General features: G+C 37.1%; 1 protein-coding gene and 5 non-coding genes across 6 annotated transcripts; all 6 read left to right on the forward strand.

The window, feature by feature from the left end:
• Positions 1–21254: 21254 nt before the first annotated feature.
• On the forward strand, positions 21255–28063 carry LOC112727551 (pre-rRNA-processing protein ESF2). Its single transcript, XM_025777344.2, has 9 exons — positions 21255–21589; positions 22085–22233; positions 23930–24413; positions 24510–24573; positions 24943–25010; positions 25638–25727; positions 25820–25950; positions 27618–27743; positions 27848–28063. The coding sequence occupies exons 2-9, from the start codon at positions 22219–22221 to the stop codon at positions 27863–27865; spliced, it is 996 nt and encodes a 331-aa protein (XP_025633129.1). The 5' UTR covers positions 21255–21589; positions 22085–22218; the 3' UTR covers positions 27866–28063.
• A 23625-nt stretch (positions 28064–51688) lies between these two features.
• On the forward strand, positions 51689–51792 carry LOC112732081 (small nucleolar RNA R71). Its single transcript, XR_003167820.1, has one exon. It is a non-coding gene; the product is annotated as a small nucleolar RNA R71 (small nucleolar RNA).
• Positions 51793–79218: 27426 nt separating this feature from the next.
• On the forward strand, positions 79219–79327 carry LOC112731690 (small nucleolar RNA R71). The gene has a single exon (XR_003167458.1). It is a non-coding gene; the product is annotated as a small nucleolar RNA R71 (small nucleolar RNA).
• A 4663-nt stretch (positions 79328–83990) lies between these two features.
• Positions 83991–84094, forward strand: LOC112731715 (small nucleolar RNA R71). The gene has a single exon (XR_003167480.1). It is a non-coding gene; the product is annotated as a small nucleolar RNA R71 (small nucleolar RNA).
• A 20420-nt stretch (positions 84095–104514) lies between these two features.
• On the forward strand, positions 104515–104622 carry LOC112730851 (small nucleolar RNA R71). The gene has a single exon (XR_003166656.1). It is a non-coding gene; the product is annotated as a small nucleolar RNA R71 (small nucleolar RNA).
• A 36264-nt stretch (positions 104623–140886) lies between these two features.
• On the forward strand, positions 140887–140994 carry LOC112731328 (small nucleolar RNA R71). Its single transcript, XR_003167111.1, has one exon. It is a non-coding gene; the product is annotated as a small nucleolar RNA R71 (small nucleolar RNA).
• The last annotated feature ends 3185 nt before the right edge of the window (positions 140995–144179 follow it).

Below are 144179 nucleotides of genomic sequence, written 5' to 3' on the forward strand. Positions count from 1 at the left end.
ATGAGACCCTTATCATCTGGCATTAATACCCATATTTCATTTATTTTCTATCTTTTGGGTTACTTTTCTTCTTTTTCTCTTCTTTCAGGCTGGCCACCGAAGACGGAAAAAGGGAGAAACTTCTAAAAGGAGAGACAAACAAGTCCATCTGCACAATCCTTGAAGAAAAGCATCAGTTGGAACAACCCGTCCACCTGCACATCTCAGCATGCACCGAGGATGGTGCAATCTTTAAGTGTGGGGAGGTCGATACCAATCTCCATGGGTTAGTTACTCTTCTATCTCAATACCAATGGTTTATTTTCCTTGTTAGTTGTTGCATTTGCATGTTTGATTGCATAATTATTTGATTTTGTGCATATTTTACCACTTGGTTGAAGAAATATTTTCTTTTTCACAAAACTTTTAGAGCATTTCACTAATTTGAATAAAATTTAATGTTACACTTGTTTGAAGAAATATTATACTGGAACAGGGTTTAGAGCTCGAACACACAAAACCTGTGAGATTTTTGAGCCTATTTGAATTGGTTGCATTTTACCAACCAATATTTTATTTTTGGTGTGTGTTGTTCTCTCTAAAATTGTGATCTTTGTCTTGCTTAATTCTATATTTCCATGGTTTGATGTATGCATACACTTACATGATTGAGGCCTTATTTCACTGAGCTTACATACCCATATGGCCTTAACCTTTTATTATCCTTTGCAAACTAATTTGAGCCTATTTTACCCCTTTTTATTCTTTACTTCAGCACATCATTAACTCTAAGCGGAAAATAATATTGTCCTTAATTTGAATCCTTGGTTAGCTTAGACTAGTGAAAGTGCTTATGATTTAAATGTGGAAAAAGTGGGTTTGGAAACATTTGGTTTAAGAATTGGGTACATCTTTATGAAAATGAAAAAAAAATGTTTAGGACATGTTCATGCATTCAATAATTTAATCATATGCATTGAGAAAAACTAAAGAAAAAAATAATAAAAAAAAGATGAAAAAGAGAAAAAGAAAAGAAAAAGAGCAAATAAGTAAAAGGGGACAAAATGCCCCAAAGTAAATGTTGGTAGCAATGCATATGAGTTGTACTCAAATCAGGATGCATGAATATGTGAAAAACATGGTTAATGGATAGTTAGATGTTGTATTATGATTACATGGATTGTCTAAGTTAGGTGGAAAGTTTAAGTTAATTAAAGATTCAGATTTTAGTCCACTTGACCAAATACAATCCTACCTTGACCCTAACCCCATTACAACCCTTAAAAGACCTCTTGATTTGTGTATTTGTGCATTAAATTTTTGTTGATTGGTAGAAGAAAAGCAAGCCTTAGAAAGCAAGGTTAGTAGAGAATTGAGAGAATCGAACCTTAAACACTTGAGTGATTAGAGTGTATACACTACCAGTGAGGGTTGATGCTCAATTCCTTGTTCCCTGCTTTTATGAGCTATTTTCTTCTTGCAAGTCTATTTGTACTTCATTTTTATGATTTGAATTAGTGAAATCCAGTTCATATTTCTTCTTGAAGGATTTGTTTACTTTTAACTAAGTAGGTAGAAATATTTTGTATGTAGTTGCATTCATATAGATAGGTTGCATTTCATATTAATCTACCATTCCTCTTCATCTTTATAGCTTCTCTTGAGCTTAGCATGAGGACATGCTAATATTTAAGTGTGGGGAGGTTGATAAACCACTATTTCATGGTTTATCTTGTGCTCAATTGAGTGGTTTTTATCAATTCTTTACCCACTTATTCATACTATTTGCATGGTTTCACATTTACCTTCCTAATTATGTGCTTTGATTGAAAACATGCTTATTTGGCCTTAAGTTCCCTATGTTTAATCCTCTCTTATTACCATTAGATGCCTTGATATGTGTGTTAAGTGATTTCATAGATTACAGGGCAGGAATGGCTCAGAGGATGGAAAGGAAGCATGCAAAAGTGGAAGGAATACAAAAAACTGAAGGAACTGCTAAAGCTGTCCAGCCTGACCTCTCTGCACTCAAACAGTCATAACTTGAGCTACAGAGGTCCAAATAATGCGGTTCTAGTTGCCTTGGAAAGCTAACGTCTGGGGCTTCGATTTGATATATAATTTGCCATAGCTTTCTCAACGTTAGGCGATCGTATCTGCGAATTGCAATCCGTGCGAACGCGTGGACGACGCCTCCACGACCTAAACGTAACAGAAACCGCTGGGAGTAATTTCTAGGCTGTTTTTGACCCAGTTTTCAGCCCAGAACACACAGATTAGAGGCTATAAAGTGGGGGAATGCATCCATTCATAATCATGCTTTTCATAATTCACTTTTCATAATTTAGATGTAGTTTTTAGAGAGAGAGGTTCTCTCCTCTCTCTTAGGTTTTAGGATTAGGATTCCTCTTAAAGGATTTAAGATTCAACTCTTCATCAGGTTCAATATTTCTTTTACTTTATATTTATCTCTTATTTTCAGATACTTTAATGCTTGTATTAGTTATGTTGCCTAATTGGCTTATGAACTTTTCCATGTTAAGGTTTGAATATTTTATTTAATATAATTGAGGTATTTCAGATTTATCACTTCTTCTATTGTTTGTTATTAATTAATGTTCCAAGTTGGATCCTAACTTGATTTTAGAGTTGATTAATATTCGGAGACCCTTGAGTTGAATTACTCAAGAGTTAAATTGTAATTGGGTTTATCGTTGGCTGGCTCTTTAGTCACTAACACTAATCCTTCCCAAGGGAGAGGATTAGAACTTGTGAATAGAAGTAGACTTCCAACTTACTTGACTTTCTTTTACTTTACTTGGTAAAGGATAACTAAGTAGAAGCAACATTCAATTATCAATTGATCTTGAGAAAAATCCAACAAGGATAGAACTTCCGATTAATCTTCTCCGGGTCAAGGTTTTTAATTTAATTACAATAAAATTTCTTATTTATTTTTATTGCTTTAATTTATAAATATACCTGTGCCCATTGTCCAAACTCCAAAACCCCAATTTACAAACTCATAACCAATAATAAGAACATACTTCCCTTCAGTTCCTTGAGAAGACTACCCGAGGTTTAAATACTCGGTTATCAATTTTAAAGGGGTTTGTTACTTGTGACAACCAAAACGTTTGTAAGAAAGGTTGATTGCTTGGTTTAGTAACTATACTTGCAACGAGAGTTTACTATAACTTCTAAACCATCAATCTTCAGTTCTCTTTCAAAATGGCACCGTTGCCTGGGAATTGCAAACGTGTGCCTTATTACTGGTTATTGTAAATATTTGCTTTTTACTTGTTTATTTGTTTTTATTTTTGTTTTTATTTTTGCTTTTTCGTAAATTAAGAGGTTATTAGTTTTTATTTAGTTATTAAAAATTTTTTCAAAAATTTGTTCTTCGTGTTCATCTTGACCTTCAAGTTGTTCTTAGTTGTTTTCTTCGTTTTGATCTAAAAATTTTAAGTTTGGTGTCATTTTATTGTTCTTCTCTTTCCTCATTTAATTCAAAAATATCTTTTCTCTTTATTTTTATTGAATTTTCGAATTTTCCAAAAAAAAATTCAGATTTTGATTTTAAAATTTTTATCTTATCTTATCTTAGTTTTAAATTTCAAAATTCAAATATTTTTCAAAAATCATATCTTTTTCAAAATCTTATCTTATCTTATTTCAAAAATCAAATTTTAAATTTCAATATTTAATTTCCAAAATTCAAAATTCAAAATTCAAAATTTTAATTTCAAAATTCAAAAATCAAAATTCAAAATTTAAAAACTCAAAATTCAAAATTTAATTTTTCAAATTCAAAAATTTTAATTTCAATAACCTTTTAATTTAAATTTGTTTTTATTTTCGTTTTTAATTTTTATTAGCTACCATGAATTCTCACCCCTCTCGCTTTGAATTTGGTTCTAAATCTGTTGAAATGAGTGGAAGCTATAACAGGAATATGCATCAAGGTCTAAGCAATCAAAGATGGATGAAGCCAAGAGGATCTGATCAACCCTTTAGGCAACAACACCCTCCAAGATATCATGGGCAAGGACCACTCTACAATGCATACCAAGCTGATAGATATGGTGGACCCCCTTGTAATTACCAACAAGCCCCACCCTGTGCTTAAGAACCACCTCCCCAACATACCTTTGAACCACCAAACTCACAAGCCCCTTTACACCATTTACCTCCATATGACCCTAACCCACATCCACCATACCAACCACCCTATGAACCGAATGAGCCATACATAGATCCATCCCAACCTTAATTGAATACACTCATCTCTAACATCATTGGTCTCACCTCTATACTCCAAAATCTTATATCCCGCATGAACCAACCCTCTACCTCCAAAATTCAACCCTCAAGCTCTAGTGCACTTCTTTTTCAACCACATAATGATCTTTTCATCCCATCACCATCCTCCATGGAAGAGCACCCACATCCATCAATCCAAGAGCAAGATGATCCCAATTATGCTATTGATATGGAACAGGAAAGAAGGAATCATCTTCGCGAATCCATACTTCATAAAGAGCTAGAGGAGGCCCTAAAGGTGAAGGTAGTAAAGACCCTTGAAATCGAAGGAGTGGTTGAAGAATTAGTGAAGGAAGACATCAAGGAGGAGTCTGATTTTGTCTTAGAGCAAGATGAGGCCCAAAATGTGGAGATAGGAAAGACCCTTGAAGATGAAAGAATAGTTGAAAGGAGTTGTCATGGAAAGAAAATCATCAAGGATGAGTACGATTTTATATTAAAACTACTGGACAAAGCAGTAATTATTAAAGAGGAAAAAGTGGTTGAAGACTTAAGAGATGTTGAACCTCCATGGGAAAGTGAAGACATAGAGCCTCCTTCAAAGACATTTGAAATTGATGTTGAGGAGGGTGTACAACTTCCAAGGCATATCATGGCTAAAGACTTTGAGGTTGATCAAGAGATGGAGATTAAAGAAGAAGAAGAAGCTTGCAAAGAGGTGGAAGTTTTCAAGGAAGAACTCAAGGGAGTAGAGCTTGATATCACTTTTCCAAAGTTGCTGGAAACCTCTCCACCTAAGTTGCCATCATCCTTCACAATATTCAAGTGGGTAAAATTCATATCTCTTAGCTTTCTAATTCCACTTGAATATGGGCTACTGGAGACGGATGGTCAACTTAGAGCTCTTTGTGGCATTAAGAGTAAAAGGAAGATGGTTAGTAGTTAGAGTTGTCAAGCAAGGTTCAACATGGTTGTATGCTCCAAGTTGAAATGCAAGGTTTGGTGTAAAGCTCAATTGAATGGGTCTAGGAAGTTGTTTGGACGCTTCAATGAGAATTCTAAAGCTGAACCACCCGAATGGAATCATGATGATCAACAAGAAGACGGGTGCAATAGCAAGGTTTGGGATCCTGAAATTTGTTCTGACATCCAACACCCCGGGAGCCTAAGAATCTGTTTGAAGCTGCTCAAGGGCTTTATGTGCCTAGTTTGGGACCCCGGAGGCCATTGGAATCACAAACATTGGTGGAAATTCCTGGACGAGTTCAAGCACAAGCCACCATAACAAAGGACTCCTCAAATGTCCAACTTAAGGACAATAACTAAAAGTGCTAGGTAGGAGACATCCCACCATGGTATGATCGTTCCTTTTTCATTTTTATTATTTTTATTTATTTTCGAGTTTTATTTTATTTTATTGAACCTGGAGTTTTGCATAACATTCATATTAGCATTGCATTATGCATTTTTCATGCATAAAAAAAACACACACGCGACGTGGCAGCGTCGCTGACGCGTCCGCGTCACCAGTGCGTTGTGAAGAAAAGAGAATTGAACAGAGAGTCACGCGGGAGCGTGGCTGGAGGCGTGCCCTTGGCACAAATCACCTCACGCGACCGCATCGCCGACGCGTCCGCGTCACTCACGCGGCCGCGTGACCTGGAAATCGACGTAAGAAAGGGTGCACGACCGAAAGTTGTGCTAGAGTGGTCTGGACTGGTGCTGAACGCACAATTCTTACCACGCAGACGCATGGCTCACGCGTCCGCGTCATATCCCAATGATGGCCACTCACGTGATCGCGTCAACCACGCGACCGTGTCACCCTGGATTTTGGCAATACTAAGTTTTTGAACAGAGAGTTGTGCGAGCGCGAGGCTGCCCTCGCGCCAGTAGCACAAAACGCGTCACGCGTCTGCGTGACCGATGCGACCGCATCGATTAATTTAAGCGCAAGTCACGCGACTGCGTCTCTCACGCGTCCGCGTCGCTTGCGCCGCACAGCTTATCCTAATTTGCCAAATATCTTATCTTTTCTTCTCCAATCCTAATTTTTTCCTCCCTCCTTTCTTACTTACTTCTTCTTCCCTCCTTTCCCTTCTCATTCTTCTTATCTTTCATTTTATTTTACTTAATTTATTTGCATATTTCATTCATCACATTTTAATTTTGTGCATATTTTTATTTTCTTTTTTAAATTAATTATTTTTTCTTTGGTGTTGAATTTTCTTATTTCACTGTTGCATCTTCTCTTGAATTATTTTAGGTGCTTAGAGACTTGTTTTATTCTGGTTAGATAATATTATTTAAATCAATGCCAATCTTTTATACCTGCATCAATTTTGCATTGACATGAATTTCCATTACCTCTCCTTACCCACACTATCCCTTATTGTTGCAAAATTTTGCACCACTGATATGCCATGTGCTTCTATTATTTTCTCACGAACATGTTGAAGCTTCCATGTAAATGAGACCCTTATCATCTGGCATTAATACCCATATTTCATTTATTTTCTATCTTTTGGGTTACTTTTCTTCTTTTTCTCTTCTTTCAGGCTGGCCACCGAAGACGGAAAAAGGGAGAAACTTCTAAAAGGGGAGACAAACAAGTCCATCTGCACAATCCTTGAAGAAAAGCATCAGTTGGAACAACCCGTCCACCTGCACATCTCAGCATGCACCGAGGACGGTGCAATCTTTAAGTGTGGGGAGGTCGATACCGATCTCCATGGGTTAGTTACTCTTCTATCTCAACACCAATGGTTTATTTTCCTTGTTAGTTGTTGCATTTGCATGTTTGATTGTATAATTATTTGATTTTGTGCATATTTTACCACTTGGTTGAAGAAATATTTTCTTTTTCACAAAACTTTTAGAGCATTTCACTAATTTGAATAAAATTTAATGTTACACTTGTTTGAAGAAATATTATACTGGAACAGGGTTTAGAGCTCGAACACACAAAACCTGTGAGATTTTTGAGCCTATTTGAATTGGTTGCATTTTACCAACCAATATTTTATTTTTGGTGTGTGTTATTCTCTCTAAAATTGTGATCTTTGTCTTGCTTAATTTTATATTTCCATGGTTTGATGTATGCATACACTTACATGATTGAGGCCTTATTTCACTGAGCTTACATACCCATATGGCCTTAACCTTTCATTATCCTTTGCAAACCAATTTGAGCCTATTTTACCCCTTTTATTCTTTACTTCAGCACATCATTAACTCTAAGCGAAAAATAATATTGTCCTTAATTTGAATCCTTGGTTAGCTTAGACTAGTGAAAGTGCTTATGATTTAAGTGTGGGAAAAGTGGGTTTGGAAACATTTGGTTTAAGAATTGGGTACATCTTTATGAAAATAAAAAAAATGTTTAGGACATGTTCATGCATTCAATAATTTAATCATATGCATTGAGAAAAACCAAAGAAAAAAATAATAAAAAAAAAAGATGAAAAAGAAAAAAAGAAAAGAAAAAGACCAAATAAGTAAAAGGGGACAAAATGCCCCAAAGTAAATGTTGGTAGCAATGCATATGAGTTGTACTCAAATCAGGATGCATGAATATGTGGAAAACATGGTTAATGGATAGTTAGATGTTGTATTATGATTACATGGATTTTCTAAGTTAGGTGGAAAGTTTAAGTTAATTAAGGATTCAGATTTTAGTCCACTTGACCAAATACAATCCTACCTTGACCTAACCCCATTACAACCCTTAAAAGACATCTTGATTTGTGTATTTGTGCATTAAATTTTTGTTGATTGGTAGAAGAAAAGCAAGCCTTAGAAAGCAAGGTTAGTAGATAATTGAGAGAATCGAAGCTTAAACACTTGAGTGATTAGAGTGTATACACTACCAGTGAGGGTTCGATGCTCAATTCCTTGTTCCCTGCTTTCATGAGCTATTTTCTTCTTGCAAGTCTATTTGTACTTCATTTTCATGATTTGAATTAGTGAAATCCAGTTCATATTTCTTTTTGAAGGATTTGTTTACTTTTAACTAAGTAGGTAGAAACATTTTGCATGTAGTTGCATTCATATAGATAGGTTGCATTTCATATTAATCTACCATTCCTCTTCATCTTTATAGCTTCTCTTGAGCTTAGCATGAGGACATGCTAATGTTTAAGTGTGGGGAGGTTGATAAACCACTATTTCATGGTTTATCTTGTGCTCAATTGAGTGGTTTTTATCAACTTTTTACCCACTTATTCATACTATTTGCATGGTTTCACATTTACCTTCCTAATTATGTGCTTTGATTGAAAACATGCTTCTTTGGCCTTAAGTTCCCTATGTTTAATCCTCTCTTATTAACATTAGATGCCTTGATATGTGTGTTAAGTGATTTCAGAGATTACAGGGTAGGAATGGCTCAGAGGATGGAAAGAAAGCATGCAAAAGTGGAAGGAATACAAGAAACTGAAGGAACTGCTAAAGCTGTCCAGCCTGACCTCTCTGCACTCAAACAGTCATAACTTGAGCATAGAGGTCCAAATGATGCGGTTCCAGTTGCCTTGAAAAGCTAACGTCCGGGGCTTCGATTTGATATATAATTTGCCATAGCTGTCCCGACGTTAGGAGACGCGAATGCGTGAATGACACGCCTGCGTCGTATCTGCGAATTGCAATCCGTGCGAACGCGTGGACGACGCCCCCGCGTCACTTTCCCGCGACCTGAACGTAAGAGAAACTGCTGGGAGTGATTTATGGGCTGTTTTTAACCCAGTTTTCAGCCCAGAACACACAGATTAGAGGCTATGAAGTGGGGGAATGCATCCATTCATAATCATGCTTTTCATAATTCACTTTTCATAATTTAGATGTAATTTTTAGAGAGAGAGGTTCTCTCCTCTCTCTTAGGTTTTAGGATTAGGATTCCTCTTAAAGGATTTAGGATTCAACTCTTCATCAGGTTCAATATTTCTTTTACTTTATATTTATCTCTTATTTTCAGATACTTTAATGCTTGTATTAGTTATGTTGCCTAATTGGCTTATGAACTTTTCCATGTTAAGATTTGAATATTTTATTTAATATAATTGAGGTATTTTAGATTTATCACTTCTTCTATTGTTTGTTATTAATTAATGTTCTAAGTTGGATCCTAACTTGATTTTAGAGTTGATTAATATTCGGAGACCCTTGAGTTGAATTACTCAAGAGTTAAATTGTAATTGGGTTTATCGTTGGCTGGCTCTTTAGTCACTAACACTAATCCTTCCCAAGGGAGAGGATTAGAACTTGTGAATAGAAGTAGACTTCCAACTTACTTGACTTTCTTTTACTTTACTTGGTAAAGGATAACTAAGTAGAAGCAACCTTCAATTATCAATTGATCTTGAGAAAAATCCAACAAGGATAGAACTTCCGATTAATCTTCTCCGGGTCAAGGTTTTTAATTTAATTACAATAAAATTTCTTATTTATTTTTATTACTTTAATTTATAAATATACCTGTGCCCATTGCCCAAACTCCAAAATCCCAATTTACAAACTCATAACCAATAATAAGAACATACTTCCCTGCAGTTCCTTGAGAAGACGACTTGAGGTTTAAATACTCGGTTATCAATTTTAAAGGGGTTTGTTACTTGTGACAACCAAAACGTTTGTAAAAAAGATTGATTGTTTGGTTTAGTAACTATACTTGCAACGAGAGTTTACTATAACTTCTAAACCATCAATCTTCAGTTCTCTTTCAAGAAGCTATGCCATTTTCAATTTTTATCGGACAAAAATAACACTAATATGTAGAAGAAAAAGATACGAATATTTTTATTGAATTAGATTTTTAATTAGAATTACGGATCACAGAAAATGAAGGCCAAAAATTAATGGAAGGTCACGGCTCATATAAGAGCTTTCTGAGTCTCTCTCTCTTTTTTTTTTTTCTTTAAGCTCAATTGGTGATGAATAAAGGGAAAAGGAAGATAACTACGGGTTAGTAATATTAATAGAAGATTTGTGGTTATTATGAGGTGTCACTAGTATGATATATATCTACATCCATACATGCCAATTCTTTTTCCTTTGGTTATATATATATATATATAGTAAGTATAGTAAGCCACATTCTATTTCTTTCTTCGTTCTCTTAAATGGGTTCGGCCATTCTTTTTTTTTTTTTTTAAACTTTAATAATAATAATAATAATAATAATAATAATAATAATAATAAAATTGATTTAATATTTATTTAATTAAAATATATTTTTTATAAATAGTATAAATTTAATAAAATAAATAATAATTAAATTAAACTTTAATAATTATAAAATTTTATTTAATTATTTTTGTTAAAATTAATTTTTTTTAAAATTAGATTTTAATATAATATATTAGCTCATAAACAGTTAATTATTTAATTTTCAAAAATTCGGAGTTTTATATCTTCATTGCTCTATTCTCTTTTCTGCCGTGAACATTTATTTGTTTTTTCAGTTTTTTTCGTAAAATTTTTTCTGTTATTGTTGTGTTTTCTTATTCATTGATTTATGAGCTGATTAGAAATAACTATGGTAATAGTTGAATTTGTTAAAGTATAAATAAAAATAACAAATATATTAAAGAAAGAAGTTAAGAAGACTCATATTCTAAAGAAAGAGATATAGATAATTGCTTTTATATACATTTTTTTTCTTACACTAATAAAGAGGTATATTCATATTACAATAGGTTACTGGTTTTCGTTATGTTTTCTCAAAAGGTTCCTTTGTTGTTATTTGTTCTTCAAGCTATTGCTTAGTTCTTCATTCAGATTTGGTTTTTTGACAGAATTAAAATTTTGAATTTGTTTTAAATTGCTGAATTAGTTGAATGGTTTTGGATTGGTTTTTAATCAGTTGTAAATTAGTTTATGAATTGCTAAATTTCTTTATTGTTGAATTTTTGAATTGCTAAATTAAGATACCATTGTAACTGACTAATTTAAATTTTAATATTAAGTTATTAACTGTTTTATATTTTTTTTATTTATATGGGACTGAGTTATCGATTGAACCAATGATCCATCGATTGAACCATTAACTAATGAACCAGTAATTTAACCGGTTTGGTTCGGACAACTATAAATGGAGGACTGGGAAATGTGTTTTCTTTTTTTTTTTAAATAACAAAACGGTGTTGTTTAGGGAGAACCGATCGGACTGGAAAGACTAGTTTTCGGTCCGGTCCATCCGGCCAGTTCAGCAGTTTTTGGCTAGTTCTATCATCAACTGTGTTAGGCATGAAATCGAATTGTTAGCACCATCGATTTTCGGTTGGACCGATTTGACTGACCGGTCCGATCTGATTTTCAGAATCATGGATAAAACCTACACTATGTTAAATAAAAATTATGTGATCTTTCAGAATCATACAAATAAAAATTTTATTTTAAAATATTCATAAAATATAAAAAACAATAATCCTACTATATTTTTATACGTTAAATAACAAAAATTAAAAAATTTAAATACATAAAAGAATATAATTTATCAACTTACATAAATTGGATGATCCAAATAATTTATAATATGTTACTCTGAGTGTCGTATAATTACGTACCATTTTGTAAATAAATACAAATTAATATTTTTTTTCTCTATTTTTTTTAGCACCCTTCTTTTTTCTTTTCTCGCAATCCTTCTTCTCTCTGACATACACTAACAACAACCATTCTCTCTAACATACACTAACACACTCTAATGCATGTACTGAGTTTTTATAGAGCCCAAGAATAATGTTTGCTGCTTACCGGGATGGAGGAGTTGTGTCCCCTGTATGCAGACAGTCTCCAACACGCCCACCCCATGTTGCTGTAGCACATTGGGAAGGCGCGGAACACTGCAAAGCCTGCTTGATTCGCAGGCAACACGCCTTCCGTGTGTTGTCAGGGAGCCGCATACGCGCCGCGTCACCACGTCCACTGCGTGTTGCTGGGGTGCTGACACGCTTTTAACGGACGGCGATACCATATTCCCTACGTGTTGACCGTAACATCCATATACCAGCAAAATACTTCATTCCTCAATATTCAGCTAAAATACTAATACACCCTCCATATAAAAAATAATTTCTGATTCTATAACTGTACTTAATTATTTTCCTTTACTTTTATTACTGATCTCCCTTCAGTCCCAAAATACATTGAGTTTATTTCGCAATTCATTTTTTTTGGCATGCTCATGCAAGACACAGGTACATGCACCAATAACATGATTTTTGAGAGATGAAGGAAAAAACTTTATAAAAAATACAAATCACTTTGCAATCTTACGAAACATTGCATAAGTCAGTAAGGTAATAAAATAAATTTTGAAATTCAGAGTAAAATTTTGATTTAAAACATAATAAATTTTAGTTATATTTATTATAGTTATATTTATATTGTTATATTGTTATATTTTCGTGAATTTTCTTTTTTGAAAAAATATTTTTATTTAAACATTTTATTATAAATTATTTGATATTACTAAAGACATCTTGAACAGTTAAATGGTGTTTTTATTTTCTAAAATAATTCACGATATCTATTATAATTCATAGAGAAAGATATTTTTATAAAAGAAAATCTTTGTACATTCCTATACAATATAACATGGGAAATAAATTAAATTTAAAAAGATAAAATATGATGTTTTAGGAGATATAAAGAATAAAAAATATTTTATAATCCTAAAAAATGATCACACATAATTCTTAACATTTTAATATATATATATATATATATATATATATATATGAGAGATACTTTTAAAAATATAAAAATCACAAAACATTTCTTATTTAACACAAATTTGCTGTAAAATCTTTTTATATTAATAATTAATATTTAATAATAATAACAAATGTTTTCTGTAAGGCCCACATCGGTTGGAGAGGGGAACGAAGCATGCTTTATAAGGGTGTGGATACCTCTCTCTAGCACGACGCGTTTTGACGAGTGAGTGTGGGGGGTTTCGGCTATCATCCCTGTCGTCAAAGACAAAACCGTGCCAAAGCGGACAATATCGTGTTAGCGGGTGGTCTTGATCAAAAGTAAGTTTGTGTTAAAGTGATTTATATTTGGTAACAAGTGTGCCATGCACGTGATAAGATTGAAATTATAATTTTAAATTCTTCAATTAAGAGGTTGCGGGTTCGAGTCTCCTATCTTTCCAAATATGTCAATGAGTAATAGCTCAAATGGCATAGTCTCCCCATACTCAATTAAAGAGGTTGCGGGTTCGACTCTCCTATCTTTGGTAAAAAAAAAAATTTGAATTATAATAATTTAATTAATAAAAATGTAACATATTATGTATTGTTTATTTTTTCTTAATCTAGTATTAAATGTATTAACTCTAAAATAGTTATTAATTAGTTTTAGTAATTTACTTTTTTTAATAAATCAAACATATATACTCAATGTGATTATAAATAACCTAGTAATACTTAGACCCACCAACAATTTTTTATATGTTATTTTACTGTCAAGTAAGAACATATCCAAATTAGATCAAAATAAATAATAAATTATTAGAGAATTCTAATGCATAAAATTCTCTAATAAACAATAAATAATTTAAACCCACTAAAAAATAACTCAACACTTTTCTTTGATACCTGCAAAACATATACCTGAAATAATATTATATCGATGTTAGTATACAGTTTTACAATCATCGACCGTATTTACTATACGTGACTCCTTCTTAAAAGTTATTCTACATACGTGTGCAGTCGAAAGATAAATTACTAGACTTTATTTTATTTTACTAAATTACTATAATTATGCATTATTCATTAAATGCTACTTGTAATATAATTGTAATATTGTAATATAATTATAATAAAGATATTTTTCTAAAATAAAATTAGAAGAGATAATAGTGCTTTCATTTTGGAGGAAAAATGAATTCATGAGGAATTGACACTTCACTTTTATTAGTTGATAATGTATTAAATATTGATTTTATATAATTATAATAAAGATATTTTTCTAAATTAGTATAATCATGCATTATTCGTTAAATTTTAATTGTAATATAATTATAATAAATATATTTTTCTAAAATAAATTTAGAAGAGAAAATAGTGATTTCATTTTAGAGGAAAAATGAATTCATGAGAAATTGACACCTCACTTTTATTAGTTGGAGGAAAAATCCAATTTTAGTATATTTCTCGTTATTATATATTTTTCTCTAATCATATATCCACTGTTTTCTTTCCTTCGTTTCAACATTTTGAATCTGGGTTTAACTTGTCGTAGTTCTCACTTCTCAGTCATTCTATTAGATGTAGTTGATAACTATTGAAATTTTTTTATTAACATAGGAGAAAAATATATTATTATATGATAGAATTAATATGAGTATATTTTGTTATTAAATACACAAAGTTAATGTAAAATAAAATTACACATAAAAAAACAAAGAAAATAAAATTAAAATAGCAAAAACGATAAAAAAATTATTTTTACAATTTTGTTTTGTCATATGGAAGATTAGAAAATAATAAAATTTAAACTAAATTAATTTTGTATTTGTTGTATTCAAATTAAATAAGTAATAAGTTATATTATTTTAATTTATTCCTTAAATTTATATATCATAAAAATCAAATCAATATACATAATTTTAAATTGTGTGATACTTAAATATCTAATCAAATCAATTAGTTGATATAATTAATGCATCATAATGAATTATATTTAATGAGTTAAACAAAATAAATTAAGAAACACTCTAAAAAATATGCTATGTTGACTCTATCATTAAATGTAAAAAATCGATTTTTATATAATAGAATCGATAATATAATAGACGGCGAGAAAGAGAAAGATAAATATTTTAGATCTTAGGTTATTTTATTTGGATGTTGTAATGTGGGTATTACATTATTTTACTTATTCTACCCCAGGGACGGATCCAGAAATATTATTCTGGAGGGGCCAATAACATATATAATATTAAAAATTATACAAAAAATTATATAATGTAAAATGTATTACAAAAATATATCGATAGAGAATATATTTTAAAGTAAAAAAAATATGTATGTACTTTTTATTAACGATATGGTCGATTCTTCGTATCATAAAATTTATCGATAATAGAATTTGTGTCAAATTTTTCAGCAATTTTCTTTTCAATATAATTAAAAGAAAATTAGCAAGAAATTAACCTTTCATTTTGTTTATGAGTTATTCTTCGTAATATTCATTGCTGAAAAATATCTCTCAGTTGTAATAGTTGAAACAGAGAAAATTAATACCAAATGAATCAAGAAGGACGCTCACAAGAAAAAAAATTCACTTTATGGGATTTGAAAAAATTAATTTAATTAAAAATATTAGTAATAATATCTTTTCAGATTTTTTTAATATTGTTACTTACTTTTTTAGATATTAGAAATCATTAATATTTAGGTTAGGCTGGACTTTTATTTATATTAGACTAAATACTAAATAAATTTTAAAAAAATTTAAATCATACTTAATAACTTATTACTATTAATCTTTTTTTAAAAAAGTTGGGGGCCGAGGCCTCCACTCGCCCCCGTACGTCTGTCCCTATTCTACCCTATGGACCTTTTTGCAACTTTATTTCAGTATCAATAGAATTTCACTAACTTTTAGTAATAAATTAAAATCCAAAATAAAATTGAAAAAAAAATAAAGAATATAAAATTATTGATTAAAATTTTATTATTTTTATTATTATAACAGGTATTTTTATTTAATATACCAACACCATACAAAATTAATCGTAAAAAAGTATAAAATATAAATAAATATACTGAATTAAGAGATAAAATTATATTTGTTATCTCATTTTTACTTTTAGCAGCACAATAGAATATCATGTACTCAACATAATTTAAGATGCAAATTATAATTAATTATACTTTTTATTTTAAAATATTTAAAAACAATCTTAATATAAATAAAATAATTTAATATATTAAATAAATTAATAGAATAATATAAGTTAACTATTTTTTTATTAATTTTGTTATTTTTTTTACTACCTTTAAAATTACGACATTTTTTTTTTAAATTTGACCGTGAAATAAAATTAGAGTTGTTGGTCTACACCATTAAAAAAAAATAATACATATAATTACATTTGTGCATATAACATGTTCCTAAATTTTTATATGCTAAACTTAAGATTCTGTATTTTTTTGTTTATGCCATAAATAAGTATTATTTACAATGATTCGTCTTGATTTAAAAGCTTAAAATTTTTTGTACGTATTAATTTTATATTTAATATTAAAACATGAAAATTTATTATGTTATTTTACTATTAATGTATGTAGTATTACATTATAAAATATAAAAATTAAAATGATTATTATATAGCTTAGATGGATTGAACTAAATATAAAAATATAAAACAGAATTGTATTATTAAATTTTAGTAATTTTAATTTGTTAATAATATAAAATAAGATAGAAGTGACTATTTATAATTGAATAGTTTTGGTTGATTAAACTAAAAAAATCGAAAAACACTCTATTAGTAAAAGCAAATGGAATGATGATTTTAATTAGTATTTGATAAAATATTCATTTAGAATAATTAAAAAAAGTAAAAGTATGATATTATTAAAAATAATACATTTTTATGTTTAAAATACATTTAAATAAAATATTTGTAAAATATAAAATTTAGAATAATATAGTTTCATGAATATTAATCATTAATCAATTATGAACTAACATAAAGTTATAATATAATTTATTGACGAAAAATAATCAATAATTAATATTAATAAATATAAAAATTATCCAAACACTTTGATTAAAAGTATGAGTGGTTAATTATCATTTATTATTAATAATATTTTGTTCATAATTAAAACTAAAAATATAATTATTCAGATTTAGATTTTAGAAGAATAAACGTATAAGTAACAAATAATCTATTTTATTATGCATATTATAAATTAATGAATTAAACTAAATGATATAATGAATTATAATTAATTAGTTGGTATAAATTATAATAATTATATGGTATTTAAAAAAAAATAAAATGAATAAAAAGAAAATAAAAAGAAATAGAAGAGATAAAAGACTACAATAAAATAAATTAAGTGTGAGAGTTTTAATTTTTTTTTTACAAATTTTATATCACATCCATTTCAATAATAATAAATAAAAATACATCAACTTGATATCTAAGAGAAATGATGAGATAAAATCATAACACAGTTCTAAAAGAAAAGCTTAAATTAAACCATAATATCATTGCACAACACAAATTGAAAGTAATTTTACATTATAATATACCACACAAACAGGTAAATGACTTAAGCTTAATTACGAAATTTTTTTTATTTATGCATACATGATAACACCATGGTCTATAAATGCTTCATGGATAACATATCATATATTGCTCTGAATAATGAGCACGGGAATTGAAGAGTGTGTGGTGGTTTGTATCCACGTTGACTTCTTGAGACGACGCCTTATAAAAAGAAAAAGAATTGTTGTAAAAGCTACCTAATGAAAGAGTAATTGGTAAATGAATGATATTTTCTTCTAGCATATATGGTTTTTTATAGTGGTAAAATAAAAATAGAAGGAATAAAATTTTATATTTTTATATTCAGAATAGAATTTGATATTTATCGTAATAAAATTAAATAACTAATCAGTTATAATTCATGTATTTAAATAAATAAAATAAATTAAATAAAAATATTTTTAAGAATTAATTAAATCAAGTTAGTTGATACAAATAATTAGTATAATTGATTTTATTTGATTTATTGAATTCAAAAAAATAAATTAGAAAATAATTGATTAAATTAATTAGTTGATATAATTAATTTATTATAATTGATTGGATTTAATAAATTAAAAAAATAAATAGTAAAACATATGAGACAATGATTTTTTTAACTAAATTAATCTGTATTTATTGTATTTAATCATTATAAGTAACAAATCATCTATGCTATTATGTACCTTATAAATTAATGAATTAAAATAATTGATATAATAAATTACAATTATTTGATTGATATGAATTATAATAAATCGTGTGATATTTAAATATCTAATCAAATCAATTAGTTGATATAATTAACTTACTGCAATAAATTGTATTCAATAAATTATAAAAAATAAATTAAGAAACACGCTCAAAGGTAGTAATGGATCCATAAATTTTAAATAGTGGAGATAAACATATAGCATATAAAAATAATAAAAAATATTTATAAATATATCAAAATATATAAAAAATAAATAATATAAAAATATTAAATATTAAATAATTTTTATGTAATCATTATCAATATTAATATATTGATAAATAATAATATGGTTATTAATTTATCTTTCTGTAAATTAAATATAATAATAATAATAAATAAAATTAATCAAAATATAAATAGGTTATCTTTTAATCAATAATAAAAGTGAAATATATTTTTTTTATGAATTATATATAATAAATGATATTTTAAATAAATGATATTTTTTTATGTTATATTTTTTCAATAAATGATATCATGGGTAATTATCATTATTATTATTATTATTATTATTATTATTATTATTATTATTATTATTATTATTATTATTAAAAGTATTTTTAATTAATAATTGATAAGTAGTTTAATAATACATTAAATATTAATTTGATATAATTATAATAAAGATATGTTTCTAAATTAGTATAATTATGTATTATTTATTAAATATTAATTATAATATAATTATAATAAAGATATTTTTTATAAAATAATTTAGAACAGAGAATAGGAAAGTTTATTTTGGAGGAAAACAGAGTCACGAGAGATCGACACCTCACCTTAATTAGTTGGGAGAAAACCCAATTTTAGTATATTAAGTAGATAGATAGATAAGTAGATAAGTAGATTTTTATATCAAAATGGATTATAGTAAAATAAATGTTGTTTGGCTTATACCATTCAAAATCACTTTTAGATAAAAAATTACTAAAATAGACATCAACTTAAAATTTTATTTATAGAGTAAAGTATCGTTTTTGTGCCCAACGTTTGGGGTAAATCCTATTTGTGTCCCTATCGTTTAAATCGTCCTATTTGTATCCCTAACGTTTGTAAAAGTGATTCAATGTTATCCTGCCATCAATTACACATCATGAGCGCTTTAGTTTGAGTTTTAAAAACCTCTTCTTGAAGTTAGAATATAAATGTTTGGGATAGAATCGATGATCTACTTCAAAAAAAATAGCTCATCAAATGTTGAAACTAATTCTTACAACATTTACATAATTTACTTTTCTAAGGACATAATTGAATCTAAACACAAATAGTGGATATAATATTAAAATCGACCACATCCAAGTGAGACCTAATTGAGAATGAATACATCCAAGTGAGAATAATTGAAAAATATAATCTGATTTGTTAGTATAATTGATAGTAAGATAACATTGAATCACTTTTATAAACGTTAAGGATACAAATAGGACGATTTAAACGTTAGGGACACAAATATGACTTACCCCAAACGTTGGGGACAAAAACGATACTTTACTCTTTTTTATATTATCCTATTATTTTAATTAGATATTTAAATAGATCTTATTAGTTAATTTTATAATAAAATTAATATTTAAATAGATATTTTAAAATAGCATATAAAAATGGACAAAATATATTTTAAATAAAAATAAAAAATATAAATTATATATATATATATATATATATATATATATATATATTTAATCAAATATGTTACAATTTTTTAAGTATTAAATATTACTTTAGTATTTTTTTACATCGTACTCTTATTCTAGTACTCTCAATAATCTTATTCTTAATATTAATTTGGAATCCAACGTTTATGATTTTATTATTGAATTAATTTTTTATTTAATTTATCTTTTTTAATGGAATCATAATCTATATTATAAAAAATTACACTAAAACATAGTATACAAGAATTACCATTATAAAAGAGAGTACTGAAAATAATAAAAAAATTAAATATTTACTTTATAGTGATCGAAACAAATTTGAAAGTTCTTAATAATTTTTTTATATAATATATTTTTAGTATTCTTTTTTTAGTATGTTATAATTTTTTACCATTATTATTATTTATAATTAATTTTTTGTCTAATTTACTTTACTTAATAGAATCAATAAATCATATTATAAAAAGATAATAACATACATAATACACAAAAATCACAATAACATATATAAATAGAAATAACAAGAATCTTATAAATAATACAATAACATATATAAAGGATCAAGTTGGTAAAAGGTAAATAAATGGTTACTATCTATGGCTAAAAGCCCGTTAAGAAAACGCAGAAGTTAAAAATAGTTGGTTCTTATAAACATGGTTTTGACAGCAAAATCACTTCTACGTTGATGAGAAAAAATTTGCCAAACCAAAAGTTAAAGCTTTCAAAAAATTTAAATGCGCTTCTTCCTTCCAATAGATTTCTCAAACACACCCTTAAACATTCATATCTAATGACTAATTAAATATTTATATACTCAAATCCGCATATCTAAATTTTCAACCCTTACTAATAGATAAAAATTTCATAATCCATAATCCAGACTATTATAAAAAAAAAATAATTGAATTTTTATGTAAATGATATTTGATATAAAAATCCATATAATTAAGTTAAAATTAAGAAATTCTAAGTTTAATTTATTTACAAATGTAAATAAAATATGACATATTACGTATTTTTATAAAAATACTACAAATTACAAAAATTAATAATTAATATATTTAATTTATTTATATAAATAAAAATGACAGAGCCATTGAGTAAATAAGGATCGAGGGAAGACCTCTATGCAAATTGCATTAACTATCTAGAAATTATCTAGAAACTAACAAATCAAAACGAGTAAACTATTATTTTTATCTATAAAAATTTTAAATATTGATAAATCTGTTGACAAAAAAATTATTATTTATATTCATAAAAAATAAATTATATATAATAAAATTATTTAAACGTTAAAAAATAACCTAAAAATTCTAAATTACCCTCTTCCTAAGCTTAAGGCAGCTAGCCAGCCACCATTCTCTCTTCGTCTGCCTCACTTTTTATCTTCCCGTAACCGCGGTGCATTCGCCGTTCACTTCATTCTCACCGTTGTCTTACTCGCGTCTCCGCCAAGCTCCATTCCCCCTCTCCCAAAATCCGCCAAGCTCTCCCGACGCCGTCGCCTTCCCAGCGTCTCTTCACCGCCTTCACATCGTCCTCTCCTTCACCGTCGTCCTCACCTTCGAGTTGTGCCTTCCAGCGGCTGCCGTCCAAGTTCCAGCTGTCGCCTTCTAGTCATCTCCTTCCTGCAGTCGCCATCGGTGCCTCGTTCCGGTTGGTATAGTTCTCTTACTCATATACTCCTCTTTGACCCTTGCTGCGTTCTTGTTCGCTCCTTTGCTGTGTTGTTTGGTTTTGGCATTTTGATGCTGTGTTGTTATTTAATTTATGAATTTATTAATAATTTATGTTTAAGATTTTACAATTTTTTTTCTTAATCTGTTAATTGCTGTTGACTCAGTTAATTGTTTCTTGATGCGTTTATTAAATTTTTTGAATGTGTTACTGCTGGCTTTCATGCTGAGTTAATTGTTTCTTGTTGGGATTATTAATTTGTTTTGCAATGTTTGTTACTGTTGGCTTGCTTGCTGAGTCAATTGTTTTTTTGTTGGGATTATTAAGTTTTTTGCAACGTTTGTTACTGCTGGCTTGCTTGCTGAGTTAATTAGTTCTTGGAATTATTAAATTTTTTGCAATGTTTGTTAATGCTGGCTTGCTTGATGAGCTAATTGTTTTTGTTATTGCTGACTGATTGTTTATGGTCGATAGTATTAATCAAGAAGCACCTGTGGATATTTTATAATCAAGAAGCTCGTCTCTTCACTTTCTTCACTTTCCCAGTCGTGCACGTCGTTGCATACTTGTCGCCATCGTCGGTGTTGTTTCTCAGTTCCAGTCCTACAATGAAGATGTTTCGGGTAATTTTGTTATTATTATGTTGTTTTGTTTTATGATTGTGTTAATGATTGTGTGGTGTTCTGTTCTGGATTTGGATTGCTGAGAAGTATTTGAATTTAAATGTGCTTTATGTCAAATCCAGTTTTAATTTTGGTTGCTCAGAAGTATATGATTTCATTTCCATTTTGTAGGTTATATTCATGGAAAAGTTTTTAATTTCCAGAAGTATATCAGTTCAAATGCCAATTTTAATTTGCTTCAAGTCAAATGCCGATTTTAATTTCTAGAAGTTTGGCATTCATGCTTTAAGTCTTAGCTTTGACATGAAATTGTTGAATACTAGAATGTATACATCTGTTCATGATGTTTCGTCGTCATCAGGTATTAGATATTTAAATTTACTTTGTATTTCTGTCTTGGCCAGAATACCAAACTGATCAAATCTGTTCCAGTTCAGTTTGGTTCGGTTCGGTTGGGGAGCTAGAAAAAAACCTAATGAATGGTTTAATGCATCAATTGATTGGATTGGATGGTTTTTTTCCCCCTTAAAACTGATCTAATCTGCACTGCAAACATCCTTGGCATCGAACTTCACTTACAAGTTAATTAGACTCCCGAGGGACCACTCATTCTTTTGGCTCTCTTATTTTGCCTAATTCCTAAACTATCCCTAAATTTCCTGCAATTATACACCAACAGACCCTTAGGAAATTTATCATTAAAGTTTCATGGAGTTACCAGCTGCCGTTTACTTTCTGTGGCCTTCCACAGGAGAAAAGGAAGGTCCTTCTTACGCTTCTCTGAAAGCTTGCTTTATAAAGCTTGGCGAGAAAGGGTCGGTTAAGAATCATTTACTCTAAACCATATAGACAGTGACACCGCTTCTATGTTGTAATCTAAAGCTAAGTAGAATTATATAATAAAAAAGGTTGAATTGTTGAAATTAACTCCCAAGGAAAGCTATATGTGTTGTTGAGATGTTACAAAGTTGTTTATTATCTGTGTTTAGTTACTTATGATGAGAAACGAGAATTCTCATACGCAAACATGTTTCCAAGATCATTCGTTTGGACCATTTATTCTTTATTTTATTAGTTATATTGTTTCTTTTTTTGAATTGGAATTGTATTATAGCCTCAACATATTGGAGAAGTACCTAAAATGATTGGGAACATATTTGAGATTGATGCTAGTACACTTTATGGTGAATCTTTTGAATCTTCTAGTCATACATCATAATGATGGAGATGATGAATTTGTGCACTTGTACTATTTGTGTAGTTTGTTTTGTTGTAATGTTTATGATGTTTAGAATTTAGAAATCAGGAATTGAGACATGAGACTTTGGTTGATGATTATACATTTTATGATTTTATAACTTATTTATTTTGTATTTTAGTCTCCTTTTTAATGATCTATTGTGCTTTTCCTTTTGTTTTCGTTGATGATTAGAGCATTTTATGAGTTTAAAAATTATATTATATCATATTTTTGTCTCCTTATTTATGGTCTGTTGTGTTTTTTCTTACTAAAACTGTTTTTACTTGGTTAAAGCCTTTGTTCTTTATTTTTCTTTATTATGACCTGGTTGAATCTGGTTGGACCCAAGTTCAATTGGTTGGACCAAATCACGGAACCATTAGCTTGATAGTTTGATATCTGGTCCTGACGTCCTGTTCTCAAAACCATGCTGCTGATACAACCTCTGTGATGAAGGTCGAGGAGACCAAGGCTCTTCAACACACCGCAGTACAAGAACAAGAAGTTGCTGCATTTCACCAAATAAACAAGACCAAAAGAAAGAAAAAGAGGGCAAAAGTTATAGAGGAAAATGAAAACACTGAGATCGGTACAGAGGTGAATAACAACAACGTTTCAACGACCTCACCACCAGACGAACCTAATTGCGTCATATCTAAATTGAAAAAGAAGAATAAGAAGCCTATGGAAGTTGCAGAGGAAGAAGAAAAGGCAGAGAATGATGCAGAGGTAGTAGCAACAGGAACATGCTTGAATGAACCTAATGGCTCAGAATCAAAATTGAAAGATAAGAAGAAAAGATTGTTAAAGGAAGCAGAGAAGGCGGACAAGCGAGGCGTTTGCTATCTGAGTCGGATCCCTCCTCACATGGACCACGTCAAGCTTCGTCACATTCTATCTCAATTCGGAGACGTACAACGCATCTTTCTTGCCCCTGAAGGTCTTTAATTCATATTTTCACTTGTTTTTCTCAAATTTTGAAATAATGAAATTAAAACGCCCTAATACTTGCAGCATTTTTATTTTGATTTTGCAGATTCTAGTGCTCCAGTCACAACTAAACGGTCACGGGGTGCACGAGACCAAGCATATTCAGAAGGGTATTTGTTTTCTTTTTCGAAAATAACAAAAAACCCTCCACTTATAGATTTTGGGAAGATACTAAATAGCTCATAACATACTAACGGCTCTTTGGTTTAAGAAAATGGTGAAGACCAGACCATACCAAACACTCTTGAAAAGTAGCGTATTTTGATGAGCTTAGTTTTGTTGAGTTCAAATGTTTGTGTAGATGATTTCAAGGTGTAGTGAGATTTTTTGTGCATCATTTGTGGTCTGATCCTCTGGGTGAATTTCTTTTTTTTTTTTTTATCTTTACCTTTTTCTCAGAACTAAAAATAGGTATATAAATGTTAATTGTTTTATGTTGGTAGGAATTGACCATTGGATCTTTCTCTGTAACTCTGTAGATGGGTTGAATTCAAGAATAAAAGTCTAGCAAAGAGGGTTGCCAATATGTTGAATGGTGAACAAATAGGTACGTATGTATGAATTTGAGTTGTGCTGGCTCTTTGTTCTTGATTCTCAAATGGAAAATCGTAATGACTTCCCATTGATTCTATAATATCAGATTCGTTACATCACATCCATTCTATTATATATGGTGCTTAGTTTTACCTATAGTAGGTAGTAGTGGAATTATTATTTACTTTCTATGGAATTGGGAGTATTGTCCTATAAAGGCTTGTCCTATCAACCTTTTTGGCAATTAGCTTAATAAGGTGGAAAAAGAAAGGAGGTCAAAATACAATTATACATATTCTTAGATCATGCTCAGATCAGAGTCCTTAGGTTTTTGGACTGTCTAGAGCTCAGTTCATGATTTCTTAAAGGACTTCACTATTTCTGATTTACATAGAAATTGGGCTTCTGTTATCCACTTTATGGAGGACATCTTATACTCCTGCCTTTGTAAGTCTCTTCTTTATAATTAAATTTCTTTCAGTGTAAATATACAGGGAATAAATAGTATGTGGTGTGTTCATTCTGGTGTTCACTTGTAGTAGCAGCCTAGCAGGACTATTCATTGAGTGGTTTATTCCTCATAGATTTGGTTGTCAAGTTTCAATTTTGTGATTTGCATAACTCCATGCTCTATGTCCAGGGGGGAAGAAGAGGTCATCATTCTACTATGACCTTTGGAATATTAAATACCTAAGTAAATTCAAGTGGGATGATCTCACTGAAGAACTAGGTAGGACTATACATCCGTATCCTGTTTTCATTTTTTGGTTAACGTATCTTGTTTTTGTTTAGTCAAAGCTTAAACAAGTCTTGTTACAACAGCACTAAAGAAAGCTATTCGGGAGCAAAAGTTAGCTTTAGAACTTTCTGCTGCCAAGAGAGAGAGGGACTTATATCTTTCCAAAGTTGATAAGTCACGTGCTTTGAATGCAATAGAGGAGAGGCTAAAGAAGGTACTCTATCTTGTCCAGGTTATATTGAATACAATTTTGAAGGGTGCATTTGCATAAGTATTTGTCTGACAAGAAAAAACTTATATGCTGGTTAAAAACTGATTGGTGAACAATCCCACTAGCAAAAAAGAGGATAAAATAAAAGTAAAAAAGAAATATGTTCTTGTCTCTAATATTTATTTATTAAAAGACTCACCCCTCTGCCTTAGTTTGTCGTATACTAATTTTTGGTAGAAGAGTAACTGAAGATTTCCATAAGGAAATTAAGTATTAATTTATTTCCTCTTAAATTGTTGCTTCCAATACCTTATGCTGGTTAATTGGCTTTGACTATTGAGAAAATGACCAGCATAAAATATATTAAAAAGGTTGTCCGATAGTTGGTGCTTTAAATTGAGCAAGCAATGAAGTTTACAACTGGAACTAACTTGAAAGAGTCATGCTACATAGTCAACAATCTAACATAAATAAAAATAAGGAAACCAACTAACGAGGTGTGTCTCCTCTCCTTTTTGAAAGGAGAGTAAAAATGGCATTGTTGGCTATATGTTGATAAAAACTATTGTTTTTTCACTTAGATTTCCCAATTTATGATTTCATGTTTATTTTACTCATTTGGCTTGTAATTAAAGTTCTTTGCAACAATGTTAAAGAATTGTAAAAGAAACCACCCTTTACTATCCAATTCTTAAGGTTTTATCTGTATAGCTGTTGTAGGTGGAGATTCTGGCAAGACCATAATCCAGCATTTTCCTCTTTGGCTTTCTATTGACACACATACCCTTTTGGATCTTCATCTAAAATAGATTATTCATTACATGTCTTTTACTTCTGGAGATGACATATGATAGTTATATTTTACTTTTAGATCCATGAAGACTTTCTCTTTCTGAAGTAGTAGTGACTAGGGAATAGGGATGTCAATCTATTCTATAAATGTTTAGGGAGCGACATATCAACATTCTTTTTTTTTCTCCAGCAAATGATTGCCATGCCACATTTTCTGTCATTTATGTTTTGATTGCAGTGTTATCTTGGGATAAGCCAATTTTTTAATTATTTTTTTAAAAAATGATATTGGATTTGAAATCTATGGAAAATCTTAGATGTTGGTTGCACTTGCACCTTGCAAGACAAATTTGAAACACTTAGGTTTTGATGGGCTCAGAAAATCTTTTATATATATACTCATTGTGCTGACTAAAAGTTCTATTATTTAATTCTAGCCTTTAATGCTACTATGCCTATGATATTTCAGACAATTTATGATTTTTAATTAATTTAATTTCAGATGGTTTAAAATATTTTACAAGTATGAAATTCCAATGTTTGAATCGCTGTTATTCACAGTATACTATTTTTTGGATCCGTTGCATGGCTTTGCATTTTGACTTTTATAACTTATCTTTACGTGTACTATACTGCTATTTAACTCCATAAAATTAGGGTAGATCTATAATCTGGCTATGATTTTCATTTGTAATTTAAAACCTTATTTTGGATTATTGATGTAGCAAGTTACTTTTCTTATCCTTCATCTTTATTTGTAAAGTACGATGTACTTCTGGAAGTTTATTATTTTCTTTGTCATACACCCCATGATCTGTAATTTCAAATGATTCCATTTCTGATTCCATTTCTGATTCCATTTCATTTGGCCTCACCAGAAGCAGAAGATTCAACAAGACTCTGGACAAGTCGCAAAAGTGATTCGCCATTTCCCCCAAACGAAGCCGATAACTTATAATGCTAAAGAAAGTAAACATGGACTCTCTGATGATATACTGGATGCTGTAAGAATCAATGTGATTTTGATTTATAACCAAATAATTCATGTTTTGGTGTCTCTGTTTCGTTTATTTAGGCCGTAGCTTAATGTTTACTATACCCTTTACAGGTATTTGGTGGTTCGTAATCCATGTGTTGATACTTCAGCATCAGGAGTTCAGAACCCAAAGAATAGCACTGCCAATTTTGTAACATGCATATAGCAATTTTCTGTATTCAACCTTGCTTTTTTTGGTAATATCTAGAAGATGTTTTTTAGTGACAGAAGGTTTTTGAAGTGGAAAATTGAAGTAATCTAGAAATATAAGTGAGTTTTTGTATGCAATGAATTTTTGTTCCATTGCTATACGCCTTCTAACGGTTAGTTTTAGCCTTGTAGGCTATTGACCGAAGTACGATATTTGGATTCAATTTTTTTTCCTCTAATCGCATTGTTTTGTAAAAAAGAAATACTTTGGCCATTATAAGGACAAAAAAAAAAAAAGGGATCTTCCACTTTGCTAAATACTAAACACTCTCAAAAGGAAAACTAATTGAAGCGATGGGGGATTTACAAAGAATGATGTTTTAATTTGAGTCATTTTTTGTTGGAGTTTTTTTGCTGTTTTCACAATTATTGATATCGCCAGCTTTTAACCTTTAAAGATTTCTAAATTTTTTTTATATTCTACAATGCCCAACACAGAGATGTAAGGAGGGTCATAGAAGATTGTTCTCTTTCAATGTCTTTACTTACTATTTGCTACCAGACTACAAATTTTATGGTTTTATTTTGCACTATAGCATATATAAAAGGAGAGGAAGACCAAATTTTAGGAGCGGGACTACATTGCACTAAGGTGTAAAGGATTGTTTCGTTGCCATTTCTGCATTTTGGGCACATCTGGTAATCAAATTGAGTACATGTAATTTTTTTATGGGCTGCTCTCCACATAAAAATTTACTTTAGATGGTAATTTTAATTCTCAAATTAATTTTCAAAGCGTTGAATTTGTCATCGCCGTTGAAAGGTGCTCAATATGAAAAAAATCAGTTTTGTTGTGTCATGATTCACAGTTTACATGTATACTTCAATTTTATCATCAATTAATAAACATCTCAAATTTGCTGGTTAACATTTGACGAATAAATTATTCAGTGAGCTTCTAAATTTCTAAATTTGTAAATAATAAAAAAATATTTTAAAATGTGACTATAGTATCAAATGATTAAATATATATTTTCACAACGGTTTTAGAAACTAGATTTCAACTGTGATGTTTTACAAGTATGATAAAAAAAATTTTATATATAAAATTTAGTGATGGTATAGAGTTAATATTTAAAATGGTCCTTGAAATTTGGTCATCAACTCAATTTAGCCTTCTAATTTCTAATTGGCTCACATTGTACCATGAAATTTTAAGGTGCGACTCAAGTTGGCTTCTTCGTCCATTTTCGTCACTAGAGAGATGACGTGGCTAGGGGTGGAAAACGGGTCTAAACCCGCCGTGTCGGCTCGCGTAATCCGCCAAAAAGGCGGGTCGGGTTGGAAAATTGAGACCGCCACACATTAAAAGCCCACCTAACCCGCACCACTTAAACCATGGGCTTTGGTGGGGCGAGGCGAGCTTTCTCGCCGGGCTTAAGTTTTTTTTGAAGATATTCTAATTTAGTATTTTGGATTATGTTTTACATTTGATTGATTATGTTCTAAACTTGTAGATGTTTAATTATATATTTTAGACAATATTTATTCTATTTTGGACAATGTTGGTTTTATTATTTTGTTTCAGAAAACTTGGTTTATGATTATGTTTATTACATATTTATAATATAAAGACTTTAATGTTTGTGAATTTAGAAATTATAATTTTTTTTATGTCTTTACAAATTATAAATTTATTAAAATGGTTGTGAAATTATATATATTATTTAATATTTTTTTGATAATTTATAATATTTAATACTTAATAGTTAAAAAATAAATAAAAAAAAGGAGATTTGGCAGGCGTGGCCCGCCAACCTGCCAGCCTGCTGTTAGGCGAGGTGGGGTGAGATTTCAAGACCGCCTCATCAGGTGAGGCGGGCTTCCCCACTTGCCACCCCTAGACGTGGCACGATTAAGAGTTAAGCTCCTCTTTGATCCTTGAGATTGGCAAGTTGCACGGATTTAGTCTTCGAGATCCCAATTGTTCTAAATTAGTCCCCCTATATTCGAAAAAATGCACCACGTTAGCCCCTCCCTCATTTTCTGTTACCAGAACACTAACGCCGTTTGACTCAGAAAGAGAAATAAACGTTACCCTCTTTTGTCATCATTCTTCATCTTTAACTTCTCCATCATAGTTGCACAAAAAAAATATCTCTTCCGTGAGTGACGAAAATTAGTGAGTGGTAGCTGCGTTAGGGTTTCTGGAAACCATTAGATCACCATGCAGTTTGTATAGGGTTGGACTCCGTTGTAGACCACTAGAAAACAGGACAGTAGCCACACCCACACCACTCTAACGCAGAAACCCACTCACTATAACACTTGCAATCATGATCCCAAAATCGAAAATATGCACAATGAAGAAGAAGAAGAACAAGAAAAAAAAGGAAGAAGAAACGGCAGAAGAAGTAGGTCAAGGAGAGTGACACAAATTTGATTTAGGTTATAAAAGGGAAAAAGGACTAAATTGGAGCAGCCCCACTTTTATGCCATGTTATCTAACCGTTATTATGTCCAGAGTGGAAAGAATTGGCCACGTCACTAACGACATTAGTGCTTCGATGACGAAAAATGTGGGAAGGACTAATATGGTGCATTTTTTCGAATCTAGGGGACTAATTTAGAGCAATTGGGATCTCGAGGACTAAATCGGTGAAACTTGCAATCTCAAGAAACAAAGTAGGACTTAACTCCACGATTAAATGACATCGTTTTGCTGTTCGTGCCTAAACAACGTCATTTTACTGTTCCTTTGTTACACAAACCCTCAATTCACCCCCTTCTTTTTCTTCCTCCTCCTCAATTTGATCAGTAAATATCTCTCTCTCTCTCTCTCTCTCTTTCTTGGTTTGCTGTCAATGCGCCTCTTGCCGGATCTACCACATCATGTGCTCACGAGTTGCGTCTCGCCTACCTCTCACTCTCTCACACAGTCACACTCACAAATCTGCCACCGTCCACTGCACGATTGCTTCCTGATGAGCGGATAATTTATACAGTTTTTGGCATTGTTTTTAGGTAATTTTTAGTATGTTTTAGTTACTTTTTATTATATTTATATTAGTTTTGTGCAAAATCACATTTCTAGACTTTACTATGAGTTTGTGTGTTTTTCTATAATTTCAGGTATTTTCTGGCTGAAATTGAGGGACCTGAGCAAAAATCTGATTCAGAGGCTGAGAAAGGACTGCAGATGCTGTTAGATTCTGACTCTCCTGCACTCGAAATTTTCGGGAGCTACAGAAGCCCAATTGGTGCGCTCTCAATTGCGTTGGAAAGTAGACATCTTGGGCTTTCCAGCAATATATAATAGTCCACACTTTACCCGATATTTGATGGCCAAAACTGGCGTTAAATGCTAGCCAGAGACCCTTTTCTGGCGTAAAACGCCAGAACTGTCACAATTCTTGGCGTTAAACGCCCATTTTGGCACCCAGGGTGGCGTTTAACTCCAATTTGAGGCATATGCACGTGGAAGCTTGAAAGCTCAGTCCAAACACTCACTAAGTAGGCCCCGGAAGTGGAATTCTGCACTATCTACACCTAGTTACTCATTTTCTGTAAACCTAAGTTACTAGTTTAGTATAAAAACTACTTTTAGAGATTCATTTTGCAACTCATGACATTTTACATTTCATATTGTATCTTCTACGGCATGAGTCTCTAAACCCCATAGGTGGGGGTGAGGAGCTCTGCTGTGTCTCAATGGATTAATGCAATTACTATTATTTTCTATTCAATCACGCTTGATTATGTTCTAAGATACTCACTCGTACTTCAATATAGAGAATATGATGATCCGTGACACTCATCATCATTCTCAATTTTATGAACGCGTGCTTGACAACCACTCCCGTTCTACCTGAGCTCAACGTAGTCATTGAGCGACAGCTTGAGTGCGTATCTCTTGGGTTTCTAATCCACGAGTTCGATTTGCATCTCCTGACAAAAGACCATTCGAATCCATGAGATTAGAACCTTCGTGGTAGAGGCTAGAACCAATCGGCAGCATTCCTGAGATCCGGAAAGTCTAAACATTGTCTGTGGTATTCAGAGTAGGATCTGGAACGGGATGACTGTGACGAGCTTCAAACTCGCGAATGTTGGGCGCAGTGACAGTGTGCAAAAGGATAGAGAGATCCTATTCCGACACAATCGACAGATGATTAGCCGTGCGATAGCTGTACCTGGCATTTTTCATCCGAGACGAGAGATCCGACAGTTGATTAGCCGTACAGAAACCGTACCTGGTATTTTTCATCCGAGAGAACGGATGGTAGCCATTGACAACGGTGATCCACCAACATACAGCTTGCCATTGAAGGAAGCCATGCGTGTTTGGAGAAGAAGACAGTAGGAAAGCAGAGATTCAGATGACAGAGCATCTCCGGAACCTCAACCTGTTCCTCATTACTGAATCACAAGTACCATTCATTTCATGTTATTTACTTTTCATAAACAAAATCTTTTTTATCATTAATTTCCTGACTAAGATTTACAAGATAACCATAGCTTGCTTCAAGCCGGAAATCTCCGTGGGATCGACCCTTACTCACGTAAGGTATTACTTGGATGACCCAGTGCACTTGCTGGTTAGTTACACCGGAGTTTTGAAAAGTGTGATTACATATCCGTGCACCAAGTTTTTGGCGCCGTTGCCAGGGATTGTTCGAGTTTGGATAACTGACGGTTCATCTTGTTGCTTAGATTAGGAAAAATTTATCTTTTTGGTTTAGAGTCACTAAATTTGAGTATTTTATTTTCTTTTCAAAAATCTTATTTTTCTTTATTAATCTTTAATTTTTCTTTGAGTCTTCTGTTTGAGTTTAGTTTCATGTTTTAAGTTTGGTGTCAATTGCATGTTTTTATTTTCCTTCAATTTTTCAAATTGTATGTTCTCTTTATTCTTCATATTTTCGAGTTTTATGTTCCTTGTTCTTTCTTGATCTTCAAGTTGTTCTTGTTTATTTTCCTTGTTTGATCTTTAGTTTTTCTTGTTTTGTGTCTTTCCTTGTTTTTCTTGTGCATTTTCGAATTATTAGTGTCCAAAGTATAAAAATTTTTAAGTTTGGTGTCCTTTGTGTTTTTATTTTCCTAAAGATTTCAAAAATTTGTTCTTGGTGTTCATCTTGATCTTCAAAGTGTTCTTGGTGTTCATCTTGACATTCAAAGTTTTCTTGTTTGTTTTCTTTGTTTTGATCTAAAAGTTCTAAGTTTGGTGTCCTTTTATTGTTTTTCTCCTTCCTCATTAAATTCAAAAAAAAAAAAAAATCTTTTCCTTTTTTTTTCTCATCATTTTCGAATTCCTTAGGTTAACTTAGTCAAAATTTTTAAAATTTGGTAGTTTCTTGTTAGTCAAGTTAAAATTTTAATTTTAAAAATTTATCTTTTTAAATCTTTTTCAAAACAAATTCTTTTTCAATTTTCTTTTTATATTTTTCGAAAATCTTTTATAAAATTTTTCAAAATCTTTTTCTTTTTTTTTAAATTTTTGAATTACTTGTCCTATTTTATTATTTTGATTGAAAAATTTTAAGTTTGGTGTTTTCTTGTTAAGAAAGTTTCAATCTTTAAAATTTTAAAATCATATCTTTTACAAATCTTTTATTTTATTTATCTTACAAGTATCTTTAATTTTACGGCATATCTTTTGCAAAATTTCCTAACTACTTTCTCTCTCTTCATTTTTCGAAAATCCTCACCCACAAATTTTCAAATCTTTTTAATTAATTAATTAATTTAGTTTTCTAATTTCTTTTATTTCTTTTTCTTTTCTTAATTTTTGAAACTTGCATTAATTTTTTAATTTACTTTATTTTAATTTCTTTAATTTCAAAAAAAAAAGGAATAAAATTTTTATTTACAATCCACATCATCCCCCTTTCTCCATCATGGACCTAAGTGAAAATGAACAGTCCAGAAGGACTCTGGGGTCATATGCTAACCCCACTACTGCTTTATATGGGAGTAGTATCTGTATACCCCCCATCAGAGCCAGCAATTTTGAGCTAAACCCTTAGCTCATTATCATGGTACAGCAAAATTGCCAGTATTCCGGTCTTCCACAGGAAGAACCTACTGAGTTTCTGGCACAGTTCTTACAAATTGCTGACACAGTACGTGATAAGGAAGTAGATCAGGATGTCTACAGATTATTACTGTTTTCATTTGCTGTAAAAGATCAAGCTAAGAGGTGGTTAAATAACTAACCCACAGCAAGCATAAGAACATGGAAACAGTTATTAGACAAATTTCTGAATTAATATTTCGCTCCAAAAAGGATGACACATCTAAGGCTGGACATTCAAGACTTTAAACAAGAGGATAATGAATCTCTTTATAATGCCTGGGAGAGGTACAGGGAGATGCTAAGGAAATGTCTCTCTGAAATATTTTCAGAATGGGTGCAGTTAGACATCTTCTACTATGGGCTTACAGAAAGGCCCAGATGTCTCTAGACTACTCAGTTGGTGGATCTATACACATGAGAAAGACAATTGAAGAGGCTCAAGAGCTCATTGATACATTTGCTAGCAATCAACATCTGTACTTAAGCAGTGAGTCCTCCATGAAAGAAGAGGCTAAAGCACTATCCACTGAACTTAGTCCTCCAGAACAAGTTGTTGAACTCAATCAGCAATTGCTTCTTATAAGAAAACAGTTAGCAGAATTTAAAGAGATGCTACAAGATACTAAAAATGCTAACAAGAATATGGAAGCACAATTGGATCAGACAAGACAGCAGTTATCTAAAAGAGAACAGAAGAGTGCCAGGCTGTTCATTTAAGGAGTGGGAAGACATTGAATGTCTCAACTCAAGGTAGCAGAAAGCCAAGAAAGGAACAATTGACAGAAGATGACCAAGTCACTGCCCAAAATCCCTCTAAGGACAGTAAGAGCCCAGGGAGGAATGATTCTGGCATTCAAACGCCAGAAAAGGGTGGCAATCTGGCGTTAAACGCCCATACAACACCCAATTCTGGCGTTAAAATTTCAACGAGGGATTAGACACCTACAAGTGCTGATAAAAACCCCCTTAGGAAGGCTTCTCCAACCATTTCTGTAGGAAGTAAACCTGCAGCAACTAAGGTTGAAGAATATAAAGCCAAGATGCCTTATCCTCAAAAACTCCGCCAAGCGGAACAGGATAAATAATTTGTCCACTTTGCAGACTATCTCAGGACTCTTGAAATAAAGATTCCATTTGCAGAGGCACTTGAGCAAATACCCTCTTATGCTAAGTTCATGAAAGAGATCTTAAGTCATAAGAAGGATTGGAGAGAAACTGAAAAAGTTTTTCTCACTGAAGAATGCAGTGCAGTCATTTTGAAAAAGTTTACCAGAGAAGCTTAAAGATCCCGGAAGCTTTATGATACCATGCACATTAGAGGATGTTTGTACCAAGACAGCTCTATGTGATCTTGGGGCAAGTATCAACCTAATACCTGCATCCACTATAAAAAAGCTTGGTTTGACTGATGAAGTTAAACCAACCCGGATATGCCTCCAACTTGCTGATGGCTCCATTAAGATTCCATCAGGCGTAATTGAGGACATGATTGTCAAGGTTTGGCCATTTGCCTTTTCCACTGACTTTATGGTACAGGAAATGGAGGAGCACAAGAGCGCAACTCTCATTCTAGGAAGACCATTCTTAGGGACTGGACGAACCCTCATTGATGTCCAAAAAGGGGAGGCAATCTTGAGAGTCAATGAGGATGAGTTTAAGTTAAATGCTGTCAAAGCTATGTAGCATCCAGACACCTCAAAAGACTGCATGAGCGTTGATATTATTGACTCTTTGGTGGAAGAAGTCAATATGGCTGAGAGTCTCGAATCAGAGCTAGAGGACATTTTTAAAGATGTTCAGCCTGATTTGGAGGAACCAGATAAAACAGAAGAATCTCTGAAGACTCCTCAGGAAGAGGAGAAGCCTCCTAAACCCGAGCTCAAACCACTACCACCATCCCAGAAATATGCATTTCTGGGAGAAGATGACACTTTTCCCGTGATCATAAGCTCTGCTTTAGAGCTACAGGAAGAGAAAGTACTAATTCAGGTGCTAAGGACACAGAAGATAGCTCTTGGGTGGTCCATAAGTGATCTTAAGGGCATTAGCCCAGCCAGATGCATGCACAAGATCCTATTGAAGGATGATGCTAAGCCAGTGGTTCAACCACAGAGGCGGCTGAATCCAGCCATGAAGGAGGTGGTGCAGAAAGAGGTCACTAAGTTCCTAGAGGCTGTGATTATTTATCCTTTTTCTGATAGCCCCTGGGTGAGCCCTGTCCAAGTTGTCCCCAAGAAGGGAGGCATGAAAACAAATCCATATGCGCTGTCACTGCAGGTTTGAAGCTCATCACAGTCATCCCTTCCCAGATTCTACTCGGAATACCACAGACAAGGTTTAGACTTTCCGGATCCCAGATCCTACTCGGAATACCACAGACAAGGTTTAGACTTTCCGGATCCCAGGAATGGCTGCCAATAATTCTATCCTATACCACGAAGCTTCTAATTTTAGATTAGAAACCCAAGAGAGTATACTCCAGCTGTCGTCCAATGACTACGTTGAACATCATGTAGATCGCTTTGTGGTTGTCAGGCACGCGACCTTGGCTAAGCGAGTAACGAAGATTGGGTGATTGTCACGGGTCACCCCTTCATTCTGACTTAACTGAATTAAGTATGAGAGTATATCTTGGAGAAGAAGTAGGCATGAATTGAGTAGAAAAACAGTAGTAATTGCATTAATTCATGAAGAACAGCAGAGCTCCACACCTTAATCTATGGGGTGTAGAAACTCCACCGTTGAAAATACATAAGTGAAAATAGTGTAGGCATGGCTGTGTGGCCAGCCTCCCATGGAGGTCTCAAAGTGTAAAAGTTACATGATATGGTCCAAGACCTGAAATAAATCACTAAAAGTAGTTTTTATACTAAACTAGTTACTAGGGTTTAAAGAAAATGAGTAACTAAGTGCAGATAATACAGAAATCCACTTCCGGGGCCCACTTGGTATGTGTTTGGGCTGAGCATTGAAGCTTTTTCGTGCTTGGGCTGTTCCTGGAGTTAAAGGCCAGCTTTGGTGCCATTTTGGGTGTTTAACTCCAATTCTGGTGCCAGCTTGGGCGTTTTACGCCAAAATTCCTTGGGCTGACTTTGAACGCCAGTTTGGGCCATCAAATCTCGAGCAAGGCTTGGACTATTATATATTGCTGGAAAGCCCAGGATGTCTACTTTCCATCGCAATTAAGAGCGCGCCAATTTGGTTTCTGTAGCTCCAGAAATTCCACTTTGAGGGCAGGGAGGTCAAAATCCAACAGCATCTGCAGTCCTTTTTCAGCCTCTGAATTAGATTTTTGCTCGGGTCCCTCAATTTCAGGCAAAAAATACCTGAAATCACAGAAAAACACACAATCTCATAGTAAAGTCCAGAAATGTGATTTTTTCTTAAAAACTAATAAAAACATAATAAAAATTAACTAAAACATACTAAAAACTATGTAAAAATAATGCCAAAAATGGTATAAATTATCCGCTCATCACAACACCAAACTTAAATTGTTGCTTGTTCCCAAGAAACTGAAAACAAAATAGGATAAAAAGAAGAGAATATACAACAAATTCCAAACTTATCAATGAAGATTAGCTTCAATTAGATGAGCGGGACTTGTAGCCTTTTTGCTTCTGAACAGTTTTGGCATCTCACTTTATCCTTTGAAGTTCAGAATGATTGGCATCTATAGGAACTCAGAATTCAGATAGTGTTATTGATTCTCCTAGTTCAGTATGTTGATTCTTGAACACAGCTACTTTATGAGTCTTGGCCGTGGCCCTAAGCATTTTATTTTTCAGTATTACCACCGGATACATAAATGTCACAGACACATAACTGGGTGAAGTGAACCTTTTCAGATTGTGACTCAGCTTTGCTAGAGTCCCTAATTAGAGGTGTCCAGAGTTCTAAAGCACACTCTCTTTTTTTTTTTGCTTTGGATCACGACTTTAACCGCTCAGTCTCAAGCTTTTCACTTGACACCTTCACGCCACAAGCACATGGTTAGGGACAGCTTGATTTAGCTGCTTAGGCCAGGATTTTATTCCTGTGGGCCCTTCTATCCATTAATGCTCAAAGCCTTGGATCCTTTTTCTACCCTTGCCTTTTGGTTTAAAGGGTTACTGGCTTTTTCTGCTTGCTTTTCCTTTTTCTTTCTTCTTTTTCTTTTTCTTTTTTGCAAGCTTCTTTTTCACTGCTTTTTCTTGCTTCAAGAATCAATTTTATGATTTTTTAGAATATCAATAACATTTCTCCTTTTTCATTATTCTTTCAAGAGCTAACAATTTTAACATTCATAAACAACAATATAAAAAATATGCACTGTTCAAGCATTCATTCAGGAAACAAAAAGTATTGCCACCACATCAAAATAATCAAGCTAACTTCAAGATAAAATTCGAAACCATGCACTTCTTGTTCTTTTGCAATTTAAAAATATTTTTTTCATTTAAGAAAGGTGATGGATTCATAGGATATTCATAGCTTTAAGACATAGACACTAGACACTAATGTTCATGTAATAAAGACACAAACATAGATAAAACATAAAGCATAGGGAACAAAAAACAGAAAAATAAAGAACAAGGAAATTAAAGAACGGGTCCACCTTAGTGATGGCGGCTAGTTCTTCCTCTTGAAGATCTTATGGAGTTCTTGAGCTCCTCAATGTCTCTTCCTTGCCTTTGTTGCTCCTCCCTCATGGCTCTTTGGTCTTCTCTAATTTCATGGAGGAGGATGGAATGCTCTTGGTGCTCCACCCTTAGTGGTCCCATGTTGGAAATTAATTCTCCTAGGGAGGAGTTAATTTGCTTCCAATAGTTTTGTGGAGAAAAATGCATCCCTTGAGGTATCTCAGGGGTTTCATGATGAGGAATTTCCTCATGCTCTTGTTGAGATCCATGAGTGGGCTCTCTTGTTTGCTCCATCTTTTTCTTAGTGATGGGCTTGTGAGATGAATCTCTCCATCTCCCATGACTCGGAGGTGGAAGCAATTGCCTTCCCTTTCCTCTTTCTAGAGGTTTCTATGGCCTTTGGTGCCATTAGTGGTTATGGAAAAATAAAAAAGTAGTACTTTTTCCACACCAAACTTAAAATGTTTGCTCATCCTCGAGCAAAAGAAAAAAGAAAGGAGGAGAAGAAGAAGAAATGGAGGAGATTGAGGGAGGTGAGTGGTTCGGCCAAGGGGGTAGGAGTGTGTATGTTGTGTGAAAATGAAAGTGGTAAGGAGGGGTATTTATAGGGTAAGGGAGAGAGGGTATTCGGCCATGTGTGGGTGGGTTTGGGAGGAAAATGGTTTGAATTTGAATGGTGAGGTAGGTGGGGTTTAATGATGGATGGATGTGAGTGGTGAAGAGGTTATGGAGAAGAGGGTAAGATTTGATAGGTGAAGGGTGTTTGGGGAAGAGGTATTGAGGTGATTGGTGAAGGGTGTATAGGGAAGAGTGTTATGGAAAGGTGTGAGAGGAGAGAAGAAGAGGAGAGTAGGTGGGGATCCTGTAGGGTCCACAGATCCTGAGGTGTCAAGAAAATTGAGTCCCTGCACCATTCTGGCGTTCAAACGCCCATTCTGTGCCAAATCTAGCGTTTAACGCTAGCTCTGCTATCTTTTCTGGCGTTAAACGCCAGTCTGTTGCCCATTTCTGGCGTTAAACGCCAGCCAGATGCCTATTTCTGGCGTTTAACGCCTGCCAGATGCCAGACAGCCCTTTCTGGCGTTAAACACCCAGAGTGCTGCCCATTCTGGCATTTAACGCCCAGAATGCTGCTAGGCTAGGCATTAAACGCCCATTTTGCTATCCTTACTGGCGTTTAAACGCCAGTAAGCCTGTCCTCCAGGGTGTGCTATTTTTAATGCTGTTTTTCATTCTGTTTTTGATTTTTTTAGTTGTTTTTGTGACTTCACATGATCATCAACCTAAAGAAAACAGAAACTAACAATGGAAAAATAAATAAATATAATTAAATAATATTGGGTTGCCTCCCAACAAGCGCTTCTTTAATGTCAATAGCTTGACAGTGAGCTCTTAGAGAGCCTCACAGAGATTCAGAGCTTAGTGTTGGCCTCCCAACATCAAACTTAGAAGTTGAGTGTGGGGGCTTTATTTGACTCTGTATTGAGAGAAGCTTTTCATGCTTCCTCTCCATGGTTACAGATGGAGATCCTTGAGCCTTAAACACAAGATAGTCCTTATTCAATTGAAGGACTAACTCTCCTCTGTCCACATCAATCACAGCTCTTGCTATGGCTAGGAAGGGTCTTCCTAGGATGATGGATTCATCCTCATCCTTCCCAGTGTCTTGGATTATGAAATCAGCAGGGATGTACTGGCCTTCAACCTTCACTAAGACATCCTCTACAAGTCCATAAGCACAATTTATTTTTGGCTACAAAAACTTGGTGCACGAAATTGTGATCTCTGAAATGACGCCAAAAACTTGGTACGCACGATCATAATCTCAACTCTTTTTCACAACTCCACACAACTAACCAACAAGTGCACTGGGTCGTCCAAGTAATAAACCTTACGTGAGTAAGGCTCGATCCCAAGGAGATTGTCGGCTTGAAGCAAGCTATGGTCATCCTTGTAAATCTCAGTCAGGTGGATTCAAATGGTTATGAGGTTTTGGTGATTAAAACATAAATAAAATATAAAATAAAATAATGTTACTTATGTAATTCAATGGTGGGAATTTCAGATAAGCGTCTAGAGATGCTTTGTTGCTTCTGAACCTCTGCTTTCCTACTGCCTTCTTCCAATCATGCGTTACCTCCTTCCGTGGCAAGCTGTAAAATCCTCTCGGATGAAAACAAATCCATATGCGCTGTCACCACACGACTAATCATCTGTCGATTCCCGCTAGCGCCGGAATAGGACCATTGTCCTTTTGCACACTGTCACTGCACCCAACATTTGCAGGTTAGAAGCTCTTCACAGTCATCCCTTCCCAGATCCTACTCGGAATACCACAGACAAGGTTTAGACTTTCTGGGTCCCAGGAATGCTGCCAATGGTTCTAATCTATATCACGAAGGTTCTAATCTTAGATTAGAAACCCAAGAGAATATACTCCATCTATCGTCCAATGACTACATTGAACATCATGTAGACCGCTTTGTGGTTGTCAGGCACACAATCTTGGCTAAGCGAGTAACAAAGATTGGGTGATTATCACGGGTCACCCTTTCATTCTGACTCAACTAAATTAAGTACGAGAGTATATCTTGGAGAAGAAGTAGGCGTGAATTGAATAGAAAAATAGTAGTAATTGCATTAATTCATGAAGAACAGCAGAGCTCCACACCTTAATCTATGGGGTGTATAAACTCCACCGTAGAAAATACATAAGTGAAAAAGGTCTAGGCATGGCCGAATGGCCAGCCTCCAAAGGTGTACAAAATGATCTATGATAGCATAAAACTGATCAAGGATGGTCAAAAGACATAAAATAAATCACTAAAAGTAGTTTTTATACTAAACTAGTAACTAGGGTTTACAGAAAATGAGTAACTAAGTGCAGATAGTGCAGAAATCCACTTCCAAGGCCTACTTGGTGTGTACTTGGGCTGAGCATTGAAGCTTTTTCGTGCTTAGGCTGTTCCTGGAGTTAAACGCCAGCTTTGGTGCCAGTTTGGGCGTTTTACACCAGAAATTTTAGGCTGACTTTAAACGCCGGTTTGGGCCATCAAATCTCGGGCAAAGTATAATCTATTATATATTGCTGGAAAGCTCAGGATGTCTACTTTCCAACGCAATTGAGAGCGTGCTAATTAGGCTTCTGTAGCTCCAGAAAATCTACTTCAAGTGCAGGGAGGTCAGAATCCAACAGCATCTGCAGTCTTTTTTCAGCCTCTGAATCAGATTTTTGCTCAGGTCCCTCAATTTCAGCTAGAAAATACCTGAAATCATAGAAAAATACACAAACTCATCGTAAAGTCCAGAAATGTAATTTTTGAATAAAAACTAATAAAAACATAATAAAAACTAACTAAAACATACTAAAAACTATGTAAAAACAACGCCAAAAAGGGTATAAATTATCCGCTCATCACAACACCAAACTTAAATTGTTGCTTGTCCCCAAGCAAATAAAAACAAAATAGAATAAAAACAAGAGAATATACAATGAATCTCAAAAATATCAATGAAGATTAGTCTCAATTAGATGAGCGGGACTTGTAGCTTTCTGCTTCTGAACAGTTTTGGCATCTCACTTTATCCTTTGAAGTTCAGAATGATTGGCATCTATAGGAACTCATAATTTAGATAGTGTTATTGATTCTCCTAGTTCAGTATGTTTATTCTTGAACACACCTACTTTATGAGTCTTGGCCGGGGCCCTAAGCATTTTGTTTTGCAGTATTACCACCGGATACATAAATGCCACAAACACATAACTGGGTGAACCTTTTCAGATTGTGACTCAGCTTTGCTAGAGTCCCCAATTAGAGGTGTCCAGGGTTCTTAAGCAGACTCTTTTTGCTTTGGATCACGACTTTAACCACTCAGTCTCAAGCTCTTCACTTGACACCTTCACACCACAAGCACATGGTTAGGGACAACTTGGTTTAGCCACTTAGGCCAGGATTTTATTCCTTTGGGCCCTCCTATCCATTAATGCTCAAAGCCTTGGACCCCTTTTTTTTATTTTACCTTTGCCTTTTAGTTTAATGGGCTATTGGCTTTTTCTGATTGCTTTTTCTTTCTCTTTCTCTTTTTTTCTTTATTTTTTTCACCATTTTTTTCGCAAGCTTCTTCTTTTTCACTGCTTTTTCTTGCTTCAAGAATCAATTTTATGATTTTTCAGATTATCAATAACATTTCTCCTTTTCTATTATTCTTTCAAGAGCCAACAATTTTAACATTCATAAACAACAGTATCAAAAATATGCACTGTTCAAGCATTCATTCAGAAAATAAAAAGTGTTGCCACCACATCAAAATAATTAAAATAACTTCAAGATAAAATTCGAAACCATGCACTTCTTATTCTTTTGTAATTAAAAAGTGTTGATTTGCTCCCAATAGTTTTGTAGAGGAAAGTGCATCCCTTGAGGCATCTCAGGGATTTCATGATGAGGAACTTCCTCATGCTCTTGTTGAGGTCCATGAGTGGGCTCTCTTGATTACTCTATCCTTTTCTTAGTGATGGGCTTGTCCACTTCAATGAGGGTGTCTTCCTCTATGACAATTCCAGTTGAATTGCAGAGGTGACAAATGAGATGAGGGAAGGCTAACCTTGCCAAAGTAGAGGACTTGTCAGCCACCTTGTAGAGTTCTAGGGATATGAACTCATGAACTTCTACTTCCTCTCCAATCATGATACTATGGATCATGATAGCCCGGTCCACAGTAACTTCAGACCAGTTGCTAGTAGGAATGATTGAGCGTTGGATGAACTCCAACCATCCCCTAGCCATGGGCTTGAGGTCAAGCCTTCTCAATTGAACCGGCTTGCCTCTTGAGTCTCTCTTCCATTGAGCTCCTTCCACACAGATGTCCAAGAGGACTTGGTCCAACCTTTGATCAAAGTTGACCCTTCTAGCGAAAGGGTGATGATCTCCTTGCATCATTGGCAAGTTAAATGCCAAACTCACATTTTCCGGACTGAAATCCAAGTATTTCCCCCGAACCATTGTGAGCCAATTCTTTGGGTTCGGGTTCACACTTTGATCATGGTTCTCAGTGATCCATGCATTAGCATAGAACTCTTGAACCATTAAGATCCCGACTTATTGGATGGGGTTGGTGAGAATTTCCCAACCTCTTCTTCGAATCTCACGTCGGATCTCCGGATATTCACTCTTTTTTAGCATGAAGGGGACCTCGGGGATCACCTTTTTCTTGGCCACAACTTCATAGAAGTGGTCTTGATAGACCTTTGAGATGAATCTCTCCATCTCCCTGGATGGCGTTAAACGCCAGAAATCCTTCTTCACTGGGCGTTTTTCTAAACGCCAAGAATGCTACCTTTACTGGCGTTAAACGCCCAGAATGGTAGCCATTCTGGCGTTTAACGCCCAGTTTGCCTCTTTATTGGCATTTTGACGCCAGTGAGCTCCTTTCCTCTGTGATTTCTCTGTTTTATGTCTTGAACCTCCATTTTCCTGACTTTTTCACTGAAAATATATTAATTAACAAGGAAAACAAAATTAAAAAGACTTATCTAACTGTTACAATATCTAATTATTGATAATGGCTGGGTTGCCTCCCAGCAAGCACTTCTTTACTGTCTTTAGCTGGACTTTTACTAAGCTTTTAACTTAGTCTCAACTTTGAGCATTCTTGCTCAACATTGCTTTCAAGATAGTGTTTGATTCTTTGTCCATTAACAATGAACTTTTTGTCTGAATCAATATCTTGAAGCTCTACATAGCCATATGGTGACACACTTGTAATCACATATGGGCCCCTCCACCGGGATTTCAATTTCCCTGGGAACAATCTGAACCTAGAGTTAAACAGCAGGACCTTCTGTCCTGTCTCAAAGACTCTAGATGACAGCCTTTTGTCATGCCATCTTTTTGCTTTCTCCTTGTAGATTTTAGCATTTTCAAAAGCACTGAGTCTGAATTCTTCTAGCTCATTCAACTAGAGTAATCTCTTTTCTCCAGCTACCTTAGCATCAAGGTTTAGAAACTTGGTTGCCCAGTAGGCCTTGTGTTCCAGTTCTGCTGGCAGATGACAAGCTTTTTCATACACAAGCTGGTATGGAGAGGTTCCTATAGGAGTCTTGAATGCTATTCTGTATGCCCACAGAGCATCATCTAGACCTCTTGCCCAATCCTTTCTACGGGTACTTACAGTCCGTTCTAGGATTCATTTTAGTTCTCTATTTGAGACTTCAGCCTGCCCATTTGTCTGCGGATGATATGGAGTGGCCACTTTATGGTTAATTCCATATCTGACCAGAGCATAGTCAAGCTGTTTATTGCAGAAATGAGTGCCTCCATCACTAATAAGTATCATAGGGACACTGAACCTACTGAAGATATGCTTCTGAAGGAACTTCATCACTGTCTTAGTATCATTAGTAGGTGTTGCAATTGCCTCTACCCATTTAGATACATAGTCTACTGCCACCAGAATATAAGTGTTTGAATATGATGGTGGGAAAGGCCCCATGAAGTCAATACCCCATACATCAAACAACTCAATCTCTAAGATCCCTTGCTGAGGCATGGCATAACTGTGAGGCAAATTACCAGCTCCCTGGCAACTGTTACAGTTACGTACAAACTCTCGGGAGTCTCTGTAGAAAGTAGGCCAGTAGAAACCACATTGGAGAACCTTGGTGGCTGTCCGCTCACCTCCGAAATGTCCTCCATATTGTGATCCATGGCAATGCCATAGGATCTTCTGTGCCTCTTCTCTAGGTACACAACTACGGATCATTCCGTCTGCACACCTCTTAAAAAGATATGATTCATCCCACAAGTAGTATTTTGCATCAGTAATCAGTTTTTTTGTTTACTGCTTACTGTACTCTTTGGGTATGAATCTCACAGCTTTATAGTTTGCAATGTCTGCAAACCATGGTACTTCCTCAATGGTAAAGAGTTGCTCATCCGGGAAGGTTTCAGAGATTTCAATAGGAGGGAGGGACGCTCCTACTACTGGTTCTATCCGGGAAAGGTGACCAGCTACCTGGTTTTCTGTCCCCTTTCTGTCTCTTATTTCTATATCAAACTCTTGCAGAAGCAACACCCATCTTATGAGCCTGGGTTTTGAATCCTACTTTGTGAGGAGATATTTTAGAGCAGCATGGTCAGTGTACACAATTACTTTTGATCCTACTAAATAAGATCTAAACTTGTTGATGGCATAGAGCACTGCAAGTAACTCCTTTTCTGTGGTTGTGTAATTTTTCTGTGCATCATTTAAAACACGGCTAGCATAATAAATGACGTGCAGAAGTTTTTTATGCCTCTATCCCAATACTGCACCAATGGCATGGTCACTGGCATCACACATTAGTTCGAATGGCAATGTCCAGCCTGGTGCAGAAATAACTGGTGCTGTGACCAGCTTAGCTTTCAGAGTTTCAAACACCTGCAGAAACTCCGTGTTAAAGATGAATGGCGTGTCAACAGCTAGCAGATTGCTCAGGGGTTTTTCAATTTCTGAAAAATCCTTTATAAACCTCCTATAGAACCCTGCATGCCCCAGAAAGCTTCTGATTGCCTTAACATTGGCAGGTGGTGGTAATTTTTCAATTACCTCTACCTTAGCTTGATCTACCTCTATTCCCTTGTTTGAAATTTTGTGCCCAAGGACAATTCCTTCAGTCACCATAAAGTGACATTTCTCCCAGTTTAAAACTAGGTTAGTCTCTTGGCATCTTTTTAGAACAAGTGCTAGATGGTCAAGACAGTTGCTGAATGAGTCTCCAAATACTGAGAAGTCAACCATGAAGACTTCCAGAAATTTTTCTACCATATCAGAGAAAATAGAGAGCATGCACCTCTGAAAGGTTGCAGGTGCATTGCACAGACCAAATGGCATCCTTCTGTAGGTAAATACTCTAGAAGGACATGTGAATGTTGTTTTCTCTTGGTCTTGAGGGTCTACTGCAATTTGGTTGTAACTTGGATAGCCATCCAAAAAGCAGTAGTATTCATGACCTGCTAATCTCTCTAGCATCTGGTCTATGAATGGTAAAGGAAAATGATCCTTCCTGGTGGCTGTATTAAGCCTTCTATAGTCAATACACATACGCCACCCTGTAACTGTTCTTGTAGGAACCAGTTCATTCTTTCCATTTTGAACCACTGTCATGCCTCATTTTTTGGGGACAACTTGGACAGGGCTTACCCAGGGGCTATCAGAAATAGGATAAATAATCCCAGCCTCCAGTAACTTAGTGGCCCCTTTTTACACCGCCTCCTTCATGGCTGGATTTAGCCACCTCTGTGGTTGAACCACTGGCTTAGCATCATCCTCCAATAGGATCTTGTGCATGCATCTTTCTGGGCTAATGCCCTTGAGATCACTTATGGACCATCCAAGAGATGTCTTGTGTGTCCTTAGCACCTGAATTAGTGCCTTTTCTTCCTGTTGATTTAAAGCAGAGCTTATGATCACCGGAAAAGTCTCACCTTCTCCCAAAGCATTTTATTTTGCAATATTACCACCGGATACATAAATGCCACAGACACATAACTGGGTGAACCTTTTCAGATTGTGACTCAGCTTTGCTAGAGTCCCCAATTAGAGGTGTCCAGGGTTCTTAAACAGACTCTTTTTGCTTTGGGTCACGACTTTAACTGCTCAGTCTCAAGCTCTTCACTTGACACCTTCACGCCACAAGCACATGGTTAGGGACAACTTGGTTTAGCCGCTTAGGACAGGATTTTATTCCTTTGGGCCCTCCTATCCATTAATGCTCAAAGCCTTGGACCTTTTTTTTATTTTACCTTTGCCTTTTAGTTTAATGGGCTATTGACTTTTTCTGCTTGCTTTTTCTTTCTCTTTCTCTTTTTTTTCTTTATTTTTTTCGCCATTTTTTTTTTGCAAGCTTCTTCTTTTGCACTGCGTTTTCTTGCTTCAAGAATCAATTTTATGATTTTTCAGATTATCAATAACATTTCTCCTTTTCCATTATTCTTTCAAGAGCCAACAATTTTAACATTCATAAACAACAGTATCAAAAATATGCACTGTTCAAGCATTCATTCAGAAAATAAAAAGTGTTGCCACCACATCAAAATAATTAAGCTAACTTCAAGATAAAATTCGAAACCATGCACTTCTTGTTCTTTTGTAATTAAAATATTTTTTATTTAAGAAAGGTGATGGATTCATAGGATATTCATAGCTTTAAGACATAGACACTAAACACTAATGATCATGTAATAAAGACACAAACATAGATAAAACATAAAGCATAGGGAATGAAAAACAGAAAAATAAAGAACAATGAAATTAAAAAAATGGGTCCACCTTAGTGATGGTGGCTAGTTCTTCCTCTTGAAGATCTTATAGAGTGCTTTAGCTCCTAAATGTCTCTTCCTTAACTTTGTTGCTCCTCCCTCATGGCTCTTTGGTCTTTTCTGATTTCATGGAGGAGGATGGAATGCTCTTAGTGCTCTACCCTTAATTGTCCCATGTTGGAACTCAATTCTCCTAAGGAGGTGTTGATTTTCTCCCAATAGTTTTGTAGAGGAAAGTACATCCCTTGAGGTATCTCAAGGATTTCATGATGAGGAACTTCCTCATGCTCTTGTTGAGGTCCATGAGTGGGCTCTCTTGATTACTCTATCCTTTTCTTAGTGATGGGCTTGTCCACTTCAATGAGGGTGTCTTCCTCTATGACAATTCCAGTTGAATTGCAGAGGTGACAAATGAGATGAGGGAAGGCTAACCTTGCGAAAGTAGAGGACTTGTCTGCCACCTTGTAGAGTTCTAGGGATATGACCTCGTGAACTTCTACTTCCTCTCCAATCATGATACTACTATGGATCATGATAGCCCGGTCCACAGTAACTTCAGACCGGTTGCTAGTAGGAATGATTGAGCATTGGATGAACTCCAACCATCCCCTAGCCACGGGCTTGAGGTAAAGCTTTCTCAATTGAACCGGCTTGCCTCTTGAGTCTCTCTTCCATTGAGCTCCTTCCACACAGATGTCCAAGAGGACTTGGTCCAACCTTTGATCAAAGTTGACCCTTCTAGCGAAAGGGTGAGGATCTCCTTGCATCATTGGCAAGTTAAATGCCAAACTCACATTTTCTGGACTGAAATCCAAGTATTTCCCCCAAACCATTGTGAGCCAATTCTTTGGGTTCGGGTTCACACTTTGATCATGGTTCTCAGTGATCCATGCATTAGCATAGAACTCTTAAACCATTAAGATCCCGACATATTGGATGGGGTTGGTGATAATTTCCCAACCTCTTCTTCGAATCTCACGTCGGATCTCTGGATATTCACTCTTTTTTAGCATGAAGGGAACCTCGGGGATCACCTTTTTCTTGGCCATAACTTCATAGAAGTGGTCTTGATGGACCTTTGAGATGAATCTCTCCATCTCCCATGACTCGGAGGTGAAGCAATTGCCTTCCCTTTCCTCTTTCTAGAGGTTTCTCCGGCCTTAAGTGCCATTAATGGTTATGGAAAAACAAAAAAAAGTAGTGCTTTTTCCACACCAAACTTAAAATGTTTGCTCACCCTCGAGCAAAAGAAGAAAGAAAGGAGGAGAAGAAGAAGAAGAAATGGAGGAGAAAGAGGGAGGTGAGTGGTTCAGCCAAGGGGGTAGGAGTGTGTATGTTGTGTGAAAATGAAGATGGTAATTAGGGGTATTTATAGGGTACGGGAGAGAGGGTATTTGGCCATGTGTGGGTAGGTTTGGGAGGGAAATGGTTCGAATTTGAATGGTGAGTTAGGTGGGGTTTAATGATGGATGGATGTGAGTGGTGAAGATGTTGTGGGGAAGAGGGTAGGATTTGATAGGTGAGGGGTGTTTGGGAAAGAGGTATTGAGGTGATTGGTCAAGGGTGTATGGGGAAGAGAGTTGTGGAAAGGTGTGAAGAAGAGGAAAGAGGATATGGGATAGGTGGGGATCCTGTGGGGTCCATAGATCCTGAGGTGTCAAGGAATCTGAGTCCCTGCACCATTCTGGCATTCAAATGCCCATTCTGTGCCAAATCTGGCGTTTAACGCCAGCTCTGCTACCATTCCTGGCGTTAAACGCCAGTCTGCTGCCCATTTCTAGTGTTTAACGCCAGTCAGACACCCTTTTCTGGCATTAAACTCCAGCCAGATGCCCATTTCTGGCGTTTAACTCCCAGAATGCTGCCAGGCTGGGCGTTAAACGCCCATTCTGCTATCCTTACTGGTGTTTAAATGCTAGTAAGCCTGTCCTCCAGGGTGTGCTATTTTTAATGCTATTTTTCATTCTGTTTTATATTTTTCAGTTGTTTTTGTGACTTCACATGATCATCAACCTAAAGAAAACGTAAAATAGCAATAGAAAATAAATAAATATAATTAAATAAAATTGGGTTGCCTCCCAACAAGCACTTTTTTAATGTCAATAGCTTGACAGTGAGCTCTTAGAGAGCCTCACAGAGATCCAGAGCTTAGTGGTGGCCTCCCAACACCAAAATAGAATTTGAGTGTGGGGGCTCTGTTTGACTCTGTATTGAGAGAAGCTTTTCATGCTTCCTCTCCATGGTTGCAGAAGATGATCCTTGAGCTTTAAACACAAGGTAGTCCTCATTCAATTGAAAGACTAGCTCTCCTCTGTCCACATCAATCATAGCTCTTGCTGTGGCTAGGAAGGGTCTTCCAAGGATGATGGATTCATCTTCATCCTTTCCAGTGTCTAGGATTATGAAGTCAATAGGGATGTAAAAGCCTTCAACCTTTACTAAGACATCCTCTACAAGTCCATAAGCCTGTTTTCTTGAATTGTCTGCCATCTCTAGTGAGATTCTTGCAGCTTGTACCTCAAAGATCCCTAGTTTCTCCATTACAGAGAGGGGCATGAGGTTTATCCCTGACCCCAACTCACACAGAGCCTTCTCAAAGGTCATGGTACCTATGGTACAAGGTATTAAGAACTTTCCAGTATCTTGTTTCTTATGAGGTAATTTCAGTTGAACCAGATCATTTAGTTCATTGATGAGCAATGGAGGTTCATCCTCCCAAGTCTCATTACCAAATAATTTGGCATTCAGCTTCATGATTGCTCCTAGATATTGAGCAACTTGCTCTTCAATAATATCTTCATCCTCTTCAGAGGAAGAATACTCATCAGAGCTCATGAATGGCAACAGTAAGTTTAGTGGAATCTCTATGGTCTCTATATGAGCCTCAGATTCCTTTGGTTCCTCATTAGGGAACTCCTTGGAGGCCAGTGGACATCCATTGAGGTCGTCCTCTCTGGAAATCACTGCCTTTCCCTCCTCTATGCATTCGGCCATGTTGGTTATATTTATGGCCTTGCACTCTCTTTTTGGATTCTCTTCTGTATTGCTTGGGAGAGTATTAGGAGGAAGTTCAGTAACTTTCTTACTCAGCTGACCCACTTGTGCCTCTAAATTTCTAATAGAGGACCTTGCTTCAGTCATGAAACTGAGCGTGGTCTTAGATAGATTAGAGACTATAGTTGCTAAGTCAGAGTGGCTCTGCTTAGAATTCTCTGTCTGTTGCTGAGAAGATGATGGAAAAGGTTTGCTATTGCCAAACCGGTTTCTTCCACCATTATTATTATTGAAGCCTTGATTAGGCTTCTGTTGATCCTTCCATGAGAGATTAGGATGATTCCTCCATGAAGGATTGTAAGTGTTTCCATAGAAATCTCCCATGTAATTCACTTCTTCCATTCCAGGATTCGCAGGATCATAAGCTTCTTCTTCAGAGGAGGCTTCCTTAGTACTGCCGGATGCAGCTTGCATTCCAGTCAAACTCTGAGAAATCATATTGACTTGCTGAGTCAATATTTTATTCTGAACCAATATGGCCTTCAGAGTATCAATCTCCAGAACTCCTTTCTTCTGAGTTGTCCCATTATTCACAGAATTTCTTTCAGAAATGTACATGAACTAGTTATTTGCAACCATTTGAATGAGTTCCTGGATTTCTTCAAGTGTCTTCTTCAGATGAAGAGATCCACCAGCAGAGTTGTCCAATGACATCTTGGATAATTCAGACAGACCATCATAGAATATACATATGGTGCTCCATTCTGAAAGCATGCCAGAAGGACATCTTCTAATCAATTGCTTGTATCTTTCCCAAGCTTCATAGAGGGATTCACCTTCCTTCTGTCTGAAGGTTTGGACTTCCACTCTAAGCTTACTCAACTTTTGAGGTGGAAAGAACTTGGCCAAGAAAGCATTGACCAGCTTTTCCCAAGAATTCAGGCTTTCTTTAGGTTGTGAGTCCAACCATGTCCTAGCTCTATCTCTTATAGCAAAAGAGAAAAGCATGAGTCTATAGACCTCAGGATTAACCCCCTGGGTCTTAACAGTATCACAGATTTGCAAGAATTCAGCTAAAAACTGATGAGGATCTTCCAATAGAAGTCTATGAAACTTGCAATTCTGCTGCATTAGAGAAACTAGTTAAGGCTTAAGCTCAAAGTTGTTTGCTCCAATTGCAGGAATTGAGATGCTCCTTCCGCAGAAGTCAGAAGAGGGTGCAATAAAGTCACCAAGCATCTTCCTTGCATCTCCACCATTGTTGTTGGGTTCGGCCATCTCTTCTTCTTTTTCGAAAAATTCTGTTAGGTCCTCTCCAGAGTGTTGTGCTTTAGCTTCTATTAGCTTCCTCTTTAGAGTCCTTTCAGGTTCCGGATCAGCTTCAACAAGAATGTTCTTATCCTTGCTCCTGTTCATATGAAAAAGAAGAGAACAGAAAATAAGAAAAATCATCTATGTCACAGTATAGAGATTCCTTTATGTGAGTAGAAGAAGGAAGAATAGAAGAATGAGAAGAGAAAAATTCGAACACAGAGAGGGAGAGAGGGTTCCAATTTTTAAGAAGAAGATGAGTGTTAGTGATTAAATAAATAAATAGAAAGAGTTGAGAGAGGGAGAGAATTCGAATATTAGTTTAAAATAAAATAAAATTATTTTTGTTTTTATTTAAATTTTGAGTTATAATTCAAAAATTAAGAGAAAAAATAAAATAAAATTTGAAAACTAATTAAATTAATTAATTAAAAAGATTTTTGAAAAAGTGATTAGTGATTTTCGAAAATTAGAGAGAGAGAAAAGTAGTTAGTTAGTTTTGAAAAAGATATGATTGAAATTTATTTTGAAAAAAGATTTGAAAAATAAATTTAAAAAGATTTGATTTTAAAAATTAAAGTTGATTACTTGACTAACAAAAAACTAAAAGATATGATTCTAGAATTTAAAGATTGATCCTTTCTTAATAGGCAAGTAACAACTTGAAAATTTTTGAATCAAAACATTAATTGTTTTCATTAATTTCGAAAATATGAAACAAAAATAAGAAAAAGATTTTGAAAATCGATTTTTAAAATTTTTGAAAATATATAAAAAAATGGAAAAAGATTTTATTTTTGAAAAAGTTTTGAAAAGTTAGGATTTTTAAATTGAAATTTTGACTTGACTCATAAGAAACAACTAAATTTTAAAAATTTTTTACTAAGTCAATCCAAAAATTCGAAATTTATGAGAAGAATAAGGGAAAGATATTTTTTATTTTTGAATTTTTATAAGGAGAAAGAAAAACACAAAAATGACACAAGACATAAAAATTAAAGATCAAAACTAATAATGCATGCAAGGACACTTTGAATGTCAAGATGAATACCAAGAACACTTTGAATGTCAAGATGAACACCAAGAACTTATTTTTGAAAATTTTTAATAAAAGAAAAATATGCAAGACACCAAACTTAGAAATTTTTAATGTTGAGACACTAACAAATTGAAAATGCATATGAAAAACAACAACAAACACAAAACAAGAAAATCACAAGATTAAAAAAAGACAATCATCAAGAACAACTTGAAGTTCATGAAGAACACCATGCATGAGTTTTTTTCGAAAATTTTAAGAAAAATTAAAAAGATGCAATTGACACCAAACTTAAAAATTGACACTAGACTCAAACAAGAAACACAAAATATTTTTGGTTTTTATAATTTTATTAATTTTTTTGGTATTTTTTGAAAATTAATTAGGAAAAGAAAATAAAAGAAATCCAAAATTTTTAATAAGAATTTCCAGGAATCATGCAATGTTAGTCTAAAGTTTCGGTCCAAAAATCTAGACATGGCTTAATAGCCAGCCAAGCTTTATATGAAAGCTTCGGTCCAAAAGATTAGACATGGCCAATGGCCAGCCAAGTTTCAGCAGAGCATTACATACAACAGACAAATTGATGGGAATCAAAAGGCTCCTGCAATGATAAGTGGAAGCCTCGGTCCAAAAAAAAATTAGACATGGCTTGACAGCCAACCAGGTTTCAACAGATCATGATGAAACTCTAGAATTCATTCTTAAAAATTCTGAAGAACAAAATAAAATATTATTTTTTTGGATTTTTTTTCGAAAATAAAAAAAATAAAATGATTAAAAATAAAATAAAATTACCTAATCTGAGCAGCAAGATGAACCGTCAGTTGTCCAAACTCAAACAATCCCCGACAAGTGCGCCAAAAACTTGGTGCACGAAATTGTAAATCACACTTTTCACAACTTCGCACAACTAACCAACAAGTGCACTGGGTCGTCCAAGTAATACCTTACGTGAGTAAGGGTCGATCCCACAGAGATTGTCGGCTTGAAGCAGCTATGGTTATTTCATAAATCTTAGTCAGGAGATTAATGATAAGAGTGATTGTATTTATGAAAAATAAATAACATAAAATAAATGGTACTTGTAATTCAGTAATGAGAAACAGGTTGAGGTTCTGGAGATGCTTTGTCATCTGAATCTCTGCTTTCCTACTGTCTTCTTCTCCAAACACGCACGGATCTTTCCATGGCAGGCTGTATGATCCTCTCAGATGAAAACAAATCCATATACACTGTCACCGCACGGCTAATCATCTGTCAGTTCCCGCTAGCGTCGGAATAGGACCATTGTCCTTTTGCACACTGTCACTTGTGCCCCACATTTGTAGGTTTGAAGCTCTTTACAGTCATCCCTTCCCAGATCCTACTCGGAATACCACAAACAAGGTTTAGACTTTCTGGATCCCAGGAATGCTGCCAATTGGTTCTAGCCTATACCACGAAGGTTCTAACCTCCAGACTCGGTCTGTGGATCAGAAACCCAAGAGATACGTATTCAAGCTGTCGCCCAATGACTACGTTGAGCTCAAATAGAACGGAATGGTTGTCAGGCATGCGTTCATAGGGTTGAGAATAATGATAAGTGTCACGGATCATCATCTTCTCCAGATTGAAGTACGAATAAGTATCTTAGAATAGAATCAAATGTGATTGAAAGGAAAACAGTAGTAATTGCATTAATCCATTGAGACACAACAGAGCTCCTCACCCCCAACCATGGGGTTTAGAGACTCATGCCGTCAGAAATACAATATGAAGTGTAAAAATGTCATAAGATACTCAATGAATCTCTCAAAGTAGTTTTTATACTAGACTAGTGACCTAGGTTTACAGAACATGAGTAACTAAGTGCAGATAGTGCAGAATTCAACTTCTGGGACCCACTTGGTGTGTGTCTAGGCTGAGCTTTCAAGCTTTCACGTTTATATGCCCAAAGCTAGCATTAAACACCACCCCAGGTGCCAGAATGGGCGTTTAACGCCGAAAAAGGTGCCAGTTCTGGCGTTTTACGCCAGACAGTTTTAGGCTGATTTTGGACGCTGGTTTGGGCCATCAAATCTCGGGCAAAGTATGGCCTATTATATATTGCTGGAAATCCCAAGATGTTACTTTCCAACGCAATTGAGAGCATGCTAATTGGGCTTTTGTAGCTCCAGAAACTCCACTTCAAGTGTAGGAGGGTCAGAATCCAACAGCATCTGTAGTCCTTTTGCAGCCTCTGAATCAGATTTTTACTCAGGTCCCTCAATTTCAGCCAGAAAATACCTGAAATTACAGAAAAATACACAAACCCATAGTAAATCCCAGAAATATGATTTTTGAATAAAAACTAATAAAAATATAATAAAAAGTAACCAAATTATACTAAAAACTACTTAAAAACACTTCCAAAAGGGTATAAATTATCCGCTCATCACAGACAAGGAACTTAAATTGTTGCTTGTCTCCAAGCAACTAAAAATAAAATAGGATAAAAAGAAGAGAATATACAATGAATTCCAAATTTATCAATGAACTTAGTTCCAATTAGATGAGCGAGACTTGTAGCCTTTTTACTTCTGAACAGTTTTGGCATCTCACTTTATCCTTTGAAGTTCAAAATGATTGGCTTCTTTAGGAACTCAGAATTCAGATAGTATTATTGATTCTCCTATTTCAGTATGTTGATTCTTGAACACAACTACTTTATGAGTCTTGGCTGTGACCCTAAGCATTTTGTTTTACAGTATTACCACCGGATACATAAATGCCACAGACACATAACTGGGTGAACCTTTTCAGATTGTGACTCAGCTTTGCTAGAGTCCCCAGTTAGAGGTGTCCAGAGCTCTTAAGCACACTCTTTTTGCTTTGGACCACGACTTTAACCGCTCAGTCTCAATTTTTTCACTTGACACCTTCACGTCACAAGCACATGGTTAGGGACAGCTTGGTTTAGCCGCTTAGGCCAAGATTTTATTCCTGTGGGCCCTCCTATCCATTAATGCTCAAAGCCTTGGATCCTTTTTACCCTTGCCTTTTGGTTTAAAGGGCTATTGGCTTTTTCTGCTTGCTTTTCTCTTTCTCTTTCTCTCTCTTTTTTTTATTAGCTTCTTCTATTCACTGCTTTTTCTTGCTTTAAGAATCAATTTTTTTTATTTTTCAGATTATCAATAACATTTCTCCTTTTTCATTATTCTTTCAAGAGCCAACAATTTTTAACATTCATAAATAATAAATTCGAAAATATGCATTGTTCAAGCATTCATTCAGAAAACAAAAGGTATTGTCACCACATCAAAATAATTAAACTAATTTCAAGATATAATTCGAAATCATGTACTTCTTGTTCTTTTGTAATTAAAAATATTTTTCAATTAAGAAAGGTGAAGGATTCATAGGATATTCGTAGCTTTAAGACATAGACTCTAAATTTTATTAATCATGAAATAAAAAAAATAAGACATAAAATAAACATAAAAGCAGATCAATAATAATAAAAGCAAGGAAATTAAAAATATAAAAATAAATGACTCTTAAAATAGATCTCTAATAACAAAAGCTATCACAGAGTTAGGACTCAACAACCTGCATTGGGAGAGGTAGGTGCTCCTTCAATTTGTGGGACGCCTGGTTCTTCAAGGGACAGCTTCTGGCGCTTTAGCTCCTGTATCTCACGCCTTTGTTTCTCTTGTTCTCTGAGCAGTTTGTAGAGCATGCTGTTCTGATTTTACTGTTCTTCTTTGAGTTGATCTATAGATTCTTGCAGCTTGTTGACAAATTCTTCTAAGCGGGCCCAATAGTCAAATTGGGGAATTTCTGGGAGGAGCTCATGCGCTCTCCTCTTGGTGAGGTTATCTTGAACTTGAGGTCCATCCATCACCCTTTTGGTGATTGGGTGTTCGACTGGGATATACTCATCAACACCTATTTGTACTCCCACATCTTTACATAACAGACTGATCAAGCTTGGGTAGGCCAACTTGGCCTCAATGAATTCCTTGTTTGCAATTGTGTAAATTTCACAAGGAATTAATTGATGGACCTCCACTTCTTTTTTCAGCATAATACAGTAGATCATCACTGCTCTTTTGACAGTGACTTTAGAACGGTTACTGCTAGGAAGTATGGATCGCCCAATAAAATCCAGCCAGCTCCTAGTAACTGGCTTGAGGTCTCCTCTCTTTAGTTGGTTTGGGATACCTTTTGAATTAGTTATCCACTTGGTTCCAGGGAGGCATATGTCCTCTAGAACTTGATCCAACTTTTTATCTTTATCCATTCTCCTGTTAAAGGATTCTGGATCATCCTGCAGTTGAGGAGGTTTGAGGACTTCTCTCACTTTGTCAAGATGGAAGTAGATAATCCTGCCCCTGACCATGGTTCGAAAAGTGTGGAAGGCAGTTCCCTCCATTCTTTTCTTATCTGTCAGCCACAGATTTGCATAAAATTACTGGACCATGTTTCTTCCCACATTCATCTCAGGATTAGCTAGGATTTCCCAGCCTCTGTTTCGAATATGCTCTTGGATCTCCGGATATTCGTCATCTTTCAGATTGAACTTGACTTCCAGGATCACTGATCTTCTGCACACTATTTTGAAGTAATGATCTGCATGTTCTTTGGTGCAGAACCTCTCATGCATCCATTGTGGTTTTGGATTATTTTCTTTCTTGCCTCTTGGAGTGGTTTGTTTTCCTTTAGAGGCCATGATCTTGGTCAGTGATCACGGAAAATCACACCAAACTTCGAGGTTTGCTTGTCCTCAAGCAAAAGCAAAGAAAGAAGATGAGTAGATGGAGAGAGTAATTCGAATGATGGAGGAGGGGTGATGGCCGAATGCATAAATAGAGGGGAGGGAGGGTATGGTTTCGAAAAGATTTGAAAAAGATATGATTGAAGGATATGATTGATACAAGATAAACATGATATGCAAAAGAGAATATTGTTTTCAAAAATTAAAAGATACGAAGAAGATATAAGGAAGTTAAATCTAAATTTTTGTTTATGCATCTAAGAAATAAAAGATAATATGAATGAATTGAAAAGATTTGAAAAGAAATTGAAAAGAATTTGAAGTAGAGTCAATAAAAATATATAATTTTATAAATTTTTGTGAATGGAGTTTAAAAGATGAATGTTTGTAATCTTTGGATGCAGAAAATTTTGATTTAAAACATGAAAATTCAAAAACAATTGAATTGAAACGAAATTACCTCTCCCCTAGCTGTTCTGGCATTAAACGCCCATAATGATATCCATTCTGGCGTTGAACGCCCATCTGGTGGCCATTTTAGGCATTTAACGCCCAGCCAGGTACCCTGGCTGGCGTTAAACGCCAGAAATCCTTCTTCACTGGGCATTTTTCTGAATGCCCATAATGCTACCTTTACTGGCGTTAAACGCCCAGAATGGTAGCCATTCTGGCGTTTAACGCCCAATTTGCCTCTTTACTGGCATTTTGACGCCAGTGAGCTCCTTTCCTCTGTGATTTCTCTGTTTTATGTCTTGAACCTCTATTTTCCTGACTTTTTCACTGAAAATATATTAATTAACAAGGAAAACAAAATTAAAAAGACTTATCTAACTGTTACAAACATCTAATTATTGATAATGGCTGGGTTGCCTCCCAGCAAGCACTTCTTTACTGTCTTTAGCTGGACTTTTACTAAGCTTTTAACTTAGTCTCAACTTTGAGCATTCTTGCTCAACATTGCTTTCAAGATAGTGTTTGATTCTTTGTCCATTAACAATGAACTTTTTGTTTGAATCAATATCTTGAAGCTCTACATAGCCATATGGTGACACACTTGTAATCACATATGGGCCCCTCCACCGGGATTTCAATTTCCCTAGGAACAATCTGAACCCAGAGTTAAACAGCAGGACCTTCTGTCCTATCTCAAAGACTCTAGATGACAGCCTTTTGTCATGCCATCTTTTTTCTTTCTCCTTGTAGATTTTAGCATTTTCGAAAGAACTGAGTCTGAACTCTTCTAGCTCATTCAACTGGAGTGATCGCTTTTCTCCAGCTACCTTAGCATCAAGATTTAGGAACATGGTTACCCAGTAGGCCTTGTGTTCCAGTTCTACTAACAGATGACAGGCTTTTTCATACACAAGCTGGTATGGAGAGATTCCGATAGGAGTCTTGAATGCTGTTCTGTATGCCCACAGAGCATCATCCAGACCTCTTGCCCAATCCTTTCTACGGGTACTTACAGTCCGTTCTAGGATTCATTTTAGTTCTCTATTTGAGACTTCAGCCTGCCCATTTGTCTGCGAATGATATGGAGTGGCCATTTTTTGGTTAATTCCATATCTGACCAGAGCAGAGTCAAGCTGTTTATTGCAGAAATGAGTTCCTCCATCACTAATCAATATCATAGGGACACCGAACCTGCTGAAGATATGCTTCTGAAGGAACTTCATCACTGTCTTAGTATCATTAGTGGGTGTTGCATTTGCCTCTACCCATTTAGATACATAGTCTACTGCCATCAGAATATAAGTGTTTGAATATGATGGTGGGAAAGGCCCCATGAAGTCAATACCCCATACATCAAATAACTCAATCTCTAAGATCCCTTGCTGAAGCATGGCATAACCGTGAGGCAAATTACCAGCTCTCTGGCAACTGTTACAGTTACGTACAAACTCTCAGGAGTCTCTGTAGAGAGTAGGCCAGTAGAAACCACATTGGAGAACCTTGGTGGCTGTCCGCTCACCTCCGAAATGTCCTCCATATTGTGATCCATGGCAATGCCATAGGATCTTCTGTGCCTCTTCTCTAGGTACACAGCTACGGATCATTCCGTCTGCACACCGCTTAAAGAGATATGGTTCATCCCACAAGTAGTATTTTGCATCAGTAATCAGTTTTTTTGTTTGCTGCTTACTGTACTCTTTGGGTATGAATCTGACAGCTTGATAGTTTGCAATGTCTGCAAACCATGGTACTTCCTCAATGGCAAAGAGTTGCTCATCCGGAAAGGTTTTAGAGATCTCAGTAGGAGAGAGGGACACTCCTACTACTGGTTCTATCCGGGACAGGTAACTAGCTACCTGGTTTTCTGTCCCCTTTCTGTCTCTTATTTCTATATCCAACTCGTGCAGAAGCAACACCCATCTTATGAGCCTGGGTTTTGAATCCTGCTTTGTGAGGAGATATTTTAGAGCAGCATGGTCAGTGTACACAATTACTTTTGATCCTACTAAATAAGATCTAAACTTGTTGATGGCATAGAGCACTGCAAGTAACTCCTTTTCTGTGGTTGTGTAATTTTTCTGTGCATCATTTAAAACACGGCTAGCATAATAAATGACGTGCAGAAGTTTTTTATGCCTCTATCCCAATACTGCACCAATGGCATGGTCACTGGCATCACACATTAGTTCGAATGGCAATGTCCAGCCTGGTGCAGAAATAACTGGTGCTGTGACCAGCTTAGCTTTCAGAGTTTCAAACACCTACAGACACTCTGTGTTAAAGACGAATGGCATGTCAGCAGCTAGCAGATTGCTCAGAGGTTTTGCAATTTTTGAAAAATCCTTTATAAACCTCCTATAGAATCCTGCATGCCTCAGAAAGCTTCTGATTGCCTTAACATTGGCAGGTGGTGGTAATTTTTCAATTACCTCTACCTTAGCTTGATCCACCTCTATTCCTTTGTTTGAAAATTTGTGCCCAAGGACAATTCCTTCAATCACCATAAAGTGACATTTCTCCCAGTTTAAAACTAGATTAGTCTCTAGGCACCTTTATAGAATAAGTGCTAGATGGTCAAGACAGGAGCTGAATGAGTCTCCAAATAATGAGAAGTCATCCATGAAGACTTCCAGAAATTTTTCTACCATATCAGATAAAATAGAGAGCAAGCACCTCTGAAAGGTTGCAGGTGCATTGCACAGACCAAATGGCATCCTTCTGTAGGCAAATACTCCAGATGGACATGTGAATGCTGTTTTCTCTTGGTCTTGAGGGTCTACTGCAATTTGGTTGTAACCTGAATAGCCCTCCAAAAAGTAGTAGTATTCATGACCTGCTAATCTCTCTAGCATCTGGTCTATAAATGGTAAAGGAAAATGATCCTTCCTTGTGGCTGTATTAAGCCTTCTGTAGTCAATACACATACGCCACCCTGTAACTGTTCTTGTAGGAACCAGTTCATTCTTTTCATTTTGAACCACTGTCATGCCTCCTTTTTTGGGGACAACTTGGACAGGGCTTACCTAGGGGCTATCAGAAATAGGATAAATAATCCCAGCCTCCAGTAACTTAGTGGCCCCTTTTTGCACCACCTCCTTCATGGCTGGATTTAGCCACCTCTGTGGTTGAACCACTGGCTTAGCATCATCCCCCAATAGGATCTTGTGCATATATCTTGCTGGGCTAATGCCCTTGAGATCACTTATGGACCACCCAAGAGCTGTCTTGTGTGTCCTTAGGACCTAAATTAGTGCATTTTCTTCCTGTTGATTTAAAGCAAAGCTTATGATCACCGGAAAAGTCTCACCTTCTCCCAAAAATGCATATTTCAAGGATGGTGGTAGTGGTTTGAGCTCGGGTTTAGGAGGCTTATCCTCTTCCTGAGGAGTTTTCAGAGGTTCTTCCGTTCTCTCTGGTTCCTCCATATCAGGCCGAACATCCTTAAAAATGTCCTCTAGCACTGATTCGAGACTCTCAGTCATATTGACCTCTTTCACCAAGGAGTCAATAACATCTGCGCTCAGGCAGTCTTTTGGTGTGTCTGGATGCTGCATAGCTTTGACAGCATTTAACTTAAACTCATCCTCATTGACTCTCAAGGTTATTTCTCCCCTTTGGACGTCAATGAGGGTTCGTCCAGTTGCTAGGAAGGGTCTTCCTAGAATGAGAGTTGCACTCTTGTGCTCCTCCATTTCCAGCACTACAAAGTCAGTAGGAAAGGCAAATGGCCCAACCTTGACAATCATGTCCTCAATTATGCCTGATAGGATTTTTATGGAGCCATCAGCAAGTTGGAGGCAAATCCGAGTTGGTTTAACTTCATCAGTCAAACCAAGCTTTTTGATAGTGGATGCAGGGTATTAGGTTGATACTTGCCCCAAGGTCACACAGAGCTGTCTTGGTACAAGCATCTTCTAATGTGCATGGTATCATAAATCTTCCAGGATCTTTAAGCTTCTCTGGTAAGCTTTTCAGAATGATTGCACTGCATTCTTCAGTGAGGAAAACTTTTTCAGTTTCTCTCCAATCATTCTTATGGCTTAAGATCTCTTTCATGAACTTAGCATAAGATGGTATTTGCTCAAGTGCCTCTGCAAATGGAATCTTTATTTCAAGAGTCCTGAGATAGTCTGCAAAGTGAGCAAATTATTTATCCTGTTCCGCTTGGTGGAGTTTCTAAGGATAAGGCATCTTGGCTTTGTATTCCTCAACCTTGGTTGCTGCAGGTTTATTTCCTTCAGAAGTGGTTGGAGAAGCCTGCTTAAGAGGGTTGTTACCAGCATTTACAGGTGTCTGGTCCCTTAGTTGCATTTGAACGCCAGAGTTGGGGGCTGCATGGGTGTTTAACGCCAGATTGCCACCCTTTTCTGGCGTTTGGACGCCAGAACTAGCCATCCCTTGGGCGTTTAATGCCACTTTTTTGCCCTTTTCTGGCATTCGAACGCTAGAATCATTCCTCTCTGGGCTCTTACTGTCCTCAGAGGGATTTTGGGTAGTGGTTTGGTTATCCTTTCTTGGCTTCCTGCTACCTTGGATTGATACATTCAGTGTTTTCCCACTCCTTAGTTTAACAGCTTGGCATTCTTCTGTTATCTATTTAGATAGTTGCTGTCTTGTCTGATCCAATTGTGCTTCCATATTTTGATTAGAATTTTTAGTGTCTTGGAGCATCTCCTTGAATTCTGCAAACTGTTTTGTTATAATAAGCAATTGCTGATTGAGTTCAGCAACTTGTTCTTGAGGACTAAGTTCAGTGGAGACTGCTTTAGCCTCTTCTTTCAGGGAGGACTCACTACTTAAGTACAGATGCTGATTCCTAGCAACTGTATCAATGAGCTCTTGAGCCTCTTCAATTGTCTTTCTCATGTGTATAAATCCACCAGTTGAGTGATCTAGAGATATTTGAGCTTTTTCTGTAAGCCCATAGTAAAAGATGTCTAACTGCACCTACTCTAAAAACATTTCAGAGGGGCATTTCCTTAGCATCCCTCTGTACCTCTCCCAGGAATTATAAAGGGATTCATCATCCTCTTGTTTAAAGCCTTGGATGTCTAGCCTTAGCTGTGTCATCCTTTTTGGAGGGTAATATTGATTCAGGAACTTGTCTGATAACTATTTTCATGTTCTTATGCTTGCTGTGGGTTGGTTATTTAACCACCTCTTAGCTTGATCTTTTACAGCAAATGAAAATAGTAGTAATCTATAGACATCCTGATCCACTTCTTTATCACGTACTGTGTCAGCAATTTGTAAAAATTGTGCCAGAAACTCAGTAGGTTCTTCCTGTGGAAGACCGGAATATTCGCAGTTTTGCTGCACCATGATAATGAGCTGAGGATTTAGCTCAAAATTACTTGCTTTGATGGGAGGTATACAGATGCTACTCCCATATGCAGCAGTAATGGGGTTAGCATATGACCCCAGAGTCCTTTTGGACTGTTCATTTCCACTTAGGTCCATGATGGAGAAAAGGGAATTGATGTGAACTGTAAATAAAATATATTTTTATTCTTATTTTATTTAATTAAAAACAAATTGAATTAAAAAAATAAGATAAAATAAAATAATTAGAAATTAAAATATAAATTTCGAAAACTAAAAGAAAAAGGAAAAATAAATTCGAAAACTAAAATAATTACTTAATTAAGAATATTTGAAAAACTTTGGATATGATTTTTGAAAAGAATTTTGAATTTTGAAATTTCAAAACTAAGATAAGATAAAATGGAAGTTTTAAAATAAAAATCTGAATTTTTAAATGAAATTTTTGAAAATTCAATTAAATAAATAGAAAAGATTTTTTTGAATTTAATGAGGAAAGAGAAAAACAATAAGATGACACCAAACTTAGAATTTTTAGATCAAAACAAAGAAAGCAAACAGGAAAACCTTGAGTGTCAAGATGAACACCAAGAACAAATTTTTAAACATTTCTAAGAAAATAGAAACACAAAGGACACCAAACTTAAAAATTTTTGTATTTTGGACACCAATAATTCGAAAATGTATAAGATAAACAGCAACAAATATCAAACAAGAAATTTTAAGGATCAAATAAGAAAAATTATCAAGAACAATTTGAAGATTAATAAGGAATTAAGAACACATGTAATTCGAAAAATTGAAAGAAAAAATAAAAACATGTAATTGACACCAAACTTAAAACATGAAACTAAACTCAGACAAAAGACTAAATTATGAAGTTATTGTTTTTAAAAAAAATTCGAAAATAATTTAGAAAAAGAAAATAAGGATTCTAAAATTTTAACTAAAAACAATAATAGAAGACTCTAAACCAAAATGATAATTTTTTTCCTAATCTAAGCAACAAAATAAACCGTCAGTTGTCCAAACTCAAACAATCCCCGGCAACGGCGCCAAAAACTAATTGTCCCATTATTCACAGGATTTCATCAGTCTAAAAGTCATGGACCAGGAGGCTAAGAGATACACACTCAAGCTATTACAGATAGAACGGACGTGGTTGTCAGGCACGCATTCATAAGTGAGAATGATGATGAGCGTCACGGATCATCACATTCATCAGGTTGAAGTGCGAGTGGATATCTTAGAATAAGAATAAGCTTGAATTGAATAGAAGAATAATAGTACTTGCATTAATTCATGAGGAACAACATAGCTCCACACCTTAATCTATGGGGTGTAGAAACTCCACCGTTGAAAATACATAAGTGAAAATAGGTTAGGCATGGCCTAATGGCCAGCCTCCAAGTCCAAGGTCTAAGGACTAAACGTCCAAAGATTCCAAAATAAATCACTAAAAGTAGTTTTTATACTAAACTAGTACCTAGGGTTTACAGAAAATGAGTAACTAAGTGCAGATAATGCAGAAATCCACTTTCGAGGCCCACTTGGTGTGTGCTTGGGCTGTTCCTGGAGTTAAACGCCAGCTTTGGTGCCAGTTTGGGCGTTTAACTCCAATTATGGTGCCAGTTTGGGCGTTTTACGCCAGAATTCCTTGGGCTAACTTTGAACGCCAGTTTGGGCCATCAAATCTCGAGTAAAGTATGGACTATTATATATTTCTGGAAAGCCCAAAATGTCTACTTTCTAACGCAATTGAGAGCGTGCCAATTGGGCTTCTGTAGCTCCAAAAAATCCACTTCGAGTGCAGGGAGGTCAGAATCTAACAGTATCTGCAGTCCTTTTTTAGCCTCTGAATCAGATTTTTGCTCAGGTCCCTCAATTTCAGCCAAAAAATATCTGAAATCACAGAAAAATACACAAACTCATAGTAAAGTCCAAAAATGTGATTTTTAAATAAAAACTAATAAAAATATAATAAAAATTAATTAGAACATACTAAAAACTATGTAAAAATAATGCCAAAAAGCGTATAAATTATCCTCTCATCACAACACCAAACTTAAATTGTTGCTTTTCCCCAAGCAACTAAAAACAAAATAGGATAAAAAGAAGAGAATATATAATGAATCTCAAAAATATCAATGAAGATTAGTCTCAATTAGATGAGCGGGACTTGTAGCTTTCTGCTTCTGAACAGTTTTGGCATCTCACTTTATCCTTTGAAGTTCAGAATGATTGGCATCTATAGGAACTCATAATTTAGATAGTGTTATTGATTCTCCTAGTTCAGTATGTTGATTCTTGAACACAGCTACTTTATGAGTCTTGGCCGTGACCCTAAGCATTTTGTTTTCCAGTATTACCACCGGATACATAAATGCCACAGACACTTAACTGGGTGAACCTTTTCAGATTGTGACTCAGCTTTGCTAGAGTCCCCAATTAGAGGTGTCCAGAGCTCTTAAGCATACTCTTTTTGCTTTGGATCACGAATTTAACCGCTCCGTCTCAAGCTCTTCACTTGACACCTTCACGGCACAAGCACATGGTTAGGGACAGCTTGGTTTAGCCGTTTAGGCCAGAATTTTATTCCTTTGGGCCCTCCTATCCATTAATGCTCAAAGCCTTGGATCCTTTTTACCCTTGCCTTTTGGTTTAAAGGGCTATTGACTTTTTCTGCTTGCTTTTTCTTTTTCTTTCTCTCTTTTTTTTTTTTGCAAGCCTTGTTCTTCATTGCTTTTTCTTGCTTCAAGAATCAATTTTATAATTTTTCAGATTATCAAATAACATTTCCCCTTTTTCATTATTCTTTCAAGAGCCAACAATTTTAACATTCATGAACAACAATATCAAAAATATACACTATTCAAGCATTCATTCAGAAAATAAAAAGTATTGCCACCACATCAAAATAATCAAGCTAACTTCAAGATAAAATTTGAAACCATGCACTTCTTGTTCTTTTGCAATCAAAACATTTTTTCATTTAAGAAAGGTGACGAATTCATAGGACATTCATAGCTTTAAGTCATAGACACTAAACACTAATGATCATGTAATAAAGACACAAACATAGATAAAACATAAAGCATATGGAACGAAAAACAGAAAAATAAAGAACAAGGAAATTAAAGAATGGGTCCACCTTAGTGATGGCGACTAGTTCTTCCTCTTGAAGATCTTATGGAGTGCTTGAGCTCCTCAATGTCTCTTCCTTGCCTTTGTTGCTCCTCTCTCATGGCCTTTTGGTCTTTTCTAATTTCATGGAGGAGGATAGAATGCTCTTGGTGCTCCACCCTTAGTTGTCCCATGTTGGAACTCAATTCTCCTAAGGAGGTGTTGATTTGCTCCCAATAGTTTTGTGGAGGAAAGTGCATCCCTTAAGGCATCTCAGGAATTTCATGATGAGGAATTTCCTCATACTCTTGTTGAGGTCCATGAGTGGGCTCTCTTGTTTACTCCATCCTTTTCTTAGTGATGGGGTTTTTCTCGTCAATGAGGGTGTCTTCCTCTATGACAATTCCAGCTGAACTGCAGAGGTAACAAATGAGATGAGGGAAGGCTAACCTTGCCAAAGTAAAGGACTTGTCCGCCACTTGTAGAGTTCTAGGGATATGATCTCATGAACTTCTACTTCCTCTCCAATCATGATACTATGGATCATGATAGCCCGGTCTATAGTAACTTCAGACCGATTGCTAGTAGGAATGATTGAGCGTTGGATGAACTTCAACCATCCCCTAGCCATAGGCTTGAGGTCAAGCCTTCTTAGTTGAACCGGCTTGCTTTTTGAATCTCTCTTCTATTGAGTGCCTTCCACACAAATGTCCCTAAGGACTTGGTCCAACCTTTGATCAAAGTTGACCCTTCTATTGAAAGGGTGAGGGTCTCCTTGCATCATTGGCAAGTTAAATGCTAACCTCACATTTTTCGGACTAAAATCCAAGTAATTCCCCCGAACCATTGTGAGCCAATTCTTTGGGTTCGGGTTCACACTTTGATCATGGTTCTTAGTGATCCATGCATTGGCATAGAACTCTTGAACCATTAAGATCCCGACTTGTTGAATGGGGTTGGTGAGGATTTTCTAACCTCTTCTTCGAACTTCATGTCGGATCTCCGAATACTCACTCTTTTTGAGCTTAAAGGGGACCTCGGGGATCACCTTTTTCTTTTCCACAACTTCATAGAAGTGGTCTTGATGGACCTTTGAGATGAATCTCTCCATCTCCCTTGACTCGGAGGTGGAAGCAATTGCCTTCCCTTTCCTCTCTAGAGGTTTCTCCGGCCTTTGGTGCCATTGTTGGTTATGGAAAAACAAAAAGCTTTAGCTTTTCCCACACCAAACTTAGAAGATTTGCTCGTCCTCGAGCAAAAGAATAAAGAAAGGAGTAGAAGAAGAAGAAATGGAGGAGATGGAGTTGAGTAGAGGGTTCGGCCAAGGGGGTAGTAGTGTGTATGTTGTGTGAAAATGAAGGTGGTAAGGAGGGGTATTTATATGGTAAGGGAGAGAGGGTATTCGGCCATGTGTGGGTGGGTTTGGGAGGGAAATGGTTTGAATTTGAATGGTGAGGTAGGTGGGGTTTGATGATGGATGGATGTGAGTGGTGAAGAGAGTATGAGGAAGAGGGTAAGATTTGATAGGTGAAGGGTGTTTGGGGAAGAGGTATTGAGGTGATTGGTGAAGGGTGTATGGGGAAGAGTGTTATGGAAAGGTGTGAAGAGGAGAGAAGAAGAGGGGGTAGGTGGGGATCCTGTGGGGTCCACAGATCCTGAGGTGTCAAGGAAATTGAGTCCCTGCACCATTCTGGTGTTTAAACGCCCATTGTGTGCCAAATCTGGCGTTTAACGCCAGCTCTGCTACCTTTCTTGGCGTTAAACGCCAGTCTGCTGCCCATTTCTTGCGTTAAACGCCAGCCAGATGCCCTTTTCTGGCGTTAAACGCCAGCTAGATGCCAGACAGCCTTTTCTGACGTTAAACGCCCAGAGTGCTGCCCATTATGTCGTTTAACGCCTAGAATGCTGCCAGGCTGGGCGTTAAATGCCCATTTTGTTATCCTTTCTGGCGTTTAAATGCCAGTAAGCCTGTCCTCCAGGGTGTTCTATTTTTAATGCTATTTTTCATTCTATTTTTGATTTTTTTTGTTGTTTTTGTGACTTCACATGATCATCAACCTAAAGAAAGCATAAAATAGCAATGGAAAATAAATAAATATAATTAAATAAAATTGGGTTGCCTCCCAACAAGCGCTTCTTTAATGTCAATAGCTTGACAGTAAGCTCTTAGAGAGCCTCACAAAGATTCAGACCTTAGTGTTGGCCTCCCAACACCAAACTTAGAAGTTGAGTGTGGGGGCTCTATTTGACTCTGTATTGAGAGAAGCTTTTTGTGCTTCCTCTCCATGGTTACAGATGGAGATCCTTGAGTCTTAAACATAAGGTAGTCCTCATTTAATTGGAGGACTAGCATTCCTCTGTCCACATCAATCACAGCTTTTGCTGTGGCTAGGAAGGGCCTTCCAAGGATGATGGATTCATCCGCATCCTTTCCAGTATCTAGGATTATGAATTCTGTAGGGATGTACTGGCCTTCAACCTTCACCAAGACATCCTCTACAAGTCCATAAGCCTGTTTCCTTGAATTGTCTGCCATCTCTAGTGAGATTCTTGCAGCTTGTACCTCAAAGATCCCTAGTTTCTCTATTATAGAGAGGGGCATGAGGTTTATACTTGACCCCAGGTCACACAGAGCCTTCTTAAAGGTCATGGTGCCTATGGTACAAAGTATTAAGAACTTTCCAGGATCCTATTTCTTTTGAGGTAATTTCAGTTGAACCAGATCATTCAGTTCATTAATGAGCAATGGAGGTTCATCCTCCCAAGTCTCATTACCAAATAACTTGGCATTCAGCTTCATGATTGCTCCTAGATACTGAGCAACTTGCTCTTCAATAATGTCTTCATCCTCTTCAGAGGAAGAATACTCATCAGAGCTCATGAATGGCAACAGTAAGTTCAGTGGAATCTCTATGGTCTCTGTATGAGCCTCAAATTCCTTTGGTTCCTCATTAGGGAACTCCTTGGAGGCTAGTGGACGTCCAGTGAGGTCTTCCTCACTGGAAATCACTGCCTTTCCCTCCTTCTTGCACTCTCTCTTTTGGATTCTCTTCTGTATTGCTTGGGAGAGTACTAGGAGGGAGTTCAGTAACTCTTTTACTCAGCTGACCTACTTGTGCCTCCAAATTTTTAATAGAGGACCTTATTTCATTCATTAAACTTTAAGTGATCTTAGTTAGATCAGAGACTACAGTTGCTAAGTCAGAGTGGCTCTGCTTAGAATTCTCTGTCTGTTGCTGAGAAGATGATGGAAAAGATTTGTTATTGCCAAACCGTGTTCCCCCATGGTGTACGAAATTGTGATCCCTGGTAATGAAGCAAGTACACTGGGTCGTCCAAGTAATAAAACCTTACGTGAGTAAGGGTCGATCCCACGGAGATTGTTGGTATGAAGCAAGCTATGGTCATCTTGTAAATCTCAGTCTGGAAGATATCAAATGGTTATGGAGTTTTCGAATAATAATAATAATAAATAAACAGAAAATAAAGATAGAAATACTTATGTAAATCATTGGTGAGAATTTCAGATAAGCGTATAGAGATGCTTTTGTTCCTCTGAACCTCTACTTTCCTGTTGTCTTCATCCAATCATTCCTACTCCTTTCCATGGCAAGCTTTCTGTAAGGCATCACCGTTGTCAATGGCTACATCCTATCCTCTCTGTGAAAAAGGTCCAAATGCTCGGTCATGGCACGGCTAATCATCTGGAGGTTCTCGATCATACTGGAATAGGATTCACCCTCCTTTTGCGTCTGTCACTACGCCCAGCACTCGCGAGTTTGAAGCTCGTCACAGCCATCCCTTCCCAAATCCTACTCGGAATACCACAGACAAGGTTTAGACTTTCCGGATCTCAGGAATGGCCATCCATGGGTTCTAACTTATATGACGAAGACACTAATAACTCGGACTCGGTCCCCTGTATTAGATATCCAAGAGATATTCATTCTAGCTTGTTTGCATGTAGAACGGAAGTGTTTGTCAGGCACGCGTTCATAAGTGAGAATGATGATGAGCATCACATAATCATTATATTCATCATGTTCTTGGGTGCGAATGGATATCTTAGAAGCGGAATAAGTTGAATTGAATAGAAAAATAGTAGTACTTTGCATTAAATCATGAGGAACAGCAGAGCTCCACACCTTAATCTATGGAGTGCAGAAACTCTACCGTTGTAAATACATAAGAAATGAAGGTCCAGGCATGGCCGAATGGCCAGCCCCTCCAAACGTGATCAATAGATCAAAAGATAATCCAAAGATCATAAGATGTTCTAAATACAATAGTAAAAAGTCCTATTTATACTAAACTAGCTACTAGGGTTTACAAAAATAAGTAAATGATGTAGAAATCCACTTCCGGGGCCCACTTGGTGTGTGCTTGGGATGAGCTTGAAGTTTACACGTGCAGATGCTTCTTTTGGAGTTGAACGCCAAGTTGTAACGTGTTTTTGGCGTTCAACTCTGGTTCGTGACTTATTTCTGGCGTTTAACTCCAGATTGCAGCATAGAACTGGCGTTCAACGCCCTTTTGCATCATCTAAACTCAGACAAAGTATGGACTATTATATATTTCTGGAAAGCCTTGGATGTCTACTTTCCAACGCAATTGGAAGCGCACCATTTGGAGTTCTTTAGCTCCAGAAAATCCACTTTGAGTGCAGAAAGGTCAGAATCCAACAGCATCAATAGTCCTTCTTCAACCTCTGAATCTGATTTTTGCTCAAGTCCCTCAATTTCAGCCAGAAAATACCTGAAATTATAGAAAAACACACAAACTCATAGTAAAGTCCAGAAATGTGAATTTAACATAAAAACTAATAAAAACATCCCTAAAAGTAACTAGATCCTACTAAAAACAAACTAAAAACAATGCTAAAAAGCGTATAAATTATCCGTTCATCACAACACCAAACTTAAATTGTTGCTTGTCCCCAAGCAACTAAAAATCAAATAGGATAAAAATAAGAGAATATACTATAAATTCCAAAATATCCATGAAACATAGCTCCAATCAGATGAGCGGGACTTGTAGCTTTTTGCCTCTTGAATAGTTTTGGCATCTCACTTTATCCATTGAACTTCAGAATGATTGGCATCTATAGAAACTCAGAGTTCAGATAGTGTTATTGATTCTCCTAGTTTAGTATGTTGATTCTTGAACACAGGTACTTTATGAGTCTTGGCCGGGGCTCTAAGCACTTTGTTTTCCAATATTACCACCGGATACATAAATGTCACAGACACATAATTGGGTGAACCTTTTCAAATTGTGACTCAGCTTTGCTAAAGTCCCCAATTAGAGGTGTCCAGGGTTCTTAAGCACACTCTTCTTTTTGCTTTGGACCTTGACTTTAACCGCTCAGTCTCAAGTTTTCACTTGACACCTTCACGCCACAAGCACATGGTTAGGGACAGCTTGGTTTAGCCGCTTAGGCCAGAATTTTATTCCTTTAGGCCTTGATGCTTGCATAAACTAGTTATGCCACGATTTAGGAAATTGCACGATCGGCAAAATTCCTTCCGGCAAGTGCACCGGTTATCGTCAAGTAAAAACTCACAATAGAGTGAGGTCGAATCCCACAAGGATTGGTTGAGTGAGCAATTCGGATTAGAAGTGTGTTCTAGTTGAGCGGAATCAAGATTTAGATGAGAATTGCGGAATGTAAAATTGGCGGGAAACGTAAATGACAAGAAATTGAAATGACAAGGAATTTAAATGGCGGAATCTTAAATTGCATGAATTAAAGAGCAGAAGCTAAATTGCTGAAAATTAAAAGGGAATGGGGGTGATTGCATGAATTGATTTGCAGAATGTAAAAAGAAAGTGGAAATCAGAAATGGGGAATTTATTGGGTTATAGGAGATATTGAGATCTCCGAATCAAAACATGTTTATCTCTTCCTCAACCAATGCGTTCATTGAATTTTGCTTGGCAATCTTATATGATTGGATCCCAATCCCTTGGCTCACCAATTCTCTCTAAAAACAAACAAATTCCCAATCCCTTGGTTTAAATGTTCATAAGAAGAGATGATGCTCGATCACTGATTATACCACACAGTTTCATGAACCACAATTTGGTAGGATTACATGTCACAATATCCATCCAAACCCCAATCCAATTCACTGTGAGAAAGCTTCTCTAGCATGAATCCTCCATTCCTTTCCCAAGGTTCCGAAGGATTCCAATTATGGGTAGTTTCTTTCCCAAGACAACTACCCAATGGAATTAGATCAAGAAGCTTTCTAACAAAATTCAAGAGAAAAGATTGAAGAAGAAGATAAACTATTATTGATTCATTGAATTACAATAGAGCTCCCTAACCCAATGAAAGGGGGTTTAGTGAGTCATAGCTCTGAATTCAATTACAAAGATATGAAAACTAGCAAAAAATGAAAAGGTAAAAGTCCCTCCTAACTTAAATTCTATCCTATTTATACACTTTCTATATTGAGCTTCTGTTGTGTTTCTTGGGCTTTGAGGCCTCTCCCTGCTTTCCTTTTGCTTTGGGTTTATGATCCATAATCTTGATGAGGCTGCTGATCCAAATTCTGTAACATTCATTGAGCCAACTTAGTGATAATCAAATAATAATACATGACTCAACAAATTGAAATTTCAGACTCATCAATCCTTCAGGCCCAATCCCATAAACCATGATATTCAATTGGGTTTCATACCAGAGTAAGTTTAAGTTAATGTTTGTGCTCAAAGACTAACTTAAACCGCAATATTTTTGGCCCAGAAACCTTTTCCAAGAGTGGCGTTTAAGTTGCAGTTTAAGCTTAAACTGCAGCTTAAACGCCAGACACTTCCAGTGAAGCCTTTTGTAGAAGCACGTTTAAGCTTCAGTTTAAGGTTAAACTGAAGCTTAAACGTGGAAATGGAAGATGGCAGCCCTGGAGAGTCATGTAGTCGAACACGTTTAAGCTTCAGTTTAAGGTTAAACTGAAGCTTAAACGTGGAGATAGGAAGGGCATCCCTGGAGGTCGAACACGTTTAAGCTCCAGTTTAAGGTTAAACTGGAGCTTAAACGTGGAAGAGGAGAAAGCCATCCTGGAGGTCGAACACGTTTAAGCTCCAGTTTAAGGTTAAACTGGAGCTTAAACGTGGAAGAGGAGAAAGGTAGCCCTGGAGGTGTCGAACACGTTTAAGCTCCAGTTTAAGGTTAAACTGGAGCTTAAACGTGGAAGAGGAGAAAGCCATCCTGGAGGTCGAACACGTTTAAGCTCCAGTTTAAGGTTAAACTGGAGCTTAAACGTGGAAGAGGAGAAAGGTAGCCCTGGAGGTGTCGAACACGTTTAAGCTCCAGTTTGAGGTTAAACTGGAGCTTAAACGTGGAAATGGAGAGAGCAACCCTGGAGGAGAAAACTTGGTCGAACACGTTTAAGCTCCAGTTTAAGGTTAAACTGGAGCTTAAACGTGGAAATGGCTCCCTGGTGCTTTTCCCATTTCCGGCGTTTAACCTCCAGTTTAAGGTTAAACTGGAGGTTAAACGTGGAACTCTTCCTGAGTGGCATTCTCATTCTGGCGTTTAACCTCCAGTTTAAGGTTAAACTGGAGGTTAAACTTCAATTCCAGCATTTCTTAGCCTTCATGATTCTGGCGTTTAAGCTCCAGTTTAGGCTTAAACTGGAACTTAAACTCCACATGTGATATTCAAGCTTCCTTTATTGATTTTGTTGCTTCCTTGCTTAGCCTCTTCTTCCCTGAAATCATCCAAACAATTGCATCAAAGTCTTGCAAAATTTCATGAGAAATCTTCCATTCATAGCATTCAAGTAATATAACTAAAACTCATGGAATTTGCATCAAAATCATACTGTTTGGATGGTTCATTGCTTTGTTATTCATTTAACCATTCTTGGTTACTTAAAGCTCAAGAAAATGCATAAAACTACTAAAACTAACAGAAAAATGCTAGTGAAACTAGCCTAAGATGCCTTGGCATCAGGCCTCCTATCCACTGATGCTCAAAGCCTTGGGATCCTTTTTATTACCCTTGCCTTTTGGTTTTAAGGGCTATTGGCTTTTTCTGCTTGCTTTTTCTTTTTCTTTCTATTTTTTCTTTTTTTTCGCATTTTTTTCTGCAAGCTTTTTGTATTCACTGCTTTTTCTTGCTTCAAGAATCATTTTTATGATTTTTCAGATTATCAAATAACATGTCTCCTTGTCATCATTCTTTCAAGAGCCAACATATTTAACATTCTTAAACAACAACTTCAAAAGACATATGCACTGTTCAAGCCTTCATTCAGAAAACTAAAAGTATTGTCACCACATCAAGATAATTAAACTAAGTTCAAGGATAAATTCGAAACTCATGTACTTCTTGTTCTTTTAAATTAAAACATTTTTCATTTAAGAGAGGTGATGGATTCTTAGGACATTCATAACTTTAAGATAAAGTTACTAAATACTAATGATCATGTAATAAGACACTAACATAGACAAGCACTTAACATAAAGAAAACGAAAAATAGAAAATTTGAGAACAAGGAATGAGTCCACCTTAGTGATGGTGGCGTTTCCTTCTTGAGGAACTAATGATGTCCTTGAGCTCTTCTATGTCTCTTCCTTGTCTTTGTTGCTCCTCCCTCATTGCTCTTTGATCTTCTCTAATTTCATGGAGGATGATGGAGTGCTCTTGATGTTCCACTCTTAATTGTCCCATGTTGGAACTTAATTCTCCTAGGGAGGTGTTGATTTGCTCCCAAAAATTTTGTGGAGGAATATGCATCCCTTGAGGCATCTCAGGGATTTCTTAGTGATGAGCTTCTTCATGCGTCTCTTGAGATCCATGAATAGGCTATCTTGTTTGCTCCATCCTTTTCTTAGTGATGGGCTTGTCCTCATCAATGAGGATATCTCCCTCTATGTCAATCCCAGCCGAATTGCATAGGTGGCAAATGAGGTGAGGAAAGGCTAACCTTGCCATAGTAGAGGACTTGTTAGCCACCTTGTAGAGTTCTTGAGGTATAATCTCATGAACTTCCACCTCTTCTCCAATCATGATGCTATGGATCATAATGGCCCGGTCTATAGTAACTTCAGACCGGTTGCTAGTGGGAATGATTGAGCGTTGAATGAACTCCAACCATCCTCTAGCTACAGGCTTAAGGTCCAGTCTTCTCAGTTTAACCGGTTTGCCTTTTGAGTCAATCTTCCATTGAGCTCCTTCCACACATATGTCCATGAGGACTTGGTCCAACCTTTGATCAAAGTTGACTCTCCTTGTGTAGGGGCGTGCGTTCTCTTCCATCATTGGCAAGTTGAACGCCAACCTCACATTTTCCGGACTAAAATCTAAGTATTTCCCCTAAACCATAGTGAGATAATTCTTTGGGTTTGAGTTCTTACTTTGATCATGGTTCCTAGTGATCCATGCATTAGCATAGAACTCTTGAACCATTAGAATTCCGACTTGTTGGATGGGGTTTGTTAGAACTTCCCAACCTCTTCTATGGATCTCATGTCGGATCTCCGGATACTCATTTTTCTTGAGTTTGTAAGGGACCTCGGGGATCACCTTCTTCTTGGCCACAACATCATAAAAGTGGTCTTGATGGGCTTTGGAGATGAATCTTTCCATCTCCCATGACTCGGAGGTGGAAGCTTTTGTCTTCCCTTTCCCTTTTCTAGAGGATTCTCCGGTCTTAGGTGCCATCAATGGTAATGGAAAAATAAAAAGCTTTATGCTTTTACCACACCAAACTTAGAATATTGCTCGCCCTCAAGCAAGAGAAGAAAGAAAAGAAGAAAAAGAAGAAGATATGGAAGAGAGGGAGAGAGGGTTGTGTTTCGGCCAAGAAGGGGATGAGAGGGTTGTGTTGTGTGAGAATGAAGAAGAATGGAGAGGTTTATATAGTGGAGGGAGAGGGGTAAGGTTCGGCCATATGGGGTGGGTTTGGGTGGGAAAAGTGATTTTGAATTTTGAAGGTAGGTGGGGTTTATGAGGTAGGTTTATGGGGAAGAGTGGATGGATGTGAGTGGTGAATGGGTAATAGGGAAGAGAGAGATTGAGGTGATTGGTGAAGGGTTTTGGGAAAAGGTGTTTATTGGGAAGAGAGGATGAATGAGAAGAGGGAAGAGTATGAGTGGAGGTAGGTGGGGATCCTGTAGGGTCCACAAATGCTGAGATGATCCTGTGCGGTCCACAGATCCTGAGGTGTCAAGGAATTACATCCCTGCACCAATTAGGTATGTAAAATGCCTTTGCATGCAATTCTGGCGTTGAACGCCAGTTCTATGCTTGTTTCTGGCGTTCAGCGCCAGCTTTCCTCAGTGTGCATTCCTGGCGTCTAAACGCTAGGATGCTGCTTGTTTTGGGCGTTCAACGCCAGATCCATGCTCTGTTCTGGCGTTGAACGCCAGCCAGATGCTCCTTACTGGCGTTTAAACGCCAGTAAGCCCTTCCTCCAGGGTGTGATTTTTCTTCTGCTATTTTTGATTCTGTTTTTGATTTTTCTATTTATTTTGTGACTCTACATGATCATGAACCTAATAAAACATGAAAGAATAATAAAAATAAAAATAAAATTAGATAAATAAAAATTGGGTTGCCTCCCAACAAGCGCTTCTTTAATGTCAATAGCTTGACAGTGGGCTCTCATGGAGCCACACAGGTGATCAGGTCAATTTTATAGACTTTCCAACACCAAACTTAGAGTTTGGATATGGGAGTTCAACACCAAACTTAGAGTTTGGCTGAGGCCTCCCAATACCAAACTTAGAGTTTGACTGTGGGGGCTTTAGTTGACTCTGTACTGAGAGAAGCTTTTCATGCTTCCTCTCCATTATTACAGAAGGAGATTCTTGAGTTTTAAACACAAGGTTGTCCTCATTCAGTTGAAGGATCAATTCTCCTCTGTCTACATCAATCACAGCTCTTGCTGTGGCTAGGAAGGGTCTTCCAAGGATGATGGATTCATCTTCTTCCTTCCCAGTGTCTAGGATTATGAAATCAGCAGGGATGTAAAGGCCTTCAACCTTTACTAACACGTCCTCTACCTGACCATAAGCCTCTTTTCTTGAATTGCCTGCCATCTCTAATGAGATTCTAGCAGCTTGCACCTCAAAGATTTCCAGTTTCTCCATTACAGAGAGTGGCATGAGGTTTATTCCTGACCCAAGGTCACATAGAGCCTTTTCAAAGGTCATGGTGCCTATGGTACAAGGTATTAGGAACTTTCCAGGATCCTGTTTCTTCTGAGGCAATCTCAGTTGATCCAATGCATTTAGTTCATTGGTGAACAGGGGAGGTTCATCTCCCCTAGTCTCTTTACCAAATAAATTGGCATTCAGCTTCATGATTGCACCAAGGAACTTGGCAACTTGCTCTTCAGTAACATCCTCATTCTCTTCAGAAGAGGAATACTCATCAGAGCTCATAAATGGCATAAGGAGGTTCAATGGAATCTCCATGGTCTCTAGATGAGTCTCAGATTCCTTTGGTTCCTCAGAGGGGAACTCCTTATTGATCACTGGACGTCCCAAGAGGTCTTCCTCCTTGGGATTCACGTCCTCCCCTTCCTCCTTGGATTCGGCCATGATGGTTATATCAATGGCCTTGCACTCTCCTTTTGGATTCTCTTCTGTATTGCTTGGGAGAGTACTAGGAGGGGTTTAGTGATCTTCTTACTCAGCTGGCCCACTTGTGCCTCAAAATTTCTAATGGATGACTTTGTTTCATTCATGAAACTCAGAGTGGCCTTAGATAGATCAGAGACTAAATTTGCTAAGCTAGATGGATTCTGCTCAGAATTCTCTGTCTGTTGCTGAGTGGATGATGGAAAAGGTTTACTATTGTTAAACCTGTTTCTTCCACCATTATTAAAGCCTTGTTGAGGCTTTTGTTGATCCTTCCATGAGAAATTTGGGTGATTTCTCCATGAGGGGTTATAAGTGTTTCCATAGGGTTCACCCATGTAATTCACCTCTGCTATTGCAGGATTCTCAGGATCATAAGCTTCTTCTTCAGAAGATGCCTCTTGAGTACTGTTGGATGCAGCTTGCATTCCATTCAGACTCTGGGAAATCATATTGACTTGCTGAGTCAATATTTTATTCTGAGCCAATATGGCATTCAGAGTGTCAATTTCAAGAACTCCCTTCTTCTGAGGCATCCCATTACTCACAGGATTCCTCTCAGAAGTGTACATAAACTGGTTGTTAGCAACCATGTCAATAAGTTCTTGAGCTTCTGCAGGCGTTTTCTTTAGGTGAATGGATCCACCTGCAGAAGTATCCAATGACATCTTAGCTAATTCAGACAGATCATCATAGAATATATCCAGGATGGTCCATTCTGAAAGCATGTCAGAAGGACACTTTTTGGTCAGTTGCTTATATCTCTCCCAAGCTTCATAGAGGGATTCTCCTTCTTTCTGTCTGAAGGTTTGAACATCCACTCTAACCTTACTAAGCTTTTGAGGAGGAAAGAACCTGGCTAAGAAAGCCGTGACCAGCTTATCCCAAGAGTTCAGGCTATCTTTGGGTTGAGAGTCCAACCATGTTCTAGCTCTGTCTCTTACAGCAAAAGGGAAAAGCATGAGCCTGTAGACTTCAGGATCTACTCCATTAGTCTTAACAGTCTCACAGATCTGCAGAAACTCAGTTAAAAACTGATAGGGATCTTCTGATGGAAGTCCATAAAATTTGCAGTTCTGTTGCATTAGAGCAACTAATTGAGGTTTCAGCTCAAAATTGTTTGCTCCAATGGTAGGGATTGAGATGCTTCTTCCATCAAACTTGGAAGTAGGTGTAATATAATCACCAAGCATCCTCCTTGCATTATTGTTGTTAGGTGCGTCTGCCATCTCCTTTTTTGTTTGAAAATTTCAGTAAGGTTTTCTCTGGATTGTTGTAATTTAGCTTCTCTTAGTTTTCTTTTCAGAGTCCTTTCAGGTTCTGGATCAGCTTCAACAAGAATGCCCTTTTCCTTGTTCCTGCTCATATGAAAGAGAAGAGAACAAGAAAAGAAGAGGAATCCTCTATGTTACAGTAAAGAGGCTCCTTATTGTTAGTAGAAGAAGAAAGGGAATAAGAGTGAAGAAGAATGGATAATCCAAACACAAGGGTGAGGAGAGCAGAGATATGAGATGAAGAGAAGTGTTAGTAAGTAATTAAATAAATAGAAGAGGGTGAGAGAGAAGAGAATTTCGAAAATAATTTTTTGAAAAGGAGTTGATGATTTTCGAAAATTAAGATAAAATTAAAATTAAAATTAAAAATTGAAACAATTAATTAATTAAAAATAATTTTTGAAAAAGAGGGAGGTATGTTCGAAAATTAGAGAGGGATAGTTAGTTAGGTAGTTTTAAAAGAGATAAGAAACAAACAAAAAGTTAATTAGTTAGTTGAAACAAATTTTGAAAATCAATTTTTAAAAGATAAGAAGATAAGAAGTTAGAAAAGATATTTGAAAAATATATGATATGAAAAGGTATGATTAAAAAGATATGATTTTGAAAAAGATAAGATAAAAAAATATTTTTGAAAAGATATGATTGAAATTAGTTTTGAAAAAGATTTAATTTTTAAAATCACAATTAATAACTTGATTCACAAGAAATCACAAGATATGATTCTAGAACTTAAAGTTTGAATCTTTCTTAACAAGTAAGTAACAAACTTGAAATTTTTGAATCAAAACATTAATTGTTGATGATATTTTCGAAAATATGATATAAAATTAAGAAAAAGATTTTTGAAAAATATTTTTAAAATTTTCGAAAATAAATAAGAAAAATGAAAAAGATATGACTTTTGAAAAAGATTTTGAAAAAGATAATATTTTTAAATTGAAAATTTGATTTGACTCATAAGAAACAACTAAATTTTAAAAAGTTTTGAAAAAGTCAACTCAAATTTTCGAAAATTTATGAGTGAAAAAGGGAAAGATATTTTTTTTATTTTTGAATTTTTAATGAAGAAAGAGAAAAACATGAAAAAGACTCAATGCATGAGAATTTTAGATCAAAACAATGAATGCATGCAAGAACACTATGAATGTCAAGATGAACACCAAGAACACTTTGAAGATCGAGATGGACATCAAGACTTATTTTTGAAAATTTTTTGATGAAAGAAAAACATGCAAGACACCAAACTTAGAAATCTTTAATGCTTAGACACTATGAATGCAAAGATGTACATGAAAAACAACAAAAGACACAAAATAATAAAACATCAAGATCAAACAAGAAGACTTACCAAGAACAACTTGAAGATCATGAAGAACATTATGAATGCATGAATTTTCGAAAATTTTTATGCAAAAATTTAAAACATGCAATTGACACTAAACTTGATATTGACTCAAGACTCAAACAAGAAACACTAAAAAAATATTTTTGATTTTATGATTTTATAATTTTTTTTGGTATTTTTCGAAAATTATTTGAAAAAGAAAAATAAGGATTCCAAAATTTTTAATATGAATTCCAGGAATCTTGCACTCTTAGTCTAAAGCCTCAGCTAGGAATTAGACATGGCTCACTAGCCAGCCAAGCTTTCAATGAAAGCTCCGGTCCAAAACACTAGACATGGCCAATGGCCAGCCAAGCTTCAGCATGTAAATCAGACATTCATCAGCTAAGTCATCAAATTAACTTGCCTCTATGCTGATGGTTTGGAAGCCTCAGTCCAAAAGAATTTAGACATGGCTTTACAGTCAGCCAGGCTTCAACATGCTTCATGAAACACTAGAATTCATTCTTAAAATTTTGAAGCCATAGAATAATTTATTTTTTTTTGAAACTATTTTTTTATTTATTTAATTTTTTTTTTTGGAAAAATTTTTCAAAAATTAAAGGAATAAAAACAAAAACTTAAAATTAAAACAAAGTTACCTGATCTGAGCAACAATACGAACCGTCAGTTGTCCAAACTCGAACAATCCCCGGCAACAGCGCCAAAAACTTGGTGTACGAAATTGTGATCCCTGGTAAAGGCTCCAAAAACTTGGTGCTCTAATCTTAATTCATAATTCCTCACAACTTCAATACAACTAACCAGCAAGTGCACTGGGTCGTCCAAGTAATAAAACCTTACATGAGTAAGGGTCGATCCCACGGAGATTGTTGGTATGAAGCAAGCTATGGTCATCTTGTAAATCTCAGTCAGGCGGATATCAAATGGTTATGGAGTTTTCGAATAATAATAATAAATAAACAGAAAATAAAGATAGAAATACTTATGTAAATCATTGGTGAGAATTTCAGATAAGCGTATAGAGATGCTTTCATGCTGTCTTCATCCAATCATTCCTACTCCTTTCCATGGCAAGCTTTCTATAAGGCATCACCGTTGTCAATGGCTACATCCTATCCTCTCTGTGAAAAAGGTCCAAATGCTCTGTCACGGAATGGCTAATCATCTGGAGGTTCTCGATCATACTGGAATAGGATTCACCCTCCTTTTGCGTCTGTCACTACGCCCAGCACTCGCGAGTTTGAAGCTCGTCACAGCCATCCCTTCCCAGATCCTACTCAGAATACCACAGACATGGTTTAGACTTTTCGGATCTCAGGAATGGCCATCCATGGGTTCTAACTTATACCACGAAGACACTAATAACTCATACTCGGTCCCCTGTATTAGATATCCAAGAGATATTCATTCTAGCTTGTTTGCATGTAGAATAGAAGTGTTTGTCAGGCACACGTTCATAAGTGAGAATGATGATGAGCGTCACATAATCATCACATTCATCATGTTCTTGGGTGCGAATGGATATCTTAGAAGCGGAATAAGTTGAATTGAATAGAAAAATAGTAGTACTTTGCATTAAATCATGAGGAACAGCAGAGCTCCACACCTTAATCTATGGAGTGCAGAAACTCTACCGTTGTAAATACATAAGTAATGAAGGTCCAGGCATGGCCAAATGGCCAGCCCCCCCAAACGTGATCAATAGATCAAAAGATAATCCAAATATCATAAGATGTTCTAAATACAATAGTAAAAAGTCCTATTTATACTAAACTAGCTACTAGGGTTTACAAAAATAAGTAAATGATGTAGAAATCCACTTCCGGGGCCCACTTGGTGTGTGCTTCGGCTGAGCTTGAAGTTTACACGTGCAGAGGCTTCTTTTGGAGTTGAACACCAAGTTGTAACGTGATTTTGGCGTTCAACTCTGGTTCGTGACGTATTTCTGGCGTTTAACTCTAGACTGCAGCGTAGAACTGGCGTTCAACGCCCTTTTGCATCATCTAAACTCGGGCAAAGTATGGACTATTATATATTGCTGGAAAGCCCTGGATGTCTACTTTTCAACTCAATTGGAAGCGCGCCATTTGAAGTTCTGTAGCTCCAGAAAATCCACTTTGAGTGCAGGGAGGTCAGAATCCAACAGCATCAGCAGTCCTTCTTCAACCTCTGAATCTGATTTTTGCTCAAGTCCCTCAATTTCAGCCAAAAAATACCTGAAATCACAGAAAAACACACAAACTCATAGTAAAGTCCAGAAATGTGAATTTAACATAAAAACTAATAAAAACATCCCTAAAAGTAACTAGATCCTACTAAAAACATACTAAAAACAATGCCAAAAAGCGTATAAATTATCCGCTCATCATCCCACCATTATTATTATTGAAGCCTTGATTAGGCTTTTGCTGATCCTTCCATGAGAGATTAGGATGATTTCTCCATGAAGGATTGTAAGTGTTTCCATAGGATTCTCCCACGTAATTCACTTCTTCCATTCCAGGATTCTCAGGGTCATAAGCTTCTTCTTCAGAGAAAGCTTCCTTAGTACTGCCTGTTGCTGCTTATATTCCAGACAGACTCTGAGAAATTATATTGACTTGCTGAGTCAATATTTTATTCTGAGCCAATATGACATTCAAAGTATCAATCTCCAGAACTCCTTTCTTCTGAGTTGTCCCATTATTCACAGGATTTCTTTCAGAAGTGTACATGAATTGGTTATTTGCAACCATTTCAATGAGTTTCTGGGCTTCTTCAGGTGTCTTCTCCAGATGAAGAGATCCACCAGCAGAGTTGTCCAATGACATCTTGGACAGTTCAGACAGACCATCATAGAATATACATATGATGCTCCATTCTGAAAGCATGCCAGAATGACACCTTCTGATTAATTGCTTGTATCTTTCCCAAGCTTCATAGAGGGATTCACCTTCCTTCTATCTGAAGGTCTGAACTTCCACTCTAAGCTTACTCAATTTTTGAGGTGGAAAAAACTTTACCAAGAAGGCATTGACCAGCTTTTCCCAAGAGTTCAGGCTATCTTTAGGTTGTGAGTCCAACCATGTCCTAGCTCTGTCTCTTACAGCAAAAGGGAAGAGCATGAGTCTATAGACCTCAGGATTAACCCCATGGGTCTTAACAGTGTCACAGATTTGCAAGAATTCAGCTAAAAACTGATGAGGATCTTCCAATGGAAGTCCATGATACTTGCAATTCTGCTGCATTAGAGAAACTAATTGAGGCTTAAGCTCAAAGTTGTTTGCTCCAATTGCAGGAATTGAGATGCTCCTTCCACAGAAGTCAGAAGAGGGTGCAATAAAGTCACCAAGCATCTTTCTTGCATCTCCACCATTGTTATTGGGTTCGGCCATCTCTTCTTCTTTTTCGAAAAATTCTGTCAGGTCCTCTCCAGAGTGTTGTGCTTTAGCTTCTCTTAGCTTCCTCTTTAGAGTCCTTTCAGGTTCAGGATCAGCTTCAATAAGAATGTTCTTATCCTTGTTCCTGCTCATATGAAAAAGAAGAGAACAGAGAAAGAAGAGGAATCCTCTGCAGGTTCTTGCTTGATGCAGGCAAAAACCCAACTCATCATTTAATATATCACGAGTCCGCAAAAAGATATCGACTTCTAGCATAAGGGATGTGTCAGGGCAGTAGCCATGGGGTAAGTTCATAGGGAAACCGTGCAATGCCTCATGTGGTGTCATCTGTATTGCAAAATGAAATGAGCTATTATAGAAAAATTCAGCCCAGGGAAGAAAGGCCACCCACTGTTGCGGCTACGAATGAGAGAAAGCACGTAGGTTTTGATCAGTGACCTCAGTCTGGTCGTCACTCTACAAAGAACTGTAACGTAATCGGGTGCCGCTGAACTCAAAGTGGCTGCGTCAAAAGTGACTGAGGAAGACGGGGTCTCGGTCAGAAATAATGATAGAGGGAAATCTGTGTAATTTAACCACCGATGCAATAAAGACTTTCCCCACATAACTCACAGTGAAGCCGGCTCTCAAGGGTTCAAAATGAGCAGTTTTGCTGAAGCGATCAACCACCACCATAATAGCAGTATAACCTACTGATTTGGGTAACTGAACAATAAAGTTCATTGAAAGTTTTGTCCATGGTCCACATGGCACAGATAAAGGATTGAGGAGTCCCTGAGATTTGGAAGTCATGTATTTGGTAGATTAGCATGTGTTGCATTGCTGAACAAATTTGTATATATCCCTACTCAGGCCTGGCCAAAAAAATAAATCACCAACAGCCTTATAAGTCTTAAGTACCCCCGGATGCCCAGCCATAGGTGTCGCATGAACTTTAATAAGTAGTTGGGTACGAAGGCCCTCAAAATTCGACACCCATATTTTTCCTTTATACATGAGGAGCCCTTCTTGCAATAGACACTCAGGAGGCAACGCTCCCTTCCGATATTTCTCAATCACTAACTGAGTGTCAAGGTCCTCCCTCATAGCCCGTAAGAGAATGGAGTCAATGAGGTATTGACAGTAGAGAATCTTGAAGGCAAGCTTCAGAGGGTTCTTCACCCCGTCTTGATAAGGCATCAGCGTCTAAGTTCGTCTTGCTAGATCGATACACTACCTCAAAGTCAAATCCCAATAACTTTGTAAGGTAATATTGCTATTCTGGTGTGAGGACCACTTAGTTCATGAGTTCATGCAGACCCTGATGATCGGTCTTAATGCAGAACTGACGCCCCAACAAATAGTGCCACTACTTGGCCACTGCTTGGGTAATAGCGTAAAGCTCCCGAATATAAGCCGAAGCAACTGACAAGCGTTGGTTAAGCTTTTTACTAAAGTAAGTGATAGGATGTCCCTGCTTTGAGAGTAGTGCTCCTATGCCATGACCCGAGACATCCATCTCAACCGTGAAAGATAGAGAGAAATTTGGAAGAGCCAACACTGGTGTGTGTGTCAGTGCTGATTTAAGTCTCTCAAAGGCAAAGTCAGCTGTTTGGTCCCAACAGAAGTTGTTGTGCTTGAAGAGTTCTGTCAATGGGGCAGCGAGGTACACATACTTAGCCACAAAGCAACGATAATACCCTGTGAGGCCAAGGGACCCACACAACTATCTCAGGTTGGAAGGTATAAGCCAATCGATGATGGCAGCAATCTTAGAATTATCCACCTGAACTCCAAGTTTAGTCACCACATGCCCCAAATACTCAACCGGTTGCTGAAAAAAAAAACACATTTGGAGAGCTTGGCAACAAAGTGATGTTGTTACAGCATAGTGAGGGCTATCTTAAGGTGATGTAAATGCTCTTCTTTGGACATGCTATAAATTAGAATATCATCGAAAAATATAGCGATGAACTTCCAGAGGTAAGGGCCAAAGAATTTGTTCATAGTGGCTTGGATGGTGGAAGGAGCATTGGTGAGACCAAAGGGCATAAAAACAAATTCTTAATGTCCCAAATGAGTCTGAAAAGCCATCTTTGGAATGTCGCTGTCATGGACTTGGATTTGGTGATACCACGAGCGCAACTTTATCTTAGAGAAATATTTTGCACCACACAACTCATCAAGGATTTCATCAATGGTGGGGATTGGAAACTTGTCTTTTATTGTAACAGCATTGAGAGCACAGTAATCAACACAAAAGTGCCAGCTTCCATCCTTCTTTCGTACCAACAACACCGGGCTAGAGAAGGCATTGTGACTCTCCCGAATGATCCCGGCTTGCAGAATCTCTGCCACCAGTTTCTCAATCTCCTCTTTCTGGTCATGGGGATAATGATAAACCCCAATTTTTTTGTTTATCTTGTGCTTAATTTGAGGGATTTTATCACCTTTTCCCACATTTAATCAATGAAATAGCATGGTTTTGTAATTCTCCCTTGAATTGTGCTTAAATGTGAAAATATGCTTTTTAGGCCCTAAAATTGGTGATTTTAATTCACTTTAATTCCATTCGATGCCTTGATGTGTTTGTTGAGTGATTTCAGGTTCATAAGGCAAGTATTGGATGGAAGGAATGAAGAAAAAGCATGCAAAGTGGGAGAACTCATGAAGAAATGAAGGAACCGTAAAGCTGTCAAGCCTAACCTCTTGGCACTCAATCGACCATAACTTGAGCTACAGAGGTCCAAATGAGGCGGTTTCAGTTGCGTTGGAAAGTTAACATTCAGGGCTTCGAAATGATATAAAATTTTCCATATGTTACTTCGCGCTCAGGGGCGCGCACACGCCATGTACACGTGCACGCCGATGCTGTCCGTGGCCCACTAAAGTGAAATCGCCCCCAGTGATTTTTGAAGAACTTTGGGCCCAACCCAACTCATTTCTAATGCTATTTCATGCAGAATTCAAGCTTGGGCAAAGGGGGAGCAATTGTTTGTAGCATTAGCATCATGTAGGTTAGTTTCTAGAGAGAGAAGCTCCCTCTTCTCTCTAGAATTAGGATTAGAATTTCTTAGATCTAGGTTTAATTCATGCTTTGATTTACTTTTCCTTTACAATTTCTTGTTCCTCTACTCTTCCTCTCTCTAATTTTGTATTTCATTCTTGTAATTGCTTGCTTTGTTGTTGATGCACTCTTCCTTCTTCTACTTTCTTTTAATGCAATTTATGATTCATGTTCTTTTATCATTGATTTGCTTTATTGTTGTTTAATTCCTTGCAATTGAGTAGTGTAGATTTATGTTCCTTGCAATTTTAATATACTTTCCTTTTATGCCTTCCAAGTGTTTGATAAAATTCTTGGTTAGATCTTAGAGTAGAATTTTGTGCTCTTGACTTGCGAAGGTAACTTAGGAACTCTTGAGTTACTAATGTCCAAGTGATTGACGATTGGGAGCCATTAACGCTAGATCTCACCAATTGATTAGGTGTAGAACTAGGAGTTATGGACTTGGATTGATATAGCTCACTTGACTTTCCTCTACTATTAGTTAGGGGTTAACTTAGTGGGATTGATCCTTGCCAATTCTCATGTTGTGGTTAGTGATTAGGATAGAGATCCTTGACCACCGAACCTTGCCAAGACCTTTTTGTTAGTTTAATTCCTTTGCCATTTACCTTTCATGCCTCTTATCAAAGACCCCAAAATATGCTCCATAACCAATAACAAGGCACTTTATTGTAATTCCTAGGGAGAACGACCCGAGGTTCCAATACTTCAGTTTATAAATTTAGGGGTTTGTACTAGTGACAAACAAAATTTTTGTATGAAAGGACTATTGTTGGTTTAGAAACTATAATTTACAACGAGAATTCATTAGTAGAATTCTAGACCACACAAGAGTTCGTTCATCAAAATGGCGCTGTTGCCGGAGAGTTGCAATGGTGTTATGTTATTGATTATTGTATATATGTGAATATTGTGAATAGCTTGATTTTTGGATTGCTTGTTAGTTTTCGCTAGTTTTAGGACTTTGTTTCATTATTTCTTGTTAGCTTTTATTTCTTATTTTCACTTTTCACTATGAATTCTCACTTTGGCTATGAGTGTGATTACAACTATATTGTAGGAAATGGGGACTTCAATGAAGATGTGCATCAAGGATGGGATAACCAAAGGTGGGAGGAGCCATATGCATATGATCAATCCTCTTGGCAACAACCTCCACCAATGCACTATGAAGAAGAGCCATTCTATGATGCATACCAATCTAATGGTTATGGTGAATCCCCTTGTGACTTCCAAGAACCACCACCATACACCTATGAGCCATATCCTCAACATAGCCATCAACCATACTCACAAGTCACCTTTCACCAACCATCTTCATATGACCCTAATCCATATCCATCCTACCAACAACCATATGAACCACATATAGGGCCACCACCATTCCAACATCAATATTTTCAAGAACCACCCCCTCCATATTATTACCAAGATGAATACTACTTACCACCACAACTCTACCAAGAAGAACCACCTTCTAACTATAATACCTTCCCCCCCCCCCCAAACAATGAACCCTCTCTTCCACCATCACCTCCCGATGAAGCCTCTATGCTAGAATTAAGGGATCTTGAATCTCATATCTTAAGGCAACACGAGGAGGATGAAAAGAAATTTGAGGAGTTAAGTGCAAAAATGGCTATCATGGTAGATGCCATTGGCGACATAGTCTCATTCCGCCTAAGCCTATGCGATCAAGGCACTTCCATTGTGGAATGTGGAGAAGCAACCAAGGAGCTTAGTGAGGGAGTGAACTTGAAGCTCCAAGGTGAAGAAGAGGAGTTAAAGCAAGTAATGCAACAAGAGGAGGAGGTAGAGATTATTGAACAAGAGGAAGAAGTGGTTGAAGACTTAGGAGATGCGGAACCACCTTGGGAGTCTAGGATTGAAGAAAACCCCTCCAAAATGATTGAAATTGATGCTAGGGAGGAAAGCGCACACCTTCCAAAGCATATTCCATATGAAGCCTTGGGTGGGATAGAACAAGAATTGAGTTCCCTTGGTGATGACGATCAAGCATCAAGTCTTAGTGGTGAAGAATCCTTTGAACATGAAGAACCTTCCCCATTTGGATTTGAAAGCAATGTGGAGGTAAATCTCTCTCGTCCTCCCATTTATGATTTGAGTAAAGGAAAAGGTTTAGATAAAATTGTTGAACAAAGGATTGAAATTAAGAGATCTTGTGGAGAGGTGGAGGTCTTTAGAAAAAGGAGGATGGGAATTGAATACGCCTTGTCAAGACCCTTGGAATCACCTTTGCCTAGGTTGCCATCTACACCTTCATTTGAGTGGGTGAAACTCATTTCTATTATCTTTATTATCCCACTTGAATATGGTTTGCTTGAAACGGATGGCCAACTTAGGATGCTTTGTGGGATGAAGCATAAAAGAAAGATGTTTCGTGGTTGGCGTTGCAAATCAAGGCTCATTATGGTTGAAGCTTCAAAGAGCAAGGGTTGGACTAGTGCTCAATTGGATGGGTCTAGGAGAATAGTTTGGTGCTTCCATGAGAATTCGTCTCTCTTGCCACCCGGAGGAAATCACCATGATCAACTCAAGGACGGGTGTGAAAACAAAGTGTGGGATCCCGGATCGCACAAGGAAGATCAACTTTGGGAGCCTATGGTTTGTGAAGAACTCCATCAAAGCTTGGAGTTACTAACTTTGAATGATGAAGCACAATGGAAGTCCAAGCATTGGTGGATGTTCAAGGATGGATTCAAGCACAAGCCACCTTGATGAAGAGCTCCCCATAAGTCCAACTTAAGGACAATAAACAAAAGTGCTATGTGGGAGACACCCCACCATGGTAACATCTTTCCCTTTCCCTCCTTGTAAATATTGGTAATTTAGGTTTAATCTCATGTTTTGATTGATTTGATAAGTTTGTTTGGTAGTCTAGTAGGTTAAATAAGGTTTTATGATGTTTTGGTAGTTGTTTGGAGGTTTGGAATGCTTGGTTTGGTGGAAAAATATAGAAAAATTTTAAAAAAACAGAGCACCACCCACGCGCACGCACACTCCACGCGTACGCGTGAATCAAGCAATTTCGGCCATCCCGCGGACGCGCCATGTACGCGTACGCGTGGATTGAATTTTTTCACTTCCCATACATTCACCCGAGAGTTGTGCCTGAAGTGTGCCAACTTTGTGTCCCAGGGCATGCGAACGTGTACCTTGCGCGTTCGCATCGACTCTCTGCTTTGCCATGCACGCGTACGCGCGCTATACGCGTACGCGTCGCTTCCATTTTCATCAATCCACGCTTACGCGCACATGACGCGCTCGCGTGGATTGCCCTGTTTCACTCACCTTCTTTTCTTATCCTCTTTCCATTTCTTTCATTCTTCTCTTTTCTTTTCTACTCTTAAAACATCATCCAACACTACCAAGCATCATATAACACCATTTCTTTTAGTTAGTTAGTTAGTTTAATTTTTGTTTTCCATTATAAGTGTTGGATTACTAATCATGGTTACCATTTACTGCTGCTTATTACTAATGGGATGTTAGTTTAACATCATTGTTGTTAATTTCATTGTTGGATTCCTTTGTTGAGGTTGCAATTTATTACTTGGTCTTGAATTTTCATGTTGAACATTTTTGAACACCAAGTACATGTTACATTGCCTTCATGCATCTTAACTCTTTGAATTGCATGTTTTGGCCACCATGCATTCATCATCCATTGTTAGGCAATTGTACATTATCAATGCATTTTTTTTTAGGATGCTTGTCCTAATTGATCATCACCTATTTCATGCATTGAGTTTGTGGAATCGTGAAATTGGATCGAAAGCTTACCTAGTGACATATTTTTGAGCTTTGTAAAGCTTTGTGGACCATGCTTGGTATGTGATTGATTTTCACTTCTATCTTCTTTTTCCTAAGTTCCATAGCATCCATGTGTTTCACCTCTATGTCACTTAGGTGTTGCAACAACTTCAATATGTGTCATTGATTATTGTGTGAGCTCTTTAAACCATTTTGTTCACCAAATTCACTTACACATCAATCAATGTCCATACACTATCCAATTTCACAATCACTTGATTTTCGCTTGAATGCTTTTATGCTTCTTCACTACTTGTGTGATTGACTTAACCTACAAGTCTTTTAAAGTATCTCAAGCACACTAGAATGAGTGAAGTGCATATTTTATTTTGTATAATTATGACATGATTTTTAAATACCAGGGTGTGAGTTCTAAACCGCATGCAAGTTAGGACCCACACACTTATTTTTCATTAATGTCACACTAATTCACTCACTCATTTCTAGTGATTTACCTCATTTCAACAATCCATGCTTCCTTGCTTGTGCATTTACTTGTCTTATTATCTCCTGTTTTCTATGTTCAAGATGAGTCATCATAAGAAAAAACAGAAGCGGGAGAAGAACACGCAGCATCGGTTGACCTACCAACTGAAGGTAGCAACTAGGAAAGTCGTCGAACCCCCTTGTTCATCTTTGGATGCACCGAGGACGATGCAAACTTTTAAGTGTGGGGAGGTCGTCCGACCGCTCGGCATTTTTGGGTGACAAGTTTATAATCCCAACACTTTTGCATTTCATTTTTAGATCTTTAGGATTTTTGGTTGCATTGCATATGTATATATTAAGCTTAGTCAAAATCATGATATTTTTCCAAGGATTTTATCTATAGGACACCCCAATTGAAAAAAAAAATTAGAACTTGCTTGAATTATATACTTTGTGGATCATGTCTTGAGCCAAAAATACAAGCATGTGAGATTTGAGCCTAATTGTGTGGTTACATCATATATAACCACTTATTTTCATTCTTGTGTGCATTATTCTCTTCCTATGATTGTAATCTTTGATTTGTTTAATTCTATATGTCCATTATTTTGTGTATACATGCATTTACATGATTGAGGCCATTGTTCAAATAGCTCACTTATCCAAATAAGCCTACCTTTTATCTTCCATTGTTAGCCGATTTTGAGCCTATGCTTAACCCACTTGTTCTTAATTGTAGCACATTACAAGCCTAAGTGAAAAACAATAAATATCCCTTAATTTGGATCTTTGATTAGCTTAGGCTAGTGAGAGTGTTTATCATTTGATTTTGGGAGAGTTGGGAACATTGGGTAGAGATAAAAGTGTATTTTTGTATTTGTGTTGAGAATCTTAGGAATTGGGAACATACTCATGTATTATTCATGTGTAAACCATATGCATTGATGTTCTTGTATATATTTTAGTTTGAAAAATATATATATATATATATATATATATATATATATAGAATAATAAAAGAAAAAAAATATATATATATATACAAAAAAAAAGAGAAAAAATATATATATAGAAAAAAAAAAGAAGAAGAAAGAAAGGAAAGCAATAAGAAGGGGACAAAATACCCCAAAGTCAAGGTTCAATAAAAATCAATGCATATGTGTGGTGACCAAAAATAGAATGCATGAGTGTGTGAAAAAGTGAAAAATGGATAGTTAGGTTTGTTTAAAATTGTATAGGTTGTCATAGGTTAGGTGGGAAGTTTAAGTTAATCAAAGATTCAAATTTCAATCTCACTTGACCATATGCATCCTACCTTGACCCTAACCCCATTACAACCTATGGGAAGTCCTCATGATATTTGTATGCATGCATGAAATAATTGTTGATTGTTAGATGAAAAACAAATCTTGGAAAGCATGATTAGGGGAGGATTGAGTGAATCAACCCCATACACTTGAGTGACTAGAGCGGATACACATCCGGTGAGGGTTCGATTGCTCAATTACATGTTTCCACCCATGATCATCTCTTTTCTTGCAAGTTTGTAAGATCTTTTTAATAATTCAATTCAATCGTGGGTTGAGTGATTGCTATTGCCTTAGCCCATGTGTTTGTATATGTATTCTTGGGAATTGATTTATTTTGACTAAGTGGATGCATTCATGTAGATAGATTGCATATAGATACGTTGCATGTAGTTAGTTTGCATTGAATAAATGTTGATGTCCCTTTGCTTCTTTCTTGATTTTAGCATGAGGACATGCTTAGTTTAAGTGTGGGGAGATTTGATAAACCTCAATTTTGTGGTTTATCTTGTGCTTAATTTGGGGGATTTTATCACCTTTTCCCACATTTATTCAATGAAATAGCATGGTTTTGTAATTCTCTCTTGAATTGTGCTTAAATGTGAAAATATGCTTTTTAGGCCCTAAAATTGGTGATTTTAATTCACTTTAATTCCATTCGATGCCTTGATATATTTGTTGAGTGATTTCAGGTTCATAAGGTAAGTATTTGATGGAAGGAATGAAGAAAAAGCATGCAAAGTGGGAGAACTCATGAAGAAATGAAGGAACCATAAAGCTGTCAAGCCTGACCTCCTAGCACTCAATCGACCATAACTTGAGCTACAGAGGTCCAAATGAGGCGGTTCTAGTTGCCTTGGAAAGTTAACATCCAGGGCTTCGAAATGATATAAAATTTACCATATGTTACTTCGCGCTCAATGGCGCGCACGTGCCATGTACGCGTGCGCGCCGATACTGTCCGTGGCCCACTAAAGTGAAATCGCCCCCAGCGATTTTTGAAGCACTTTGGGCCCAACCCAACTCATTTCTAATGCTATTTCATGCAGAATTCAAGCTTGGGCAAAGGGGGGAAATTTTTTGTAGCATTAGCATCATGTAGGTTAGTTTCTAGAGAGAGAAGCTCCCTCTTCTCTCTAGAATTAGGATTAGAATTTCTTAGATCTAGGTTTAATTCATGCTTTGATTTACTTTTCCTTTACAATTTCTTGTTCCTCTACTCTTCCTCTCTCTAATTTTGTATTTCATTCTTGTAATTGCTTGCTTTGTTGTTGATGCACTCTTCCTTCTTCTACTTTCTTTTAATGCAATTTATGATTCATGTTCTTTTATCATTGATTTGCTTTATTGTTGTTTAATTCCTTGCAATTGAGTAGTGTAGATTTATGTTCCTTGCAATTTTAATATACTTTCCTTTTATGCCTTCCAAGTGTTTGATAAAATGCTTAATATTAGAGTAGAATTTTGTGCTCTTGGCTTGGGAAGGTAACTTAGGAACTCTTGAGTTACTAATGTCCAAGTGATTGACGATTGGGAGCCATTAATGCTAGATCTCACCAATTGATTATGTGTAGAACTAGGACTTATGGACTTGGATTGATATAGCTCACTTGACTTTCCTCTACTATTAGTTAAGGGTTAACTTAGTGGGATTGATCCTTGCCAATTCTCATATTGTGGTTAGTGATTAGGATAGAGATCCTTGACTACCTAACCTTGCCAAGACCTTTTTGTTAGTTTAATTCCTTTGCTATTTAACTTTCATGTCTCTTATCAAAAACCCCAAAACATGCTCCATAACCAATAACAAGGCACTTTATTGTAATTCCTAGGGAGAACGACCCGAGGTTCCAATACTTCGGTTTATAAATTTAGGGGTTTGTACTAGTGACAAACAAAAATTTGTATGAAAGGACTATTGTTGGTTTAGAAACTATACTTTACAACGAGAATTCATTAGTAGAATTCTAGACCACACAAGAGTTCGTTCATCAGGTAACGATAGGGGCAAACATTCACCGAATCAATACCCTGTTGCAAATGTATTTGATGTTCGATGTCCCGTGGTGGCGGTAACTGATTAGGTTCTTGAAACACCTCTTGATATTCATGTAGTAGTTGTAGCACTTTCTCATCTTGTTTTGGTGTTTCTAAAGCAGGGTCAACTAGTTCAAGCACTCGTAAGTGGAGGAAGGAAGCAATCATATCAGCTGTCACCATCTTATTAAGGGCTTTGTTTCCAATTGTCCCAAGTTGGAACAATCGTTCACCCTGAAGCTTAACAAGGACATCCCAAACCTTAAATTCCATGGTCAAGTTCAGATAGTTTATAGTGACATTTCCTAACTGCATCAGCCACTGTACCCCCAAGACCATGTCTGCCCCTTTGATGTCAAGTATGAAGGTCTCAAGGCAGAACCCAAAGCCTTGCATCTGGAGAGGAACGGCATTGAATTTAGAAATGAATACAATACATTTCTCATTACCCACATAGACATTCAAATGAGATACCAGAGTGATTAGTAAGCCCAATGTCGTGGTGGTCGAGGCCTTCATGAAGTTGTGGGTGCTGCCCCCATCCACCAGCACCATTATCGGTCGCCCTTCACATGTCGCTGTAATTCTGATTGTCTCCAGATGATACACGCCAACCATGGCATTGAAGCTTATCGCTATTACCTCCTTCTCAGTCGGCGTTGCTATTGGGTTCGGCAGTCCCCCGCTAAGCTCCTCACTCGGTCTCCCACGCAGCAGCTTTTCCATTTCTTCCCCACCTACGAGCAAAAGGTATGTTGATTTGTATTTGTGTCCCACTGAATATTTATGATAACAATAATAGCAAAGGTCATTATCACATTGTTGCTTGATCTCTGCAACTGAAAGTCGGCGCTGAGTATTTCCACCACTGCTCCCCTGAGTTTGAATAGATGCCTTCTCTGGAGTCGTGAGCATGGGTGATGCATTTGGCATGGACGAATGCACTAGTGGGGTTTGAGCCGAACTAAATTGAGTAGGAAAGTTACCAAACGGGCTGCAACCTCCATGCGGTCTCAAGCTAAACTGAGTAGTTTGAAATTTCTGCTCATGGAGTTTGGCTAACGAAACCGCTTCCACATACGACTTTGGTTTTGCCAACATCAACTCATACTTCAAAGCATCTGTGAGCCCCACCATGAAGAGGGAGATAAGCCAGTTTTCTCCGAGCCCGGTGACCTAGTTTGAGAGCTCCTCAAAGTGGTGTTGATAATCGGCCACAGTGGTCTACTTTTTAAGCTCCTTGAGCGTCGCCTTGGGGTCATGAAAAGCATTGTGGCCAAATCTCACACATAAGGCCTCGAGGAACCTTTCCCAATTGTAGTTGATGGCATTGTTGATGCACCATGTAAGCTGGTCCCATAAGGTGGAAAGGTAGCATCCACACCCGCCATGCCTCCGGAACCGCGTACAATTCAAAATACTCCCTAGCACGGGAAGGTCTACTCCTTGACCCTAACTCTGTCAAAAATGGGAAGCTCAAGTCATGCTCCCTTTGACCATCACAATTGGCAAGTCTCCCCCATCGACTCACCTGGCTCGTAATTATTCGATGGCTCTGGGGTTGATTTCTTCAGCTTCAAGGTTTCTCTGAGCATCCGTTCAATGTTCTTCATGGTGGTCTCTATAGTCCTTAGTCTCCCCTGCGTGTCGCCGATCTGAGTAAGGGTCTCAATCTGACCTCTCTGAAGAGCAGCAATCTCGGATCGGTTTTGGTTGCAAGCATCCTCCAAGCGGGAAATTGGAGTTCCTAGTTCCATCACATGATCTCTCGATGAAAGCACCAAAAATGTTATCTCATTGATAGAATTATGATGCAATAATAATGGAATAAAGAAATCTATGAAAATATGTATGGAAAGATTCAGCAAATGCAAGGTATGATGGTCACATTTTCCCTCACTTCGAGTCCAGGGAAATTAGACTCCTCATTCTCAAGTTGTTATTCTTTTCTACCCTCATTCTATTCTACCCATTACAATATAACCCCTTCCTAAATATTCTGATCCTAACTAACTCCTTTGGCTTCCTTTACAATGCTTCCTATTTACCTTCCCATATGGTAGTCCTTCGTCCAATTAGGGGCCTTTCTCACTCTCTTGCCAACTGGCCTTCTTTTATGTCTAAGAGGCGTCAACATTAAATTTTAGCCAGTCTTGAGATGGTGGTCTCCATTTTCTAGGTACTCATACTCCTCTATTTATGTTCTGACTTGGTTGAAACTAGTCTGCTTCTTCTTTGATTTTGTTGTACTCTGCTTCTTGGGATTTGGCAATTAAGATTGTAGCTTGTGGGTTTGGTTGCATCTGTTGGAAGATTGATGCATTTCTTGATTTCCAAATCCCCAAGCTACTTTACCAATCTTGCTCCATCATTCCTCCCATTCGCCTTTAGCTTCTCTCTTGATATTTTGTAGTCTTTGTAGTAGTCAGCTTCCAATTAAGGTGAATGTTTCTTTGGATGGATTGCACTGTGACTATGATCTAACCCAAGTTGCTCTTACCTAGTTGCAAAGTAGGATAGCATGTTCAGTTGTCTCCTCTTCCTGCATACAAATAGGACATACTGCACTATTAGTAATTTTTGTTTCCTTAAATTGGCTCTTACCGGTAGTATGTCTTGAGCCACTTTCAACAAGAACATTTTTATTTTTTGAGGCGCTTTCATTTCCCAAATTCCTTTCCAAAGCTCCTTGTGATTGCTGCTTGTGGACAGTTGGGTTGCTGAGTTTGCTTTGTCCTCTCCCTTAGCTATGTGGTAGCTAGTCTTGATAGTGTATTCTCCATCTAGCTTGAAAGGCCAAATTAGTATGTCCTCTCTTAGGATCTTCAAGCACACTTTTGCTTATGCAGTCTCTACTATAAATGCTGCCAACTCCTCCCTGTCCAAAACCAAATTTTTGCTCTATCGTCTACACGTGTACATATCACATGCGGACACTAGAATATGCAAAAAACTATCACAAATGCAACCTTAACACTCCTAACCTTGTTTAAAACTCATCTGCTTGAGTTAATATTCAAAATGGCCCTTGAAATTTGACCCACAGCTCAATTTAGCCCTCTAATTTTCAAATGACCCAAATTATACCCTGAAAATATAAGGTGTGACTCAAGTTGGTCCTTCCGTACATTTTCATCACTGTAGAGATGACGTGGCATAATTAAACGATGTCGTTTTGCTGTTTGCGCCTAAACGATGTTGTTTTACGGCTCCTTCGTTACACAAACTCTCAATTGAAACCCCTTCTTCATCCTCCTCCTCAATTTGATCAGTAAATCCTCTCTCTCTCTCTCTCTCTCTCTCTCTCTCTTTATCTCTCTTTACACAAATCTCAATTCAAACTTCTTCTATCTCCTCCTCAATATTTTTTTTGGTTGTCTGGCAAGGAAACCAAAAAACCAGATAAGAAGAACAAACCCTCTTGAGAAGGACAAAGCTAAGATAAATCAAAAAGCAAAACATGCATAACACCCCAATTTGCCAACCAGTCAGTCACGCAATTTGCCTGACAACGAACATGCTCAAAGCGAACAATCTAATTTCTAAGAATAAGGTCAAGGATTAAGTTCAAAAAACAATATAAAAACAGCACCAACAATATAAAAATTTTATCTCAATTCACCATAATCATATAAAAACGGCAATAAATAAACATATTATAATCCAATAACTGAATAACTAAAAAAACTTAAAAGCTTAACTAATAATGTGAAGGCAAAACGCGAGGGGAGAAGATGGAGACCAAGAACGGCGATGCAGAGACTAGCGAGGGAGAGGCAGCAGCAACGGGAGCCTTGTCGAATGAAGACGCGACGATGACAACGAGAGACGCATAGCAGCACAAAGCAAGGAGACACGACGACATAGTGAAGGCGAGCCACGAACAGAGGTGATGACACAATGTCGAAGATGCACAGGAGCCAAGACGAGACACAGAGGAGCCGGCGTTGTGGAAGTGGTGCACGAAATTACAATCACATTTTTCACAACTCCGGTGCAACTAACCAGCAAGTGCACTGGGTCGTCCAAGTAATACCTTACGTGAGTAAGGGTCGATCCCACGGAGATTGCCGGCTTGAAGCAAGCTATGGTTATCTTGTAAATCTTAGTCAGGAGATTAATGATAAAAATGATTTTGTTTATGAAAAGTAAATAACATGAAATGAATGGTACTTGTGATTCAGTAATGAGGAATAGGTTGAGGTTCCGGAGATGCTCTGTCGTCTGAATCTCTGCTATCCTACTGTCTTCTTCTCCAAACACGCATGGCTTCCTTCAATGGTAAGCTGTATGTCGGTGGATCACCGTTGTCAATGGCTACCATCCGTCCTCTCGGATGAAAAATACCAGGCACGGTTTCTGTACGGGTAATCAACTGTCAGATCTCTCGTCTCGGATGAAAAATACCATGTACAGCTACCGCACGGCTAATCATCTGTCGGTTCTCACTTGTGTCAGAATAGGATCTCTCAATCCTTTTGCTCACTGTCACTGCGCCCAACATTTACTAGTTTGAAGCTCGTCACAGTCATCCCATTCCAGATCCTACTCAGAATACCACAGACAAGGTTTAGACTTTTCGGATCTCAGGAATGCTGCCAATTGGTTCTAGCCTCTACCACGAAGGTTCTAATCTCACGAATTCGAATACTCTTTTGTCAGGAGATGCAAATCGAATTCGTGGATTAGAAACCCAAGAGATACGCACTCAAGCTGTCGCCCAATGACTACGTTGAGCTCAGGTAGAACTGGACTGGTTGTCAATCAGGCGTTCATAAAATTGAGAATGATGATGAGTGTCACGGATCATCATATTCTCTATATTGAAGTACGAGTGAGTATCTTAGAACAGAATCATGTGTAATTGAATAGAAAACAATAGTAATTGCATTAATCCATTAAGACACAGCAAAGCTCCACACCCCCACATATGGGGTTTAGGGACTCATGCCATAGAAGATACAATATGAAATGTAAAATGTCATGAGTTACAAAATGAATCTCTAAAATTAGTTTTTATACTAAATAAGTAACTTAGGTTTACAGAAAATGAGTAACTAGGTGTAGATAGTGCAGAATTCCACTTTCGGGGCCCACTTGGTGAGTGTTTGGGCTGAGCTTTCAAGCTTCCACGTGCATATGCCTCAAATTGGAGTTAAACGCCACCCTGGGTGCCAAAATGGGCGTTTAACGCCAAGAATTGTGCCAGTTCTGGCGTTTTACGCCAGAAAAGGGCCTCTAGCTGGCGTTTAACGCCAATTTGGGCCATCAAATCTCAAGCAAATTATGGAGTACTATATATTGCTGGAAAGCCCAAGATGTCTACTTTCTAACGCAATTGAGAGCGCACCAATTGGGCTTCTGTGGCTCCCGAAAATCCTCTTCGAGTGCAGGAGGGTCAGAATCCAACAACATCTATAGTCCTTTCTCAACCTCTGAATCAGATTTTTGCTCAGGTCCCTCAATTTGAACCAGAAAATACCTGAAATTACAGAAAAATACACAAACTCATAGTAAAGTCTAGAAATGTGATTTTTGCACAAAAACTAATAAAAATATAATAAAAAATAACTAAAACATACTAAAAACTACCTAAAAACAATGCCAAAAAGCGTATAATTGTCTTGGATCTCCGGGTATTCGTCTTCCTTTAGATTGAACTTAACTTCTGGGATTACTGATCTTCTGCACACAATTTTGAAGTAATAGTCTGCATGTTCTTTGGTGCAGAAATTCTCATGCATCTAAAGTGGCTTTGGATTGCTTTCTTTCTTGCCTCTTGAAGTGGTTTGTCTTCCTTTGGGAGCCATGAGATTCGTTTGTTTTAGTTCAGGGATCACGAAAATCACACCAAACTTAGAGATTTACTTTTCCTCAAGTAAAAATAAATAAATAAAAAAAGAAGATGAATAGATGGAGAGAAGAATTCGAATGATGGGTAAAAAGGGTTGGCCGAATGTAAATGTAAAAGGGAGGGAGGGAATGGGTTTCGAATTTTTAGAAAAAGATAAGATAGAAAGATATGATTGATAAAAGATAAGATTTTTAAAATTTAAAAGATTTGAAAAAGATATGAGGAAGTTAAATCTGAATTTTTGTTAATGCACCTAAGAAATAAAGATAATATGGATGAATTAAAAAGATTTGGAAAGAAATTGGAAAGATAAATGAGTTTTTAAAAACGTTTTGAAAAGGAATTGAAAAGAATTTATAATATTATTAATTTTGGAATTGGAAATTCAAAGATGAATATTTGTAACATTTTTATGCAGAAAATTATGAATTAAAACATGAAAATTCGAAAAAATTGAATTGGAAACGAAATTACCTCCTCCCCTTTGCTGTTCTGGCATTAAAAGCCCAGAATGATAGCCATTCTGGCGTTTAACGCCCATCTGGTACCCATTTTGGGCGTTTAACGCCCAGCCAGGTACCCTGGTTGGCGTTAAACGCCAGAAATCCTTTGTTACTGGGATTTTTTCTGAACGCCCTAGATGCTGCTGTTTCTGGCGTTAAACGCCCAGAATGCTACCCATTCTAGCGTTTAACGCCCAGAATGGTAGCCATTCTGGCGTTTAACGCCCAAAATGCCCCTTTACTGGCGTTTTGATGCTAGTGAGCTCTTTTTCTTTGTGATTCCTCTCCTTTATGTCCTGAACCTCTATTTTCCTGACTTATTCAATGAAATATATTAACTAACATGAATAACAAAATTAAATAGACTCATATAATGTTTATAAACATCTAATTTTTTATAATGGCTGGGTTGCCTCCCAGCAAGCGCTTCTTTACTGTCTTTACCTGGACTTTTATTGAGCTTTTAATTTAGTCTCAGTTTTGAGCACTCTTGCTCAACATTGCCTTCAAGATAATGTTTGACTCTCTGTCCATTAACAATGAACTTTTTGTCAGAGTCAATATCCTAAAGCTCTACATATCCATATGCTGACACACTTGTAATCACATTCAGCCAAGGGGTAGAAGTAGTGGTTGTAATGTGTGAAAATGAAGGAGTGGTGAGGGGTTTATATAGGGGTGGGGGGAGGGCTAGGTTTCGTGTATTAGGGTTGGGTTTTGGGAGGGAAAGGATTTTGAATTTGGAAGTAGGTGGGGTTTTTGGGGAAGAGTGGTGAAGAGGTGATGGGTAAGGGTGATGGAGGTGATTGGTGAAGGGTATTTGGGAAAGAGTGTTATGAAAGGGTGAGAAAGAGAGAGAGAGGTGGGGTAGGTGGGGATCCTGTGGGGTCCACAGATCCTGAAGGGTCAAGGATTTATCATCCCTACACTATTTAGGCGTGTAAACGCCCTTAGAGTGCAATCCTGGCGTTTAACGCCAGACTGCTGCTTGTTTCTGGCGTTAAATGCCAGCTTTTCTCCCTTTCTTGGTGTTTAACGCCAACTTGGTGCTCTGTTCTGGCGTTAAATGCCATCTTGATGCTTCTTTCTGGCGTTAAACGCCAGTCTAATGCTTCTTACTGGCGTTTAAATGCTAGTAAGCTTATCCTCCAGGGTGTGCTGTTTTTCATTCTGTTTTTGATTTTTCAGTTGTTTTTGTGACTTCACATGATCATCAACCTAAAGAAAACATAAAATAGCAATGAAAAATAAATAGATATAATTAAATAACATTGGATTGCCTCCCAACAAGCGCTTCTTTAATGTCAATAGCTTGACAGTGAGCTCTCATGGAGCCTCACAGATAATCAGAGCAGGGTTGAGGCCTCTCAACACCAAACTTAGAGTTTGGTTGTGGCCTCCCAACACCAAACTTAGAGTTTGAATGTGGGGGTTTTGTTTGATTCTGTATTGAGAGAAGCTTTTCATGCTTCCTCTCCATGGTTACAGAAGGAGAACCTTGAGTCTTGAATACAAGGTAGTCCTCATTCAACTGAAGGACCAAGTCTCCTCTGTCAACATCAATCACAGCTTTTGTTGTGGCTAGGAAGGGTCTGCCAAGGATGATGGATTCATCCTCATCCTTTCCAGTGTCTAGGATTATGAAATCAGCAGAGATGTAAAGGCCTTTAACCTTCACTAGCACGTCCTCTACTAGTCCATAAGCCTGTTTCATTGATTTATCTGCCATCTCTAGTGAGCTTCTTGCAGCTTGTACCTCAAAGATTCCCAGTTTCTCCATTACAGAGAGTGGCATGAGGTTTATCCCTAACCCCAGGTCACACAGAGCCTTCTCAAAGGTCATGGTGCCTATGGTACAAGGTATGAAGAATTTTCTGGGATCCGGTTTCTTCTGAGGTAATGTCTGCCTCATTAATGCATTCAGTTCATTGGTGAACAAGGGGGGGGGGTTCATCCTCCAAAGTCTCATCACCAAATAACTTGGCATTCAGCTTCATGATTGCTCCAAGGTACTTAGCAACTTGCTCTTCAGTGATGTCTTCATCCTCTTCAGAGGAAGAATATTCATCAGAGCTCATGAATGGCAGAACGAGGTTCAATGGAATCTCTATAGTCTCTGTATGAGCCTCAGATTACTTTGGTTCCTCAAAGGGAAACTCCTTTCTGTCCAGAGGATGTCCTATGAGGCTTTTCTCACTGGGACTCATGTCTTCCTCACTCTCTCCAGGTTTGGCCATGTTGGTCATGGTTATGGCCTTGCACTCTCTTTTGGAATTTTCTTCTGTATTTCTTAGGAGAGTATTGGGAGGAGTTTCAGTAATCTTCTTACTCAGCTGACCCACCTGTGCCTCCAAATTTCTAATGGAGGACCTTGTTTCATTCATGAAACTTAGTGTGGTCTTGGATAGATCAGAGACTATGGCTGCCAGGCTAGAATGGCTTTGTTCAGAATTCTCTGTCTGTTGCTGAGAAGATGATGGAAAAGGCTTGCTATTACTAAACCTATTTCTTCCATCATTATTGTTGAAGCCTTGTTGAGGCTTCTGTTGGTCCTTCCATGAGAAATTTGGATGATTTCTCCATGAAGGATTATAGGTGTTTCCATAGTGTTCTCCCATGTAATTCACCTCTGCCATTGTAGGCTTCTCAGGATCATAAGCTTCTTCTTCAGAAGATGCTTCTTTAGTAGTGTTGGATGCAGCTTTCAATCCATTCAGACTCTGAGAAATCATATTAACTTGCTGAGTCAATATTTTGTTCTGAGCCAATATGGCATTCAGAGTATCAATTTCAAGAACTCCCTTCTTCTGAGGCGTCCCATTGTTCACAGGACTCCTCTCAGAGGTGTACATGAACTGGTTATTTGCAACCATTTCAATGAGTTCCTGAGCTTCTATAGGGGTTTTCAGATGATGAGATCCTCCTGCAGAATGGTCCAATGACATTTTTGACAACTCAGACAAACCATCATAGAATATACATATGATGCTCCATTTTGGAAGCATGTCAGAAGGACACCTTTTGATCAATTGCTTATATCTTTCCCAAGCTTCATAGAGGGACTCACCTTCCTTCTGTCTGAAGGTTTGGATTTCCACTCTAAGCTTGCTCATCTTTTGGGGTGGAAAGAATTTGGCCAGGAAAGCACTGACCAGCTTTTCCCAAGAGTTCAGGCTTTCCTTAGGTTGTGAATCCAACCATGTTCTAGCTCTGTCTCTTACAGAAAAAGGGAAAAGCATAAGCCTGTAGACCTCGGGATCAACTCCATTGGTCTTGACAGTTTCACAGATTTGCAAGAATTTAGCTAAAAACTGATGAGGATCTTCCATTGGAAGTCCATGAAACTTGCAATTCTACTGCATTAGAGAAACTAATTGAGGCTTAAGCTCAAAGTTGTGTGCTCCAATTGCAGGAATTGAGATGCTTCTTCCATAGAAGTTGGAAGAGGGTGCAATAAAGTCACCAAGCATCTTCCTTGCACCTCCACCATTGTTATTAGGTTCGGCATGTCTCCTTCTTTTTTGAAAATTTCTGTCAGGTCCTCTACAGAGGGTTGTGCCTTAGCTTCTTTTGGTTTCCTCTTAAGAGTTCTTTCAGGTTCAGGATCAGCTTCAACAAGAATATTCTTATCCTTGTTCCTGTTCATATGAAAAAGAAGAGTAGCAAAGAAGAGAAATCCTCTATGTCACAGTTAGAGATTCTTTTATGTGAGTAGAAGAATAGAAGAGTAGAATGAAGAAAAGAGAAGATGAAGAATTCAAACACAGAGAGGGAGAGAGGGTTCGAATTATAAGAAGAAGAGAAGTGTTAGTAAATAAATAGATAAATAGAGAGAGACGAGAGTGAGAGAAGTCGAATTTAAATTAAAATAAAAGGAAAATATTTTTATTTTTATTTTAATTATTGGTTAGTATTCAAAAATTGAAAAGAGAATTAAAATAAAATTTGAAAACTAAATAAATTACTTAATTAAAAAGATTTTTGAAAAATTGGTTAGTGATTTTCAAAAATTAGAGAGAGAGAAAAGTAGTTAGGTAGTTTTGAAAAAGATATGATTGAAATAGAAAACTTTTTAAAATTAAACAAAAAGTTAAGTAGTTAATTAAAAAAGATTTGAAAATCAATTTTGAAAAGATAAGAAGTTAGAAAAGATTTTGAAATTGATTTTGAAAAAGATATGATTGAAATTGATTTTGAAAAATATTTGAATTGGAAGTTTAAAAAGATTTGATTTTGAAAATTAAAGTTGATTACTTGACTAACAAGAAACTAAAAGATATGATTTTTAAAATTTAAAGATTGATCCTTTCTTAATAGGCAAGTAACAACTTGAAAATTTTTGAATCAAAACATTAATTGTTAGCATTGAATTCAAAAATATGAAATAAAAATAAGAAAAAGATTTTGAAAATCAAAGTTTAAAGTTTTCAAAAATTATGAAAGAAAAATGAAAAAGATTTGATTTTTGAAAAACTTTTGAAAAGATAGGATTTTTAAATTGAAAATTTTGACTTGACTAATAAGAAACAACTAAATTTTAAAACTTTTATGACTAAATCAATTCAAATTTTCGAAATTCATGAGTGAAATAAGGAAAGATATTTTTTATTTTTGAATTTTAATGAGGAAAGAGAAAAACATAAAAATGATGCAAAACATAAAAATTTAAGATCAAAACAAAAATTCATGCAAGACACTTTGAATGTCAAGATGAACACCAAGAACACTTTGAAGATCAAGATGAACACAAAAAACTTATTTTTGAAAATTTTTAAGAAAAGAAAAACATGCAAGACACCAAACTTAGAAATTTCTAATGTTTAGACACTAATAAATTGAAAATGCATATGAAAAATAAGAAAAGACACAAAACAAGAAAATGCAAAGATCAAATAAGGAAAATCATGAAGAACAACTTGAAGATCATGAAGAACACCATGCATGAGTTTTCGAAAATTTTTTTTAGAAAAATTAAAAGGATGTAATTGACACCAAACTTAAAATTTGACACTAGACTCAAACAAGAAACATAAAGATTTTTTTTTTTTGGTTTTTTATGGTTTTATAAATTTTGTTTGTATTTTTTGAAAATTAATTAGGAAAAGAAAATAAAAGAGATCCAAAATTTTTAATAAGAATTCCGGGAATCATGCAATGTTAGTCTAAAGCTTCAGTCTAAAAAGATTAGACATGGCTAGCCAAGCTTCAGCAGGACATTACATACAACAGCCAAATTGATGGGAATCAACTAGCTCCTGTGATGATAAAAGCATCATCTGAAACTCTAGAATTCATTCTTAAAAATTTTGAAGGATAAAATAGAAAATTTTTTGAAATTTTTTTTTTCAAAAATAACACGAATAAAAAGTTTAAAAGTAAAATAAAATTACCTAATCTGAGCAACAAGATGAACCGTCAGTTGTCCAAACTCGAACAATCCCCGGCAACGGCGCCAAAAACTTGGTGCACGAAATTGTGATCTCAACGGCGCCAAAAACTTGGTATGCACAATCATAATCTCAATTTTTCTTCACAACTTCGCACAACTAACCAGCAAGTGCACTGGGTTGTCCAAGTAATAAACCTTACGTGAGTAAGGGTCGATCGCACGGAGATTGTCGGCTTGAAGCAAGCTATAGTCATCTTGTAAATCTCAGTCAGGCAGATTCAAATGGTTATGGGATTTTGATAATTAAAGGATAATTAAAGCATAAAATAGGATAGAGATACATATGTAATTCATTGGTGAGAATTTCAGATAAGCGTATGGAGATGCTTTGTTCCTTCTAAAACTCTGCTTTCCTACTGCTTTCATTCAATCATTCATACTCTTTTCCATGGCAAGCTGTATGTTGGGTATCACCGTCGTCAATGGCTACCTCCCGTCCTCTCAGTAAAAATGGTCCTCTACGGTTTCCGTACGGCTAATCAACTATCGGATTTCTCGTCTCGGATGAAAAATACCAGGCACAGCTACCACATGGATAATCAGTTGTTGGTTCTCGATCGTGTCGGAATAAGATCCAATGATCCTTTTGCGCACTGTCACTGCGCCCCACAGTCGCGAGTTTGAAGCTCGTCACAGTCATCCCTTCCCAGATCCTACTCGGAATATCACAGACAAGGTTTAAACTTTCCGGATCTCAGGAATGCTGCCAATTGATTCTAGCCTATACCACGAAGATTCTGATCTCGGATTCAGATGCTCTGTTGTCAGGAGAGACGATGTGAATCGTTGAAGAGAGATCCAAGAGATACGCATTCAAGCTTGTTTTCATGTAGAACGGAAGTGGTTGTGAGGCACGCGTTCATAAGTGAGAATGGTGATGAGCGTCACATAATCATCACATTCATCATGTTCTTGTGTGCGAATGGATATCTTAGAATAAGAATAAGCTTGAATTGAATAGAAAAACAAAAGTACTTTGCATTAATTCACGAGGAACAGCAGAGCTCCACACCTTAATCTATGGGGTGTAGAAACTTCACCGTTGAAAATACATAAGTAATGAGGGTCCAGGCATGGCCGAATGGCCAGCCCCCTAAACGTGATCAAGAGATCAAGAGTGATACAAAGATAGTCTCAAAAATGATCAAAAGATTATGTAAATACAATAGTAAAAAGTCCTATTTATACTAAACTAGTTACTAGGGTTTACAGAGATAAGTAAATGATGCAGAAATCCACTTGGTGTGTGCTTGGGCTGAGCATTAAAGCTTTCATGTGTAGAGACTTTTCTTGGAGTTAAACGCCAGCTTTGGTGCCAGTTTGGGCATTTAACTCCAGCTTGTAACTCAGTTCTGGCGTTTGACGCCATAATAGGGCAGGAAGTTGGCGTTTAAAAGCCAGTTTGCGTCGTCAAAACTCGGGCAAAGTATGGACTATTATATATTTCTGAAAAGCCCAGGATGTCTACTTTCCAACGCAATTGAGAGCACGCCAATTGGGTTTCTGTAGCTCCAGAAAAGCCATTTCGAGTGCAGGGAGGACAGAATCCAATAGCATCTGCAGTCCTTTTTCAGCCTCTGAATCAGATTTTTGCTCAGGTCCCTCAATTTCAGCCAGAAAATACTTGAAATCACAAAAAAACACGCAAACTCATAATAAATTCCACAAATGTAATTTTTGAATAAAAACTAATAAAAACATAGTAAAAACTAACTAAAACATACTAAAAACTTTGTAAAAACAGTGCCAAAAAGCGTATAAATTTTCCGCTCATCAGTTGGCTCTTGAAAGAATAATGAAAAAAGAGAAATGTTATTGATAATCTGAAAAATCATAAAATTGATTCTTGAAGCAAGAAAAAGCAGTGAAAAATACAAAGCTTGCGAAAAAAAAAGTAGAAAAAGCCAATAACCCTTTAAACTAAAAGGCAAGGGTAAAAATGATCCAAGGCTTTGAGCATTAATGGATAGGAGGGTCCAAAGGAATAAAATTCTGGCCTAAGCGGCTAAATCAAGCTGTCCCTAACCATGTGCTTGTGTCATGAAGGTCTAAGTGAAAAGCTTGAGATTGAGTGGTTAAAGTCGTGATCCAAAGCAAAAAGAGTGTGCTTAAGAACTCTGGGCACCTCTAACTGGGGACTCTAGCAAAGCTGAGTCACAATCTGAAAAGGTTCACCTAGTTATGTGTCTGTGGCATTTATGTATCCGGTGGTAATACTGGAAAACAAAATGCTTAGGGTCACGGCCAAGACTCATAAATTAGCTGTGTTCAAGAATCAACATACTAAACTAGGAGAATCAATAACACTATCTGAATTCTGAGTTCCTATGGATGCCAATCATTCTGAACTTCAAAGGATAAAGTGAGATGCCAAAACTGTTCAGAGGCAAAAGGCTACTAGTCCCGCTCATCTAATTAAAACTAATCTTCATTGATATTTTTGAAAATTATTGTATTTTATCTTCTTTTTATCCTATTTTGTTTTTGGTTGCTTGGGGACAAGCAACAATTTAAGTTTGGTGTTGTGATGAGCGGATAATTTATACCGTTTTTGGCATTGTTTTTACATAGTTTTTAGTATGTTTTAGTTACTTTTTATTATATTTTTATTAGTTTTTATGCAAAAATCACATTTCTAGACTTTACTATGAGTTTGTGTGTTTTTCTGTGATTTTAGAAATTTTCTGGCTGAAATTGAGGGACCTAAATAAAAATCTGATTCAAAGGCTGAGACAGGACTGCAGATGTTGTTGGATTCTAACCCTCCTGAACTCCAAGTGGATTTTCTGGAGCTACAGAAGCCCAATTGGCACGTTCTCAATTGCGTTGGAAAGTAGACATCTTGGGCTTTCCAGAAATATATAATAGTTTATCCTTTGCTCGAGATTTGATGGCCCAAACTGGCGTTAAACGCCAGCGAGAGACCCTTTTCTGGCGTAAAACGCCAGAACTGTCACACTTCTTGGCGTTAAACGACCATTTTGGCACCCAGGGTGGTGTTTAACTCCAATTTGAGGCATATGCACGTGGAAGCTTGAAAGCTCAGCCCAAACACTCACCAAGTGGGTCCCGGAAGTGGAATTCTGCACTATCTACACCTAGTTACTCATTTTCTGTAAACCTAAGTTACTAGTTTAGTATAAAAACTACTTTTAGAGATTCATTTTGCAACTCATGACATTTTACATTTCATATTGTATCTTCTACGGCATGAGTTTCTAAACCCCATAGGTGGGGGTGAGGAGCTCTGCTGTGTCTCAATAGATTAATGCAATTACTATTGTTTTCTATTTAATCACGCTTGATTCTGTTGTAAGATACTCACTTGTACTTCAATATAGAGAATATGATGATCTATGACACTCATCATTATTCTCAATTTTATGAATGCGTGCTTGACAACCACTCCCATTCTACCTGAGCTCAACGTAGTCATTGGGCGACAGCTTGAGTGCGTATCTCTTGGGTTTCTAATCCACGAGTTCGATTTACATCTCCTGACAACAGAGCATTCGAATCCGTGAGATTAGAACCTTCGTGGTAGAGGCTACAACCAATTGGCAGCATTCTTGAGATCTAGAAAGTCTAAACCTTGTCTGTGGTATTCCGAGTAGGATCTGGAACGGGATGACTGTGACGAGCTTCAAACTCGCGAATGTTGGGCACAGTGGCAGTGTGCAAAAGTATAGAGAGATCCTATTCCGACACAAGTGAGAACCGACAGATGATTAGCCGTGCGGTAGCTGTACCTGATATTTTTCATCCGAGATGAGAGATCCGACAGTTGATTAGCCGTACAGAGACTGTGCCTGGTATTTTTCATCCGAGAGGACGGATGGTAGCCATTGAGAACGGTGATCCACCAACATACAGCTTGCCATTGAAGGAAGCCATGCGTGTTTGTAGAAAAAGACAGTAGGAAAGCAGAGATTCAGACGACAGAGCATCTCCGGAACCTCAACATGTTCCTCATTACTGAATCACAAGTACCATTCATTTCATGTTATTTACTTTTCATAAACAAAATCATTTTTTATCATTAATCTCCTGACTAAGATTTACAAGATAACTATAGCTTGCTTTAAGCCGGCAATCTTCGTGGGATCGACCCTTACTCACGTAAGGTATTACTTGGACGACCCAGTGCACTTGCTGGTTAGTTGCGCTGGAGTTGTGAAAAGTGTGATTACAATTTCGTGCACCAGCTAGTAACTGAGGATCCCCTTCAAAAGTCTAGAGAATTATTGGAAAGACAAGAACAATCCTGGAGAAGACAAAAAATTCTCCTTCAAAAGATGGATGAACACTTGGAAAACATAAGAAAACACTCAGAACCACTAAGCAAGGAGGATGAAGACCAATTTGTGAAGGAGGAAGTGGAAGAACAAGAAGAAGAAGCACCTGTGTCAAGCAAACTTTCAATGAAGAATGAGGTGGTGGAGGTATTTGAACCTAAAACTGCATATCCACAGAAGTTAATTGAGGTGACAGAGGAACATGAAACTTCACTCCCAAAAGACTTCATGGAAAATCAAGCAGAAGAAGGGGAGGAAACCAATCAAGGAGTGTCACGCTCAATTGAAGCTGAGGATTACATAGATGAAGGGCTCATTGAGCCAGCAATTCAAAAGGCTCTGGATGAAGATAAAACTCCAATAATCACACAGCAACCAAGTCTTGAATCCAAAGAATTGAAGGCAACTAACAAGAGCACTGATCCTACCCCTGATCCAGCAAGCAAGCTCAATCAAGCCATTAACAAAAGGAAGCTTGCTGAGGAGAGGCCAAGACAGGGGACATTAGCTGGTTCATCTCTCCACTTGAGGTCATTCCTCTTAACAAACTGGAAGAAGAGGAAGAAAGTGAAGAACAACATGTCAAGCTAATGACACTAAAAGAGCGCTTGTTGGGAGGCAACCCAACCTTAGGTAACATTTCATTCCTTTGCTTTGTTTATTTTCTCTGTCTGCTTTGTTTAAATTTCAATAAATTGACATATGATTATATTCTAAGTTTGGTGTTGCAATGCAACACTTTGTTTTCAATCCCTCTGGATGAGTGCATCAATTCTAATTGAAAGTGTCACACTAAGATTCTAAGTTTGGTGTGCCGCTTATTTTTCTATGCAAGTCATTCAGCAACACTACTTGTCTGCATAATCATAATGCCTCTGCAAAGTTATCTTTCTTTTGGATTAACATTTTTATTGTTATCTTTGTTTTAATCAATTCTTTGTCGTTTATGTTTTCATTTATTTTGCTCCTTAACTATTTTTGTTAAATACCTCACCAAGAAATCCTTATTCATGACAGATTCTTTGCTTGGTGATTGTATTTAACATATAATAGTTCCCTTTGTTTAGTTTTAGTTCAAATAAATTGACATATGGTTGCATTCTAAGTTTGGTGTTTCTATGCAACAAAATTTGCTTCCATTCTTTACTGGATACTTGCATAAATTCCAAGTGAAAGTGTCACACTAAGTTTGGTGTTCCACTCATTCTTTATGCAATGTATTGGTGCACGGAATTGTGATTCACACTTTTCACAACTCCAGTGCAACTAACCAGCAAGTGCACTGGATCGTCCAAGTAATACCTTATGTGAGTAAGGGTCGATCCCACGGAGATTGTTGGCTTGAAGCAAGCTATGGTCATCCTTGTAAATTGATGAGCGGATAATTTATACGCTTTTTGGCATTGTTTTTAGTATGTTTTTAGTAGGATCTAGTTACTTTTAGGGATATTTTCATTAGTTTTTATGTTAAATTCACATTTCTGGACTTTACTATGAGTTTGTGTGTTTTTCTGTGATTTCAGGTATTTTCTGGCTGAAATTGAGGGACTTGAGCAGAAATCAGATTCAGAGGTTGAAAAAGGACTGCTGATGCTGTTGGATTCTGACCTCCCTGCACTCAAAGTGGATTTTCTGGAGCTACAGAACTCGAAATGGCGCGCTTCCAATTGCGTTGGAAAGTAGACATCCAGGGCTTTCCAGCAATATATAATAGTCCATACTTTGGCCAAGAATAGACGACGTAAACTGGCATTCAACGCCAGCCTTCTGCCCAAATCTGGCGTCCAGCGCCAGAAAAGGATCCAAAACCAGAGTTGAACGCCCAAACTGGCACAGAAACTGGCGTTCAACTCCACAAATGGCCTCTACACGTGCTACACTTAAGCTCAGCCCAAACACACACCAAGTGGGCCCCGGAAGTGGATTTATGCATCAATTACTTACTCATGTAAACCCTAGTGACTAGTTATTATAAATAGGACCTTTTACTATTGTATTAGGCATCTTTTGATCAGTGGTATGCTATCTTAGATCACAATAGGGGGCTGGCCATCTCGGCCATGCCTGGACCTTCACTTATGTATTTTCATACGGTAGAGTTTCTACACTCCATAGATTAAGGTGTGGAGCTCTGCTGTTCCTCAAAGATTAATGCAAAGTACTACTATTTTCTATTCAATTCTTCTTATTTCTTTTCTAAGATATCCATTCGCACCCAAGAACGTGATGAAGGTGATGATTATGTGTGACGCTCATCATCCTTCTCAAATCATGAACGCGTGCCTGACAAACACTTCTGTTCTACATGAATTAAGCTAGAATGAGTATCTCTTAGATCTCCTAACCAGAATCTTCATGGCGTAAGCTAGAATGATGGCGGCATTCAAGAGAATCCGGAAGGTCTAAACCTTGTCCGTGGTATTCCGAGTAGGATTCAATGATTGAATGACTGTGACGAGCTCCTAACTCGCGATTGCAGGGCGTTAGTGACAGACGCAAAAGGATAGTAAATCCTATTCCGGCATGATCGAGAACCGACAGATGAATAGCCATGCCGTGACAGGGTGCGTGAGCATATTATTCACTGAGAGGATAAGATGAAGCCATTGACAAGGGTGATGTCTCCAGACGATTAGCCGTGCCGTGACAGGGCATTGGATCATTTTCCCGTGAGATGACCGAAAGTAGCCATTGACAGTGGTGATGTATCACATAAAGCCAGCCATGGAAGGGAGTAAGACTGATTGGATGAAGATATCAGGAAAACAGAGGTTCAGAGGAACGAAAAGCATCTCCATTCGCTTATCTGAAATTCCTACCAATGATTTGCATAAGTATCTCTATCCCTATTCTATTATTTAATTTCGAAAACTCCATTATCACTTTATATCTGCCTGACTGAGATTTGCAAGGTGACCATAACTTGCTTCATACCAACAATCTCCGTGGGATTCGACCCTTACTCACGTAAGGTATTACTTGGACGACCCAGTGCACTTGCTGGTTAGTTGTATCAAAGTTGTGACAATTATGAATTAAGATCAAAGCACCAAGCTTTGGAGCCATTACCAGGGATTGTTCGAGCCTGGACATCACAATTTCGTGCACCAAGTTTTTGGCGCCGTTGCCGGGGATTGTTCGTGTGTGGACAACTGACGGTTCATCTTGTTGCTCAGATTAGGTAATTTTCTTTTTATTTTATTTTCAAAAATTTTTCAAAAATATTTCTAAAATTTTCTCATCTGTTTTCGAAAAAAATAAAAATGTTTTCAAAAATAAATTATTCTATGGCTTCAAAAATTTTTAAGAATGAATTCTAGTGTTTCATGAAATATGTTGAATCATATCTGGCTGTAAAGCCATACCCAAACTACTTTGGGATTGGTATTCAACTAATCACTCCAGCCCATGTAATTATATGTTGCAGCCTGGCTGGCTGTAAAGCCATGTCTAAATTTATTTGGACTGAGGCAGCAATTTGTTATCAAGAGCAAGCTAGTTGGAGTTAATCCACCTGCTACTGTTTCTGATTTACCTGCTGAAGCTTGGCTGGCCATTGGCCATGTCTAGTGTTTTGGACTGGAGCTTTCTTTGAAAGCTTGGCTGGCTAGTGAGCCATGTCTAATTCCTGGACTGAAGCTTTAGACTAACATGGCAAGATTCCTGGAATTCATATTAAAAATTTTGGAATCCTTATTTTTTCTTTTTTCATATAATTTTCGAAAAAAAAAATCCAAAAAAATTAGAAAATCATAAAAATAAAAAATATTTCATATTTCTTGTTTGAGTCTTGAGTCATATCATAAGTTTGGTGTCAATTGCATGTGCATCTTGCATTTTTCGAAAATTTCATGCATTCATAGTGTTCTTCATGATCTTCAAGTTGTTCTTGGTAAGTCTTCTTGTTTGATCTTGATGATTTTTTGTTTTGTGTCTTTTCATGTTTATCATATGCATTTTTGAATTCTTAGTGCCTAAGCATTAAAGAATTCTAAGTTTGGTGTCTTGCATGTTTTCTTTGCATTAAACATTTTTCAAAAATATGTTCTTGATGTTCATCATGTTCTTCATAGTGTTCTTGGTGTTCATCTTGACATTCATATCATTCATGCATGCATTCATTGTTTTGATCTAAAAATTTCATGCATTGCATAATTTTCATGTGTTTCATAAAAATTTCAAAAATCGAAAAAAAAAATATATCTTTCCTCTTTTCTCTCATCAAATTCGAAAATTTGGATTGACTTTTTCAAAAATTTTTAAAATCAAATTGTTTCTCATGAGTCAAATCAAATTTTCAATTTGAAAATCTTATCTTTTTCAAAATCTTTTTCAAAAATCAAATCTTTTTCAAAATTATTAGTTATTTTCGAAAATTTCAAAAAAAAAAATATTTTTCAAAAATCTTTTTCTTATTTTTAATAAAATTTTCGAAAATAACTAATCAATTAATGTTTTGATTCAAAAATTTCAAGTTTGTTACTTGCTTGTTAAGAAAGATTCAAACTTTAAGTTCTAGAATCATATCTTGTGATTTCTTATGAATCAAGTCACTGATTGAGATTTTAAAAATCAGATCTTTTTCAAAACTAATTTCTATCATATCTTTTCAAAAATATCTTCTTATCTTATCTTTTTCAAAATATGATTTCAAAATATCTTTTCTAACTTCCTAACTTCTTATCTTTTCAAAATTTGTTTCAACTAACTAACTAACTTTTTGTTTGTTTCTTATCTTTTTCAAAACCACCTAACTAACTCTCTCTTTCTAATTTTCGAAAATATCTCTCCCCTTTTTCAAAATTTCTTTTTAATTTATTAATTATTTTAATTTTTAAAACTTAATTTTCGAAAATTACTAACAATTTTTCAAAAACCATTTTCAAAAATCACTAACTCCTTTTCAAAAAAATAATTTTCGAAAATTCCCTCCTTCTCTCTCATCCTATTCTATTTATTCATTCATATCCTAACATCTCATCTCACATCTCTTCCATTGGTACAGTTGTGTTTCTTCCTTTACATCACATCCTTTATCTCCTTCTTTTCTTCCACTCACAAAGGGATCCCTATACTGTGGTATAAAGGATCTCTATTATTATTATCATTTTTCTGGCCATTCTTCCTTGTCATATGAGCAGGAGCAAGGATAAGAACATTCTTGTGGAAGCAGATCCAGAACCTGAAAGGACTCTGAAGAGAAAATTAAGAGAAGCTAAAATACAACAATCTAGAGATAACCTTTCAGAAATTTTCGAACAGGCAGAGGAGATGGCAGCCGAAAATAATAATAATGTAAGAAAGATGCTTGGTGACTTCACTGCACCTAATTCCAATTTACATGGAAGAAGCATCTCCATTCCTGCCATTGGAGCAAACAACTTTGAGCTGAAACCTCAATTAGTTTCTCTGATGCAGCAGAACTGCAAGTTTCATGGACTTCCATCTGAAGATCCTTTTCAGTTCTTAACTGAATTCTTGCAGATATGTGATACTGTTAAGACCAATGGAATAGATCCTGAAGTCTACAGGCTCATGCTTTTCCCTTTTGCTGTAAGAGACAGAGCTAGATTATGGTTGGATTCTCAACCTAAAGACAGCCTGAACTCTTGGGATAAGCTGGTCACGGCTTTCTTAGCCAAGTACTTTCCTCCTCAAAAGCTGAGCAAGCTTAGAGCTGATGTTCAAACCTTCAGGCAGAAAGAAGGTGAATCTCTCTATGAAGCTTGGGAAAGATACAAACAGTTGACCAAAAAGTGTCCTTCTGACATGCTTTCAGAATGGACCATCCTGGATATATTCTATGATGGTCTGTCTGAGTTATCTAAGATGTCATTGGATACTTCTGCAGGTGGATCCATTCACCTAAAGAAAACGCCTGCAGAAGCTCAAGAACTCATTGACATGGTTGCTAATAACCAGTTCATGTACACTTCTGAAAGGAATCCTGTGAGCAATGGGACGCCTATGAAGAAGGGAGTTCTTGAGGTTGATACTCTGAATGCCATATTGGCTCAGAACAAAATATTGACTCAGCAAGTCAATATGATCTCTCAGAGTCTGCATGGAATGCAAGCTGCATCCAACAGTACTCAAGAGGCTTCTCCTGAAGAAGAAGTCTATGATCCTGAGAACCCTGCAATAGCAGAGGTGAATTACTTAGGTGAACCTTATGGAAACACCTATAACTCAACATGGAGAAATCATCCAAATTTCTCATGGAAGGATCAAAAGCCCCAACAAGGCTTTAATAATGGTGGAAGAAACAGGTTTAGCAATAGCAAACCTTTTCCATCATCAACTCAGCAACAGACAGAGAACTCTGAACAAAATGCTTCTAATTTAGCAAATCTAGTCTCTGATCTATCTAAGGCCACTGTAAGTTTCATGAATGAAACAAGGTCTTCCATTAGAAATCTGGAAGCACAAGTGGGCCAGCTGAGTAAAAGGATCACTGAAATCCCTCCTAGTACTCTCCCAAGCAATACAGAAGAGAACCCAAAAGGATAGTGCAAGGCCATTGACATAAGCGCCATGGCCGAACCTCTGAGGAGAGGAGAGGACGTGAATCCCAAGGAGGAGGACCTCCTGGGACGTCCAGTGATCAATAAGGAGCTTCCTTCTGGGGAACCAAAGGACTCTGAGGCTCATCTAGAGACCATAGAGATTCCATTGAACCTCCTTATGCCCTTCATGAGCTCTGATGAGTATTCCTCTTCTGAAGAGAATGAGGATGTCACTGAAGAGCAAACTGCCAAGTTTCTTGGTACAATCATGAAGCTGAATGCCAAATTATTTGGCATTGATGCTTGGGAAGTTGAACCTCCCTTGTTCATCAATGAACTAAGTGATCTGGATCAACTGACATTGCCTCAGAAGAGACAGGATCCTGGAAAGTTCATAATACCCTGTACCATAGGCACCATGATCTTTAAGGTTCTATGTGACCTTGGTTCAGGAATAAACCTCATGCCCCTCTCTGTGATAGAGAAACTGGAAATCTATGGGGTGCAAGCTGCTAAAATCTCACTAGAGATGGCAGACAGCTCAAGAAAACAGGCTTATGGACAAGTAGAAGATGTATTAATAAAGGTTGAAGGCCTTTACATCCCTGCTGATTTCATAGTCCTGGATACTGGAAAGAAAGAGGATGAATCCATCATCCTAGGAAGACCTTTCCTGGCCACAGCAAGAGCTGTGATTGATGTTGACAGAGGAGAAATATTCCTTCAATGGAATGAGAACTCCCTTGTATTCAAAACTCAAGGATCTCCCTCTGCAACCATGGAGAGGAAGCAGCAAAAGCTTCTCTCCAAGCAGAGTCAACCAGAGCCCCCACAGTCAAACTCTAAGTTTGGTGTTGGGAGGCCACAACCAAACTCTAAGTTTGGTGTTGAACTCCCATATCCAAACTCTAAGTTTGGTGTCGGAGAGTCTCAACAAAGCTCTGCACATCTGTGAGGCTCCATGAGAGCCCACTGTCAAGCTATTGACATTAAAGAAGCGCTTGTTGGGAGGCAACCCAATGTTTATCTAATTCTTATTTTTCATGTTTTCTTAGGTTCATGATCATGTGGAGTCACAAAATAAATATAAAAATTGAAAACGGAATCAAAAAACAGCAGAAGAAAAATCACACCCTGGAGGAGCATCTGTCTGGCATTCAGCGCCAGAACAGAGCATGGTTCTGGCGCTGAACGCCCAAAATGGGCAACTTCTGGGCGCTGAACGCCAGAACAGGCATGGTTCTGGCGTTCAACGCCAGAAATGGCACACAGATGGGCGTTGAACGCCCAAAATGGCCACCAACCTGGCGCTGAACGCCCAGAGTTGGGTACAAAGGCATTTTTACATGCCTAATGGTGCAGGGATGTAAATGCCTTGACACCTCAGGATCTGTGGACCCCACAGGATCATCTCAGGATCTGTGGACCCCACAGGATCCACTCAGGATCTGTGGACCCCACAGGATCCACTCAGGATCTGTGGACCCCACAGGATCCACTCAGGATCTGTGGACCCCACAGGATCCCCACCTACCTCCACTCACTTCTTCTCACCACTCTCTTTCACACAACCCCATAAACACTCTTCCCTAAAAACCCCTCACCAATCACCTCAATCTCTCTTCCCCACTAAACCTTCACCACTCACATCCACCCACTCTTCCCAATAAACCTACCTCATAAACTCCACCTACCTTCAAAATTCAAAACCAATTTCCCACCCAAACCCACCCATATGGCCGAACCTTAACCCCCCCTCCCTTCCCTATATAAAGCCCTCCTTTCTTCATCAAATTCACACAACACACCCCTCCACACTCTCCTTGGCCGAAACCACATATCCCTCTCCCTCTCCATATTTCTTCTTCTCCTTCTTCTATTCTTTTGTTTATTGCTCGAGGGCGAGCAATATTCTAAGTTTGGTGTGGTAAAAGCATAGTTTTTTTGTTTTTCCATTACCATTGATGGCACCTAAGACCGGAGAATCCTCTAGAAGAGGGAAAGGGAAGATAAAAGCTTCCACATCCGAGTCATGGGAGATGGAAAGGTTCATCTCCAAAGCCCATCAAGACCACTTCTATGATGTTGTGGCCAAGAAGAAGGTGATCCCTGAGGTCCCTTTTAAACTCAAAAGAAATGAGTATCCGGAGATCCGACATGAAATTCAAAGAAGAGGTTGGGAAGTTCTAACAAACCCCATCCAACAAGTCGGCATCTTAATGGTTCAAGAGTTCTATGCCAATGCATGGATCACCAAGAACCATGATCAAAGTAAGAACCCGGATCCAAAGAACTATGTTACAATGGTTCGGGGGAAATACTTGGATTATAGTCCGGAAAATGTGAGGTTGGCGTTCAACTTGCCATACATGGAAGAGAACGCACGCCCCTACACAAGGAGAGTCAACTTTGATCAAAGGTTGGACCAAGTCCTTATGGACATATGTGTAGAAGGAGCTCAATGGAAGATTGACTCCAAAGGCAAGCCGGTTCAACTAAGAAGATTGGACCTCAAGCCTATAGCTAGAGGATGGTTGGAGTTTATTCAATGCTCAATCATTCCCACTAGCAACCGGTCTGAAGTTACTATAGACCGGGCCATCATGATCCATAGCATCATGATTGGAGAAGAGGTGGAAGTTCATGAGATTATACCTCAAGAACTCTACAAGGTGGCTGACAAGTCCTCCACTATGGCAAGGTTAGCCTTTCCTCACCTCATTTGCCACCTATGCAATTCAGCTGGGATTGACATAGAGGGAGATATCCTCATCAAAGAGGACAAGCCCATCACTAAGAAAAAGATGGAGCAAGCAAGAGAGCCCAGTCATGGAGCTCAAGAGGCGCAAGAAGCTCATCACCATGAGATTCCGGAAATGCCTCAAATGCACTTTCCTCCACAAAACTATTGGGAGCACATCAACACCTCCCTAGAAGAATTGAGTTCCAATATGGGACAACTAAGGGTGGAACATCAAGAGCACTCCATCCTGCTGCATGAAATAAGAGAAGATCAAAAAGCAATGAGGGAGGAGCAACAAAGACAAGGAAGAGACATAGAAGAGCTTAAGGACATCATTGGTTCCTCAAGAAGGAAACGCCACCATCACTAAGGTGGATTCATTCCTTGTTCTTGCTTTCTCTGTTTTTCGTTTTCTATGTTATGTGCTTATCTATGTTTGTGCCTTCATTACATGATCATTAGTGGTTAGTAACTTTGTCTTAAAGATATGAATGTCCTATGAATCCATCACCCCTCTTAAATGAAAAATGTTTTAATTCAAAAGAACAAGAAGTACATGAGTTTCGAATTTATCCTTGAACTTAGCTTAATTATATTGATGTGGTGACAATGCTTCTTGTTTTCTGAATGTATGCTTGAACAGTGCATATATCTTTTGAAGTTGTTGTTTAAGAATGTTAAATATGTTGGCTCTTGAAAGAATAATGACTAGGAGACATGTTATTTGATACTCTGAAAAATCATAAAAATGATTCTTGAAGCAAGAAAAAGCAGCAAAGAACAAAGCTTGCAGAAAAAAAAAGGGGGCGAAAAAAAAATAGAAAAAAAAATAGAAAGAAAAAGAAAAAGCAAGCAGAAAAAGCCAATAACCCTTAAAACCAAAAGGCAAGGGCAAAGAAAAAGGATCCCAAGGCTTTGAGCATCAGTGGATAGGAGGGCCTAAAGGAATAAAATCCTGGTCTAAGCGGCTAAACCAAGCTGTCCCTAACCATGTGCTTGTGGCGTGTAGGTGTCAAGTGAAAACTTGAGACTGAGCGGTTAAAGTCAAGGTCCAAAGAAAAAAAAGAGTGTGCTTAAGAACCTTGGACACCTCTAATTGGGGACTTTAGCAAAGCTGAGTCACAATCTGAAAAGGTTCACCCAATTATGTGTCTGTGGCATTTATGTATCCGGTGGTAATACTGGAAAACAAAGTGCTTAGGGCCACGGCCAAGACTCATAAAGAAGCTGTGTTCAAGAATTATCATACTGAACTAGGAGAGTCAATAACACTATTCGAAATCTGAAGTTCCTATAGATGCCAATCATTCTAAACCTCAATGGATAAAGTGAGATGCCAAAACTATTCAAGAGGCAAAAAGCTATAAGTCCCGCTCATATGATTGGAGCCATGTTTCATTGATAGTTTGGAATTTATAGTATATTCTCTTCTTTCTATCCTATTTGATTTTCAGTTGCTTGGGGACAAGCAACAATTTAAGTTTGGTGTTGTGATGAGCGGATAATTTATACGCTTTTTGGCATTGTTTTTAGTATGTTTTTAGTAGGATCTAGTTACTTTTAGGGATATTTTCATTAGTTTTTATGTTAAATTCACATTTCTGGACTTTACTATGAGTTTGTGTGTTTTTCTGTGATTTCAGGTATTTTCTGGCTGAAATTGAGGGACTTGAGCAGAAATCAGATTCAGAGGTTGAAAAAGGACTGCTGATGCTGTTGGATTCTGACCTCCCTGCACTCAAAGTGGATTTTCTGGAGCTACAGAACTCGAAATGGCGCGCTTCCAATTGCGTTGGAAAGTAGACATCCAGGGCTTTCCAGCAATATATAATAGTCCATACTTTGGCCAAGAATAGACGACGTAAACTGGCATTCAACGCCAGCCTTCTGCCCAAATCTGGCGTCCAGCGCCAGAAAAGGATCCAAAACCAGAGTTGAACGCCCAAACTGGCACAGAAACTGGCGTTCAACTCCACAAATGGCCTCTACACGTGCTACACTTAAGCTCAGCCCAAACACACACCAAGTGGGCCCCGGAAGTGGATTTATGCATCAATTACTTACTCATGTAAACCCTAGTGACTAGTTATTATAAATAGGACCTTTTACTATTGTATTAGGCATCTTTTGATCAGTGGTATGCTATCTTAGATCACAATAGGGGGCTGGCCATCTCGGCCATGCCTGGACCTTCACTTATGTATTTTCATACGGTAGAGTTTCTACACTCCATAGATTAAGGTGTGGAGCTCTGCTGTTCCTCAAAGATTAATGCAAAGTACTACTATTTTCTATTCAATTCTTCTTATTTCTTTTCTAAGATATCCATTCGCACCCAAGAACGTGATGAAGGTGATGATTATGTGTGACGCTCATCATCCTTCTCAAATCATGAACGCGTGCCTGACAAACACTTCTGTTCTACATGAATTAAGCTAGAATGAGTATCTCTTAGATCTCCTAACCAGAATCTTCGTGGCGTAAGCTAGAATGATGGCGGCATTCAAGAGAATTCGGAAGGTCTAAACCTTGTCCGTGGTATTCCGAGTAGGATTCAATGATTGAATGACTGTGACGAGCTCCTAACTCGTGATTGCAGGGCGTTAGTGACAGACGCAAAAGGATAGTAAATCCTATTCCGGCATGATCGAGAACCGACAGATGAATAGCCGTGCCGTGACAGGGTGCGTGAGCATATTATTCACTGAGAGGATAAGATGAAGCCATTGACAAGGGTGATGTCTCCAGACGATTAGCCGTGCCGTGACAGGGCATTGGATCATTTTCCCGTGAGATGACCGAAAGTAGCCATTGACAGTGGTGATGTATCACATAAAGCCAGCCATGGAAGGGAGTAAGACTGATTGGATGAAGATATCAGGAAAACAGAGGTTCAGAGGAACGAAAAGCATCTCCATTCGCTTATCTGAAATTCCTACCAATGATTTGCATAAGTATCTCTATCCCTATTCTATTATTTAATTTCGAAAACTCCATTATCACTTTATATCTGCCTGACTGAGATTTGCAAGGTGACCATAACTTGCTTCATACCAACAATCTCCGTGGGATTCGACCCTTACTCACGTAAGGTATTACTTGGACGACCCAGTGCACTTGCTGGTTAGTTGTATCAAAGTTGTGACAATTATGAATTAAGATCAAAGCACCAAGCTTTGGAGCCATTACCAGGGATTGTTCGAGCCTGGACATCACAATTTCGTGCACCAAGTTTTTGGCGCCGTTGCCGGGGATTGTTCGTGTGTGGACAACTGACGGTTCATCTTGTTGCTCAGATTAGGTAATTTTCTTTTTATTTTATTTTAAAAAATTTTTCAAAAATATTTCTAAAATTTTCTCATCTGTTTTCGAAAAAAATAAAAATGTTTTCAAAAATAAATTATTCTATGGCTTCAAAAATTTTTAAGAATGAATTCTAGTGTTTCATGAAATATGTTGAATCATATCTGGCTGTAAAGCCATACCCAAACTACTTTGGGATTGGTATTCAACTAATCACTCCAGCCCATGTAATTATATGTTGCAGCCTGGCTGGCTGTAAAGCCATGTCTAAATTTATTTGGACTGAGGCAGCAATTTGTTATCAAGAGCAAGCTAGTTGGAGTTAATCCACCTGCTACTGTTTCTGATTTACCTGCTGAAGCTTGGCTGGCCATTGGCCATGTCTAGTGTTTTGGACTGGAGCTTTCTTTGAAAGCTTGGCTGGCTAGTGAGCCATGTCTAATTCCTGGACTGAAGCTTTAGACTAACATGGCAAGATTCCTGGAATTCATATTAAAAATTTTGGAATCCTTATTTTTTCTTTTTTCATATAATTTTCGAAAAAAAAAAATCCAAAAAAATTAGAAAATCATAAAAATAAAAAATATTTCATATTTCTTGTTTGAGTCTTGAGTCATATCATAAGTTTGGTGTCAATTGCATGTGCATCTTGCATTTTTCGAAAATTTCATGCATTCATAGTGTTCTTCATGATCTTCAAGTTGTTCTTGGTAAGTCTTCTTGTTTGATCTTGATGATTTTTTGTTTTGTGTCTTTTCATGTTTATCATATGCATTTTTGAATTCTTAGTGCCTAAGCATTAAAGAATTCTAAGTTTGGTGTCTTGCATGTTTTCTTTGCATTAAACATTTTTCAAAAATATGTTCTTGATGTTCATCATGTTCTTCATAGTGTTCTTGGTGTTCATCTTGACATTCATATCATTCATGCATGCATTCATTGTTTTGATCTAAAAATTTCATGCATTGCATAATTTTCATGTGTTTCATAAAAATTTCAAAAATCGAAAAAAAAAATATATCTTTCCTCTTTTCTCTCATCAAATTCGAAAATTTGGATTGACTTTTTCAAAAATTTTTAAAATCAAATTGTTTCTCATGAGTCAAATCAAATTTTCAATTTGAAAATCTTATCTTTTTCAAAATCTTTTTCAAAAATCAAATCTTTTTCAAAATTATTAGTTATTTTCGAAAATTTCAAAAAAAAAATATTTTTCAAAAATCTTTTTCTTATTTTTAATAAAATTTTCGAAAATAACTAATCAATTAATGTTTTGATTCAAAAATTTCAAGTTTGTTACTTGCTTGTTAAGAAAGATTCAAACTTTAAGTTCTAGAATCATATCTTGTGATTTCTTATGAATCAAGTCACTGATTGAGATTTTAAAAATCAGATCTTTTTCAAAACTAATTTCTATCATATCTTTTCAAAAATATCTTCTTATCTTATCTTTTTCAAAATATGATTTCAAAATATCTTTTCTAACTTCCTAACTTCTTATCTTTTCAAAATTTGTTTCAACTAACTAACTAACTTTTTGTTTGTTTCTTATCTTTTTCAAAACCACCTAACTAACTCTCTCTTTCTAATTTTCGAAAATATCTCTCCCCTTTTTCAAAATTTCTTTTTAATTTATTAATTATTTTAATTTTTAAAACTTAATTTTCGAAAATTACTAACAATTTTTCAAAAACCATTTTCAAAAATCACTAACTCCTTTTCAAAAAATAATTTTCGAAAATTCCCTCCTTCTCTCTCATCCTATTCTATTTATTCATTCATATCCTAACATCTCATCTCACATCTCTTCCATTGGTACAGTTGTGTTTCTTCCTTTACATCACATCCTTTATCTCCTTCTTTTCTTCCACTCACAAAGGGATCCCTATACTGTGGTATAAAGGATCTCTATTATTATTATCATTTTTCTGGCCATTCTTCCTTGTCATATGAGCAGGAGCAAGGATAAGAACATTCTTGTGGAAGCAGATCCAGAACCTGAAAGGACTCTGAAGAGAAAATTAAGAGAAGCTAAAATACAACAATCTAGAGATAACCTTTCAGAAATTTTCGAACAGGCAGAGGAGATGGCAGCCGAAAATAATAATAATGTAAGAAAGATGCTTGGTGACTTCACTGCACCTAATTCCAATTTACATGGAAGAAGCATCTCCATTCCTGCCATTGGAGCAAACAACTTTGAGCTGAAACCTCAATTAGTTTCTCTGATGCAGCAGAACTGCAAGTTTCATGGACTTCCATCTGAAGATCCTTTTCAGTTCTTAACTGAATTCTTGCAGATATGTGATACTGTTAAGACCAATGGAATAGATCCTGAAGTCTACAGGCTCATGCTTTTCCCTTTTGCTGTAAGAGACAGAGCTAGATTATGGTTGGATTCTCAACCTAAAGACAGCCTGAACTCTTGGGATAAGCTGGTCACGGCTTTCTTAGCCAAGTACTTTCCTCCTCAAAAGCTGAGCAAGCTTAGAGCTGATGTTCAAACCTTCAGGCAGAAAGAAGGTGAATCTCTCTATGAAGCTTGGGAAAGATACAAACAGTTGACCAAAAAGTGTCCTTCTGACATGCTTTCAGAATGGACCATCCTGGATATATTCTATGATGGTCTGTCTGAGTTATCTAAGATGTCATTGGATACTTCTGCAGGTGGATCCATTCACCTAAAGAAAACGCCTGCAGAAGCTCAAGAACTCATTGACATGGTTGCTAATAACCAGTTCATGTACACTTCTGAAAGGAATCCTGTGAGCAATGGGACGCCTATGAAGAAGGGAGTTCTTGAGGTTGATACTCTGAATGCCATATTGGCTCAGAACAAAATATTGACTCAGCAAGTCAATATGATCTCTCAGAGTCTGCATGGAATGCAAGCTGCATCCAACAGTACTCAAGAGGCTTCTCCTGAAGAAGAAGTCTATGATCCTGAGAACCCTGCAATAGCAGAGGTGAATTACTTAGGTGAACCTTATGGAAACACCTATAACTCAACATGGAGAAATCATCCAAATTTCTCATGGAAGGATCAAAAGCCCCAACAAGGCTTTAATAATGGTGGAAGAAACAGGTTTAGCAATAGCAAACCTTTTCCATCATCAACTCAGCAACAGACAGAGAACTCTGAACAAAATACTTCTAATTTAGCAAATCTAGTCTCTGATCTATCTAAGGCCACTGTAAGTTTCATGAATGAAACAAGGTCTTCCATTAGAAATCTGGAAGCACAAGTGGGCCAGCTGAGTAAAAGGATCACTGAAATCCCTCCTAGTACTCTCCCAAGCAATACAGAAGAGAACCCAAAAGGATAGTGCAAGGCCATTGACATAAGCGCCATGGCCGAACCTCTGAGGAGAGGAGAGGACGTGAATCCCAAGGAGGAGGACCTCCTGGGACGTCCAGTGATCAATAAGGAGCTTCCCTCTGGGGAACCAAAGGACTCTGAGGCTCATCTAGAGACCATAGAGATTCCATTGAACCTCCTTATGCCCTTCATGAGCTCTGATGAGTATTCCTCTTCTGAAGAGAATGAGGATGTCACTGAAGAGCAAACTGCCAAGTTTCTTGGTACAATCATGAAGCTGAATGCCAAATTGTTTGGCATTGATGCTTGGGAAGTTGAACCTCCCTTGTTCATCAATGAACTAAGTGATCTGGATCAACTGACATTGCCTCAGAAGAGACAGGATCCTGGAAAGTTCATAATACCCTGTACCATAGGCACCATGATCTTTAAGGTTCTATGTGACCTTGGTTCAGGAATAAACCTCATGCCCCTCTCTGTGATAGAGAAACTGGAAATCTATGGGGTGCAAGCTGCTAAAATCTCACTAGAGATGGCAGACAGCTCAAGAAAACAGGCTTATGGACAAGTAGAAGATGTATTAATAAAGGTTGAAGGCCTTTACATCCCTGCTGATTTCATAGTCCTGGATACTGGAAAGAAAGAGGATGAATCCATCATCCTAGGAAGACCTTTCCTGGCCACAGCAAGAGCTGTGATTGATGTTGACAGAGGAGAAATATTCCTTCAATGGAATGAGAACTCCCTTGTATTCAAAACTCAAGGATCTCCCTCTGCAACCATGGAGAGGAAGCAGCAAAAGCTTCTCTCCAAGCAGAGTCAACCAGAGCCCCCACAGTCAAACTCTAAGTTTGGTGTTGGGAGGCCACAACCAAACTCTAAGTTTGGTGTTGAACTCCCATATCCAAACTCTAAGTTTGGTGTCGGAGAGTCTCAACAAAGCTCTGCACATCTGTGAGGCTCCATGAGAGCCCACTGTCAAGCTATTGACATTAAAGAAGCGCTTGTTGGGAGGCAACCCAATGTTTATCTAATTCTTATTTTTCATGTTTTCTTAGGTTCATGATCATGTGGAGTCACAAAATAAATATAAAAATTGAAAACGGAATCAAAAAACAGCAGAAGAAAAATCACACCCTGGAGGAGCATCTGTCTGGCATTCAGCGCCAGAACAGAGCATGGTTCTGGCGCTGAACGCCCAAAATGGGCAACTTCTGGGCGATGAACGCCAGAACAGGCATGGTTCTGGCGTTCAACGCCAGAAATGGCACACAGATGGGCGTTGAACGCCCAAAATGGCCACCAACCTGGCGCTGAACGCCTAGAGTTGGGTACAAAGGCATTTTTACATGCCTAATGGTGCAGGGATGTAAATGCCTTGACACCTCAGGATCTGTGGACCCCACAGGATCATCTTAGGATCTGTGGACCCCACAGGATCCACTCAGGATCTGTGGACCCCACAGGATCCACTCAGGATCTGTGGACCCCACAGGATCCCCACCTACCTCCACTCACTTCTTCTCACCACTCTCTTTCACACAACCCCATAAACACTCTTCCCTAAAAACCCCTCACCAATCACCTCAATCTCTCTTCCCCACTAAACCTTCACCACTCACATCCACCCACTCTTCCCAATAAACCTACCTCATAAACTCCACCTACCTTCAAAATTCAAAACCAATTTCCCACCCAAACCCACCCATATGGCCGAACCTTAACCCCCCTCCCTTCCCTATATAAAGCCCTCCTTTCTTCATCAAATTCACACAACACACCCCTCCACACTCTCCTTGGCCGAAACCACATATCCCTCTCCCTCTCCATATTTCTTCTTCTCCTTCTTCTATTCTTTTGTTTATTGCTCGAGGGCGAGCAATATTCTAAGTTTGGTGTGGTAAAAGCATAGTTTTTTTGTTTTTCCATTACCATTGATGGCACCTAAGACCGGAGAATCCTCTAGAAGAGGGAAAGGGAAGATAAAAGCTTCCACATCCGAGTCATGGGAGATGGAAAGGTTCATCTCCAAAGCCCATCAAGACCACTTCTATGATGTTGTGGCCAAGAAGAAGGTGATCCCTGAGGTCCCTTTTAAACTCAAAAGAAATGAGTATCCGGAGATCCGACATGAAATTCAAAGAAGAGGTTGGGAAGTTCTAACAAACCCCATCCAACAAGTCGGCATCTTAATGGTTCAAGAGTTCTATGCCAATGCATGGATCACCAAGAACCATGATCAAAGTAAGAACCCGGATCCAAAGAACTATGTTACAATGGTTCGGGGGAAATACTTGGATTTTAGTCCGGAAAATGTGAGGTTGGCGTTCAACTTGCCATACATGGAAGAGAACGCACGCCCCTACACAAGGAGAGTCAACTTTGATCAAAGGTTGGACCAAGTCCTTATGGACATATGTGTAGAAGGAGCTCAATGGAAGATTGACTCCAAAGGCAAGCCGGTTCAACTAAGAAGATTGGACCTCAAGCCTATAGCTAGAGGATGGTTGGAGTTTATTCAATGCTCAATCATTCCCACTAGCAACCGGTCTGAAGTTACTATAGACCGGGCCATCATGATCCATAGCATCATGATTGGAGAAGAGGTGGAAGTTCATGAGATTATACCTCAAGAACTCTACAAGGTGGCTGACAAGTCCTCCACTATGGCAAGGTTAGCCTTTCCTCACCTCATTTGCCACCTATGCAATTCAGCTGGGATTGACATAGAGGGAGATATCCTCATCAAAGAGGACAAGCCCATCACTAAGAAAAAGATGGAGCAAGCAAGAGAGCCCAGTCATGGAGCTCAAGAGGCGCAAGAAGCTCATCACCATGAGATTCCGGAAATGCCTCAAATGCACTTTCCTCCACAAAACTATTGGGAGCACATCAACACCTCCCTAGAAGAATTGAGTTCCAATATGGGACAACTAAGGGTGGAACATCAAGAGCACTCCATCCTGCTGCATGAAATAAGAGAAGATCAAAAAGCAATGAGGGAGGAGCAACAAAGACAAGGAAGAGACATAGAAGAGCTTAAGGACATCATTGGTTCCTCAAGAAGGAAACGCCACCATCACTAAGGTGGATTCATTCCTTGTTCTTGCTTTCTCTGTTTTTCGTTTTCTATGTTATGTGCTTATCTATGTTTGTGCCTTCATTACATGATCATTAGTGGTTAGTAACTTTGTCTTAAAGATATGAATGTCCTATGAATCCATCACCCCTCTTAAATGAAAAATGTTTTAATTCAAAAGAACAAGAAGTACATGAGTTTCGAATTTATCCTTGAACTTAGCTTAATTATATTGATGTGGTGACAATGCTTCTTGTTTTCTGAATGTATGCTTGAACAGTGCATATATCTTTTGAAGTTGTTGTTTAAGAATGTTAAATATGTTGGCTCTTGAAAGAATAATGACTAGGAGACATGTTATTTGATACTCTGAAAAATCATAAAAATGATTCTTGAAGCAAGAAAAAGCAGCAAAGAACAAAGCTTGCAGAAAAAAAAAAGGGGGCGAAAAAAAAAATAGAAAAAAAAATAGAAAGAAAAAGAAAAAGCAAGCAGAAAAAGCCAATAACCCTTAAAACCAAAAGGCAAGGGCAAAGAAAAAGGATCCCAAGGCTTTGAGCATCAGTGGATAGGAGGGCCTAAAGGAATAAAATCCTGGTCTAAGCGGCTAAACCAAGCTGTCCCTAACCATGTGCTTGTGGCGTGTAGGTGTCAAGTGAAAACTTGAGACTGAGCGGTTAAAGTCAAGGTCCAAAGAAAAAAAAGAGTGTGCTTAAGAACCTTGGACACCTCTAATTGGGGACTTTAGCAAAGCTGAGTCACAATCTGAAAAGGTTCACCCAATTATGTGTCTGTGGCATTTATGTATCCGGTGGTAATACTGGAAAACAAAGTGCTTAGGGCCACGGCCAAGACTCATAAAGAAGCTGTGTTCAAGAATTATCATACTGAACTAGGAGAGTCAATAACACTATTCGAAATCTGAAGTTCCTATAGATGCCAATCATTCTAAACCTCAATGGATAAAGTGAGATGCCAAAACTATTCAAGAGGCAAAAAGCTATAAGTCCCGCTCATATGATTGGAGCCATGTTTCATTGATAGTTTGGAATTTATAGTATATTCTCTTCTTTCTATCCTATTTGATTTTCAGTTGCTTGGGGACAAGCAACAATTTAAGTTTGGTGTTGTGATGAGCGGATAATTTATACGCTTTTTGGCATTGTTTTTAGTATGTTTTTAGTAGGATCTAGTTACTTTTAGGGATATTTTCATTAGTTTTTATGTTAAATTCACATTTCTGGACTTTACTATGAGTTTGTGTGTTTTTCTGTGATTTCAGGTATTTTCTGGCTGAAATTGAGGGACTTGAGCAGAAATCAGATTCAGAGGTTGAAAAAGGACTGCTGATGCTGTTGGATTCTGACCTCCCTGCACTCAAAGTGGATTTTCTGGAGCTACAGAACTCGAAATGGCGCGCTTCCAATTGCGTTGGAAAGTAGACATCCAGGGATTTCCAGCAATATATAATAGTCCATACTTTGGCCAAGAATAGATGACGTAAACTGGCATTCAACGCCAGCCTTCTGCCCAAATCTGGCGTCCAGCGCCAGAAAAGGATCCAAAACCAGAGTTGAACGCCCAAACTGGCACAGAAACTGGCGTTCAACTCCACAAATGGCCTCTACACGTGCTACACTTAAGCTCAGCCCAAACACACACCAAGTGGGCCCCGGAAGTGGATTTATGCATCAATTACTTACTCATGTAAACCCTAGTGACTAGTTATTATAAATAGGACCTTTTACTATTGTATTAGGCATCTTTTGATCAGTGGTATGCTATCTTAGATCACAATAGGGGGCTGGCCATCTCGGCCATGCCTGGACCTTCACTTATGTATTTTCATACGGTAGAGTTTCTACACTCCATAGATTAAGGTGTGGAGCTCTGCTGTTCCTCAAAGATTAATGCAAAGTACTACTATTTTCTATTCAATTCTTCTTATTTCTTTTCTAAGATATCCATTCGCACCCAAGAACGTGATGAAGGTGATGATTATGTGTGACGCTCATCATCCTTCTCAAATCATGAACGCGTGCCTGACAAACACTTCTGTTCTACATGAATTAAGCTAGAATGAGTATCTCTTAGATCTCCTAACCAGAATCTTCGTGGCGTAAGCTAGAATGATGGCGGCATTCAAGAGAATCCGGAAGGTCTAAACCTTGTCCGTGGTATTCCGAGTAGGATTCAATGATTGAATGACTGTGACGAGCTCCTAACTCGTGATTGCAGGGCGTTAGTGACAGACGCAAAAGGATAGTAAATCCTATTCCGGCATGATCGAGAACCGACAGATGAATAGCCGTGCCGTGACAGGGTGCGTGAGCATATTATTCACTGAGAGGATATGATGAAGCCATTGACAAGGGTGATGCCTCCAGACGATTAGCCGTGCCGTGACAGGGCATTGGATCATTTTCCCGTGAGATGACCGAAAGTAGCCATTGACAGTGGTGATGTATCACATAAAGCCAGCCATGGAAGGGAGTAAGACTGATTGGATGAAGATAGCAGGAAAACAGAGGTTCAGAGGAACGAAAAGCATCTCCATTCGCTTATCTGAAATTCCTACCAATGATTTGCATAAGTATCTCTATCCCTATTCTATTATTTAATTTCGAAAACTCCATTATCACTTTATATCTGCCTGACTGAGATTTGCAAGGTGACCATAACTTGCTTCATACCAACAATCTCCGTGGGATTCGACCCTTACTCACGTAAGGTATTACTTGGACGACCCAGTGCACTTGCTGGTTAGTTGTATCGAAGTTGTGACAATTATGAATTAAGATCAAAGCACCAAGCTTTGGAGCCATTACCAGGGATTGTTCGAGCCTGGACATCACAATTTCGTGCACCATAAATCTTAGTCAGGCAGATTCAAATGGTTATGAGTCTTGATAATTAAAATATAAATAAAACATAAAATAAAATAAAGTTACTTATGTAATTCATTGGTGGGAATTTCAGATAAGCGTCTGGAGATGCTTTGTTGCTTCTGAACCTCTGCCTTCCTATTGCCTTATTTCAACCATGCGTGTTCCCTTCCATGGCAAGCTGTAGGATCCTCTCAGTGAAAATGGTCCTCTACGATTTCTGCACAGCTAATCAACTGTCAGATTTCTCGTCTCGGATGAAAAATACCAGGTACAGCTACCGCATGGCTAATCATCTGTCGGTTCCCACTAGCATCAGAATAGGATCCATTGATCCTTTTGCACACTGTCACTGTGCCCAACATTCGCAGGTTTGAAACTCTTCACAGTCATCCCTTCCCAAATCCTACTCGAAATACCACAGACAAGGTTTAGATTTTTCGGATCCCAAGAATGCTGCCAATGGTTCTAGCCTATACCACGAAGATATTAATCTCATGGACTCGGTCCGTGTATTAGATATCCAAGAGAATATACTCCAGCTGTCGTCCAATGACTACGTTGAACATCATGTAGACCGCTTGTGGTTGTCAGGCACGCGGATCTTGGCTAAGCGAGTAACGAAGATAGTGGGTGATTGTCACGGGTCACCCCTTCATTCTGACTTAACTAAATTAAGTACAAGAGTATATCTTGGAGAATAAGTAGGCGTGAATTGAAGGAAAAACAATAGTACTTGCATTAATTCATGAAGAACAGCAGAGCTGCACACCTTAATCTATGGGGTGTAGAAACTCCACCGCAGAAAATACATAAGTGAAAGAAGGTCTAGGCATGGCCGTGAGGCCAGCCTCCAAATGTAAACAATAGTCTAAGGTCTCAGGACTAAACATCCAAAGATTGTCAAAAAGACTCAAAGTATATCTCTAAATGTAGTTTTTATACTAAACTAGTAACCTAGGGTTACAAAAAATGAGTAACTAAGTGCAGATAGTGCAGAAATCCACTTCTGGGGCCTACTTGGTGTGTGCTTGGGCTGAGTATTGAAGCTTTTTCGTGCTTAGGCTGTTCTAGGAGTTAAACGCCAGCTTTGGTGCCAGTTTGGGCATTTTACGCTAGAAAGTTTTAGGCTGACTTTGAACGCAAGTTTGGTCCATCAAATCTCGGGCAAAGTATGGACTATTATATATTTCTGAAAAGCTCCGGATGTCTACTTTCCAACACAATAAAGAGCGTGCCAATTCGGCTTCTGTAGCTCTAGAAAATCCACTTCGAGTGCAGGAGGGTCAGAATCCAACAGCATCTGCAGTCCTTTTTCAGCCTCTGAATAAGATTTTTGCTCAGGTCCCTCAATTTCAGCCAGAAAATACCTGAAATCACAGAAAAACACACAAACTCATAGTAAAGTCCAGAAATGTGATTTTTGAATAAAAATATAATAAAAAGTAGCTAAAACATACTAAAAACTATGTAAAAATAATACCAAAAAGGGTATAAATTATCCGCTCATCACAACGCTAAACTTAAATTGTTGCTTGTCCCAAGCAACTAAAATCAAAATAGGATAAAAAGAAGAGAAAATACAATAAATTTCAAATATCAATGAAGCTCATTTCTAATTAGATGAGCGGGGCTAGTGGCTTTTGCTTCTGAATAGTTTTGGCATCTCACTTTATCCTTTAAAGTTCAGGATGATTGGCATCTATAGGAGCTCAGAATTCAGATAGTGTTATTGATTCTCCTAGTTCAGTATGTTGATTCTTGAACACAGCTACTTTATGAGTCTTGGCCGTGACCCTAAGCATTTTGTTTTCCAGTATTACCACCGGATACATAAATGTCATAGACACATAACTGGGTGAACCTTTTCAGATTGTGACTCAGCTTTGCTAAAGTCCCCAGTTAGAGGTGCCCAGAGCTCTTAAGCACACTCTTTTTGCTTTGGACCACGACTTTAATCGCTCAGTCTCAAGCTTTTCACTTGACACCTTCACGCCACAAGCACATGGTTAGGGACAACTTGGTTTAGCCGCTTAGGCAAGATTTTATTCCTTTGGGCCCTCCTATCCATTAATGCTCAAAGCCTTGGATCCTTTTTACCCTTGCCTTATGGTTTAAAGGGCTATTGGCTTTTTCTGCTTGCTTTTTCTCTTTTTTTTCGCCATTTTTTTCACAAGCTTTGTTCTTCACTACTTTTTCTTGCTTCAAGAATCAATTTTATGATTTTTCAGATCATCAATAACATTTTTCCTTTTTCATTATTCTTTCAAGAGCCAAAAATTTTAACATTCATAAACAACAATATAAAAAATATACAATGTTCAAGCATTCATTCAGAAAACAAAAAGTATTGCCACCACATTACATAATTAGATTATTCTCAAGATATAATTCAAAATTCATGTACTTCTTTTTCTTTTTCAGAAAATAAACTTTTTATTTAAGAAAGGTGAAGGATTCATAGGACATTCATAGCTTTAAGACATAGACATTAGACACTAATGATCATATAATAAAGACACAAACATAGATAAAACATAAAGCATAGAAATCGAAAAACAGAAAAATAAGAACAAGGAAATTAAAGAACGGGTCTACCTTAGTGATGACGGCTAGTTCTTCTTCTTGAAGATCTTATGGAGTGCTTGAGCTCCTCTATGTCTCTTCCTTGCCTTTGCTGCTCCTCTCTCATGGGCTTTTGGTCCTATATGATTTCATGGAGGATGATGGAGTGCTCTTGGTGCTCCACTCTTAGTTGCTCCATATTAGAACTCAAATCTCCTAAAGAGGTGTTGAGTTGCTCCCAATAGTTATGTGGAGGAATATGCATCCCTTGACGCATTTCAGGGATTTCATGATGAGGAATTTCCTCATGCTCTTGTTGAGGTCCATGAGTGGGCTCTCTTGTTTGCTCCATCCTCTTCTTAGTGATGGGCTTGTCCTCTTAAATGAGGGTGTCTTCCTCTATGACAACTCCAGCTGAATTGCATAGGTGACAGATGAGATGAGGGATGGCTAACCTTGCCAAAGTGGAAGGCTTGTCAGCCACCTTGTATAGTTCTAGAGATATGATCTCATGAACATCTACTTCCTCTCCAATCATGATACTATGGATCATGATAGCCCGGTCTATAGTAACTTTAGACCGGTTACTAGTAGGAATGATAGAGCGTTAGATGAACTCCAACATCCCCTAGCCACGGGTTTGAGGTCAGGCCTTCTTAATTGAACCGACTTGCCTCTTGAGTCTCTCTTCCATTGAGCTCCTTTCACATAGATGTCCATGAGGACTTGGTACAACCTTTGATCAAAATTGACTCTTCTAGTGAAAGGATGAAGTCTCCTCTCATGATTGGCAAGTTGAATGCCAACCTCACAGTTTCCGGACTGAAATCCAAGTATTTCCTCCGAACTATTGTGAGCCAATTCTTTGGGTTCGGCTTCACACTTTGATCATGGTTCTTAGTGATCCATGCATTAGCATAGAACACTTGAACCATTAAGATCCCGACTTGTTGGATGGGGTTGGTGAAAGATTCCCAACCTCTTCTTTGAATCCCACGTCGGATCTCCCGATATTCACTCTTTTTGAGCATGAAGGGGACCTCGGGGATCACCTTTTTCTTGGCCACAACATCATAGAAGTGGTCTTGATGGACCTTTGAGATGAATCTCTCCATCTCCATCCCCATCTCCATCTCTTCATAGAGGTTTCTCCGGCTTTAGGTGCCATTAATGGTTATGGAATAAATAAAAAGTAGAGATTTTTCCACACCAAACTTAAAATATTTGCTCATCCTCGAGCAAAAGAGAAAAGAAAGGAGGAGAAGAAGAAGAAATAGAGGAGATGGAGGTGAGAAGTGGGTTCGGCCACGGGGGTAAGTGTGTATGATGTGTGAAATGGAAGGTGGTAAGGAGGGGTATTTATAGGGTAAGAGAGAGAGAGAGAGAATTCGGTTATGAAGGGGTGGGTTTGGGAGGGAAATGGTTTGAATTTAAATGGTGAGGTAGGTGGGATTTTATGATGGATGGATGCGAGTGGTGAAGAGAGTATGGAGAAGAGGGTAGGATTTGATAGGTGAATGGTGTTTGGGGAAGAGGTATTGATTGGATTGGTCAAGGGTGTTTGGGGAAGAGTGTTATGGAAAGATGTGAAGAGAAGAGAAGAAGAGGTGGGGTAGGTGGGGATCTTGTGGAGTCCATAGATCCTGAGGTGTCAAGGAATTCTGCTCCCTGCACCATTCTGGCATTTAAACACCCTCTGTGTGGCAATTCTGGCGTTTAACGCCAGCTCTGCTACCTTCCCTGGCATTAAACGCCAGTCTGCTGCCCCTTTCTGGCGTTTAACGCCAGCCAGACACCCTTTTCTGGCGTTAAACGCCAGTCTTTCTGCCATTTCTGGCGTTTAATGCCAGTCAGACGCCAGACACCCTTTTCTGGCGTTAAACGCCCAGAATGCTGCCAGACTGGGCGTTAAATGCCCATTCTGCTATCCTTACTGGCGTTTAAACGCCAGTAAGCCTGTCCTCCAGGGTGTGTTATTTTTAATGTTGTTTTTGATTCTGCTTTAATTCTGCAGTTATTTTTGTGACTCCACATGATCATCTACCTAAAGAAAACATAAAATAACAATAGAAAAATAAATATTAAATAACATTGGGTTGCCTCCCAATAAGCACTTTTTTAATGTCAACAGCTTGACAGTGAGCTCTTAGAGAGCCTCATAGAGATTCAGAGCTTAATGGTGGCCTCCCAACACCAAACTTAGAAGTAGAGTGTGGGGGTTCTGTTTGACTCTGTATTGAGAGAAGCTTTTCATGCTTCCTCTCCATGGTTATAGATGGATGATAAACCCATATTTTATTATGTATTTTGTGCTCAATTTAAGTGATTTATTCAATCCTTCACCCACTTATTCATGTGAAATTGCATGGTTTTACTTTCCCTTCCTTATTATGTGATATATGTGAAAAACAGGTTTCCTATGCTTTAAAAATAGTTATTTTAAATTACTTTTTATTACCATTCGACGCCGTGATTTGTGTGTTAAGTATTTTCAGATCTCCTAAGGCAGGGATGATTTAAAAGATGGAAAGGAAACATACAAAAATGGAAGGAAAGCACAAAATGGAGTTTTTGAAGAAACTGGCAGCGACGCGAACGCATGGACGACGCGGCCGCATGCCTAGCGCGAAAAGGCAGCGACGCGAATGCGTGACTGACGCAGACGCGTGCCTTGAGCAGAATGCAAATAACGCGTACGCGTGACCAAAGCGAACGCCTGACAAGGAAAACTCCCAGATGACGCGACGGCGTGACCCACGCGGACGCGTGACAGACGCCACATGCAGCAACTGCAGAAAACGCTCCCAGCGATTTCTGAAACCCTTTTTGGCCCAGATCCAAGTCTAGAAAGCACAGATTAGAGGTTATAAAGTGGGGGAATGCATCCATTCATGGGGATGTATTCAATTATTCACTTTTCATAATTTAGATGTAGTTTTTAGAGGGAGAGGTTCTCTCCTCTCTCTCTTAGGTTTTAGGATTAGGATTTCTTATTATTTCAACTTCCTCTCAGGTTCAATATTCCTTTTACTTTATATTTCTCTTTTACTTTCAGATACTTCAATGCTTTTATTTAATTACTTATGTTGCCAAATTGGCTTATGAACCATTCATGTTAGGATTTTCTTTATTTAATATAAATTGAGGTATTTCAGATTTATGATTCTTATTTAGATTTTTGTATTCTTGGCTTTAATTGATTAACTGGAGGCTCTTGAGTTATCAAACTTATCATGATTGTTGATTAATTTCTCTAATTAACTGGAATTCCACTAACTCTAGTCTTTCCTTAGGAGTTGGCTAGGACTTGGGAATCTAATTAATTAGTCCACTTGACTTTCCCTTGCTTTCGTAAAGGTTAACTAAGTGGGATTAAACTTAATTCTCATAAGTATAACTAAGATAGGACTTCTGAATTTTCATACCTTGCCAATAGTTTTATTAGATATCAATTTATTAATTCCTGCAATTTATTTTCCTTATTCAACCCTTTCCAAACCCAAAAATACTGTTTTCTATAACTAATAATAAGAACACCTCCCTGCAATTCCTTGAGAAGACGAGCCGATGTTTGAATACTTCGGTTTATAAATTTTATTGGGTGTGTTACTTGTGACAACCAAAACGTTTGTAAGAAAGGATGATTACTCGGTTTAGAAACTATACTTGCAACGAAAATTTATTCTGAATTCTAAACCGTCAAGCATCCGTTCTTCAATGAAGATCCTTGAGCCTTAAACACAAGGTAGTCCTCATTCAATTGAAGGACTAACTCTCCATTGTCCACATCAATCACAGCTTTTACTGTGGCTAGGAAGGGTCTTCCAAGGATGATGGATTCATCTTCATCCTTCCCAATGTCTAGGATTATGAAATCAGCAAGGATGTACAGGCCTTCAACCTTCACTAAGACATCCTCTACAAGTCCATAAGCCTGTTTCCTTGATTTGTCTGCCATCTCTAGTGAGATTCTTGCAGCTTGTACCTCAAAGATCCCTAGTTTCTCCATTACAGAGAGTGGCATGATGTTTATTCCTGACCCCAAGTCACACAGAGCCTTCTCAAAAGTCATGGTGCCTATGGTACAGGGTACTAAGAAATTTCCAGGATCCTGTTTCTTCTAAGGTAATTTCAATTGAACCAGATCATTCAGTTCATTGATGAGCAATGGAGGTTCATCCTCCCAAGTCTCATTACCAAATAACTTGGCATTCAGCTTCATGATTACTCTTAGATACTGAGCAACTTGCTCTTCAACAATGTCTTCATCCTCTTCAGAGGAAGAATACTCATCAGAGCTCATGAATGGCAACAGTAAGTTTAGTGGACTCTCTATGGTCTCTGTATGAGCCTTAGATTCCTTTGGTTCCTCATTAGGGAACTCCTTGGTGGCCAGTGGATATCCATTGAGGTTTTCCTCATTGGAAATCAATGCCTTTTGACTCTCTCCAGGTTCAGCCATGTGGGGTATATTGATGGCCTTGCACTCTCTTTTTGGATTCTCTTTTGTATTGCTTGGGAGAGTACTTGGAAGGAGTTTAGTAACTCTTTACTCAGCTGACACTGGTGCCTCCAAATTTCTAATGGAGGACCTTATTTCAGTCATGAAACTTTGAGTGGTCTTAGATAGATTAGAGATTATGGTTGCCAAGTCAGAGAGGCTCTGTTTAGAATTCTCTGTCTGTTGCTGAGAAGATGATGGAAAAGGCTTGCTATTGCCAAACCTATTTTTCCCACCATTATTATTATTAAAGCCTTGATTAGGCATCTGCTGATCCTTCCATGAGAGATTTAGATGATTCCTCTACGAAGGATTGTAAGTGTTTCCATAGGATTCTCCCATGTAATTCACTTCTTCCATTCCAGGATTCTCAGGATCATAAGCTTCTTCTTCAGAGGAAGCTTCTTTAGTACTGCCGGATGCAGCTTGCATTCCAGTCAGACTCTGAGAAATCATATTGACTTGCTGAGTCAATATTTTATTCTGAGCCAATATGGCATTCAGAGTATCAATCTCAAAAACTCCTTTCTTCTGAGTTATCTCATTATTCACAGGATTTCTTTCAGAAGTGTACATGAACTAGTTATTTGCAACCATTTTAATGAGTTCCTGGGCTTCTTCAGGCGTCTTTTTCAGATGAAGAGATCCACCAACAGAGTGGTCCAATGACATCTTGGACAATTTAGACAGACCATCATAGAATATACATAAGATACTCCATTCTGAAAGCATGTCAGAAGGACACCTTCTGATCAATTGCTTGTATCTTTCCCAAGCTTCATAGAGGGATTCACCTTCCTTTTGTATGAAGGTTTGGACTTCCACTCTAAGCTTGCTCAACTTTTGAGGTAGAAAGAATTTGGCCAAGAAAGCATTGACCAACTTTTTCCAAGAGTTCAAGCTTTCTTTAGGTTGTGAGTCCAACCATATTCTAGCTCTGTCTCTTACAGCAAAGGGGAAAAGTATAAGTCTATAGACCTCAGGATTAACCTCATTGGTCTTGATAGTATCACAGATTTGCAAGAATTCAACTAAGAACTGATGAGGATCTTCCAATGGAAGTCCATGAAACTTGCAATTCTGCTGCATTAGAGAAACTAATTGAGGCTTAAGCTCAAAGTTGTTTGCTACAATTGAAGGAATTGAGATACTTCTTCCATAGAAATCAGAAGATGGTGCAGTAAAGTCACCAAGCATCTTCCTTGCACCTCCACCATTGTTATTGGGTTCGGCTGCCATGTCTTCTTCTTTTTTGAAAATTTCTGTAAGGTCCTCTCCAGAGTGTTGTGCTTTAGCTTCTCTTAGCTTCCTCTTTAGAGTCCTTTCAAGTTCAGGATCAGCTTCAACAAGAATGTCCTTATCCTTGTTTCTGCTCATATGAAAAAGAAGAGAACAGAAAAGAAGAGGAATCCTCTATGTCACAGTATAGAGATTCCATTATGTGAGTAGAAGAATAGAAGAATGAAGTAGAGAGAGAATAAGAAGAATTCGAACACAGAGAGAGGGAGAGGGTTCGAATTTTAAGAAGAAGAGAAGTGTTAGTAATTAAATAAAATAAATAGAAAGAGATGAGAGAGAGAAGAAATTTGAATTTTAAAAAGAGGGAGAAGAAAAATATTTTTATTTTTAATTAATTAATTAAGTTAGAATTCGAAAATTAAGAAAAAAAATGAAAGTCATATGAAAACTAAATAAATTAATTAATTAAAAATATTTTTGAAAAAAGTTGTTAGTTGGTTTTCGAAAATTAGAGAGAGAAAAAAATAGTTAGGTGGTTTTGAAAAAGATAAGAAATAGTAAACTTTTAAAATCAAACAAAAAAATCAAGTGGTTAATTGAAAAAGATTTGAAAATCAATTTTGAAAAGATAAGAAGTTAGAAAAGATTTTGAAATTGAATTTTGAAAAAGATATGATTTGAAATTTATTTTGAAAAATATTGAAAAGGAAATTAAAAAGATTTGATTTTTGAAATTAAAGTTGATGACTTGACTAACAAGAAACTAAAAGATATGATTCTAGAATTTAAAGATTGAACCTTTCTTAATAGGCAAGCAACAACTTAAAATTTTTGACTCAAAACATTAAATATTAGCATTAATTTCAAAAATATGAAACAAAAATAAGAAAAAGATTTTGAAAAATTTTAAGAAAGAATTTTCGAAAAACATGAAAGAAAAATGAAAAAGATTTGAAAAGATAAAATTTTTAAATTGAAATTTTGACTTGACTAATAAGAAACAACTAAATTTTAAAACTTTTTGGCTAAATCAACCCAAAATTTCGAACTTTTTGAGTGAGATAAGGGAAAGATATTATTTGGGTTAAGTTCGATTTTGGTCCCTAACGTAGGGGTCGAAAATTTGTTTCGTCCCCAACTTTTTTTTTTGCTATAAAATGGTCCCCAAAGTTTCAGTTTATTTTAAAATTGTCTTTTGGACGAAAATACCCCTCTCTCCCCTCTTCTTCCTTAACACCCATCTTCTTCCTCAATGTTAACCAGAAACAGATGCACAAATGCAGAAGAACAACAATGGATCTAAGCAGCATCAAAATTCCAAATTCAAGCCAAATCAGAAGTAGAAATTCACTTAATCAACATAGCATGACAAAAATCAGAATAAGAAACAAAAGCAAAATAGAAGCAGAAGCAGAAACAACACCAATGAACTCAGAACTCAGAAAAATCATCATCATCATAACTTAGAACTTAGAAAAATCATCATCTAAACTCAAACAAACAACAATAAAAACAACAAGAAATAGAAGAACAACAATAATAGAAGAACAACAACCCAGAACTCAAAATCATCGTCATCATCAAAACTTAGAACCCAAAATCAGAAAAACAAAAACCCATAACTTAGAACTCAATGGATAATGGAATCAAAAGAAAAACAACAACACAGAAACCAGATTGATAATCATAAGCATGCAGAAGCAGCAGAACCAGAAGAAACCACAAGAAACCAGAAACCAGAAACCGGCGAGGAGCAGCGACCCCGGCGGCGGAGCGAAGAGCGGCGGCGTCCGTGAAGACCGGTGGCGGCGGCGAGGACCCTTCCCCTTCTCCCTCTTCTTCCCGAAACCCCCCTCCCCCCTCTTCTCCTTTCGCGTTCCCTTCCCCCTTTCCCCGAGGAGCAGAGCAGCGGCGGCAGCAAAGAGCGGCGGCGACAGCGAAGAGCGGCAGCAGTAATGAAGACCAGTGGCGGCGGCGAGGAGAGTAGAAGAAGAAGAAGAAGAAGAAGAAGAAGAAGAAGAAGAAGAAGAAGAAAAAGAAAAAGAAGGTGGTGGTGGTGCGGTGGTGCGGTGGTCCCCCTTCCCTCCCCCTCCCCCTTCCTCCCCCCTCCCCCCTTTTTCTCGCGCCCCCTACTTTCTTTCTCTCCCCACCCTCTTCTCGTATCCCTTTCTTTCTTCTTTTTTTTTATTTATTTTATTTTATAATTTTTTAATGAGGGGTAATTTGGTAATAAAAAAATAAATTGGTAAAAAGAACGATTTTAAAACAAACTAAAACTTTTGGGATCATTTTGTAGCAAAAAAAAGTTGGGGACGAAACAAATTTTCAACCCCTACGTTAGGGACCAAAATCGAACTGAACCCATATTATTTTTTATTTTTGAATTTTTAATGAGGAGAGAGAAAAACATCTAAATGACACATGACATAAAAATTATGAATCAAAACAAGAAAAATATGCAAGAACACTTTGAATGTCAAGATGAACACCAAGAATACTTTGAAGATCATGATGAACATCAAGAACATATTTTTTGAAAATTTTTAAGAAAATAAAAACATGCAAGACACCAAACTTAAAAATTTTTAAACTTTAGACACTAATAATTCAAAAATGCATATGAAAAACAAGAAAAGACACAAAACAAAAAAATTTAAAGATCAAACAAGGAAAATCATCAAGAACAACTTGAAGATCAAGAAAGAACACATGCATAAATTTTTTAAAATTTAAAGAAAAATTAAAAAGATGCAATTGACACCAAACTTAAAATTTGACAC

This window comes from Arachis hypogaea, chromosome 12 (genome assembly GCF_003086295.3).
Source record: "Arachis hypogaea cultivar Tifrunner chromosome 12, arahy.Tifrunner.gnm2.J5K5, whole genome shotgun sequence".
Lineage (NCBI taxonomy): Eukaryota > Viridiplantae > Streptophyta > Magnoliopsida > Fabales > Fabaceae > Arachis > Arachis hypogaea.

What these genes read in the sequence shown, in the direction of transcription:
- LOC112727551 (XM_025777344.2), top strand. An exon ending in GTTGAATGGTGAACAAATAG is followed by an intron (nt 25,011 to 25,637) that starts GTACGTATGTAT and finishes CTCTATGTCCAG; the next exon opens with GGGGGAAGAAGAGGTCATCA. An exon ending in TGATCTCACTGAAGAACTAG is followed by an intron (nt 25,728 to 25,819) that starts GTAGGACTATAC and finishes TTGTTACAACAG; the next exon opens with CACTAAAGAAAGCTATTCGG.